Here is a 138,294-nt window from a genome sequence, read left to right as displayed (position 1 = left end):
ATTAGTGATGTTGAGCATTTTTTCTTGTACTCGTTGGCCATTTGTGTATCTTCTTTGGGGAAATGTCTGTTCAAGTCCCTTGCCCATTTTAGATTGGGACGTTTGTGGGTTTTTTGTTGAGTTGTAGGATTTTTGTGTGTATTCCAGAGATTAATTTCTTACTAGGTATGTGATTTGTAAATATTTTCTCCCGTTCCGTGGGTTGCCCTCTTACTCTGTGGAGTGTGTCCTTTGATACACGAAGTGTTTCATTTCGATGTAGTCCCCTGTATTCATTTATGCTTTTGTGCCTGTACTTTTGGTGTCATATCCAAGAATTTGCCAAATCCGATGTCATGAGGCTTTCCTCTGTTTCCTTACAAGGATCTTACAGTTTTAGCTGTCAGGTCTCGTTACTTGGAGGTCTAGGAGATGCGAGAGGCCTGGAGCGTTTCCCACACCCCGAGCAGTTCTGCAGTTCTCAGCAGACCCTGGGTATCCCGCAGGGGGAACTCACCTCTGACACGGTCCACCCGGAGGAAGCATCACATTCCGTAGGTTAAGGGCCTGGTCGCACAAGACTGGCCTCATTTCAGGTGCTGTGGGGAAACCTGGGCTTCTGCCCCACTGGCGATAGAACAGACCTTCCCGTGACTCCTCCTCAACTTTGATTAATGTGCTAGAGTGACTCAGAAAGCCGGGGACACATGGACTTACGTTTCCTGGTTTGGTATAAAAGATACAGAACAACAGAAGAGGTACACAGGGTGGGGTCCAGAATGACCACCCTCCAGGGCTGTGCTTCTTCAACCCTGACACTCATCAAACCACCTTGTCCAAGATGTTTTATGGAGTCGAATCACGGCCCCTTTTCCCCCACGAAGTGGGTGGGTGGGGCTGAAAGTCCAGCCCTCTCCTCTTTTGGTCTTTCTGGTGACCCGCCCATTTTGAGACTGTCTGGGGATCCCACCCTGGGTCTCCTCATCAGCGTAGACAAGCTGCTCAAAAGGGGCTCCTATGAATGCCGATTGACACTCCCATCACTTAGGAAATTCCAAGGATTTTAGGAGCTCTGTGCCAAGAACTGGGGCTAGAAAACAAATCAGATACATTCCTTATTTTATCACAGTACCTTTAAAAAGGTTAAAATCTAATAAGGGAAAAGGCACCTAGACAGGTTGGATGCTATACACACAGCGGTAATCTGAGGAGAAGGTGTTCTGCTTGAGTCCTGCCCCTAATGACCCACGAAGGAGAGAGGGCAGCAGGAGGGGCAGAGAGAGAGAAGTAGGCACCACACCCCATACAGAGCCTGACCCAGGGCTTGATCCACATCCTGAGCCGAAACCAAGAGTCCGACCTTAGCTGACTGAGCCACCCAGGTGCCCCTGGCCAAGAGGATTTTAAAGGGATGGGGGTCGTTCATCAGTACGAAGGTGTAGGGGCCGCTAATATTTCCTGATTCTGTAGAGATGGTTGTGCTTGTTTATGGCTTTCTGTGCTCAAAGGTTTATGCAAGAAGTCTAATTCCTGGTCTGTGACGTGTCGGGGCTTTCTGTTTGCCTTCTAGAAAGGAATGTAAGGTTTATAGATAAACGAGGGTTAGTGAATCAGTCACATGCACTTAGGAACCTCTATTAAATAAGGTCACCATGCTAATTATGAAAGTCAAGGCGGCCTCAGCCTCCGTCTGTGGCCCTCCACTCCTGGGGGTTGTCATTTCTTCATCCTCATCTCAGAGATGTGGCCCTCTCGTCACCAGAATGTAGAAAAGGGCTAAGCTGGACAAGAAGACTCCAGCCATCTCCCTGGTGGTGACAGTTATCCGGGGGACTGAAGGGTAGGGCTTCTCCTGTAAGGGAGAGCGTGATGGGAGAAGACCAGCAAATGGGCCTTTTGTGGAAAGCCACGGGCCTGGGGGTCATTCAGCTGAGGTCACTTAGACTGAGGAAGGCCACCCCGGGGGAGCCCCTGGTTTCCAGTAGAAACAGGGGGGGTTATCCCTCAGAGGGAGACAGGGAGTTCCGTGGTGATGCTGTGGCCTGTGGGTCGGCGGCAGGTGTCCGCAGGGACCGGTTAAGTGTCTGCTTGCGGGTAGGCGTGCTGTGATGGACTGGGAGCGCACCACGGGCACAGGCCAGAGGTGTCTGTCCATCCATCTCATAAACACAGAGTGCCCACTCCGCCTATGTGGGTACCGGTGCCCCACAGAGAAGGAGACTTGGGCTTCCGGGCTGGCAGCCTCACCGTGGGAGCCGAAATGCTGGTACGGGGAGCGTCCCTGACGCCTGGTGTCCCCTCACAGGACGAGCAACGGCAAGAGCACGGTGATCAATGCCATGCTCTGGGACAAAGTTCTGCCCTCTGGCATCGGCCACACCACCAACTGCTTCCTGCGGGTCGAGGGCACAGACGGTCACGAGGCCTTCCTCCTCACAGAGGGCTCGGAGGAGAAGCGCAGCGTCAAGGTGAGGGGCTGTGGCGGGGACCACGCCAGCTGGAGCGTGCGGACGGCAGCCCCTGCGGAGGGAGAGGGGAAGCCCTGTTGGATCCGAGGTGCCAGAGCTTCGGGAAGGGTGGGGGGTCAGGAGGCTCCGGTTCCTGTGGAATGCCAGGCAGGCCCGCCGGCCTCTCCCTGCCGCGAAGTGTGCCTGGGCCTCGTTTCCTGAGCGGCGGCCAGAGAGCGATTCCCGCTCTGGCTCTGTGATTCGGAATCGGCGGCTGGTCTGTGTTTATTTTTCTGAGAGCCGTTTGCGTTCCTCGTTGGGGCCAGGCGCTACTTTTGGTTCATAAAGAACTCATCAGTGCAGAATAACCGCAGCTTTAGGACAACATCCAAGAAAGAAGCTTCAAAGGGGACTGAGGAGTAGTGGTTTCTTGCTGGCAGCTCCCAGCTCTTGGCTTTTCTGTGGGAAATGAAAGAAGATGGGGTAGCAGGCAGGCCGCAGCGTCGGACCGCCGTGCCGGGCGTGCCAAGCAGCATGGGCAGCCTCCTGCCTGGTGACTCCTCCTCAGCCCTGACCTCTCTTTCTTTCCCTCCTCCCCCGTCAGACTGTGAACCAGCTGGCCCATGCCCTTCACCAGGACGAGCAGCTGCACGCTGGCAGCCTGGTGAGTGTGATGTGGCCCAACTCGAAGTGTCCGCTCCTGAAGGATGACCTCGTGCTGATGGACAGGTGAGAGGGGAAGAGCCTCCCTCGGAGGTCCAGACCGGCCAGACCCCGGGTTTCTGGTTCTGCCTCGGCCAGGCCAGGGTGCCCCGGGGCCTGTCATTGCTCTGGTTAAGTCGACCGCCGTTCACACCGGCCCAGCCCAGTCGTCCTGCCTCCTGGATCTTGCAGGGGTTGGTTACCGTGTCTGTTGGTGGCAATGCCCTGGAGAGGTCCCAGTGATGGTCTCTAAAGAGGGATGGGGGACGCCCAAAAGTGAAAGAGGGTCTCAGCCTCGACCCAACGTTGGTGCACGTCTGAGGGGTGGGCGCTGGTCGTGGTGGAGTCCCTGTGGTGGTTTTATGTCTCTCGAAGCAAAGCTTTGGGGACGGGTTATCACTATCCCGGGAAGTACGCACAGTACTTCAGTGCTCGTGGGAGTCATGTGCACGTACAATTTTATCTTAATTGTTACCTTCAAGTGAAATTACAAATCATTTTTTTCGTAAAAGTGATACAAGGATGGAACAAAACACACGTTTTCAGACAGTCGAGGAGAGTATGAAATGAAAAGTCGATATCCCTCCGAAGAAAGGCCAGGCCCGATTTCTCTCAGATCTGTACCTTCCTCCTCCTCTGCCTGGCTGCCTTGGGTCTGTGCAAAGCAGGAATAGGGCCCCGGTCTGTGTGCCTGACGATAGTTTGTGCCTGTCCCCCCTAGCCCCGGCATCGATGTCACGACAGAGCTGGACAGCTGGATTGACAAGTTTTGCCTGGACGCTGACGTGTTTGTGCTCGTGGCCAACTCAGAGTCTACCCTGATGCAGACGGTAACCCCCTCCCACCTCCTCCTGCACCCCTGGAACCCAGCTGGGCGGGAAGCGGGCCGTGCGGCGGACAGGTCCTTAGCTGGCACAGCCCCTCCTCTAACCGGGGTCTCTCCTCCGTCAGGAGAAGCAGTTCTTCCACAAGGTGAGCGAACGCCTGTCGCGCCCGAACATCTTCATCCTGAACAACCGCTGGGACGCGTCTGCCTCGGAGCCCGAGTACATGGAAGAGGTTGGTGGCTGTTTGTCCGTGGGCGCCCGGGCCACAGCAGGCCCGTGACAGAATCCTGCAGCAGAGATTGCCCACGGGCTCCTCCGAGGGCTCCGAGAGCTCGCCCCCGACTCCCCCTGCTCTTCTGAAGGCGGCCGTCCAGGTCTGAAAAGCGTCCCCGCCACCTCAGCTGTGCCCTTGTTGGAGGCGGGTGCTCGCTTCAGTTCATAAAGAATTAATCACCGTAGAACAGGCTCAGCTTTCAGGAGACATCCAGGAGAGAAGCCTGAAGGAGGAGGGGAGAAGAGTCGATCCTCTCTGACGGTTCGCAGCTCTTTTTTTTTTTTTTTTTTTTTAAAGATTTTATTTATTTATTTGACAGAGAGAGATACAAGTAGGCAGAGAGGCAGGCAGAGAGAGTGAGAGGGAAGCAGGCCCCCCGCCGAGCAGAGAGCCCGATGCGGGACTCGATCCCAGGACCCTGAGATCACAACCTGAGCCGAAGGCAGCGGCTTAACCCACTGAGCCACCCAGGCGCCCCGGTTCACAGCTCTTTGCTTGTCCTGCGTGACAGGAAAGGCCAGAGAAAGGAGTAGCGGATTGGCAACATGGGAGGGTGAAGCGCGCAGCCGGCAGGCCGGTGCCCAGCAGCGTGACTGGGAAGCCCCTCGCCTGTGAGGCGGCTGTCACGGAGTCATTGGAAGGAGGAGGTCTGCTCACACTGAGGAAAGCACCGGGCAGGAAAACCCTAGGAGTTCAGAGCTAGGAGGGGTTTTCCGGTCACTCATCCTATACAGGAGGCCCTGGGAGGACTCAGTTCGACAGGATAGAGCCCAGGTTTAGAGTCTTTCCTGGCTCCCACGTTCCTTTCCTTCTCGGGCACCAGAGTGAAGACGCTGTGCTGGTTCTAGCAAGAGGCAGTTTGGAGCATATTTAAGCTTTTTTTTTTTTTTTTTAAGATTTTATTTATTTATTTGATAGAGACACAGCGAGAGAGGGAACACAGGCAGGAGGAGTGGGAGAGGGAGAAGCAGGCTTCCTGCAGAGCAGGGAGCCCGATGCAGGGCTCCATCCCAGGACCCCAGGATCATGACCTGAGCCGAAGGCAGATGCTTAACCAACCAAGCCACTGAGGCACCCCACTTTTTTATTTTTAATTTTAATTAATTTTTTTTAAATTTTAGATCATGATTTGGGGGGTAGGGGCAGAGGGAGAGGGAGAATCCCAAGCAGACTCCGTGATGAATACAGAGCCGGATGCAGGACTTGATCCCGCGACCCTGAGATCATGACCTGGGCTGAAATCCAGAGTTGGATGCTTAACCGACTGAGCCACCCAAGCATCCCACGTGTTTAAGCATTTCTGCTTGTATGTGCATAAAGTAGCTGTGGCAGCCTGTACCCCGAGACCCCCATCGTGTTGGTTTTGGGGAGCTTGGTGCCTAGAGAACGGTGATGGTGGGAGATGAGTTCTAGAGAGTGTGTGTGTGTTTGTACCTTTGGGGTACTGAACCACGTGACTGTATTACCTGTTCTTTAGAGGAGAGGCAGGTGGGGGCTGTGGGCTCCTCAGGAGGGGCCCACCTGCACCCCGCCGGTTACACGCACCTGCTTGGGCTTCAGGTGCGGCGGCAGCACATGGAGCGTTGTACCAGCTTCCTGGTGGATGAGCTGGGCGTGGTGGATCGAGGCCAGGCTGGAGACCGCATCTTCTTTGTGTCTGCCAAGGAGGTGCTCAACGCCAGGATCCAGAAGGCCCAGGGCATGCCTGAAGGAGGTGACGAGGGAACAGGTTTCCTTCTTCCTTTTCCGTGATGTTTGAGACGGTTGGTTTGTGCGAAGTCAGCGGGTAGAAGGTAGTTCTGAGCATCAGGTGGTAAGAAGAGCCATGAGTAAGAAGCTCTTTGCTTCTCTGCTGGTATTTTATTTTTATTTTGTTTTTTATTGGTACGGTTTTAAATTGTATTTATTTACTTGAGAGGGAGAGGATGAGCAAGGGGAAACAGGGAGGAACAAGCTGACTCCCTGCTGAGCAGGGAGCCCGATGTGGGGCTCCATCCCAGGACCCTGGGATCATGACCTGAGCCGAAGGCAGAGGCTTAACCCACTGAGCCGCCCAGGCGCCCCTCTGCCAGTGTCTCGTGTCGGGTTGGATTGGCTTTGGGGGATTTCAGGGTTTTCCTCTGCCGTGCGGTCACGTCCTGACTCCTGCGGTGCACTTCTCCTAGGGGGCGCTCTTGCAGAAGGCTTTCAAGTGAGGATGTTCGAGTTTCAGAATTTTGAAAGGAGATTTGAGGTGAGCCCTTTGATTCGGTATCTCGTTATTCTCTGGCCCCCCAGCACCCAGCAGCCATGTCCCTGGCAGTGATTGCCAGAGCCTGGCCTGTGGCTGGTGCCCCCCTCACCACCTCTTGTCTGTTCCAGGAGTGCATCTCCCAGTCCGCGGTGAAGACCAAATTTGAGCAGCATACAGTCCGGGCCAAGCAGATCGCAGAGGCTGTTCGTCTCATCATGGATTCCCTGCACATTGCGGCACAGGAGCAGCGGTAAGAACCCAAGGCCGCGTGCCCGCGGAGGGCCGTGTCGGGAGATGGTCACCTCTCCCTCCCCCGTGGGCCTACTGGCAGAGCCGAGTCTCTGGGCTGCCACCAGGTCCCGTTAGACCTGCGCGGAGTCACCTGCTGAGGATGGCCGCTGAATATCTGGTTGTCCTCAGTGGTGTGTATGGTGGTCCCCTGAAATGCTGCCCCACGGGCCCGTGTGGGAGGCCTGGGCCTAGCACCACTCTGAGCCCTGCAGCATTTCTTAGAGCTTGAAGCAGAACATGTGTTTCATTTTTTTTAAAGATTTAATTTTAAGTAATCTCTACACCCAGCGTGGGGCTTGAACTCATAACCCCAAGAATAAGAGTTGCATGTTCCATCAACTGAACCAGCCAGGCACCCCCCCACCCCCTGCAGGATACTTTTCTTCTTTCTTTCTTTTTTTTTTTTTTTTTTTTAAGATATTTATTTTAGAGAGGAAAATTTGGGGGCTGGGCAGAAGGAGAGAAGGAAGGAACCTCAAGCAGACTTTGGGCTGATTGCTGGGCCCGACTCGAGGCTTAGTCTCAGGACCCAGACTAGGTATCAGGCACTGATACCTAGAGTCAGACACCCAACTGACTGAGCCACCCAGGCGCCCCACCCAGGAGACATTTTTTAAAAAGGCTTTTTGTTTGCTAGAAATTTACATCTGGGAAAGTTGAGAGAATAATACAAAAACATCTTGTTTCCTTCTGTGTTTGCTTTATGTTATCTTAAAGTTAAATTAAACAAAAAATATCCAGGCACCTGAGTGGCTCAGATAGTTAGGTGTCTGTCTCTGGCTCGGGTCGTGGTCCGAGGGTCCTGGGATCCAATCCCAAATCGGGCTCTCTGCTCTGCGGGGAGCCTGCTTCTCTGTCTTCCATGCCCCCTGCTTGTGTTCCCTCTCTCACTGTCTCTCTCCCTGTCAAATAAATAAAATCTTTAAAAACACAAAGAAAAACAAACAAAAAAAAACATTAAATACTGTTTGATTCTTTAGCCCCTGTCCCGCTGTCATCTGCCCATTCCTCAGAGGTAGCCACAGCCTTGAATCGGTTGTGTAGCCGTATCCACTTAAAAGTACTTTCACAGATCTGGAAGAGTATGTAATGTTGCTTTGTGTGTGCCGTATTTATTTACTGACTTATTTATTTTAAAGATTTTATTTATTTGACAGAGATCAGAAGTAGGCAGAGAGGCAGGCAGAGAGAGGGGGAAGCAGGCTCCCGCTCAGCAGAGAGCCCAGTGCGGCGCTCGATCCCAGGGCCCTGGGATCGTGCGTGACCTAACCCGAAGGCAGAGGCTTTAACCCACTGAACCACCCAGGTGCCCCGCTTTGTGTGTGCTTTAAAAACGGATATGTCGTATCGGGACCGTCTGCGTTAGTGCACCGTGTGTTTTTTTTTCTGCTCAGCACTGGTTTTGCCCCTTACCCTGCCGATAACATAGAGTTGGAGTTTGGGACCATGAACTGCCATGGAGTACTCCCTGGGGAATATACTTCATTTTCCCATGGACGTTTTAAGTTTTTATTTATGTAAATGACCTCTGTGCCTGGTGTGGGGCTCGAGCGCCCCGAGATCGAGTGTTGGGTGTCCCGCTGACTTGAGTTGGCCAGGAGTCCCTCCTGTGGGTTCGTCTTTAGATCCCGTTGTTTTCCTGCCGCAAACCCTGCCGCAGCGCACACGAGTTTGCGCGGCCCCTGTGCACCTTTGGAAGAGTCTGTCTGGGATGAACTCTTGGAGGCGGCACTGTTCGCCTCGCGCTGTGTGCCTTCTCAGCTTCACCCTGTTTTCCTTTGTTGCTCTCGGAAACATGCGCTCCTAGTTCCCCCAGCAGCGTGTTGCCGGGACTCGGCTCCCCCCCAAGCCTTGCCAACACTTCAGACTTGCTGATTTTTGTCAGGCTTCTGCCTGCCTAGAGTAGAACCTCTTTATTTCATTGGCCCGATGACTAGTGAGGCTGAGCTGTTTGCCTCTGTGAGTGGACAGAACTTGGTCTGAGCCCCCTGAAAGTGCGCTCCCTGCCCCGGCCCCCCTCTTCCCAGGTGGGAGACCCAAGAGTCTCCCACCTGGCTGGCACCTGGGAAGGCGGAGAGCATGTCTCCGGGCGTGCACACGAAACTGTCGGGGCACATGCAGGCTTTCCTGGTCCCCTTGCTCCTCTGCTGGCTTGGACGGGGACCGGCTCTTGACACCAGCGTGCGCTCTCTCAGGGTTTACTGCCTGGAAATGCGGGAGGAGCGGCAGGAGCGGCTGAGGTTTATTGACAAGCAGCTGGAGCTCCTGGCGCAGGACTACAAGCTGCGGATTAAGCAGATCACGGAGGAGGTCGAGAGGCAGGTGAGGTTCGGGGAGGAAGCACTCGGGGAGGTCTGGACTCCCGAGTTGCATCCGGAGGGTTGGGAAGGTGAGAGGGCGCACATCCTTCCTGTGAGGGTTTCTCAGCCTTGTAGAGGAGGCTGTGGCCCTGTCCTGAGCGCACAGTACCCCCCCAACACACTTGGGGCTCCCTGGTCTGCTCTGTGACCCTGGGCCGGCCCCTGTCCTCTGGGCCTCCCCTCCACATCTCAGACGAGCATTCGCTCGCCCATCTGTAACATCCCTCCTGCCTCAGGAGCCTTCCTGCGGCGAGTGAGCCGAGGGGACTGCTGGCTCTTGGGGGCGCTCGTGTGGTCTACGAGTGTCGCTTGGGCTCTCCTGACGCGGCAGGTGCTCGCCCTCACACAGCGCGCCTCGTCCTGCAGGTGTCCACTGCGATGGCGGAGGAGATCAGGCGCCTCTCCGTGCTGGTGGACGAGTACCAGATGGATTTCCACCCTTCCCCGGTGGTCCTCAAGGTCTACAAGAACGTGAGTCGTCAAGCGGCACGGGTTCTGCGCTCACCTCCATCCCTTCTGGCCGCGGGGTGGAACGGCCACGCAGGACGGTGATTCGGCCCCTGGTGGTCTGTGTCCAGGCCCTTCGGCCGGGGTGGGGGGCGGGCAGGACCCCGGCTTCACCCGCTGTTCTGCGGTCCCCTGCGGGGCCGGGCTCACCAGCTTCAGACCGGTCCCCAGAAGGAGCTCCTGATGCTGGTGCTGCTTCCGCTTCCCTTAACCTCTCCCGTCCGCACACAGGAACTGCACCGCCACATCGAGGAGGGCCTGGGCCGGAACATGTCCGACCGCTGCTCCGCGGCCGTCAGCAGCTCCCTGCAGGCCACGCGGCAGGACATGATAGGTCAGTGCTGCGGGGGGGCCCGTGCTGCCCGCAGGTCTGCCCTGCAGGCCCGTGCATGGAGACGACGGCCTTCCCTTGTCTGTCAGCTGTGCTGATGTGTCCGTTCCAGACCCTCTGATTCTTGGGGTGTCTTGGGCCTTCGTCCACACACAGACTCTGGGAGCTGTCTCGGGTGACCCCATGGGACTGTCCCAGACTGAGAGGGTCTGGCCTGTCCCGAGATGCATACGGGCATAGATGTCAGCAGGTGTGGAGCCCTGGTGCACGCAACCCCGGGGAGCGCTGGCCTGCCTCTCTGAGGCGGCTCTTGCAGCCCCCGGGCCCGCTCCTGCACAGGTGTCCGCGTCCTCGGCGGGGCTGGCACGGCTTCCGTCCCGAGGCTGGGCCCCGGTGCGGCACAGGACCAAGCTGATGGGCTTTCTCCTCGTTTCTGCTCCCGACAGATGGTTTGAAACCCCTCCTGCCTCCGTCTGTGCGGAGTCAGATAGACGTGCTCGTCCCTCGGCAGTGCTTCTCCCTCAGCTATGACCTGAACTGTGACAAGCTGTGTGCGGACTTTCAGGAGGACATCGAGTTCCATTTCTCTCTCGGGTGGACCATGCTGGTGAACAGGTTCCTGGGCCCCAAAAACAGCCGCCGGGCCTTGATGGGCTACAACGACCAGGTAAGCAGCGCCCCGCCTCACCCTGCCTGCAGATGCGGGGACCGCTCGGACGGGGCTGTCCTGCGGTAGCAGCCGGGGTGCCTCGGCTGCCACACAGCACGCCGCGGCCCCTGGTTTTTGCCAAACATCAGTCGATCTTCCCCTGAGTACCCATAGTTATGAAATTTAACAGGTTAGCTGAATTTTTTCTCTGATATATATTAAAATAAGGATGTAACTGTTGAATATAGAAAATTTAAATGTGCCCATATGGCACCATTCCACAAGTCAGATTTTCAACCACTCCTGTCCATACCACTTGAATTACGTGTGTACTGTTCCTGGGGCACATCCCACACTTGGCGGGAAGGCCAGGGCTCTCATTTTGTGGAGTTCCCCAATGCTCCCCTTGGAGCCTAAATGCTTCCTGGCTGCATGCAAAGTTTGTTGGTTTTTTGGTTTGGGTTTTTTTTTTTTTTTGCTTTTTGGAAAGGGCAGAGCCACGCTGTGTCCCACTTCCCAGCCTCCGGGGCCCGAGGCTCACTGAGGGTTCTGTTGAATGAGAGGCTGGCCACACCCTTCACCCTCTGGTCTTCTGTTTTCAGGTGCAGCGCCCCGTCCCTCTGACGCCAGCCAACCCCAGCATGCCCCCCCTGCCGCAGGGCTCCCTCACCCAAGAAGAGCTCATGGTTTCCATGGTCACCGGCCTGGCCTCCTTGACGTCCAGGACCTCCATGGGCATTCTTGTTGTTGGAGGCGTGGTCAGTGACAAGCCCTGTCCGGGAAGGCTGGGGGTGGGAGGGCGGGGACTGAGGGGCACAGTCCTGGTAGGGGGGTCCCTGTGTTGGCCCCATGTGTCAGTGGGCACAGCGGTGGTTTCATGGCCACCAGTGACTGTTCTCATTCGTCTCACGGGGAACTGTGCACAGCCTGAGCCTAAGCCCCAGTGCGTATTCGTTGACTTTTTAAAGCCTCCGTGCGCTAACATGAGGTTTAGACAACACCAGTCCCACCTCACAGAGGACGAACATGTCGTTGGCTTGCTAAAGACAGAGTTAGGATTGGAACTCTGATCTCGAGGCCATGTTTGTCCCCGATGGAGCCTGCAGTACACGACGGGTAGGGAAGAGACCTGAGAAATGGGCAAAGCTGGGTTCTAGATAGGTGGGTGTGGCCAGGAGCTTTTCCTTTGTGGGTGAGGAAACCGAGAGCAAAACCTGCAAAGGTGTCTCCGGTTTTCTTGCCCTTCCCTTTCTCCCCCGAGGCCTGAGCTCACAGGCTGCCTTCTTAATAACCGGCGTGCTCCCCACATCCGGACCCAAGACACACTGCAGCCACCATTGGTAATCCGTTGACTTTTCCTAACATGTGGCGTCGCTCCCGGTCATGGTCTTTCGAGCTATACAGTGGTGGCAGATGTGACAGTGACAGCTGCCAGGAGTCGTTCTGGGCTTGGAGGGCTGGGAAGGGACGGATCTGAGGCCCCTTGCCCTCCCTCTCTGTAGGTGGTGCGTTCTGTGCTGCCGTGTTCCTAGAGGATGGCCTGACGGGGCCATTAGCTCAGATGCTGATACTTGATGGTCATATGACCCTTACCTTAAATACCCCGTTTTATCCGAACAACCCTTTGAGGTGGGTGGAGGCCATTATGGCCCTTTTGGGAAGAAGGGGCGGAAAGAAACTTGCCCAAGTTTCAGCCAGGCAGGCAGGCAGCACTGAAGCCTTGGTGTCTGGCTCCACGTCCTTTGCTCTTTGACTGTAACCACACTGCCTTGAACCGAAGCGTTACAGACCAGACCAACAGAAGCCTCCCACCGAGGAACAAAATGCAGACTCCTACTTCTCAGTGCCATTGGAATGGAATGTCATCTTAGAGCATGCCTACATTCATCTTGAAGAATTCTGCGTGTCTGTGTCTATGCTTCTGGTCCCAACACCACCTTCCCCGCCCCCCTGTCTTCTTTGCACGAGTTATGTTATGTGGTCAACACTAAGTTACTCTTGTTTCTGAACTGGGACCCTTGGGCAAGTCCTGGTGGTGACAGCCGAGAAGATGGGCAGTGAGATGGCAGAGGGTCTGCGTCCGCTCATCACTGTGCCTCTGCAGGTGTGGAAGGCGGTGGGCTGGCGGCTCATCGCCCTCTCCTTTGGACTCTACGGCCTCCTGTATGTCTACGAGCGCCTGACGTGGACCACCAAGGCCAAGGAGAGGGCCTTCAAGCGCCAGTTTGTAGAGTACGCCAGCGAGAAGCTACAGCTCGTCATCAGCTACACTGGCTCCAACTGCAGTCACCAAGTCCAGCAGTGAGTGGCCCTGTCTGCGCCGGGGGCTGGTGCTGGCTCCTGTGGCTCAGGACTCCCTGTAGCTTCCCTTTATCCGGGCCTGGATACTACTGGGTCCCAAGCATCATCTGCCACTGGCCGTCCGCTGTGCAGTGTCGGCTTTGAGACCAGGGAGGGGGAGAGGGGTCTTGCTAGGGACGCCTTGTGTCCTGGGCTGGGTCCACATAGGCCTCTGTTCCCCCAAGAAAGGAGGATATGGGAAAGCAAGGGATATTACTTGTAGCATTTATTAAAGGTTGCCTTGAAGGGCTTGGTTTACAGGCAGAGCTTCGAAAGGCGAAGTCGCAGGCCTGTCTTCCTGGCATAGCTTTGGGCAGCTGGGGCTGGATTGCCCGCCGGGCTGGATGGGAGTACTGGCCTGCCTGCCTGACACCGCTCTGTGGCAGGCCCCTTGCTAGGCACTCGGCACCTAATTTTTCATTTTCGTGACTCCTTTGACATAGATGTTTGTATCGGCATTTTTCTTTTTCCAAATGGGGAAACAGACTGGAAGAGTCGTCCCTTTTCCCCTGCCGCGGGGTGATCAGCAGCAGAGCTGGGATCTGAATCCTGGCCGCCGGGTCAGGGTGCTCTGGCTCTCTGCCTGTGGCGGTGCTGCGTGGGTGGCGGCTGTGACAAGGTGGCGGCTGGGGGCAGGGAGCCACACGGGGCCGGCGCAGGGCAGAACTGTCCATGGCTGACATACGGGCCCCACACTTGGTGGGACTTAGCCAGGCATGGCGTTCTGCAAAACAGCCACGTGGCCCGGTTGATCTGGAGTCTCTCTCCTCTAGGGAGCTGTCTGGGACCTTTGCTCATCTGTGTCAGCAAGTCGATGTCACCCGGGAGAACCTGGAGCAGGAAATCGCTGCCATGAACAAGAAGATTGAGGTTCTCGACTCACTTCAGAGCAAAGCAAAACTGCTCAGGTGAGGTCAGCCTGGGCGGCCAGAGGTGGTGAGCTCCGGTGCGTGGCCCGGGTGCCGTGGGGGCCTCCGCACGGCCCTGTCTTGGGTGTGGACACGGACCTCACTTGCGTGGGAGAGGTTAGATGGCACGCCGCTGGAGGGTCGGCGGGACCGAGGGTCACCGGCCTCCAGACGCTTGCAGTCGGGCCCGGGATGGCAGTGAAGGAACCAAGACATCTGTGTCTCCTCAGCAGCCCGGGGCTGCCCCTTGAGCTCTCGGCATCTCTCCAGGCTTGTATGACCCATTTCCTTTTCCTAAAAGGGAAAATTGGGGCCTCCAGAAGTTACTTGTCTGGGACTCCATGGGAAGCGGTCAGGCCAGGTGCAGACGACTCCCGGCCCGCGTGCCCCAGCCGGCTGTGGCTGTGCACGTTGACGATCTTTCATTGTCTGCTGTGTGCTGGCGCCTCTGGGCTAGACCTGCCCCATGCTTTATTCCATTTCTCTCTGAGCCCAGGGACGGGCAGGTCAGCCTCTTTACCGCCAGGAGAGCTGGGTACCCAGCTGGTGACTGGCAGGGCCCGCGTTGGCACCGCATCCTTGTGGGGTCCCTGTTGAGAGTCAGAGCTTCTGTCCGTTCTTTGCTGGAGAGGATGACTCAAAGGAGCAGGAGGCCTAGGTTCTGGCCCAGGCACTCACGTCTGGGCAGGTCACGGAGCCTTCTTTGGTCTTACTATTTTCGTCTGAAAACAGGGCAGGATTTCACGACAGAGCACAGAGCTGCACTCAAAAGCGCTGTGCAAAGGTCCTCGGCCCGAGATAACATCAGCACGCGGGGACCCTGTGCTTCCTGCCCCTGCCGCTGGCGTCAGCGCCGGTCCCCTCAGCGACTAGTGGACTTTCCCTCCCTGACAGTGCAGATGGGCCCTCCCCGCCCACCAGCCTGGCTCAGGCCTTCTCTGGGGACACGTGGGACCTCTCATGGGGGGCGTGTGTGGTGGAGCGTGTTTCTGCTGCTTGTCATCAACAGGGACGGGGGGTGGGGGGGGGACCCGTAAGGGCTGCTTATTCAGCAACCCAGCCCCTTGCCGATGGGCAGGAAAACCAAGTTCTGGACAGTTTGGGGACTTGCCTGTGGTCAGGTGAAGCCAGCGTGGGGCTGGAGGGTCAGAAAAGCCGGACTTTCGGCTCTGGCACGACAGTGTGACTATAGGAAGTTACGTGACCTCTCTGGGCCTCTTTCCCTGGTCTGTGTGGTGGGGGTGCCCGGAGGAGTAAACGAGGTTACACGTCAGGCGTCCTTAGAAGAGCGTGCGTGGCCTGTCTTGCTGTCCTCCGTGATCAGCTCCGAGGGCTACAGAGTAACCGTTTCTCCGCAGGAACAAAGCCGGCTGGTTGGACAGCGAGCTCAACATGTTCACACACCAGTACCTGCAGCCCGGCAGATAGTGCGCCGCCGTGAGCCGGAGCCCGTGTGGACGAGGCCGGTGTCGCCAGTGTGTGGGCCTCCCGGCAGGGCCACACACAACTCCTGCCCGTGGCCGCCACTGTGAGAGGGAAAGCACCCCCGTCTCATGCCATTTTGAACCCCTGATCGCTAGTTTTTTTTTTCCCCACCTTTGCCTGCTGTTGCAGGAAGATCTGGCTTGTGCCCCTAAAGGAAACTTTAATGACAGCGTGGACAGCATGACACCAAGGAGTCGAGTCTTTGCTTTGTCAGGAGCCCTGGACTGAGACTCACTTGAGTGCTTGACGAGGTCTTGGGATCTGCCTGCCCCACGGAATGCCTGGTTGAAGCTTTTGGGGGTGCCAGGCAGACCCCTTCTCCGGCCAGCACCAACCCCAACCCGTGCACACCCGCCTGCCGCGCACCCCAGCACCCCTGCGGAGAAAGGCCGTCTTAGGGAGGGTTGGGTTTTCTTCACAGGTTGCGCTGGAACAAGTTCCAGAAAGGCCGAGTCCGTCCCAGAAGGGCTGTTGCCTGTGTGTGTCATTTGGCCCTTCAGCTTTTGTGCCTCGCTCCTTCTGCAGAGCATTTCAGATATGTCTTGGGGGCGGGGCTTGCCTCGATTGGTCTTGGAGCCTCCTTGTGCTGGGACGGGGGAGGTGGGGGAGGTGTTGCAGAAGCGACTGGAGTCAGAGTAGCTGAGGACAGGCGCCGCGGGGGGGGGAGAGCGGGCAGCCGCTTCCCGGATGAAGGAGGGCCTCGGCCTCCCTCCTCTTCATGGCGTCCCTTGTTCTGGTTTTGGTCCTTAGCCCGTGTGGTCTGGTTTTATCGTTGGTCAGAGATGGTTTGGTCCAGAGCGTTCGAGGATGTAGCTGAGGGAAAGAAGGCAGAGGGAGGGGGGTGGGCCCGACCCAGGATGGCTGGAGAATGTGTCTTCCACGGAGAACAGCGCCCACCCTCTTAGCTTGATGGTGTCCCTGTTAGTCTCCTTAAGAAAGGCTCCCCCCATCCCGCACCTTGGCCCAGGCTGCCCTTGGCCTCTGGACCTCTGGACTAAGTCTCCTGTGCCAGTAAGGTTGCTGCTGGCTGAGAGACGGTGTGGGACCCCCAGCAGCCCTCCTCCGGCCTTCCCGTCCTCCCTGTTCCCCACAGCCTCTTGCTGATCCTCACCTGGCCTCGTGTTGACTTTGAGAAACGTTCCCTGTTGAGTTTGGGATTGTTACTGGTTGAAGTGGGGGCAGGTTCCTGTCTCCAAGGTGTTAACTGGGGCAAACAGCCTTCGCAGTTCGGGTCGGAGAACTTCCTAGAAACCAGCAGGTCCTGTCTCCCAGAAAGAGCTGGGGCTCAGGCAGAGAGGTGGGGCTTGTCCTCTTGAAATCCCCCCCTCCCCCCGCCCCGCCACCGCCACCACCGAGCTTCCGGGAAATGAGTTGGTGGCCTCTGCTCACCAGTAGATGGCCACACGGGTGGCATCCTGTCCAGGTGCCCCCTCGTTCAGGCCTTCAGTGCGGCTGCTGTGTGGAACCAAGTGGTGGACCTTGCCGGGATCGCCCCGCGGCAGGAGGATGTTCGAGATTTTTGCCAGGCCTACATGGTGGTCACTGCACAGCGTGTCAGGAGAAATCGGTGTCACACAATTCCAATGAATTTTGTGCTTTTTGGGGGGAAAATTACCTAATAACTAAATATGAATTTTTTTGAATGTAGCCCCTGGGCAATGAATGGCATTTTGAGTTTCTTTTACAGTCAATGAAATTAAATGTATCCCACTGAGGGAAAGGCTCAGACAGAAATTGGCAAAAAGCACTTTAATTTGATGCTGCTAACTTTGTTCTCCGGTTTTACGTTCATTTGCTAGAGTGTGAGACGTGCTTGACACAGTGAGTGTTTTCTCTGATGTACTCAAGGTGATCTCCTTGCCTGAATTACTCCTGTATCATTGCTGATAATACTGGCACTAAAATAAAACCTGGTTGGAAACACCTTGTGGGGCCTCAGTTCACTGTTCTTGGGCAAACCGCGACTGCAGGCTGTATTTTGAAATGACCTTAACTCTGTTCAGGGGAAGTTCCAATTTTGATCTGCCTATGGGTTCCTCTTGCTCTTGGAAGGACTCATACTCTGAGAACAAAAGGCGTAACCGATCTTTAAGAACCAGGAAATCTAGAGTGATGTCTTTACAGATTTCGCTGTAACTCCAAGCCATTGATTTTTCACTTAAAAAGTAATGACTCAGACTGGCCCACCCTAGTTTGCTTTCTGAGAACTTGGCTGTGAGCTTTCTGCTTTTTGAAGGGCCTTTGGCAGTGACTCGTCAGCCTCCCTGGCCCCCGACACCTGTGCCCCGGGCTCTGCCTCCCCCACTCCTCTCACTGCGGTCGAGGGCAGCCTCCTCCTTCCCGATCCCCAGGCCACGAACTTGGGGTGTCATCCTGGACTCCAGGGGCACTTGCTTCTATCTTCAGAACACCGCTGGACCCTGACCACTTTCCCCAGCCCATCACAGCCCCTGCTCTGGCCCCGGTCACTGCCACCCAACGTGTCCCTCTCACCCTTGCCTTCAGGTGCTTGTTTCAAGGCAGCGAGCAGCCAGAGTGACCTCGCCATAGACTTGAACTAGAACTCAGTTCATGTTACTCCTCTGCCCCGGCTCCTGTCCCACCCAGAATGGGCCCAGATCCTGGCGGTGGCCTTTTCAGGTCTGCACTGCCCCTCACTCCCTGGTGTCCTCTGCTTTGGCCACACTGGTTCCTCGCTGTTTGAAAGTGCTAAGCACATAACCTCCTTAGGTCTTGGCCCTGGCTGCCCCTCCTGTTCCTCTAGGCATCACAGCTAGCTCTTACCACCAAGCCTGCTGAGATGGTACCTCATTGTCTGGGTCTACCCAGACCACCCTGCGTAAAATCCTTCTTTCCTTCCCTGTTTGCTGGCGTTTCTGAGGACCTCGCCCTGCAGCCTGTGGAATAGCCACGTTTTCCCAGTGGCCATCCTCCCCATGTAATAGGGTTTGTTTAGTATGTCTGCCTGCTAGAACACCAGCTCTGCAAGGCCTGAGGTTTTTGTCTGTTTTGCTTATTGATAATGTGAAGCATTTAGTTCCGTGCCTGGCACAGAATCAGAGAATCAGAACTCAGCATTAATCCTTGCTGAGTTAATGAGGTCTGTCCTGATGACACAGTCCGCATACTGTCAGCCCTCCAGGCTTGGGGGCCAGAATGAAATGGTACTGCAAATGCCCTAAGAGTAGGCATGGGACTAGGGGCTTTCAGATGTTCAAACGTCAGCAGCTGGAGGGCTGATGGGTCCTGGGTTGGAGCCCAAGTCTTAATTTCCCAAAGCCCAGTGGCTTTCAAATATACCTTCCTTCCTTCCTTCACTTCTCTCTTTCTTTTTTTCTATTTTTTTTTAAGATTTTTTAAAAATTTATTTGACAGAGATCACAGGTAGGCAGAGAGGCAGGCAGAGAGAGAGGGGGAAGCAGGCTCCCCGCTGAGCTGAGAGCCCAATGCGGGGCTCGATCCCAGGACCCTGAGATCATGACCTGAGCCGAAGGCAGAGGCTTAACCCACTGAGCCACCCAGGTGCCCCTTTCTCTTTCTTTCTTGCGCACTCTCTTTCTGTCTGTGTGTCTTTCTTCTTTACCCACAATTAGAAATACATGATGAACCAGCGCGCACGTGTGTGTATGTAGGTAAAGCCGAAGATCTGAAGTCAGTGCCCTTTTCCTGTGATGCACAGGGATTCTCTCTTCCGCCGCTACTGGCAACCTAAGTTGTTCACCAGCTGCTCCTACCATGTTTGGAAAAAGGTGTTCCACACCCTGTTCCTCACTCAGCACCGCCTAGTTCTCTGTGCTCCGTGGAGACCAGATGCCTGGGGTTGCTCAGCCTGCCTCAACCACCCACTGAGAGTTCTGGGGTATCCAAGAGGTGGGATTTTTGGTTTTCCAGTAATAGTGTCCCTGTTTAGTCACAAAGTAAAATCCCAAAGTGGCTGGAATGTACCCCTCTTCCAAGTCTGAGCCCTCTTCACAGATGTCCGCTGAATTCACCCTGTGCCCCAGGACACGGATTTCTGGCTCTGAGTCATCAGGCTTGCGATTAGAACAGCCGATGTTTAATGAGAGCTGAGCACGTGTCAGACATTTATATGCATGAACCCAAATTTCAGACATTCAGTGATCTGTTTGCCTCTGTGCAGATGAGGGAGTTCATGAATTCATTGAAATATTTGAGTGCCTACTATGTGCTAATGAGCATGGTGCCTAGCATTAGAGACACAGCAATGAGTCATGTGGATAACAGCGTCCATCTTTTTCCAGAGCTGGTATGCTAGTGAGGGGAGCTGAACTACAGGCAAAACCAGTTGAATAAGCGCCTGGGTGGCTCAGTTGGTTAAGCGTCTACCTTCAGCTCAGGTCAGGACCCCTGGGTCCTGGGATCTGGTCCCACATCGGGCTCCCTGCTGAGCAGGGAGCCTGCTTCTCCCTCTCCCCGTGCTTGTGTACTTTCTATCTCTCTGTCAAATAAATAAAAATCATTAAAAAAAGAAACCCAGTTGAGTAAAAGTCATAGTATATTAGCAGATAAGGACTGTGGAGGGAAATGAGGCAGGGAAAGTTTGGGGAGGGTGTTAACAACAGTGTGGTTGGGGTAGGCCTTCTGAGAAGACAACATCTGAAGGATGACAGTGTGAATGAGACTCTGTAGACGCCTGGGGCAGTGCATTCTAGATGGAGGGACTAGCAGGTGCAAAGGCCCTGAGGTAGGAGCATGCCCGTTATCTTTAAGGAACATAATGAGACTGGTGTGGCTGGAGCAGAGGGAGGGAGGGGGAGAGGAGTAGGAGACAAGGCGTGAAAGGGAACTGGAGGCAGATCGACATCTCACAGGTAAGGACTTTGGCTTTACTCTGAGTGAGGTAGGTGTAATTGGAGAGCTTGGAGCAGAGAAGTCCCTTAAGCTGACTTCCATCTTTTTTTTTTTAAGATTTTATTTATTGGGGCGCCTGGGTGGCTCAGTGGGTTAAAGCCTCTGCCTTCGGCTCAGGTCATGATCCCAGGATCCTGGGATCGAGCCCCGCATCGGGCTCTCTGCTCAGCAGGAGCCTGCTTCCTCCTCTCTCTGCCTGCCTCTCTGCCTACTTGTGATCTCTGGCTGTCAAATAAATAAATAAAATCTTTAAAAAAAAAAAAAGATTTTATTTATTTATTTGACAGAGATCATAAGTAGAGAGGCAGGCAGGGTAGGGGGAGCAGGCTCCCTGCTGAGCAGAGAGCCCAATGCGGGGCTCAATCCTGGGCTTGATCCCAGGATCCTGAGATCTTGACCTGAGCCGAAGGCAGAGGCTTAACCCACTGAGTCACCCAGGCGCCCCCATCTTTATGGGGTCCCAGGCTGCTGCGAAGACAACAGAGTAAGGATGGAAGCAGGGGGACCAATCAGAATGTGACCAGTGTTCCAAGGAGGAGAGGGTGGTGCCTGGGGCCGGGCGACTGTGATGGAGGCGGTGAAAAGCAGTCAGGTGCTGGAGTCCTTTTATTTATTTATTTAAAGATTTTATTTGTTTATTTGACAGAGAGAGAGAGAGAGTGATAGAGGGAACACAAGCAGGGGGAGTGGGAGAGGGAGAAGCAGGCTTCCTGCTGAGCAGGGAGCCCCATGTGGGGCCCGGTCCCAGGACTCTGGGATCATGACCAGAGCCGAAGACAGACACTTAACTGACTGAGCCACCCAGGCACCCTCTGGAGTCCTTTTAAAGATCGCATGGGGTTGGGGTGCCTGGGTGGCTCAGTGGGTTAAGCCTCTGCCTTCGGCTCAAGTCATGATCCCAGGGTCTGGGATGGAGCCCCACGTCAGGCTCTCTGCTCGGCAGGGAGCCTGCTTCTCTTCCTCTCTCTTTCTGCCTGCCTCTCTGCCTACTTGTGATCTCTGTCAAATGAATAAATAAAAATCTTTAAAAAAAAAAATCGCCTGGGGGTCCCTGGGTGACTAGGTTGGTTGAACATCTGATTCTTGGTTTTGGCTCAGGTCATGATCTCGGGGTCCTGGGATCGAGTCCCGCATGGGGCTCTCTGCTCAGCAGGGAGCCTGCTTCCCTCTCTCTCTCTCTCTCTCTGCCTGCCTCTCTATCTACTTGTGATCGCTCTCTGTCAAATAAAGAAAATAAAATCTTTAAAAATATATATATATATAAAGCTAGAAATGATGGGCTGTGCTGACAGGCTGGATGAGTCATGGTGACTCGGGGTCCTGGGCACATGGTGGGGGGACAGCTTCAGTGGAGCACGTTTGGGGGAAATCAGGAGTCCATTTTTGGACTTGTTACATGTAAGGCCCATCTTCTGTAGTTGGACACGAGAACTTGGAGCTCAGGCGGAGTCTGGCCTGGAGATACACGTTCAGGAGTCAGCACATGGATGGTGCCTTGGCCAGGGTTCTCCGGAAAGCAGAGCCTCAAGGAGAGGGCTCACGCACCCTCATTTTATTTCTGCAGAACAACCCCAAGGACACGTTACAGAGTTGGCCGCAGCTGGATGGGCCCGCAGATTAGCAGACGTGACCTTGAGAAGCCCTGCAGGTGAATCTCATACCTTTCCTGGGTGGAGATGGAGGGGGGGGATTTATCCACTGTTTGTCTCCTCCCGCTGATTGAGGATTTGCCCCTTGGGACACTGAGTATTTCTGCGTTGCATGTATGAATGCTGGGGCACCAAAGGGGTGGGTGGTGGGTGGCGGAGGTGAGGGGCATGGGCGTGGGCTGGGGGGTGGTGGGGCCAGCCGGTCGTGCTTGCCCCACGTCACTCAGCCCCAGCAGAGCTGGAGCAACAGGCAAGTGGGGCCAAGAGGGTCTGAGGCAGAGGAGAGGGTTTATGTAGAAAATTCTACCCCCCAGATCACTCAGAGCTGCACTTGTCTTCCCTCCCTTCTTCCCCGGGAGGGGAGGTCTCAGTCTGACCTGCCAGAGCCCTACGAGGCAGTAGCCCACACGGTGTCAGCCTCGGGGGACTAGTGACCAAAGCTACAGGCCCTGCTGGTCCAGCTTGTCCATCGTCCAGCCCCATTCTGGATTGCCCTTGTCCTAGCCTATGCCGCAGCTGCGCCGGTTCCTGGCGGGGTGATCCAGACTTGATCCCAGAGGACCCGAGCCCTTGGCTGTCTGGTCCTGCTTGGGCCGTGATTGCCACGACCGCCGCTTGCTGCTACCAGTGGATGTAGAGACACCGAGGGACAGACACTCGAGGGTGTTCCCGACAGTTCTCTGTCCCACTGCATAGCAGCAGCCCTGGCTCCTCACGGGGATCAGAATCTCTCCCCAGCAGCACCGCGACTCTGTCCCCTGGTCCACCAGCAGCACAGGCACAGGCACCGGGGGATAGCTACATCTTCAAGCTCGATGGGACTGTATGGTGTCCCTGCCCTGGGCACAGGAAACACAAACTCCAGAAGTGGGTCACTGGAGTGCTGGAGGGAAGGGCCTCTATTTACACCCTCTGCTTCCTGTCCCCGAATATTCTAGCCACAGGGGACACGGTGGTCTATCTCAGCTGCTCGGAGAGCAGAGCTGTGAGGTATGGTCCCTGAGCTTGGTCTTTTCAGGCAATGCCACGTGGGTGTTGGGGTTCCTGGAAAGATCAGTGGGTCCTTTGGTCACAAGCACATTGTTCCACATTTTACCAAAAACAGGTCCCTTAGTGTGAGCCACTGTGTGTATATCACGTCACTACATCATGGAATCCAAAGTCCTCAGATGGTGGTCGGGACGAGGCCACCCCCCCCCCCCACAGCGGACCGGTCAGGGGGGCACATATGTGAATTAGCATCAATCTCAGTAAGTACAAATTGCCCCCCCTCCAGGGCAGACGGAGGTCGGATGCAATCCACCTGTTACCAGTGGCTGGCTGGTCCCTTGGAGATGGCGTACAGAGGGCTCAGCTTTGGTCTTGCTTTGGCAGACCAGGCCTTCGGGACCTCCCGGAGCCTGCAGAAGAGGAGCCCAGGCCACGTCACTCCTGTCATCATGGCCACTCTATCTGTCCTCAGGTCTTCTGCACCCGCACTGGGGAGGCTGCGGAGGGAGGCTGGCTGGCGTCTACCAGCACGTCTCCCGTTCCAGCTGTTTGTTGACTGTCTCCCCTGCCCTGGACATCTCTGATGGGTGGATTTGAAACGCGAGACACGGATTTCATCTGTTGTGCCCCTGCCATCGGTGCTCATTGGCTTATCTTCCTACCATCTCCCCAGTTCTCCTGGGACCCCATCTTCCGAACTTTCTCCCCGAAACGCCTGGGCACCAGCCAGATCACCGGCCACCAGTGTGTGTGGTGGGGTGTGCCTTTCCCTCGGGCCGTTCATCCCTCTTTATGCATGAGTGACCAAGTGTGCAGTGCACAGCTGTGTCCGCTGGGAGGATTGGCCTTCATCTTTGTCCTCAGGGCCACTCCTGAGAGGGGCTGGTGGTGACACGGGAGTGGCAGCTGTCCATTCCAGCCGGTGCAAACACTGTGCCCAGTGAGACCAAGTTATTTGTTTCTTTCACTCGCTTCACATCTCTTTTTTTCTTTTAAGATTTATTTATTTATTTATTTGACAGAGTGAGAGAGAGAGAGAGAGAGCGTGAGCACAAGCAGGGGGAGCATCAGGCAGAGGGAGAGGAAGAAGCAGGCTTCCTGCTCTGTGGGGCGCCTGATGCAGCGCTCGATCCCAGAGCTCTGGGATCACGACCTGAGCCAAAGGCAAATGTTTAACCCACTGAGCCACCCACACGCCCTGCTTCACATCTTTTAACACCTTTATCGAGATTTAATTAATTAATTTATCTATTTATTTTAAAGTGGGCTCTATGCCCAACATAGGACCTGAACTCACGACCCTGAGATCAAGAGTCGCATGTTCTAACAAATAGCATGGAGGACATGGGGAGATGGAGAGGAGAAGGGAGTTGAGGGAAACTGGAAGGGGAGATGAACCATGAGAGACTATGGACTCTGAAAATCAATCTGAGGGTTTTGAAGGGGCGGGGGTGGGAGGTTGGGGAACCAGGTGGTGGGTAATAGGGAGGGCACATACTGCATGGAGCACTGGGTGTGGTGCATAAACAATGAATTCTGTTACACTGAAAAGAAAAAAAAAGTCGCATGCTCTACCGACGGAGCCAGCCAGGTGTCCCTTATCGAGATATAATTTATATATAATAAACTGAATGTTTAAAGTGTCCATTAAGTTTAGACATATGTATGCACAGTGAGGCCATCACCACAACCAAGACAGTGGACACACCCATCACCCCCAAGGCTCCGTCATGCCCCCTTGTCATTCCTCCTTCCACCCCGCTCCTGGCAACCACTGATCTATCACTATACGCCTGTTCACATTTTCTAAAGTTCTATACGGATGGAAGATACGGTGTGTACCCTTTCTTTTCCAGGCAACATAATTACCTTGAGATGTGCGTATCGATAGTTTGTTCATCGCTATTGCCGGATAGTAGCCATTGTATGGATATGCAGTGATTTGGTAGACACATGTTGACCTGTGTTTGGAAACAGCTGCTGTGAGCATTCCTATGAAAATCTTTGTAGGGACAATTGTCTCCCGCGTGGATAAATGTCTAGGAGTAGAATGGCTCGTGCAGTGGGTATGAACTTAACAACAACAACACAGCTTTATTGAGGTGTAATTCACACACCCTCAAATTCACTCATTTTAAGTGAACAGTCAGATCATTTAGCAGGTTTACAAAGCTGTGCAGCCTGCACCACGACCCAGCTGCAGAGCGTGTCCAGCTCCCCAGAATCGTCCCTCTTGCTCCCCCCTCCCTCTGCTTTAGTCCCTTCCTTCCGTCCTCCCTCACTACTATCCTTTTTTTTCTACCTGTTAATTTGCTGGATTACACTGACTGGTTTTAAAATGTTCTGGTCCAGTCAGTTCACCTGGTACCACCTCCTTTTGGGTTTTCTCGGTAAAATGGGGCTGGCATGGATTACAGGTGCTTAACCCACTCCTCTCCCTCCCTCGCCCTTCTTCTCTGCCTCCCTGTGCCAAGCACTGGGCCTCTGGTACAAAGTAGGCACGACAGGGGCGCCTGGGTGGCTCAGTGGGTTAAGCCTCTGCCTTCGGCTCAGGTCATGATCTCAGGGTCCTGGGATCGAGCCCCCCATCGGGCTTTCTGCTCAGCAGGGAGTCTGCTTCCCCCTCTCTCTCTGCCTGCCTCTCTGCCTGCTTGTGATCTCTGTCTGTCAAATTAAAAAAAAAAAAGCAGGCACGACAAATACTGGAAAGAAGGTATGAAAGAATGGGTCTCCAGGCACCGACCACCCATTCCCGCCCGGCCTCCCGCAGCTGGGCTCTGCCATTTGGAGCAGCCCCAGGTCCACACGCTGAAACAGCCTCCGCCAAATTCGGCGTGGTCGGCGTCCCCGTCCTGACCAATCGGAGTTCGCCCTCTCGGGGCACGCCCCCATTCCTGTAATCGACGACCAGTACGCAGTCTCGAAAGTTGGCCAATCAGTTGTTGAGTCCCGCCGTTAGTCCCGCCCCAACGTTGAAACTGCCGCTTCTGAACGCGGAGTGACGCTCTCAAGAGCGTCCCGCTCCGCCCGCAATCTGACCAATCAGAGAGGCCGCGTCGGGTCCCGCCCCCAGCCAGCGAAGCGAGGGGTGGGCCGGGCGGAACTTCTGGCTGCGAAAGCTGCGGCGGGCGGCGGGCTTCCAGGGTTCCGGGCGGTGAGTGCGGGAGCGGCGCGGCTGGCGTGGGGAGGAAGGACTCGAGGGGGGAGCCCCCAGCCCCGAGCGCCTCCGCGGAGGATCCAGAGGCCGCGATGGGAAGGAAGGAGGAGGCTGAGCCCGCCGGCAGTTTTGTTGCCCCCGTTTTTCTTTTGAGAAAGAGGCTGTGACCCCGGGTCTTTCGCTCAGGTGAGGGCGGGGCCGGGGCTCCCGGTGGTGCGGGTCAGGCTGTTGGCCTCCCCCGTGCGCGCCCTCCCCGCTCTCCCAGGGTCATCTGTGCCCGGGGGAGCGGGGAGGGGGCAGTGTCCATCGGAGCCTGGCCTCGCTCGGCCTCGGCCCCTGGTGTGGGCGGTCCACAGCTGGCCGGTGTGGCTGGGGCGGGCGGAGGGCCGGGCCGGCTTTCTGAGAGTAGGGTCTGGCCAGACCCGGTGTTAGAACCGGCCTGGTACGCAGTGAGGGAGACCGAGTTTCTGGGTGGAGCCTGGGCCTGGACCCCCGAGGGCATTAGGAAGCCCCCTCCCCAGCCTGCAGAAATTCCTGCTAGAGGCTTCGGTGTGACTTTGAGCCTGGGTCCCTGGGGGCAAAAGGCTGAGAGAGGAGGAGGGGGAGGTGGCGTCCCAGGCACCTCTCTGCTTCAAGGGAGAGGCTGGAGTGACCATGAGTCCTGGAGCCAGATTTGGGTTCAAATCCGGACTTTGTCACTTACTAGCAGTGTCACGTGGGGCAGGTTGGTTACTTCCTCTGAACTTTGGTTTTTTTATTTGTAGAAAGAAGGGGAAGATGGAAGGGTGGGCAGGACAGAGGGACGCTTCCCTTCAGAAGCCTGATCTGTGTCGGATTCACAAATTATAATACTTTGTAGAAGCGCCCTCACTGTTTTCTACAAATTAAACTGATGTCATAGTTGAGGTTGTTAAAGGGGGATCGTTCCCTTTGGGGCATGTAAGTAAACACACTCTGGCCTGTTTAATAATAGACATTTGTTGAATGCTCACTGTGTACGAGGCACCGTACTAAGGCTTAACATGCATTACCTCGTTTAATCCCTGCGTAATCTCAGGAGGTCTGTTATCATCTGGCAGATGAGGAAACTGAGGCACAGAGCGATGAAATAAATTGCTTGAGGCTGCACAGCTAGGAAGTAGGAGAGTGGGGATTCAAACCCAGCCTCCTTGGCTGGTGTCGTGCTGTCTTCGCTTTAGGTAGAAGAGCTGGGCTTAGAACCCAGCCCGAGGGTACACTGCAGCCCAGGGGGACGCCACGACATAAGCCTGGGATGGTGGAGACCAAGGACTCGGTGCAGCTCCGGCAGCTCAATTTGGCGCTCCTGAAGCAGCTGTGGGCCGGGCAGGATGCCGTGCGGCGGTCAGTGGCCAAGGCGGCCTCAAAGGTGAGCACCCACGTTGAGAACTCGCGAGGCAGGCGTGGAAGTGGCTGCCCAACCAGGCAGGTCCCAGGCCTCCTGTGCAATGCATCCAGTTTAGAGAAAACTGAGGCCCAGCCAAGAAAAGACTGGCCTGGGACACTTCAGAGGCCAGAGCGGGGATAAAGATTGAGGATCCAGGCCTTTGTGCCTAGAGCAGGTCAGCTGGGTGGGTGGCTGGGCTGCTCTCTGGGTGACCTGTCCTCTCTGTTCCAGTCAGCCCTGGACTCCAGCAGCAGCTATGACTCCCAGACACCATCGTCCCAGGAGACGTCTTTAATGGCCTTCGGAGCCTCCAGCCTACAGGACGCCCACGAGGGTGATCCCCGTGATATGTCCTGGTCTGATGGGACCAACTCTGGAGTGATCTCTCTGCCATCTGCCACGTACGGCCACCAGGCATCCCTGGGCTCGCTGAGGCCCTACTCGGCACCCTTGCTGGCCATCTCAAACCCAGATGACTCAGAGGTTTCAGCAGAGCTGGACAGTCCAGGGCCTCAGGAGTCCCAGGCCCAGAGCTCCACCCTGGATCAGCAAAGCAGGCTGTCCAAGGTAACATGGGAGAACAGCATTTCCTTGAACTTCAGTCTCCCTGTCTCACAAAGTACTCATTGGCAGGCTTCCTTCAGGGTGGGAGGCTTCCCGGAGATACCTTGAGTCATGTTCGGCTCCACGGAAGCGCTTAAAAAGTGGTGGTTGGTTGTTTCTCAGCACTTTGGGAAGAAGGTGATAAGCCCATTATACAGATAGGAAGACCAAGGCTCAGAGGCTATGCTTGTTCAGAGTCACACGGAGAGGGGGGCTTGGGGGCCAAACTCTTATCTTCCAACTCCCAAGCCCCCAGCTGAGCCCTGGGACCCGTTGTCAGGGTATAAGTTAAGACATGGCCCCTTTCCTTCCCACAAGGTGGGGCCTCCTTCTGGGCTGGGCCTGCATGTCTAGCCCTTGCCCCTCTTTGTCTCCCTGCTCAGTCAAGAGTGACCTTCAGTGAGGAGGGTGCATTGCCTGACAGGAGCTGGCGTCTCAGGCCGTACTTAGGCTACGACTGGATTGCAGGTATGCCCACCTCCCTGTGCCTGCCTGAGCCCTGCTGGTGCCGAATGAAAGAGTCCGAGCTGCCACGTTATTTAGTGTGTATTAGGGCCAGGGCCCTGCAAAACTCTGTGCATATCATCTCTTTACATCGACCTGCTTATCGCCCCACACCCCCGCCCCCAGCAGCCTCAGTGGCCAGGCTGGTCTCCCTCTGGCTTTGTCCACCCCCCTAACTATCCATTTTTGATACGGTAGCCAGAATTAATTTCTAAACATGGGAATCAGAGTAATTAGCACTCGGAATAAAATCCAAGATCTGTCTAGACTTACTTACTATCTAGACTTCCGAGGTAAGTCCTGGCTTCAGTTAGCCATGTGACATGATCTCCGGCTATCAGCCTTTGCCTCTTTGCTCCAACCTCACAGGCCTCTGTGTTGGTCCGTGGCTGCCTCAGGGCCTTTGCACTTGCTGTTCCCACTGCCCGAATGCACTTCCCTGGTTGCTTTTCATCACTGAGGGCCCAGCTCAGGGGCTTCTGACCCCGAGAGTGGAGATTCGAACCCACCCCCCACATCCCTGCCTGTGGCATCCGTCATTTGTATGTTCATATCATTCACTCTCAGGAATCGTCCTGTTTCCTTGTTTCTTAGCTGAGTTCTCCAGTAGAACATAAGCTTCACTCCAGCAGGGTCACAGCCATCTTCTTGCTATATCTCCCGAGCCCGGGCTTAGAGGCGCGTGGCGCACAGTAGGCCCTCACACAGCCCTAGTCAAATGAGTGAGTGAACGGCCGTAAGAGGTGCTGCTGTTTGGCTCCCCATTTCACAAAGGGGGGCACTGAGGCACAGAGAGGCTGAGTTACTTCTGGAGGCAGGTACTCCATGGGGCTGCTGGGGCCCAGCAGCGGTGGGGACGCAGGCCCTGTCTCCAGGATTTCCCTGCCTGTCAGCTCACTGCCTTGCTTCCCATTTCTGGAAAGTGGAGACACCTGCCTCCTGCCTGCTCTGTACCTGTGCTCACTCTCCTTCCCGAGGGGGAAGGAACGCTCCCATCTCGGGCCTGTCCCTGCATTTGTGTGCTCTGCTCCATCCCCTCTAGATTCCCGGAGGATTTGCTTCCTCCTTGTCTCTCCTTCCTCGGTCCGCCCCACCAGCATCCGCCCCACCAGCATTCGGGCACTGCTCTTCACAATGATCTGATTAGGCCGGGACAGCTGTTGTCCCCTGTCCCCGTGGACAGATGAGAGGACTGAGCCGCTGGCTCTGAGCCACTTCACAAAGTCTTATGTCTGCTCATCAGTAAAGCTGCAACCTGTTATTTTCTACGCCTATGAAATATTTCTATCTTTATTTTATTTATTTGAGAAAGAAAGTACAAGCAGTGGGGAGAGGGGCAGAGGGGAGGGAGAAGCAGACTCTCTGCTGAGCAGGCGCCTGACGCGGGGCTTGATCCAAGGAGCCCAGGATCATGACTGAACCAAAGGCAGACCCCCACCGACTGAGCCCCCCCCCTTCCGGGTGCCCCCTTTGTCACCGTTTTTGTAACGCTCCTGAGGGCAGGGCTTTGTCTAGTTCCGTCCTCTTCCCATGGCACGTAAAACTGCATCCCCTAGGAGGGGCTCTGTAATTTTTTTTTTTTTTTTTTTAAAGATTTTATTTATTTATTTGACAGAGAGAGATCACAAGTAGACAGAGAGGTAGGCAGAGAGAGAGAGAGGGAAGCAGGCTCCCTGCTGAGCAGAGAACCCGATGCGGGACTCGATCCCAGGACCCCGAGATCATGACCTGAGCCGAAGGCAGCGGCTTAACCCACTGAGCCACCCAGGCGCCCTGTAATTATTTTTTGTTTTAATATTTTTTGCATGGATGATAGTGCATGAGGGTAGACACACGGAGACAGGAGCAGCAGTCACAGCGAGTGGCGCGTACCCTCCAGGTCTCTACGAGACAGGGTAGGGGGCAGCGCAGACTGGAGTGCTGTGCCGAGAGCCCCGAGTCTCGGCCGGTGGCCACACGGCAGCTCCCGGTGCTTTGCCTGCTCCAGGGTCTCTGGACAACAGTTCACCCATCACCAACAAGCCCGAGTCCTTCTTCTCGAAGCTACAGGATTTCCGGGAAGCCAACAAGGAGGAGTGTATTAACAGTGACCCTGAGTGAGCAGGGGTGCCAAGGGGTGGGCAGGGCGGCTGGGGGACCCCCATTGCCCAGCCTTGCTCACCCCTCTCCCCTTCCAGCCCCCAGTTCCTCGGCCCGCGGGAGAGCAGCGGCATGGAGGAGGACCACGAATGTGAGTGGAAGCTCTCGGCAGGCACCCCGCAGCCTGGCCGGTGAGGTCTCCGGCGCCTGGGAGAGCAGCTGGGGTGGTGGGGACTCAGGGAGAGGGGCCTGGGTCCAGACTGGATGGGGCAAGCCTTAGGTGAGTGGGGTGGGGGGAGCGGAGGCCGGGCCTTATGGGAATCAGGGCCGGCCCTGTGTCCCTCCCTCCCAACCCCGCCCCCGTCACCCCTCCCCAGCTGCCTGCTCTCCCACGCGCCCCCACTTCCGCTGCCCCGCGCTCTGGGGGTGCGGGTGCCGGCTGCGTCACACGAGCACCTGAGTCTCTGCTTTGGGTTCACATCTGCAGCGTGCGGTGCGCGCACGTACGCCACAGGCGAGGGCTGGTCACGTGAACACGTGTGTGCGTCCCACGTGTGATGACCCGTTTAGGCACGTGCACGTGTGTGTATGAACGTGACTGTATGAAGCCACGGTTCCTGTTTGTGCTTGTGTGCAAGATCCAAGTGTGTGTTCTGCTGGGGCGCATGCGCGTGTTCGTGTTCTATACGTGTGTGCGCCTGTGCGTGTGGCCGTGGGGGGCGTTGGCGGGCCTGTGGGTTGGGGGCAGTGGCCAGGGGGGGCCGTGCAAGGGTCTGGGGGCCCAGCTGAGAAGAGATGCTCCTTCTCACGGCTCCGCAGGCGTGTACTGCTACCGCGTCAACCGGCGGCTGTTTCTGGTGCCTTCCGATCCGGGCACCCCCTGCCGCCTGTGCCGGACCCCTCGGGACCAGAAGCGTCCTGAGACTCTGGTGGCACCGGCACAGGTCAGGTGAGTGGCCCGAGCATGTAGGACACCTTGGGGCAGCCGGAAAAGAGCCGAGCCTGAGGTCTGCCCGGCCTGTGGGAGGGCAAGGTGGGCCCCCTAGCAGCCGGTCCACTGTGCCCCTGCAGGGTGAGCATCCCGCTGTCCATCCTGGACCCCCCACACCGGTACCGCATCCACCGGCGGAAGAGCTTCGACGCCTCCGACACGCTGGCCCTGCCCCGGGTGAGCCGCCGTGTGAGGCGGGGGTGGAGTGGGGCTCGGAGCCGAGGCCCCCAGGGGGATCCTGGGGCCCAGAGAGTGAGGCTGGTCACCAGGAGAGTGAGCACGCGGGTCTCCAGAGTTCAGGTTGGGCTCCTTCCGTCACCTGTGACTGTGCTCGCTCCCTATTCCTCGCCCCCCCCCACAGCACCCCCTCACACTTCCAGAAGCGTCTGCCCGCTGCTAGCATCGTGCACACGAACATCACGGATTGAGCTCTGAGGTGCTGTGTGCGTTGTTAGGAGGACGAGCTCATGGAGCCGTCCCAGCCCCCAAGACTGCTGGCCCTGTGGCCATCCCACTGTACAGATAAGGAGACTGAGGCGGAGAGAGGTGACTGGTGTTGGGTCAGCAGGTAGAAGAGCGGGGATTTGAACCCAGGTCCTTGTGTTTCCCAGTGCCTCCCATGGAAGCGTTCTTTGTGTCTCCCGGGTAGGGCGGGGGTCCGTGGGGACCCCACGCTCAGTTGAGGCTGGGGGAGCTGGGATTATGGGAGGAGAAGGGATGCTGAGGAAGGTTGGTCTGCTCATCTGTAAAATGGGTACAGCGTACGGTCCTCAGACTGGTGGGATGAGTGGGGCACCTCAGTGAATCAGTACGTGTCAGGGGCATGGGGCAGGGTCTGGCGCACAGGAAGAGCTCTGTCAGCATCCACGGGCTTCCCGCCTCCTGTCTCAGGCCAGGGGCCCAGGGCCTGGGTCAGTAGTGAAAGGAAGGCCTGAGGTAACCCAGTGGGTGGACACAGGCCCTGCCCTGGGGGAGCCTCAGTCTCCGGGGCACGTCATGACTGTTTGGGGGGAACGCAGCCCCCTCCCTGGGGTGTACCTCATCAGAAGGTAGCCCTGCCACAGGCCGGGCGCCTTAACCCCTCACCCTCCACAGCACTGCCTGCTGGGCTGGGACATTCTCCCTCCGAAGTCTGAGAAGAGCTCAGCCCCCAAGAGCCTGGACCTCTGGTCCTGTGTCTCCTCCGAGGCCCAGCACCAGAAGCTGTCAGCGGCCAGTACTTCCCACCTGGTATGGTCCAGGGTGCCCCAGGAGGGACAGATGCCTTGGAGCAGGCCTCGGGGGGCAGCTGGGGGCAGGGACTGCAGAGCCGAGAAGCATCTCTTGGAAGGGGCCTGTCCTCCCAGCCCATGGCACCCTTCTAGGCTGTCCTGCTCCCTGCCAGCTCCCGTACCCCACCCAGGAGGGTGACCCTGACTCTGATCCAGAAGGGGATGAGGTGGGAACCGAGGGGGACCTCTCAGCTGGTTCCCTCTGACACCTCCCCTTTTACCATCCAGGCCCTGCCAGCCAGGGTCCCGCCATTGACCCCAATCTGGTCAGAACCCCAGCCACGCACCCCCTGGCTGAAGCCCTGAGGACTGGCCACTTGGAGGAGGACAGAGCCCCTGCCGTCACCTGTGACTCCTCTCCTCTGCGGGGGCACCCACGACAAGGGAGCCCTGTCTGGCCTCAGCTGGAGGTGGACTTGGGTCCCACCCTCCTAGTTGGGCAGGTGGACAGGCCCAGGCCTTTCTCCTTCCTGGGGACAGAGGTGGGGTCTCCAGGGTTGGGAGGCAGCGGGGAAGAGGATTCTGTGGCGTGTTTATAAATAAAGCTCAGCACTCTGTGTAGCTCCAGATGGCCTTGTGTGCTAGGTCTGTCCTGCTGATGCCCTCTGCGGCCGGGAGGTGCCCTGGCAGCATCCTCTTCCCTTCACCTGGGGACAGACACGTGAGACAACCTGCACTGGGCTGGGTGATTCCACGGCCCACGGCGTGGCTCTTTGTGCAGCTCCCAGCTCCGGGTGGGTGGCCTCCCAGGTGGGGGTCCGGGGCTCAGGGTCTCAGGCTGGTCCCCTGGATAAGACAAGCTGTGGACAACTGGCGGTGTCCCCTTCTTCCTGGTCCCTAAACCTGGGGGCCGTTGCCGGAGAGCCTCTCTTGAAGTCCTGGGCCAGTTGCTCCTCCCCTGCCCTCTCTAGCGCAGCCTGGGAGCCACGGGTGGTCAGAGCCACCGCAGACAAAGACAGGGAAGCCAAGAGCCAGGCGGTGAGCTGGAGACCAGGTTGGCAGAGGGCCCGGATCTCCCCTCCTGGGTTACCAGCCAGTATCTGTTTTCCTCCTGATAGGTTAAACATGATGCAATTCCTGGTTTTGTTGGATAAAAATGGCATGAGTGGGAGCCCGGAGCCCAGAGAAGGCACATGGTTTTTCTGAGGTTTCTCAGCTCAGAGGGCTGGAACGAGGGTTGTGGTCTCCTGTGGCCTCCACGGGAGATGGGGCGCCAGGGAAGCGTGGTCTGCTCGCTGCGTATGGCTCATGTGGTAGTCAGTGGTGGGGAGGTTCTGCTGCAGGAACTGATGGACCCCCGGCTCTCAGGGCCTTCTGTGGGTTCCAGTTTCTCCGCATACACACCCGTGCTTCTTTTCTGCTTTTTTGATGCTAGCCATTCGAATGGGTGTGAATTAGTATCTCATCGTGGTTTTGGTGTGTATTTCCCTGATGATGAGTGATGGGGAACATTGTTTCTGGGGCTCGTGGGCCATCTGTATGTCTTCTTTGGAGAAACATACATTCAAGTGCTCTGTTCATTTTTAAATCGGGTTGTTTGGGGTTTTTTTGTTTGTTGGTTTTTTTTTTATGTTGTTCACATGTCATTTTAAGTCATAGGGCCTGTGGGAGTCAGTGGTTTTGTTAGAAATTCTCTGGCCAGAGGGAAAAGAGAATCTGGAAACCTTCAGCCAAACAGAAGTTATGAATTTACAGCTGAGATCAGCTTAGAAGTTCAGCTGACCCAGAAAAGCCACAGCTGGACCGAGACAGATGTTTCCCATCAAAGTCCTGACCGCCCTGTTGGGTCCATGAAAGCCTCAGGGTAGGTGGTTTCTCTGGAAACACAATTCTTTTGAAGATGTAGGTTTCACCAGCTTACTTCCAGTCACTCCTCTGTACGAGAAACCACACCCATGGTCTCCCGACACTGTGACCCCTTGACAGTCAGACTCGCCCTTACTTTGCCCGCCACGGGGAAAAGCGGGTCTAAGCTCTGCTGTCCAGGCTGTGGGGTCGTGCTAATCTCGGAGATGTTAAAATGTGAAAGGATTTGCTTCTTAGAATGAATGAGACGTAAAAAGGCTATTTTTTTGTTAAAAAATTGTGTCATTTTATTATTTTTTAAAGATTTTATGTACTTATTTAGGAGACAGGGAGGGAGCCCAGAGGCAGAGGGAGAAACAGGCTCCCTGCTGAGGAGGGAGCCAGACAGGGGACTCGATCCCAGGACCCCGAGATCATGACCTGAGCCGAAGGCAGACGCTTAACCCACTGAGCCACCCCTGGACAGAGTTTCGTGTCTCCCAGGCCCACTCCACTTACCCTGCAGCCCCTCCCTTAGGGTCACCCAGATCTCTTCCTGTCCCTTCACCTTCCACATCTCAGCTGCTGTGCCCCTCAGGTGCCCCCCCCACCCCCGTCCCACTCTTCTCTTCCCCACTCTCATCCATCTTGGCCCTGTAGGTTAAGTCCCTGTTCATGAGTTTCCTTGCTCTGTGTCTCTCTCCCCTACTGGCATGTAATTTTGTGAGAGCGGAGGGGGTCTTTTTTCCTTAGTTGGATTGTGTTGTTTCATTTTCTCAAAAGTAGTGGCTCAGCCGTATTCAGGGTTTGGTGTTTTCCTCCCGCCCGGTTGCCCACCTGCGTCAAGGCTTTAATTTCCCGGAGCCGAAGGAGCCTCGTGTTTGGGTGCACACACTGACGCGTCGTGCATGTTTCTCCCCTCTCCTGCAGATTAATAGCGCTCTTTTTCTTTGTTCCCCCACCAAGTATGTGGCATAAATTCCACAGGAAAAAAAGCAAGATCGCCTACTTTTTCCCAAACTGATGTGCATCAGTCACTTAAAAACAAGAAAGGGGGGCTCAGTTGGTGGTGTGCGTGACTTCATCTGCGGGGTGGTGAGTTCGAGCCCCACGTTGGGGATAGAGATTATTTAAGTAAACCTAGAAACAAAACAAAATGGGGAGTCTGATCTCTGTTGCCTGTATCAGTGTGTAGACACACGGACCCACGTGGGCCGTTCATTCACACACATGCGCACTCAGTCGCCACGTTGAGGTCCTACTGTGTGCCAGGCACTGTTTGGGGCTCCGCAGTGACCCAGGCGACAGTGACAGCAGGGTCCTGTCCCCCCCGCCCCAGAGCCCCCATGCAGGAGAAGCTGACACTGTAATGTGTCGGGGTGGTGAGTGCTGACCACTGCCCCCCCCTGCCCCTTGTCTCCCACCCCCAGAGCAATCTTCCAGCCCTGGTGAGGTGTTTTCTGAGTCTTCAAGCCACTGGCCAACCTTGGCCTCCAGGTCTTGATCCACGCTGCTCCCTCTGCCCAGCGCTCTCTTCCCACCCAAGCCTCAGCTTCCACATCTGGTGCTCAGAGGCCTTCCCTGCTCCCACAGAATGGGGTACGGCCCCCTGTGTCTGCTTACCCACCAGAGCCCCCTCACTCTCAACAATGAGACGCTTGGGGGCAGGAGCTGGGCCCGGACTCATGCTCAGCTCTAGCCGAGAGCAGCACACGGCATATGGTAGATGGTGCGAGTGACTGAGTGGATGAGCCCCTGGGTCTTGGGGAGGCAGAGGCCACTGGGACCCAAAGAGAGCGTGTCCTGAGACGTTGGCTCTGTCGGGTGGGGTGAGAACTGTCACTGGTTTTCAGTGGGTCGTGTTGTCATGCGTCTCTGGCAGACCAGGGGGATTCTGGCCTCCGGGGAGGAGATGTGGGGAGTGACCCTTCCAACCCGGAACCTTCCCGCACCTGTCAGCAGCTGTGGGCCCCAGTCCCTGGTGTGCTTTTGGGGAACGCACGGAGGAATGAATGCTAGCTGGCCTCCCAGGGGACCCTTCCAACATCCCAAAGAACAGAAGCACCTCCCAGTTGCCATCCGGGAGGGCGACTCCCTGGAGAGGCTGAGCAGCTGCCCTATTCCTACTCTCTGTCCTCATGGAGGCGGACTGCGTGTGGCCCAGAAGACAGCAAAATGCTGGGTTTTCCAGAATTAGCTCCCCGGGTGCTGTTTGAACTCAGCATTCTGATGTTCTGGGAATTGACAACATTATCGTACAATGAAAGTTTCTACTGGGCACCCCAAGTCAGAGATCGGGGTTCAGACCCTCCCCGCACTGTTTGGCGGCTTTCTGACCATGATTCTGGGCGTGTCACCTAACTCCAGCTCAGCCTACCCTCTGTCAAGGGTGACAGGGCCAGCGGAAGGTGGGGAGGCTGACCTAACAGGGCCCTAACTGGTAAGACACGACAGTTGTCATTGGCTGTTCAAGCCCCCCGCCCCATCCTGTCATAAGATCAGCGGCCGTCAGGAATGGGGCGCCGTGCCCTCTCGGAATTCTCACTTCCTTGCCTCCTCCCTCCCAGGGAGGAGGAGCAATGGAGTACGGAGTAAATGGGGATAAAGCCTTGCTCCCCCACCTGCTCCGGGGGGCCGTTGCCGAGAGCAGGGAGCAGAGCAGTCCTGTCGTTGGGCCCTGCCCACAGCGAGGAGGACGGGCGGTGGAGTCGGTCACAGGACTGCGGGCGACCAGGGCCTTCCCCACGGCCAGCGTCTTAGGCATGCGAGGGTGGCTGGCGAGGCTGCGCAGGAAGTCATGAGGGGAAGCCAGCCTGCAGGGGACGGTGCTGTGGCCGTGCAGTGAGGTTGGGCCTCCCTGACTAGGTGCCTGATGGTGGCTTAGGTGGCCTTCGGGGATATCCCCTGTCGTGGCACTGGGCTCAGCCCTGACCACAGGGTACTTGTTTTCAGGCTCTTTTTGTCTGGCTGGAAGAGGGCCTCTGTCTCCATTCCCAGAAGCCCCCAGCAGCCCTCTCTGGCTTCTGGCAGGGCACCTGCTGGGGGATCTGGTGCTGTAGGCCCCAGCACCAAGCCCACCAGGGGACCCATGGGATCCCAGCTGGATAAGAAGGCCAGGGGAGAGGCTCTGAGAATTTCCCAGATCTCAGATGCAGTACACGGGATATGGCCTCACGGCTGTGCAAATCTGAAAACCCCAGCCCAGACGGAGAGGCCTCCTTCCCACTCCCAACAAATTCCGGCAGCCTTCCCAATCCCCCTAGCCAGAGTCTGCTGGGAGAGGGAGCCGCAGCTCGAGGAGACACCCTCCCGGATTGGTGCGGTCCATGCCAGCCGAGTGGACAGAGCGCTGGGCTTGGAGCCATGGGCCTGGGGTTCAGGGCAAGTCCGTGGGCCCCCGGAGCTCCAGCTTCCTCATCTGTAGGGTGGGCGTTCTAATGCCCATTAGAATTCTAATTCTAATGCCATCGAATGCCTACCCAAGGAGGGCGTTTTGGAGGACTGAACGAGATGCTAAGTTTATGAGATGCGTAGTGTGGCAGCCGGTACTTAGAGCCGACTCTGTCAGACACTGGGACTGAAAGCAAGGGCCAGTGTGTGTCCTGTCTCTGGGGAGTCGGCCCCCTCCCCCCAGGCCTCAAACACAGTAAGGAATGAGGGAGGGGAGGGGGAAGTGCTGGGTAATTTCCCCAAGAAATGGTTGATAAAGGGCCCTGCCTGGCCCCCTGGCCCTACCAGAGCTGGCCCCCACTGGCCTGCGTGCCTGGGAGAGCCGGCCAGGCGCTGAGAACAACATGGCTGGGCTGTCCCAAGCCCTGGAAACCACTCAGGCCCTTCCAGGAATCCCTGGGTCAGAATCTGGAGTGCGGGACTGGGTGATGCAGCAGAAGAGAGCGGCCAAGGGCGTGAGGTGACCTCCGTCCATCTCCTTCAGCAACGAGCCTCTCTCCTTCGAGAACTGTTGTCCAGACCTTTCCTCCGTCTCCCTGCCCCGTCCCACCCCCAGCTCTGGAAGCCGTCCCTCCCCGGGCCAGCTTGTTGGCCTTCATCTCCGCATGTCTCTTGACCAGGGCTAGGTGAGCTCATCGGATCTCGTCGCCTTGCTCGGCTGGGGCTTTCTGGTCAGGGGTCCCTGGGAGCTGCTTATCCCTGTTGGCCCCCGCTTGTCAATACCCTTGGAGGACATGGTGGCCACCAGCATTGGGAAGAGCCAGAATCACCCCTGGGTCCACAAAGTGGGTTTGATGGTGGCCCCAAAGACGTTTATCTTTCCAGAACCTCAGAATATGGCCTTGGCAGATGGAATGGAGGTAAGGCTGTCGAGATGAGATCATCCTGGATGAGGGAGGGCCTTAACTCCTGGAGCAGGTGTCCTTGTAAGAGACAAGAAGGCACACAGACACATGGGGGCGGGGGGATGTGACGACGGACAGGGAGACTGGAGTGACCTGTCTACAAGCTGAGGACCCCAGGATTGCTGGTCGCTCCCAGGAGCTGGGAGAGGGGCCTGGAACATTCTACTTCAGAGCCTCCGGAAGGAACCAACCCTGCCGACACCTTGATTTTGGACTTCTGGCCTCCAGAACCATGAGAGAACCCATCTCAGTTGCTTCAGGTCACCCCGTCTGTGGTGACCATGGCCGCCCCGGAAGACTAACACGGTTCACGAGAAGTCTGGGGTGAGTGAGGCCGGCCCCATGCTGGGCGGGCCCACGTGACAGCTGCTCACAGGCGAGCTCCCGTCCCTGGTTCGGTTCTTAGCTTCAGGAATTGATTTTCATGGGAAAGCAAAAGCCTCAGTGTTATGGGCCGAGCTTGGCCTCCCCTCCCCCCGCCCCGCCGTTCGTATGTTGGGACTGGGACCCCAGCACCTCAGAAGGTAACTGAATCATGAGATAAGGTCCTTGAAAAGGTGATGAAGTTCTTACCATCCGGCATGACTGGTGTCCTTCTAAAAAGGGGAAATTTGGACTCCGAGAGGCACCCACGCAGAGGCCAGGCTGTGTGAGGACACGGCAAGATGGCAAGATGGTCACGGAGGGAGCCACCCCTCCTGCATCTGGGACTTCCAGCCTCCAGGACTCTGAGACAACACACTTCTGCTGTGTAAGCCACGTGGTGTGTGGCGCTTGGTGAGGGCAGCCCTGGCTGACTGCCCCCCCACCCCCACCCCGGGGCACACATGCCCTCCCACTGCCCCCACACACTCAGCATCCTCCCATGTGCGTGCCTGCGTGCGTGTGCGCACACACACACACACACACACACACACACACACACGTGCTGCAGGAGGCCCTGTCATTGTCACTGTGGCCCCAACACTTAGTCATTTAACAACCCACTGGGTTGTGTTGCTTTCATGGAAGCCAACGCTTGGCTTTTCTTTTGCCGAGAGCTTCTCACTCAATTTCTCTCGGTCTCACTTTTCATTCTGACTGGGAAGGATTTTTTCTCAGTCTCTCTCTCTTGTGGTTTTGACTGTGCCACAGGCTGTAGCTCTGGCCCCACACCTCCGGGCTTAGCTCTTGCCTCTGCCGAGGTGTCCAGGGTTGGGGGGAGGGGGCCTTGCTTGTCAGCCCCTCCCCCACCCCAGCTGCCCAGCCTGATTGCAAAGTGGAAGGTCCCGGGGCAGAGGGGAGTGCGGGGGTGGGGGGGGGGGAAGGACGGTGAGGGTGAGAAGTGAGCTCACCGAGGGGGCCCGGCTTGTGGACAGACCCTAAGGGTGTCATGCAGCTCCCCAGCTGGGAGTTCCTGTGAGCAGTTCGAGTAGTGTTGGGGCACAGAGGATCCCAACGTGGTAGCTAGAGCCCCTTCAGGGCCTTGGGGTCACCAGCTGATCACACAGCTTTCCCCCCGCCCCGGGGGTGCCACACCTGTTTGCCCCAGCTGTGCCGCCCCTCCCCCAGCCATCAGGCTTGGGGTTCTCCACCCGCTTCTTTCAGGCGGGACTCAAGTGCGCTCCTGCGGTTGCCAGCAGTGATCGGGTGCAGGCGCTCCGTGCCCTCCTTAACTCAGCGGTGCAAAGTGGAAAGTCTTAGAACGATCCATGGGAGAAAACAACCTCTTCGGGCTTTGAGACTCTTCTGACCCCCAAATCCTCGGACTCCCCCTTCCTTTCAAGATTATGTGGACCTGGCCGGGGGGGCCGCGGAGAGGGGTTTTTCATCTCTGCAATAGCAGAAAAGTGCTCTCTTTTTTCCCTTCTTGGACAGTTCGCCTCTCAATTTGATCTCATAGCCATATGTTGGCTGTTGTAATGCTACCCCCCGGGACACGGGGAAGAATGAACGAGCCCACGTGGGTAAGGACAGTTACAGGCGGACCTGTGTTCCCCCAAAGCCCGAACTTGAGGCCCTCACCCCCAACGTGACCGAATGTGAGGACAGAGCCTCTAGGGAAGTAAGGTTAAATCAGGTCCTTAGAGCCCCGATCCAGGAGTGGGCCGTAGAGGAAACGAACATGAGGATGTGCACGCCTCGTGCACGCCTCATGCACGATCGCGGTCGTGCGGGGACCCTGAGAAGGCAGCTGTCTGCAAGCCCAGGAGAGAGGAGAGGGGTCTGCAACCTCGGGAGAAGCCAACCTTGCTGACACAGAAGTCTTGGGCTTCCAGCCTCCAGGACTGGGAGAAGCAGGTGTGTGGTCTGAAGCCCCCTGGTCCGTGGTAGTGTCTTACAACAGCAGCAGCAAGCTAAAAGCGGGGCTCCCGTGATGGCTGGCAGGCGCACAGTCCCCCCTCAATGCGCGGGAGTCGGTATGGTGGGGAGGTCACTCTTCCCGCTGTCCCCGCACATCCGAGGGCAGCTGTTGTCCTGCACCGTCTGTTTGCACCACCTCCAGCCTTGGGACCGAGCCTGCCTCCCTGTGGGTCAGGGAACACATTCATTTACCCTCGGCCTCAACAGAGATCGGCCTCCACTGCTGGGAAATCATAAGAATAATGTTACTGTGGGACGAAGGCTGAGTCTTAGGAGATGGCGGGGGTGGGGGCGGTCTCCTAAACTGTGCTGCGGCAGCTGAATGCTCAGCAAGGGCATCTGTTCAGACACGTGGCCCTGGCTGCCCGCCCCGCAGAGAGGACTGAGAAATTTCCAAAAGCCCTCTGGGCTCCTTGTCTTTAGCAGCGGACTCAGTGGAAGCCTGCCAATCCGGAGTGTGCGACATTATTGCTCACCCAGGGGGCTGTCTTCATTAAATCAACAAATACTTACAGGGCCAAGTCCTGGCAGCAGGGGTTGGGGGGGAGGGGAAGCATTGAACCAATGGGGCAAAACTCCCTGCCCTTGGAGAAACGTGCCTTCCATGGGGGTCCTCTGGCTCTCTGGGTAACCGCTCCCTCCTGGAACCCTGGAGACTGGGGCCCTGCAGGGAGACTGGGGGCTCTGTCCTGGGGGGTCGCACATTTGCATGTTTAGAATAGATCCGGGTCTTAGTAGTAGCTGGCCAATGAATATTCTACAGCTTCCTGTGGGTCCAGCTCTACGGAAGACTCACCAGCTCCTTTCATCTTTGCAGGGCCCTCTGAAGTGGGCGAAGCCAGTCGGGGGAGGTTAACCAGCTCCCTCCAGCTGGCTCCGTGGTGGCAGGGACAGCGGCGCGGTTAGAAACCAGCTTTGTTTGGCTTTCCCAAACTCCTCTTCTTCTTCTTTTTTGTTTCAACAATGCCTGGCTACCTCCAATATTGCATTTTATTTATTTATTTATTTATTTTTGTTATAGTTTTTGTTTTAAATTTGCAGCACAGGTCACGTGAAAGAGGTTTTCTGTGTGCTCTTCGTTTTGCTGAGTCTGGAGAAGGGGATAGGGACGCAGCTGCCACAAGGAGAAGCCACCTTGGCCCCTTGGCCCTTGCAGGGCTGAGCTCCCACACAGGGGCCCCGGGGGTGCTGAGTTCTGCCTGACCTGGTCATTTTGAAATCAGGGGCCCCTCCTGGGAAGGATGCAGGCTGAGGAGAGCTGCAAAGCAGGCTCACAAATCAGGGCCTGAGATGACTCAGCGGTGGTTATTTATTACCTATCTACATTTCTCGGTCTGATTGGGCTGCTGGAGGGCCAAGCCTCCTTCTTTATGGGTGCTGACTAAGCAACCCAGGGTCCTGCCCACCTCTGTCCTCATCTGGAGCTTGCTCTCCTCGCCCTCAGCACACGTGGGCCCCATGGGGCCACTGGAAGTTCCCTCTAACTGCCCTCGCCGAGGTCTTCCCAGCAGCCCCGCTCTCTGTGGGTTCCTGTGCTTTCTCCCCACAGTTCTGAGCCTGTCTGTCAACTCCTCAGGGAAGCCCTCTCTGACCACCATGCCCACCCTGTCATGATCTGCTTAGGTGGCCTGGACGGAGCAAGATGGAGTCCCTCATGCCAAGCAGCGGCCCGTGTCAAGCAATGACGCAGGCAGTGAAGGGGCCGCAGCTCCAAGATCTCACTGAGACCCGCACCAGCTGAGGACGCCCCAGAACTGACCAGCAGAAGGAGACCAGGTCTGCAGGGGCCCGAGACCGATTAAGCTCCTTTAAAAAGAGGAGGATGTTTGTAGCAAACGGTTAGACTTTTCAGACACGACCCCTCTCTGTCTGATCGCTTCAAAAAGGGCAGGTGTACCCGAGGCTCCGGCTGACGGATCTCCAAACAGAACTGAGACGCTTCTCCGTTGAACATAAGAGGCAGTGAGTGCTGAGCACTGCCCCAGGCCGGACCGAGGTCTCATCTCAACCGGACGCTTGCAGACGGACTTCATGGCTGGTCCATCAACCTTCCTGCGCCCTCTGTCCTCCTGTTTGTTGTATGGCTTGTCTCGCGCTTGCTCCTGTGCCCTGTAAGAAACCAAGATAATCAGCAGGTAAAATGTCATTGAGTTTGGAATCCTGGACCTGCTTCCTAATTATGTCACCCCTGCTCTATGATGGAATAAAGCCGGCATCGTGGAAAGACATGGCTTGCGTGCACGCCTTCGCCACCTGCTCAGGACGGCTGGCGTGGCCGGCAGGATTCCATGTCGTTGACTCATCGTGCGTTGGAAAATTGAGAAGAATCCGAAAAGAATGCTAGAGTCTTGCTTGACCTGACCATAGCAGAACTGAAAGTAGTAAACTGGGGAATAAATTGATGCGAATACAGACTTTGCAGGCATCCCACCGAGACTGAAATCCTCAGGGGTGGGCAGGTGCAGCCGAGACGACGGCCTCTCTGCAGGGAGCGATCAGCAGCGAAGGCCCGTCCGGCGCTCACCCCTTGGCATGCTGGGCATGAGGTGGAACTAGCCAAAGTCGAGACCAGGGGACGTTGCCTTGGAAAGGCACTTGGAGGTCTAAGAAAAATTAAACCATTTGGGAACATTGCAAAGATACAAGCCTCTACGGGCCAAATTAATCTATAACTTGGCAGAAAGACGTGAACAAAAATAGCAGAAAATCCATACAAATATCCTAGATGTACGTAGCAAGTAGAACTCTGCTGAGTCAAGAAATTACGTATACCAGCTGCTAGGTTACAAAGAAGGAAGATAGTGACCACTAGCTAAATGCCTAAAAAGGGTGCTAAAGAGGAACAAGAGGCCTGACACCATACTTTGTGTAGAAGACCCGTGTTACCCCACAGAGTTAGAAGTCAGAAGGAAGCTCACAGCCAGGACCTCAGGAGATGTAATCATGGATCTGAGGCTTCTAAAAATGCAAAGTCCTTAGTGTCCCAGGTGCTAATTTTGGAGGTTCCCATGTTACCGATAAAAACCATCTCGCAGTTAGACCAGAACTGGTAGAGGGGCAAAGAGCTAGCTGGCAGAGTGATAAGGAAGGACGGGTCAATGAATAATTTAAGTTTAAAGGGCAAAACAGGGGCGCCTGGGTGGCTCAGTGACCTTCGGCTCAGGTCACGATCCCAGGGTCCTGGGATCGAGCCCCACATCGGGCTCTCTGCTCGGCAGGGAGCCTTGCTTCCTCCTCTCTCTGCCTGCCTCTCTGTCTACTTGTGATCTCTCTCTGTCTGTCAAATAAATAAATAAAATCTTTAATAAAATAAAATAAAATAAAATCTTCAGGGGTGGCTGGGTGGCTCAGTCATTAAGCATCTGTCTTTGGCTCAGGTCATGATTCTGGAGTCCTGGGATCGAGCCTCACATCAAGCTCTCTGCTCCCTGGAAAAGCCTGCTTCCTCCTCTCTCTGCCTGCCTCTCTACCTACTTGTGATCTCTGTCAAAGAAAGAAAGAAAGAAATCTTTAAAAAAAAAAAAAAAGGGGCAAAACACCCTTGGGACCCCAGACCCCCATCCTGAGGACCCAGGAGACTATGATCACCTCTAGTGGGGAGGATAATCAAAGCAGACTTAGAGGCACCTGCATGGGTCAGTCAGTTAAGCGTCTGCCTTTGGCTGAGGTCATGACCCTGGGGTCCTGGGATCAAGCCCCATGTTGGGCTCTCTGCTCAGCGGAAAGCCTGAGCACCAGTAACAGTTGAAAGTGACCAGGGACCTCATTTCACAGGTGTCTCAGTTAAAAAGCTCCGTGATCAATGGGACTGCCATTGGAATGACCAGCTAGAGACAACACTACGGCAGCGGGATGAATAGAGAGATTTAATGGATTATTAAAAACAGAATTACGATGGTAGAAAAACAAGGGAATTTCCAACAGGCCCTGGATATAGCTTGCCTTCTGCTAATCAGAGACAGATTACAGAAAGACAGGCCCCAGAAGATGTTAAACACTCCCACCCCAGATAGAGGAAAAAGGCAGGCAGCAGTAGGCTGACCTAGTCTTCTGTATAAAGGAGCGACTTTAGGACCTTCTGTTTCATCCCAGTTTCTGTTTCATCACAGGATATCGTCACTCACAGGCACAGACATTCTTACTGGACCACAGTGGCCAAAGGATGGCTGCAGCTTAAGAGAATCCAGGATCTTTCTCCTATGGATGTACTTTAAGAATAACCGGAGGAAAATTATATACCGGGGAGGCCCCATACTACAGATCAGAAAACGGCTATATATTCTCGTCCCTCTGCTCACCTTGCGCTTGTCATTGTAGGACAAGTCACACACACGCACACATCACCAACTGGGATGCAAAATACAAAATACAAAAATGCAGTGTCGATCTTGTTTCCTGCCAACAACGCCACTGGGTGAAATGTCCCTTATAATTGCTAATATGATCCTGATTTTAAAAAAGATATATTTATTTATTTGAGAAAGAGAGAGAGACAGCACAAGTTGGGGGGAGTGGCAGAGGGAGAGGGAGAATCGGGTTTCCCGCTGAGCAGGGAGCCCAATGCGGGGCTCGATCCCAGAACCCTGGGATCATGACCTGAGCCAAAGGCAGATGCTTCACTACTGAGCCACCCCGGCGTCCCCTCCATCACCACTTGTAAGGCTGAGCTGCATCAGGATGTATTTCAATACCTCTGTCACAGTCTTGGGGGACAGCATTTGGCTTCCATAATTTGATGAAGACACAGGCTCTCTTGCCATACCCAAGAGCCAAGCGACGAATCTGCTGGTTGGCATCTGGGAACAAGTCAGTGGTTTTCGGTAGCTCACCACCCTTTAGGGCGTCAATGACAGCCACGTTTTTATCATTCGTCTGATCCATCATTCCCTTGGTCATCTCTACATTGTCGTCTCCCCTTTCTTGAGGGGCATCGGTCTCTGGTTCAATCACACCTTCAGTTTCTAGATCACTTTCCTCACTTGATGGTTCGTCTTTATGTTTTCCTCCACCTTCTTCCTGTTTTTTCTTCCTTGATATTGTCTTCTGATTTAGTCTTATGAGTAGCAGGTGGCATTTTACTCCCCCTGCTCTCCACCCGCTCCCGTAGGAAGTGATGCTCAGATCCCGCATTCAGTGAAGACAGTAATAACGTCTCAAACCAATATGCCACTCACATTCTTTTTTTTTTTTTTAAAGATTTTACTTATTTATTTGACAGACACAGATCACAAGTAGACAGAGAGGCAGGCAGAGAGAGAGGAGGAAGCAGGCTCCCTGCTGAGCAGAGAGCCTGATGCGGGGCTCGATCCCAGGACCCTGAGACCATGACCTGAGTCGAAGGCAGAGGCTTTAACCCACTGAGCCAAAGGCAGAGGCTTTAACCCACTGAGCCACCCAGGCGCCCCCAGGCAAATGCTTTTAAAATGAACCCTCATACACTTTCAACTAAGCCTTACAGCGGCACACGCAAAGGGATATTTCTACACAGAATATTCGGGAAACCCATGCCTAAATTATCTATCTGGAACAATGCAGACTTTAAAATGCAGGATTACAGGATATGGGCATTACTCTGATGGACCGGTATGTTGCTCGAGAGCAGGAGAGATAAGCTCATATTCAGCCATTGACATCTGCAACAGAATGGAATAGAATCGAAGCTCTTAAATAATACCAGAAGCAGGCAACTGCCCATTAACAGGATAGCTGAGGGGAGCCTGGGTGGCTCAGTCAGTTGGGCATCTACCTTCGGCTCAGGTCATGATCTGGGGATCCTGGGATCGAGCCCCACATCGGGGTCCCTGCTTGACGGGGAGCCTGCTTCTCCCTCTGCCTGCGGCTCTGCCTACTTGTGCTCTCCAATCTCTCTGTCATAAATAAATAAATAAAATCTTAAAAAAAAGAATAAGATCTATCCTTGGGTTAATAAAGCCTCAATGATACAAAGAAAATCACCAGCATGGTGGGAAACATTGGGTATTGGTTTTAATGCAAATTTAGTGACACAGACTGATCCAGATGGGAATAATATTTCTTCTTATTAACGCAACCACTGGATGCACAGTGGGCGGGGACACACCGGTCAGCACAGCAACCTGTCTGTGAGAATATACCCAGAACCCATCCGCCCATACCAATTTACATAGCCAACCGAGTCAGCTTTGACCTATGTGGTGTGTTACCCAGGAGTCCAGGCCCACGTATTATTGAGAGAAGATGATGGAATGATACATGCTGTGTGAGAACGGTCCACTGGAGCCCCAGGAGGCACCTGGTTTTGCCAACTCCTCAGGCCAAATATGTTTGAACCTATTTTACTTAACCCTCTGGGAATTGTGTACAAACCCATGCCACAGAGCGTGGAAATAACCTTCCAGAAAGAGCAACGCAATTTGTGCCATATATAACCCGAATGTAAGATTTAGGGCACGGGGCGCCTGGGTGGCTCAGTGGTTTGGGCCACTGCCTTCGGCTCGGGTCATGATCTCGGGGTCCTGGGATCGGGTCCCGCATCGGGCTCTCTGCTCGGCGGGGAGCCTGCTTCCCTCTCACTCTCTCTGCCTGCCTCTCTGCCTACTTGTGATCTCTCTCTGTCAAATAAATAAATAAAATCTTAAAAAAAAAAAAAAGATTTAGGGCACAGAGCTAGAAACAACTACCCTCAAATGGCCCAGCTGACATCCCCCCACCATGGATAGGATTAGGTTTGGAAATCCTACAATCCTGGTAGGATTAGGCATCATTGTTAACCTAATTACCTCTGGAATTCAGGGAGCAGAAGTCCAGACTATGAAGCAGGAATTATTCGCATGTAAAACCACATGATGGGGGCGCCTGGGTGGCTCTGTGGGTTAAGCCTCTGCCTTCCTCTTGGGTTGTGATCTGAGGGTCCTGGGATCAAGCCCTGCATGGGGCTCTCTGCTCAGCAGGGAACCTGCTTCCTCCTCTCTGCCTGCCTCTCTGCCTACTTGTGATCTCTGTCTGTCAGATAAATAAATAAATAAATAAATTCTTAAAAAACCCAAACACACATGAACCCCTACTTCATGCAGTCATCAGTTTAAGTCCCAAGATCTCCTCAGCATTCAGAAGACTGTATTCCCTGTCTCAGCTGTGCCTGGTTACCATGCCTACCAATGGGATTTCAACTGGAACACCAACCGTAAGGGCCAGGCCCTCCCACAAAATGTACTTCGTCTCAGAGATATCTACATAAAATCGTTGCCATAGAATGGATAAGCGCCTCCAGAGAGCTTGGAATGATGTTGGAAACATTATTATTGCGACAGGGAAAATGTATTCTTCTGACTGGAGGGAATCTCTTTTAGATTAGACACCTCTAGACCTGGGGTTGTGACAACCCAGGGCAATGGAAACTCTCATGGTTAAGACTATTAGGGGGTCAAAGCGTATTAGCGTAGGACACGCATGTTGTGCCACAAGGACGTGGTAACATTGTACTTGCGGCAACACATACACGCATCCATTTCCCGCCTGATGGATATTTATTACCCGAAGAGATGACATTCCAATGGTCTCATGCCATGTGTTATACCTGGCACGAACTAGAAATCAACGCTAATCTTTTCCCTTTAAAAAGAACATCATTGGGGCTCCTGGGTGGCTTGGTCAGTTGAGTTGAGTAACTGCCTTTGGCTTGGGTCATGGTCCCGGGGTCCTGGGATCAAGACCGTCGTTGGACTCTCTACTCAGCGGGGAGCCTGCTTCTTCCTCTCTCCTTCTGCCTGTCCCTCCCCCGCTTGTGTTCTCTCTGTCTTTGTCTCTGTCAAAGAAATAAATAAAATCTTAAAAAAAAAAAAAAAGAACATCCGTTGAAAATTTATTTTTGGATAGGGACACTTTATTTATTTTTTAAAGTTTATTTATTAGGAATCTCTACACCCAGCACGGCCCTCAAACTCATAACCCTGAGATCAAGAGTCACATGCTTTCCAAAGGAATCAGCCATGTGCCCCTGGACATGGGACACTTTATTATTTTTCTTTTAAAGATCTTATTATTTATTCATTTATTTATTTGACAGACAGAGATCACAAGTAGGCAGAGAGGCAGGGAGAGAGAGGGGGAAGCAGGCTCCCCGCCAAGCAGAGAACCCAATGCGGGGCCCAATCCCAGGACCCTGAGAGCATGACCTGAGCCGAAGGCAGAGACTCAACCCATGTCCAGGCTCCCCGGACATGGAACACTTTAACGGGGTAATTTGCGTTAATAGTTTTTCAGAGGTCATATGCTCTCCTCATGCTAGAATGAATGATACTATTATCACCATAAACAATGAATGTATGAAAATGTTGTATGCTGTTAATGTAACATTTTTAGGTGAAAACTTAGAAGGACTCAGAGCAGCCCATCAGATCTTACCCAGCAAGCCTACCCACTTCACAACATGCCGCATGGACCATGCCGCATGGACCTCAGCACTTGACACCAACCTAGCTGTACTGAACAAAGATATACAAAACTTACATGATGAGAGTTCCTTTCTAGAGTTGTTAGCAAGATGCTTCAAACCCATAATTTGTTCTGGCTCATGGTCTCACTGTAACCCTTCAAAATACTTAAAGATGGGATGGAATCCTGTCTCTACACATGTTTGGGAATCCATTACGGAAGTTCTATTGCTTTCAGTTATTATTTTTGTTATACATCTTATTAAACATGCTGTTAGAATGCTAAACACCCTGAGATTTAAGAGGGAAAAGTCACAAAAGACTATGCTTAGCCATAACCTTTCCATTCTTCTCTAGATGGGCCCAGTGCCGATGTCAAAGATTCCATATGTAATTTTGGACTTGTAGCTGCCTATCGTTGGAAATACAATTCTTATTTCGTCTATTTGAATTACTTTGTTAACTCATTAACTTACCTTCAATAAATCTAGATTTGGTGTTTCTTCTCTCTCTCTCTCTCTCTTTTTAAAGATTTTATTTATTTATTTGACAGGCAGAGACCACAAAGAGGCAGAGAGGCAGACAGAGAGAGAGGAGAGGAAGCAGGCTCCATGCTGAGCAGAGAGCCCGACGTGGGGCTTGATCCCAGGACCCCAGGATCATGACGCGAGCCGAAGGCAGAGGCCTTAACCCACTGAGCAACCCAGGCGCCCTTTTCTCTTTTTGACTTAATTTAATTATTAGATGTGAATTCGAGTTGAAGTGTGTTGACTGATGATTGACTGATTTCTCCAACACGGAGCTTAAACGCACAACCCTGAGATCAGGACCTGAGCTGAGATCAAGAGTCAGACGCTTAACCCACTGAGCCACCCAGGCACCCTGGAGTTTTCTGATTTAAATCCTTACTTCATTTTGCTTGATTCAGTTTAAGGTACCTAACTTGTTTGGATTTGATGGGATCTTTACTTTATGACATCAATTAATGTTTCATACGGTTTGGGTTTGGTTGATTTTGTTTGACTCTCATTGAAAACGTGATTAAGTCATTGACATCTGCCTTCTTCCATGTGACCAAACTAGGCCTGTTACGCTGCTTCGAGATACATTCGATGCCTGCATGACTCTTACGGATTTGTGATGAGCAGTTGTAGGCAGCCTGTAGGGAACAAGATGGAGTCACTCATGCCAAGCAGGGGCCCATGTCAAGCAATGGCGCGGGCAGTGAAGGGGACTGCAGCTCCGAGATCTTGCTGAGACCCACACCAGGTGAGGATGCCCCAGAACTGAGAACCATCAGAAGCAGACCAGGTCTGCAGGGGCCCGAGATGACTGCACCCCTTCAAAAGGGGAGGATGTTGGCTGCAAACCGTCAGACTTTTCAGACACGACCCCTCTCTGTCTGATCGCTTCAAAAAGGGCAGCTGTACCGAGGCTCTGCCTGATGGACCTCCGAACGGAAGCCTGGGGTCTGGGGACTGTCCCTGCACTGACTTGCTGCCTGACTTCTCCTCAGGGTCAGTGTCAGTCCCGTAGGAGAGCGGGTGGGAAGCGACTCACTCTCCAGATCTTTCTTAGCACTCACACTCGGGGCCACCTTCTTATGCAAACCAGCAAGGAGGTAGGAGGGAGTGACTGAGGACTGTGGATGACAGCTGTGGGGGTTTTTCTCAGCCCAGAACAGGATCCCCGTCTCCAAACGCAGCCAAGGCCAGAGTTGGGGCTGGACCTCAGGTTCCCAAGATCTCAAGAATAGCATGTCTGTTGAGCTCCAGGCCAAACCAGGCTTTCAGACCTCTTGGCTCCAATGTAGAGGGAGAGAACGTCCTGGGTGTGGGGCTGCCCCTTCCTCAGTGTTGTGGAGGGACTCAGGGGAGCAAAAGGCCAGAGGGATTTTCTGAATAAGCTCCACACGCTGATGGGCAGCTCCTGCCAGGAACAGGGTCCCTCCTGGCTAGGACTGTGGCCTGGCCTGTCCCCCCACCCTGCACTGGCAGGCTGTGATGACAGCATGACCATGGTGCCCATGCTCTGTTCCAGCTTTTACTGTCTGAGCCTACTTTTCTCAGCCTCTACACTGCATCCCAGGAGAGATCCCCAGGAGGCAGGGCCGTACAAAAAATTCCAAAAAAATGTGCATTAAGCCAAGCCCATTCCTATCAGTGGACAAGACAGGCCATCCCTGCTCCCACGAGCTCCCACCCTAGGGGGAAAGTCAGGCTTCCAGCCAACAGTTTCAGACGAGGGTGTGAGGCTTTCCTTGAAAGGAGCGAACAGGGTGAGGTGACAGACATTGGTGCCAGCAGCTTGGGGTTGGGGGAAGGTCTCTTTGAGGCCATGTCCTCTAAGCTAAAACCTGAAGGATGTAAAGGGCAGCATTTAAAAAATTTATTTTTTTTAGGGCTGCTGGGCTGACTCAGTCAGTGGAGCATGTAACCCTTGATCTCAAGGTCTTAAGTTCAAGCCTCAGGTTGGATGTAACGTTTACCTTAATAAAAAAATTTATTTTTTAATAGCTTTATTGAGGTGTCATTGACATATGTACTTTACCTATTTAAAGGGCACGGTTTGGTGTTTCTGCATACATGTATACCTATACAAGCACAACCCAGGTGGTGAACACATCCAGCCCCTCACAAGTTTCCTTGGAGAGCCAGTGTTTTGAAAAGTTGGGGAATAGCATTTCAGACAGAGGAATTAGCAGGTGCAAAGGCCCTGTGGCAGGGTTAAGCTTGGTGGCCCTAGGAGCAGAAAGGAGGCCAGTGAGGAATATGATAGGGGATAAGGTGGTGGTGGTGAGGGCAGGAGCTCCACCTGGGGGGTCTTTTAGGCCTAGGAGAGAAGCTTGGTTCTGAATCCAAGTGCTTCCTTGACACCCTCTTGAATGGGGAGTAGGCAGCTACTTTAAAGATTTTTTTTTTTTTTAAATTTATTTGACAGAGAGAGATCACAAGTAGGCAGAGAGGCAGGCAGAGAGAGGGGAAGGAAGCAGGCTCCCTGCTGAGCAGAGAGCCCGATGCGGGGCTGGATCCCAGGACCCTGAGATCATGACCTGAGCCGAAGGCAGCGGCTTAACCACTGAGCCACCCAGGCACCCCAGGCAGCTACTTTATACTTGGCCGTCAGACCCTCTGGTCCTGGCCCCACCAAAGCTCTTCTGAGAAATCAGCCATGTGGGTCTTGACTCCCGCTAATGACTTAGTAAGTGGTTTCCCCCAGAAATGATTTACATTTTAATTGGGGCCTTCCATACCTCCACCCAAGGGAATGACTAATGGTGGACTTTCAGGCTTAAGGGGCAGGCCCACGGACGGAGCCTTGATCAATCACTCCTCGGTCTCCAAATTCTCAGCCTTCAGAAAGTGAAGCTGGCTTCTTGAATGTTTAGGTTGTAAGTCACGATTTGAGCCCCGGGTGCCTCTGACCCCGTCACACCCTCCAGGGTTGGTCCTTAGGAGCCTTCCCCCCAGCTGGACTGCCAGAGACCCAGCTCACGTGGGGAGGAAGGGGAGTAGACAGAAGCACTAAGCCAGTCCTCATAGAGCAAATTCCTTTAGAACAGACTCTCCAGGAGCTTGAGAGCAGGTTCCAGGACAGCCAAGAAGTGCGGGCTACCCCTGGGGATTTAGGACATCACCATCTGGGGGCGCAGTCACCACCCTGGAGAGGGGAGGGGCTTACTCTAGAGTCACAGACTTGGGTTTGAATCATGGCTCTCAAAACTCAGTAAGTTTTGAGCACCTGGTGGGGCACCTGGGTGGCTCAGTTGTTAAGTATCTGCCTTCGGCTCAGGTCATGATCCCGGGGTCCTGGGCTCTAGCCCCGCATCGGGCTCCCTGCTCAGCGGGGAGCCTGCTTCTCCCTCTCCACTCTCCCTCCTTGTGTTCCCTCTCTCACTGTGTCTCTCTCTCTGTCAAAAAATAAAAACAAATACAAAACCTCAGTAACTAGGTGTCTTGGGCAGGTTATCTCTCCAAGCATCCGATTTCTCATGGATTTTTAAAAATCATCCTTTAAAAAAAAAACCATCACTATGCAGGGGTACAGTGCCAAGTACCTTGAAATCACTTTTGACTCATTAATTCTGCATTTTTTAAAAACCGGATGTCCATGTCATGCCAGGCTCCGAACGTAGGGGCCAAATCCCTGTCCCGGGTGTGTGGAGGGTTCTTTTTCTCCTAGGAAGCCAGCAGACCCCTGGCCTTGATTTTTCCACCCGCAGGGTGGGGACAGCACTCCCTGGAGGGAAGCCTGGCTCATCGGGATAGGAAGGGCCCTGTGAGGAGAGGTCCCCTCTTTCCTGAGCGGCCGCCCCCGGGCTCTCCTGTCCAGGCACCCAGGGGGACATGCCCGAGGGGACACACTCTCCTCACCTGAGCCGCTCTCGCCATCAGTTGCTTGTTTCTTTCTTGTACCGAAAGCCTCTGATTCCGTGATTAATAATGGACTGGGCTTGGTTTCCTGACAGTTGAAATGACTCACCCCCATTCACAACGGCCCTACTGAGCAGAAAGGTCGGGGGAGACAGGGACTCCGTGATGGGGAGCCGAGGCCCACAGAGACATCCCCGCCACAGGCTGGGCCTTGGCCAAGTCTCTTTCCCTCTCTGGTCTTAGCTTTGTCCCTCTGGAAGGTGGAAGGAAATATTGGAAACTAGAAGGAACTGTGGGAGCCCTTGCCCGGCTCCCAGGCCCAGGATCTCACAAGGGTTAAAACCACCTCCTTCGGCTCAGTGAGGAGAGCAGGGCCTCCCCATGGTGTTAGTCACATATACCTTTTACCCTCTGCAGTTGAGATCACTGTTAGTATTTTGCATGAAAAAGATAAGGCTCAGAGAGGGTGAGTGACTCGCCCAGATCCACACAGCTAGTAAGTGGCAGAGACAGAAATTGACCCAGGCTGTCTGCTGTCTGGTTCTAGCATCTCTAGCAGAGCCGGACATGTCCTGCAGGAGCCCCCAGGCCCGGATAAGATCCAGCCCTCCTATGCTTCACTCTCCTGGAGCCTTGGACCAACAGGACTTAAAGCAGATGGTCAAATCCCAGCCCATTTCACAGATGAAGGCACTGAGGTCCGGAGGGGGATAATCTTGTGGCTAGATGCAGACCTGGAACCCAGGCTCCCTACTCTCCATCTAGTCTCCTCACCCCTCGAGCTGCCACCTCTCAGGCTGGAGCCAAGACTGAGCCTGGACCTGGGCGTCGAGGCCTGGGGAAGGGCCTGCAGCAGGGTGACCAGCAGGCTGCTCGCCTGTGCCGAGGTGCAGGGAATGGTCGCCCCTCTGGCATCCCTGGAGGACCAGGGGGCACCTCTGCTCCCCAGAGCTCTCCCCCGTGGATCTGCCACGGAGCCCGAAACCCCTGTGTGAGTCACTCCTGGCTGGAACAGTGAATGCCACGGTAAACTCACCCCTGGGCAAGGGGAACACCAGACAATGAGCGTTTCATCTGCTGCCCCCAAAGGAAAGATCTGGGGCCAGAGCAGGCGCCTGGGTCCCCAGTGGGAGTGGAGCAAAGGGCACATTTCTCTGCTTGCAATTTAGAGATTTCTATGTCCACTGTTTAATTCTGGGCTCATCACAGACCTTGGAAGGCTGCCCGGCAGTTTCCAAACCCACGCCCGGTGGAGAAGGAATCCTGCCGCCCCTGGACCAGGACCACCTCCGGGTACTCATGCACCTGAGCAGTCCCCGCCCATGCCGGGAGAGCCCGCCTCCGTAAGTGGCAGCCTAGTGTGGGAGTGACGAAACATGACTTCTGAGGCTAGATCATAAGACCCTGTGGCTTCCATCTTTTTTTCTACGGGATCACTTGCTCCGAAGGAAGCTGGCTTCCCTCTTGCGTGCTTGGGTCACCGTGACTCGGACGTCTCCTGCCCACAGTCATCAGAGTGGCTGACGCTGGGAGCAGGGCATCCAGTCCCAGCCAAGCCTTCAGAAGCCTGTGACCCCAGGGGACATCCTGATGGCAACGTCATGAGAGACTCTAAGCCAGAATCACCCTCTTGAGCTGCTGACCCACAGAAACAGAGCGATGTAATGTTTGTTGTTTCAAGCTGCTAAGTTTTGAGATACACAACAACAGAGAACTAATAACGCTCGGAGAAAAGAAATGCCTTGTGACATGGCTGGACCAGGACTCCTTTACCAGTGCTCTTTCTCCTGGGCAAGCAAGGGTGACAGGGGCCCAGAGGGAGACGAGAAGACAGCCGAGCCCCGAAGGTCAGACAGGACTGGAGCCAAATCCCAGCTCTACCACACTCCAGCTGTGTGACCTCAGGCAAGTTACTTAACTACTCTGAGCCTCAGTTTGTACATCGTGAAGTGGGGACAGCAATACTGACTTTAAATCTTCTTGCCAGGATCAAATGTCTGGCCAAGGGCCTGGGTAGCCTGCTGGGGGGCTGTGCAAGTGCTGGAGCTTATCCAGGCAGCTGGATAACAAACCCCTAATGTTTGTTCCTTCCCAACTTTAAGGAGTGAACGTCCTGCCTCCAGCCCTCAGCGGCCACTACTCACCATCTCCTGAGAAGCCAGAGCTGAGTGACCAGGATCCAGCCTTGAGCTGGGGAGACCTCTGGGGTGTTTGAGTTGGAGGCAGCCCGACTCGTAGATCCCTCCAGAGAAGCCCCCTAATGGAGAGTCCTACTTCCATCAAGGCTCCCAAGAAACATACTCAGAAAAGGAGCTGGGCTAACCAGAGCAGAAGCGTCCAGGCTTTCCTCTTTCAAGTTCCTGCTTCCTCACCACCTGCTGCTGCCTGTGGCAGAAAGAATCCCTTTATCTGGGGAGGGAATCTGGGGGCTATTTGGGACTAGGGTTCCCAGCTGTCGGGGAAGTCCCTGGATTTCCTGAGCCAAGTCGGAACCTCGTGTCTTACTTAGCATCTCTTTGGTGACAGGCTCCCTGTTTCCTTCGGAGGGCTTCCTGCCATGCCTGCCTTCTGCCCTCTTCCTCTGAGAGATCAGACGGTGTGGGCAGGTGCCGCTCACCTTCCTGCCTTCTGCAGGCCCGGGGACTGGCTTTCACAGCTCACTCTGGCAGGCACAGCCCCTGTGATCCCACAACAGGGCCGGCCGCTTGCCGCGCTGTGCATGGAGCCTGGGGACTTCCCCTCCTGTTCTTCAAAGCACTTTCACACTTGTTAGGGGGTTCGCCAGCCACCTGGAACCCACAGGAGGTGCCCAGTGGGCTCTATCCAGCACCTGCTCGCTGGAGTCTCACCAGCCACCACTTTCCTGGGCGGCTGCAATTTCTCCAGGAAAGGCTGGACCTTCCAGGGGCTCCAACCCGGTCTCTGGCCACCAAGCGTGCCCTTCTCTCTGCTGGCCAACTGTGGGCCTGCAGCTCTGTGCCAGGCACCGTCTCGGGCTCACAAGGCATCCTGGTTCTCCAGAAGCACACGGTTTCCTGCGACAGAGGGATATACAAACCAGTCATTACAGTCATGACGCAGTAAAGACCAGTTCTAGAATTGAGGTACCAAAAAAACGACAGAAACCGCCATTCTGCCTGGGAAGATGGCTGGGGGAGGGGGAGGGACAGCTCCCTGAAAGTGACAACGAGATGACCTTGGAGCAGGCTCTGAAGGTGAACAGGAGTCAGAAGTGTGTTCCGGAGGACTGGGATGGGTAGAGGCATGAAAGAGGCGGGGGGGAGTGGGGGACGGATGGCATGCGTGGCTGGAGCAGAGGACGGCGGGAGAAGGGGAAGGGGAAGCAATAGGACTGAGCCAGGAGACGCAGGGTCTCGAACACCACTGGCTTTGAGGAGCGCTGGCCCAGTGGATTAGCTGTGCTGGGCCTTGGTCCCTCACCTGCACAATGGGCACGAAAGAGGATCTTCCTCATGGGCTTTCCCAGAAGATTCGAGGAGTCAATGCCTAAAAAATCTTAGCACAAAGTAAGCACTCAAAGGCAGCTATTGTCAGGGCACCTGGGTGACTCAGTGGGTTAAAGCCTCTGCCTTCGCCTCAGGTCATGATCTCGGGGGGCCTGGGATCGAGCCCCGCATCAGGCTCTCTGCTCAGCAGGGAGCCTGCTTCTCCCTCTCTCTCTGCCCGCCACTGCGTACTTGTGATCTCTCTCTCTGTGTCCAATAAATAAAATCTTTTTTAAAAAAAAGGCAGTATTGTTATTGCTATTAAGTAAATAATCTGATTGACTTATTTATTTATGTCAGTACGTCTTTAGAAATGATCTGATTTTTCCTGGGAGAACAGCCCCCCGCATTGCACCTCTGCAAGGGTTCTGTGTGGGGGAGGGCGACTGAAAGGTCCCTGAAGACGCCCACGAGGGGAACACGGGGTGGTGCGGGGAGAGACAGGCTCCTAGAGCATCGCTGTTCGGAACGCTGTTCATGGATGTGTCGCATTCCAGTAAACAGATGCACCACAGTCCGCTTCGCCCCTCTTGCTGTCATTCTTGGGGTATTTCCAACATTTAAAAATAATGTTTTAGGAAACATCGCTGCGTGTATGGTTTCCCTTTTTCTTTTTCCAGTTCAACCATTACCTTCATTCTCTTTTCTTCGTTAGGATGAAATTACCGAGCCACAAGTTGTAAACAGTGTGTGTGTATGCGTGTGTGCGTGTGTGTGTGTGTGTGTGTGTGTGTGTGTGTGTTGTAGGGGGCTTTTGCTAAAAATTGCCATATTGCTTTCTGAAAAAGATCATAACACTTCCCAGCAGAGTATGAATGCATATTCCCATTTCGCCACCATCTTGGGGTTGGATTTTACCGAGGTTGTTTTTAATAAAGAAGACCAAACACACACAACACGCACACACAAACACAAAAAACCCTGATGATTTAAGAAGTCTAAGAAGGTGTGGAGGTTGCATTCATTTGCATCTCTTGCTAGAAAGGTGGAATTTTTAAACCTTGTAATGACATACATGTGTATTTCCCCTGGGTCGGCTGTGTTGGTGGTGGTGTTTGGTTATGCATAGGGGGGTTCACTAGAATTTATTTATTCAGAGGACCGGCTCTTCTATAGCAGAAAGCCCTGAACAGGGAAGCAGGCGTCCTGGGCTGCTCCTGACCCTGCCTCGCTCGTGCACAGTCATGGGTGGTCGCCTCCATGATCTCTCACGTAACTGTTTGACATCGTCTCAGCTCACACGTGCCAGCGCACTCTCCCCCGGGGCAGAGCCCGGAACGGGGTCTTCCGGAAGGATGCACAGTTCCAGGAAATCTTTCCAAGTAGAATCCAGGAGCTTGAGGAGAGTCGGGTGGGGCGGGAAGGGCAGTTACGGAATGTTCTGGTAGGAGACTGCCGGGAGTGTTGTGGAAAAATAATCAGACCTGCGAGACACCAAGGGACACTCGGAGAAGCTGGAGAACTCAGATTTATTTTACACTGGTGGACCCGGATGAGCTTGTGCTCTGAGTTCTGGGCCAGCGCAGTGGGGTTATGGGGCTTTCACAGGGGAACTGCCGGCAGTTACGTTCCAAGGGCTATGCAGACGGCTAGTGGGTGGGTTTGAACTGGGCGAGCGGGGCTGCATTTGGCGGGACCAGCAGTGCAGGGAGCCTGTTTAAGGAAGGAGAAGTGGCTGGTTATCTCTTACTCCCAGTAGGGCTTCTGGTTATCTCTAGTTTATTCTTGGTAACTTTCCATCTTCTGGAGCCTCCTGGCCTGGGCCTGCTCTAGGTAATTTTCCTCTTCAGTAGGACCAAGGAGATGATGAAGGCGTTTCTGGAAGGTGGGGGACATTGCAGGGACAGACCGAGGTGTAGAATCCTGAGGGCCACGGGGCCATTCTGGGCTCAGGGAAAACAACTGGCCATTTTTAATCAGAGCCCCTAGAACTGGCTGCCTAATTTCTCTGTCTCCAGGTCTGAAAAAAAATATAACACAAGCAAACGAGCCCATGACCTGCAGTCTGGCTGTTGGCTGCTCTGTATGTATGCTTGGAAGGCAGAAAGAAAGCAGCAGAGAACCCAAGGGGTGGAGAAGCACTGGAAATTATTCCCCTGCAAATGAGAACTTAATTTGAATGAGAATTGTATGGTTTATTTCTTTTAGGTAGGAGTTCTAGACTCTTCCTCTAGGTAGAAAGCTCTCAGAGGGCAGGGAAATATTTGTGGATTGACAACAAAATGCTCTATACTCTGTCCAACAGTTCCTTCAATAGTCAGTCCATCTGCCTGTCCACCCATCCACGCACCTGCCCAGCCATCCACCCACACACCCATCCATCTGCCCATCCCTCTGTCCGTCCACCCATCTCCACAGTGATCTGTTCCCTCACCCACCCACACACCTGTCATCCATCTACTGATTCATTTTTAAGCAAATATTTATTCAGGGGTGTTGGTTTTTTCTGCAGTCCCATGACTTCAGCTGTCCCTTCTAAAAGAATCCCCAGGGCGAGAGAGAAGGTCTGGGTTGACCCATGTCAGAATCTACTCAGGTCTAGCCCTGTCTTGGGGTGGGGGTGGAGTGGGACCATTGTGCTTGGAGCCTCCCAATCTCCCGAGTCACCCCCCCCCACCACCTCCAGGGGCAAGGGGTGGTGGGCAGGGTCTTGGGGGGCGGGAGGGGGGGCTGCCTTCCCGGGCCCTCAGTGCCCTGGGTCGGGTCGGGTCCAGGCAGCAAACTCCCAGGAGCTGGGAGGACGGCTTCTGGCCAATCAGGACAGGTCTTTCAAAGAGCAGGAGGGGAGTGTGGCTTGTCCTGAGTCATCTCTGCACGTGTTTGTCCGCGCTTTCTTTCTTTTTTTTTTTTTTTTTTTAGCGTTCTTGGAAACCGCTCTGGGTGCCAGTGCACCTCTGGAGGGTGGGGGAAGGGAAGAGTTAAGGCAGAGCCCTCAAAGAAAGAGCAGCCCACTTTTGAAGTGACTTCACAGCTGCGGCCGGGCGCCGGGGCGGTACGCTGGGGAAGTCTGCTGGTGCCCGAGGTTCACCCAGGTGTTGCTCCGGCTCTGGCCTGGCACGTGGGCACAGCGCGCTTCCCAGGCCGCCTGGGTGGGCACCTCTCCCCAGCTGGCTCAGCCTTCCAGCCGCCGGGATGTGCCCCCTCCGCACCATGCTGGGACTGCTACTCCTGGGGGTGCTGGGAGCTTTCCCGCAGGTAAGAGGGCAGCAGGCGCCTGGGAGGTGCCTGTGGTCCAGAGCCCCCTCCTTGCTACCGCTGCCCTGCGCCCCTGGCAGTGTGGGGAGCGTGGGGGGTCAGCGGAAGTCGGGGAGTCTCTGCACCTCATTACCGCCCAGCTGGGGTGAGGGGGCGCAGGTGACAAGCAGGGGAACAGGAACCTGCAAGGATTCACAGGTGGGAGGTTGGCTGACTGGCAGCTGCTGGGGGCCTCTCTTCCCACCCCCCCACCCCCCCCCCGCCCTGGCAGAGTGCCGCAATTATTCATTCAATCAGCGATAATTGAGCGATGGGGGCTGCCTACTGGAGGTGGCCTCCTCGCGGGTGGGGGTCCTGGGCAGCCCAGGTGGGGCCTCTGTGGCCAGAAGAGGTTGGTGCTGGGGCTCTCCTTGCTACCGGCCCCTGGTCCCTAAAACGGTTGGCGAGGGGGAAGCTGAGTGTGGGTGAGACGCGGGAATGAGGCTGCTAGACGGGCCAGATTTGCACTCTTGCCCTTACTCCTGTCTGACCAATGTGTGGATCCCGGGCCCTGGAGCACGTGGTAGGTGTCCGCCCCTGGAAAAAGGTCAGCGATGGGGCTGACGTCTAGCTGGAGGAAAACCCCAGAACCGAGTCTGGGGACTGCTCTAGGAAAACGGAGCCCTTCCCTAGTGGCCAGCACCGAGCTAGGCACGGGGCGGGGAGCAGAGGTCGGATTGACCGGTCGCGGTCTGCTCTACCAAGGGCACTGAGCACAGGGTCTGAAGAGGAGAGAGGCCTGTGGCTGGCTGTGATTCCCTGGTGGATACAGTAAATGTCGGTGAGACACCTGCGGGGCATGAGGGAGCGCAAAAGGTGGGAACAACAGTGGTCTGTTGCGGAGAGGGCAGGCCCGTCCTTCTCAGTCCTACAGAAAAGGGCGGCCCTATTGTGGAGGTCAGCCCTGTTCATCTCATCCTCCGGGCAGGGGCGAGGAGGGAAGGGAAATGGGCTCCAGGCAGGGGGAGGAAGAGTATAGGTAGAAAAGGGGACAAGCACACTTCATAAACGCATGCCCATGTTTTATTAGTTGTAGAGAGGTAGGTAGGGTTTTCCATATATGATACAGAACGTGCGGTTCTTCATTTGGCTTTTACGTCGGCAGCATGTCTTGGAAATACTGTCTCAGCGATCCTGTTTCTCTTTATTTCTTTTCCCCCCATGTTTATCTTGGAAAATGCTACATAGTATTCTACCAAAGGGGGTTCCATAGTTTGCTTTATTTAGGTCCCTGATGGGTGGGTGGTAAGTTTCTTACCACCGTTTTGTTTGTTTGTTTGGAATTGTAATGGACAGCGTTGCAGGGATGCTTTTGGGAATGTGTAGGAATGTGTACGCATCTTTCCCCAGGAAAGAAGCTGAGGGGAGAAGGCAGAGGTTGCGGGACGAAAATGTATGCAGGTGATAAGATGCCACCAAATGGCCTTCCGGGGTGGCTGGACAATCCCCCGCCCTCCCCCCACCCAACCCCAAGCAGTGCCTGAGCCGAAGTGACTTCCCCACATCCTAACCGACTTTTGATCTTATCAGAGTTTTTATTTTTGTCAATGTGACCGGTGAAAAGGGCCATATCCTTGTTGTCTTGATTTGCATCTCTCGTGGGCTCAGGCTGGGGCATTTTGCGGCAGGAATCGGGCTGCCTGTGGGGGATGGGGACTGCCTGCCCGGCCTCCCCGCCATCCTCCGACTCCCCCAAAGTTTCTTCTGCCTCTGGGATTCCAGCGAAGTTTTGGGAATTTGTCGTAAGAGGGAAAAAAAAAGATCCCAGGTCAGGGGTTGAATTTTAAATTCTTTTTTCTCACCATCTGCTCGGAGACTCCATCATTTTGTGGCGGACGCCTGAGGCCAGAATGACCCCCTGCTGTGTGTCACCTTCTGAGAATGAGATTTGGCCTCTGATGCCTCGTGCTGCGCTACAGTCTCCCCAAGAGTGGTTTTGGTGAAGGGACCCGGGGTCGCTCTGATGGGAATCCTCAGAATTCTTTGCCCTCAGGCCTCCCGCTCGTCTCCATCTTTCTCATCCGGTCACCCTGGGGTGGGTGGGGTCGGTGGTGGCAGGGGAGGGAGGCCCAGGGTCATTCCGTGACCTCTGCAGACTTCAATTCCTGTCTTCCTCTCCCAGGGCTAAAGCTACCACAAAGCTCCCTCCGGCACGCGTGCCCTCCGGTCCCAGCTCCCTTTCCCTCAGGCCAGATGTAGTCTCTGAGGCTCCCACTGGGCCTGGTTCTCCTGAACGAGGCTTTCCTGGGGTGACTCATATGCTCTGTGTGTCTCTCTTCCCGCAGGGCTTTCCAGAGCTGGGCTAGTGACCCCACAGAGCCGAGTGCTAAGTAAGAGTGGGTTTTAGGCGCCAGCAGGAAGGCACGTCCTTGCCGGCTTGTCTGGGAAAAGGGACTTTTCCAGCCGCTCAGGGCTTGTGCTGACGCAGGATTTCATCTTATGCACCAGGCAGAAGGGACCCAGAGCGGAGTGACCCAAGTGACACGGGGGAGGAGGTGTGGGCTGGTCTCGCTCAGGGCCTCCCCTTCCTCAGAGAGCGGCCTGGGCAGCCAAGAGCGCCCAGTGGGGTTTGAGCGGGGCTGGGGGGGACATTAGTCAGCTTGAGAGCAGTCAATGCTGGAAGAAGGCAGCATTTACTGGAAGTTTCTGACTCTGCTCCCACTCATCTCTGACCTAGACTTGTTTCTTGAGTTGATTGTGATTCATTCTTCAGCTCAAATGCACCTTCCTCCAGGCCTCTTTTGCCTCCGGAACATCATGGGAAGGAAAACAGGGCTGAGGGAGATCTGGGTCTGGGTCGCCCCGGAAACTGGGGGGTCGTTGGCCCAGACGGTTGGTTTAGCCCAGGCTGGGCCGGGGTGGCCTCATCGGGCTCATGCGCTGACCCTGCGGGGTGGGGGGGGGACCCATGTGGGGTCACGGGTGCCATTTTCCAGATGAGGAGGCAGAGGACGGTCTCACCCATAGTGCCAGGACCGAGTCAGGGCTTGAGTGGGGGCCAGGGGGAGGGGGAGGGGGAGAGAAGGGGGCCAGGCAGCAGAGGTTGTGATAAGAAGCTCTACGCCACGGATGGTGCCAGTGTCCTCGCCAACGGCCCGGTGGGACAGCATGTCGGCGAGGGGGTGGGGGGATAGGCCCTTGACGCTCCCTCGCAGGCTTCCAGGCAAGGTCTCCGGGCTTCCGGGAGCCGCCTGCCAGATGCGCTTCCTGCACTGGGGCAGGCTGAGTTCTCTCTGTCCACACAGTCTCGGGGTGGAATTGGGGGAGGCCTGCGCACCGGGTCCCTGGCTTCCCTCCCCGTGCAGGCTGGGATGACAGAGCTGGTCCCGGAAACAAGCCGGCCCTTCTAGCAGGTGAGCTGACACGGGGACGAATCCAAGACACCTCCAAGAGCGGACAAAAGCTAAAGTACCAGGGCGGGGGTGCGGGAGGGGCTCCCTAGCCTTTAAAGCCATTCAGTTTTCCGTGGCAGCCGCCGGTGTCCCTCGGTGGCTGCTGCTGCTGGGTCAGCTGGCCCCGGGGCTGGTGGACTTTATCCCATCCGAGGTCTCACGGAGTGTGAGAACTGAATCATTGCTGCCGCCCCAGAACTTTCAGGAGGACCGTGATCTGAATGACTGGCTCAGGCAGCTGGGCCGGGGGTTCTCTTGGGCAGGAGGGGCGTCGGTGAGAAGGGAGGAGTTAGCAGTCACAGAAGTTGGACTCAAGGCCAGACCTTGGTAATGTTGACTGACTTGCCTCCATGCTGTCCATCCCCTCTCGTCTCCGTTGCTCTATAATCTTCAGTGGCTCCCCACTGCCAAAGGTAACATTTCCCAAAGTTACTTCCAGGGAACAGGCGTTCCATGAGGAAAGGGTTCCGTGACCACCTAAGATTGGGAAATAATTTGTCTCTTGGCCCCCCCCCCCCCCCCGGCTTTTCCTTGGCGACTCAGAGAGCGAGCAAGCACAGTAAAGGCCCTAGATTTAACCCAGGGATGGAATCCAGGGGTTGGTGGGTTGGTTGTATTTCGTTTTTTGGGTTTTTTGGCTTGTCACCTGAGGACAGTGGGTGGAACCAGCATTTCGTGGCACGCCGTGTGGGAAATGGCGAGTATGTGCCGCCCGTCTGGCCCCGAGTCCTGGGCCTCTTCTCCTTCTGCTCCCACGGTCTCACCCCGCAAACCACTGATTTCCCATACTGCTCTGTTTTTCCCTCTTCGGGACCGTCTTCTCTTCGGGACCTTCCTCTGGGGAAGCTCTCCCCTTCCATCCCTCCTGCCAAGATCTTACTTTCCTTCAAGAAAAAGTGGAAGTGCCCCTTCTCCGAGAAGGTGTCGTGAATCCCCCGCACTCGTCCTTGTTCTCTCCCTGTTGCGTGAGGCTCGCGGCGTTTTGCTTGGCGTCGGCGACCCCTGTGTTTGTCTCATGGTGTCTCTGAGGTTCTCCTTTAGTCATTTGTTCTGCAGGTTGGTGCGTAGTGTCTCCAGCGGACCTGTCGCAGGAGCTGCGTTCCTGAGCTGGGACCGTCCGGCACTGGCTTTCCCGGGGCTCCCAGCGCTGGGCCCAGCTCCCAGTTCCATCCCAGGCCTTTAAGGAACGCTCAGTGGAAGGAGACATGGCTTTATTCTTGGCCTTCTGGATTGGGGCCCTGGTTGAATTCCCTCCCAGGCCATCATTACTACCCATTCAGCGGCTCAGAACAGCACAGAGGATTATCTTTCCGATCTGGGGTTCCTAAATCCAAAATGGCATTGGGCTGGACTGGAGGTGTGGGCAGGCCTGCGGATTTCTGGAGACTCGAGGGGGGAGATGCGTTGCTTTGCCCTCCCAGCTGCTGGGGGCAAGGCATCCTGTGGCTCGGGCTCCTTCCTCCATCTTCATGCCGGCCGCATACCCCTCTCTGAGCCCGTCGTCCCCAGCTTTCCCTGGTCAGACTCACCTGCCCTTTCAAGGACGCTTCTGATGGCCCTGGGCTCACTTGCATAATCCAGGATCATCTCCCCATTTCAAGGTCACTCGTTAGCAACCTCAGTTCCCCTCTGCCACATAAAGAGATCTCATCACCGGTTCTGGGGTTTCCGACGGGGACATCTTCGGAAGGGTGCTCCTCTGCCTCCCACAAATGCCTTCTCGTCTCCTTCCGTCCCGCGGGGGAGAGTTGCAGGGAGGATGGCCACTGTTCTGGTGAGCACCAGCTCAGAGAAGGTCTCAGCTGTTCCTTGCATTCTGCCAGCAAGTGCCAGACCCCCTCCTTGGGGGCTGTTTCTGGGTCTACAGTCTTTGGGTTTATCTCCAGACACAGGCCCGGCTGCACAGAGCCATTTGCACACCCCCCTGCAGCCCCCTGAAAGCCAGGGGTGGGAACTGGGAGGGAGCTCCCCTGGTCTCCTGCTCTTGGGCGTGAGATTAAGGAGGGATGTGGCCAGCAGGCAGAGACCAGGGCTGGACTGTGTGCCTGAGGGTGTGTTTAAGGTTAGGGAGGAGCACGACTTCAATTTGAGGTGGTCTCTTGGCCTGGAGCTCTAGCACGCCTTGTGGGTACAGAGCGGGGCTCAGAATCCCCCAGGACCGGGAGATAACAAAACCCAGTCTACTGAAAGAATAACCCAGGGCTGTAGTCAGCAGAATACTGGTCCCTTAAAACATCCATGTCCTAAGCCCTGGAATCTGCGAATATGTCCCCTTACCTGGAAAAGGGGACTTCGTGCCTGTGGTTAAGGGTAAAGACCAGAGGGGGAGATCAGCGTGGATTATACAGGGGAGCCCACTGTCCTCCCAAGAATCCTTCAAAGCAGGATCTTTCCTGGCTGTGTCAGGGAGAGACGATATGGAAGGAGAGGGAGATGTGAGAGAAGGATTTGCCCCACCAGCGTGGCCTTTGCAGAAGGAGGAGGGGGTGGTACGCCAAGCAATGCCATCCAGGGAACGCAGCAGTTTCCAGAAGATGGGTCTTCACTGATGGGCCGCATAGAGGTGGGACCTCAGTTTTCACGGCAAGGAAATGGATTCTCCCCCCATAGCCTCTGGCAAGGATGCCGCCTGCCCACACCTTGATTTTGGCCGGCTGACACTTGACCTGGGCTTGGGGGTGGGGTGAAAAGGGGGTGTCTCTGAGGGAGTGGCATGAAAGACCAGTTGGAGGGGCTGCTGGCAAGGAGAATGGGGTCAGGGAGGAGCGTGTGCAAGGATGCTGGAGGGAGGAAGAGAGGGTAGGGGTGGAAGTGGGGATGGGAAGAAGGTGGGAGAAGGTGCCGGAGGATGAACAGGCCAGCTGGGTCTCCTGGGCCGCTGCCCGCACTGTGGACTTTATTCGTAGTTTCACTGGAACCCTTCAGCAGGGTGGAGGGAGGAGACCAGACCTGTGTCTGAGAAGATCCACCTGGCATCTGCACTGCGAGTGGGGCACGGGGCCCGGGGTTGATGGGAGGAGGGCCTCGGATGGCTCCCGGCAAGTGCGTGTTGGGGGGTGGTGAGGAAGCGCTGGTGAACCTGAGGGTAGCACTGGGGGCTAAGCCAGCAGGACTAGTGACACAGAACGTGGTGGATCAGAGCCTGCACAAGACGGGTCGGTCCAGATCCCGGCGCTAACACTGTCCAGGCAAGTTTCTTAACCTTCCCGTGCCTCAGTTTCGCCACCTGCAGAATGGGGCAGATGTAAAATGGTCTCGAGTGGGACCTGAGATTTTGCATCTTCAGCTGCTCCTGGTCCAGGCATCTAACCTTGAGTGACAGAGGCAGGGATTCCCTGGGCTAGGGGCGGGATGCTTCTCCCAGCTCTGCCTGCCTCTGGTCGCTTTGTGCATTTTGCATTTGATCTGACTCCCCCAGCCTCCAGCCCCCCACCTCCAGCCTCTTGGTTCCTGCAGGTGCTGCCCAGCTCCTGTTCGCTTCTAGGCAGCCGCAATCAGGTGGGGCTTTTTGAAAGTGAAATTTACCAAGTTTTGTAGGGAAAACCAAACCAGCCTGAAAACGGACAGGTTTAGAAATGGAAAGGCTTCAGGCCACTCTCTTTTTATCTCAATGCCACCAAGGTCAGGCCCCAGTCCTCTGGTTGCACAGCTCATTACTCTGTGGACACCTCGCTCTGCCTCAAGCCTGCTGGGGAACCCCACCCAAAAGCCCCCCTTGCAGTCCCTGGGCTTCCCCCTCCCACTCTCTCCTTTCTGCTGCCCCTTCTCTTCCAGGCCAAGGCCAGTTCCCCAGGAGCAGTAGGAAGTGATGGGCCCTCCAAGGTCTGGGCCCATGGTCAGAGGAGATTGACGGCGCCTCAGTGTCCAGGGGGTCAGCCTTCTTGGGGCTGCCCTAGTGCTGAAGGGGAGGGAGCCTGTGTGAATGGGCAGTGGTGCAGGGCAACCTGGGGCCAACAGGGAGATTGCAGAGGAATAGGAAAGAGCAAGGCCAGAGGTGAGGCTCTGGGGCATGGGACTGGGCCAGCTTCTGGGCATCACGGCGCTGTGCAGGGGAAGCTTAGGACTCCAGATGACACCTTTCTCTAGGTTATGGGAAGGTGGGATTGTCTCCTTTACGGGAACAGCAGCTCCTAGGGAGTATTCAGGGAGCAGGTCAGCTCTCTGACGGGCCGTAGGGGCTCAACGCCCCCGTGGAGTAGTCGGAATGGCCAGGAGTCCCCTGATCCCAACTCAGATCCTGCCTGACACCTGCTGGCCACCAGGTGCTATGTTGGGCAGGTCCTTCTCCACTCCGAGATCAGTTTCTGGGGTAGTAGGTCTCGCAGGACTGTTGGGTTCAACAACTGCTGTTGTGACTTCTACAGCACGTGCGCACTGCTCTGGCCCCATATTCTGGGCGCCTGTAAAACCATGCATGACGTCATAGGCAAAAAAATTCCCCACTGTCTCTGCCGGAGAAGGCCAGTCACAGCGGTCTGGGGGCATCCGCGGTGGATGCTGGGGGATGGCGCTGAGCTGTGTCTCCATCTGGACTCGGTCTCTGCCCCTCTTCCCCCACAAGCCCCACATGAGAACGAGGCCCCCACTCTCCTTCCAGGGCATCCTGGCTGAGGGCCCAGCGCCCCCTGGTGTCAGCCTTGGATTGACAAGGTTTATTGTGAAAATTGTTGCCATCTCTTTCTTGAGCACCTGTTATTGGCAGGTGTGGTTTTGTACAATTGCTTTCTCTTTCTCTCCCCTTTCATGTAGACATAAAGAACACAGAATCAAATATAAATTCCATATTCAAATGTCACCAGCTATATCAATATTCTCCTTTATAGCCCCACTCGGATTCAGAATCCGTTCCAGACATCGCATTCAGCCACACTGTCTCATTTGTCTCCCTATTCTGGAACATTCCATAGCTCTTCTTTCTCTTTCACGCAGAGAGTCCAGGCCAGTTGTTTCGTAGAAAGCCTCTCAGTTTGGGTTTATTTGCTGTGTCCTCATGATTTGATTCAGACCATGGACTTCTGGTAGAAAGACCACAGATATGATATGGTGTCCTCAGCACAATAGACTATTTTTATTTTAGATGGGCAGCCTGTGGCCCATAGAGGGGGAGAAAACTGGGGGCACAGTGAAGCTCAAATATCCTCTTGACACTTAGTTGCTGTGTGACCTCGGGTGGGTGACTGAGCCTCTCTGAGCAGCAGTTTCCTCATCCGTATCAGGGGAAAGGGGTGATCTGGCCGCAGAGGGCTGACAGTGACATAAAGGAGGAGATGTGTGACTGGGGTGGGGGGCATGACCGGCAATACCATGGATTCCCTATTCTTTTCTGCACCTTCCACCGTCCCCCACTGACTCAGGATGTGGTGGCAGGAAGTGGAGGGTAAGAATTCAGGCTCCTGTCAGCTGCACCCTGCCCCCCGCGTCCTGCCCCAGACCCTGGAGAGAGAGCAGGGCCTGGACCTACAGCCTCCTCCAAGTCCATAATTATCAACGAGATGAGTGGGAAGCCAGAAGGGGAAAACCCAGGCCAGCGACCCAGAGTTTTCCCCACACTCAGCAGGCCTGAACTTTTGCACCCCCACCCAGCTCCACCTGTAGGCATCCAAGCTCGCTTGGTGAAATGTTGGGGGTCAGGCAGGTTTCTGTCCCTAGCGAGGCTCCTAGGAGCTCCCCAGTTTATAGGAGAAGGAGGAGATCCTGCTGGAGGTAGGGGGCTGGGTGTGGGTGGGTGAAGAGAGTGGCCTCGAGTCGTGGCCTCAAGTCCTGGGGCTCTGGATTAAGTGAGAAAGGAGATACCCAAGTGCCATGGGACTGGTGGGGTGCAAATGTCAGGTTACGCTGATTTCCCATTTATATGGTAACATTTCAGATGCGCAAAAAGAAAAAAAAAAAGATAATGTAATCAAGACTCTACATATCGGGCGCCTGGGTGTCTCAGTGGGTTAAGCCGCTGCCTTCGGCTCAGGTCGTGGTCTCAGGTTCCTGGGATCGAGTCCCACATCGGGCTCTCTGCTTGGCGGGGAGCCTGCTTCCCTCTCTCTCTCTCTCTCTGCCTGCCTCTCTGCCAACTTGTGATCTCTCTCTGCCAAATAAATAAATAAAATCTTTAAAAATAAAAAAAAAAGACTCTACATATCCATCTTCCAGCCACACCGGCCTTCTCCTGCTCTCTGACATGATGGAAGTATTCATTCCTTAGTGTTCATTGTTCCCTTGGCTGGAGAGAAGAGTAGAGAAGCCCCTCAGACCAGCCAGGCATCTCCTCTGTGGGGGGAGGGTTAGGAGACGGCTTCTGTTTTCTCCCCAAACCAAGAAAGCGCGTTCATCTCATTCATCCTGCAAGTGGCCACCTGGGCTCTGCCAGGCACCGCCTGCCCAGGAGGCTGCTGATATAGAGGTGGGACATAACTCCCTCCTTCCCTCTGCCCTCTCCCTCTCGTCTCCCTTCCTGGAGCCTAGAAACTAGCTTCATGTTCCTCTTTCTTTCTTTCTTTCTTTCTTTTTATTTATTTGAGAGGGAGAGAGAGAGAGAGCATGAGCAGGGGGAAGTGGTAGCGGTTGAGGGGCTCCCTGCTGAGCCAGGAGCCCTGTGCAGGACTCGATCTCAGCACCCCGGGATCATGACCTGAGCTGAAGGCAGACGCTTAACTGACTGAGCCACCCGGGTACCCCATGCTCCCCTTTCATTCCACCAGAAGGACACAGTTCCTCCCCCAGGATGTCAGCAGAGATTTTCTTCTCTTAAGCTTCCTCTGACAAAGGGACTTAACTTTCAAAGAGCCCTGGAAGCCTATGGGGGAACTTGTTAAAATGTGTATTCCTGAAAAAAGTGAGTGTTGACCCCTACTTCACACCATGCGCCAAAATGAAACCTGACAAGGAAGGTTAAGGGATATCATGGAGCAGGTAATGCGGGAGAGCATCTGAATGACACTGGGCTCGCAAGTATTTCTTATAAAGGACATTGACCATGAAAGAAAAGATGGATAAATTGTCCCCCATTAAAACAAAAACTTCCATTCATCACAAGGCTCCCTGGGTGCCTGGGTGGCTCAGCTCGTTAAGCGTCTGCCTTCCACTCAGGTCATGACCCCAGGGTCCTTGGATTGAATCCCATATTGGGCTCCATGCTCAGTTGGGTGTCTGCTTCTCCCTCTCCTACTTCCCCTCCCCCTTCTCTCTCTCTCTCTCACTTACGCTCTCTTAAATAAGTAAATAATTTTTTTTTTAAAAAGATCTTTTTTATTTATTTGGCGGATCACAAGTAGGTGGAAAGGTAAGCAGAGAGGGGCGGGGAGGGGGGAAGCAGGCTCCCTGCTGAGCAGAGAGCCCGATGTGGGGCTCCATCCCAGGACCCTGGGATCATGACCTGAGCAGAAGGCAGAGGCTTTAACCCACTGAGCCACCCAGGCGCCCAAATAAATAAATAATCTTAAAAAATAACTAATTAAAAAAAAAGTCTCCCTTAAGAGTGGGGCCTGGGGTGGCTCAGTCAGTTGAGCATCTGACTCTTGGTTTCAGCTCTGGTCATGATCTCAGGGTCTTAGGATCAAGCCCTGCATTAGGCTCCATGCTCTGTGTGGCGTCTGCTTGGGATTCTCTCCTTCTCCCTCTCCCTCTACCCCTCCCTGGACTGACATACTCTTTCTCTCTCTCTTTCTGAAACAAAATAAATAAAATCTTTAAAAAGGGGAGGATCTCTTAAGAAAGTGAAAAGGCAAGCCACGGAAGGGGAGAAGATATTTACCATTCATTTATTTACCAAAGGGTTTGTATCCAGAATATATAAAGAGTTCCCACACATCAATAAGAAAAGTCAGACGATCCAATTAAAAAAAAAATAAGAAGACCTGAATGAGTATCTTATAAAAGACAATATCCAGAGGCTAACAAACATGTGAAAAGATACCCAACATCGTTATGTCCCTGAGAAATGCAACATAAAGGATACAATGTAAGGCCGTTGCACACTCAGCACCATGGCTAAAATTTTTAAAACTGACTCTACCAAATGTTGACAAGAATGGGGAGCGATTGGAACACTTACACACTGCAGTGAAGGGTCAGTTTAGAAAACTATGGGGATTCTACAAAAGCTGAGCATACACACAATTTATGACCAAGCAATTCCCGCCCCCACCCCCGGGGTGGAGTCCAATAGAAATGTGTACATTTGTGCAGCAAAATATATGTATAGGGCTGTTCCTAGTGGCATTATTCATAATGATCAGGAGTGGACACAACACTAAGGTCCATCAAGAGTAGACTAGATAAATCAATTGTGCCTGTTCATTCACGTGATGCAGCACTACGCAGCAATGAACTTGAACGAACGGCTGCCGTTTGCAACAAAGCGGGTGATTCTCACAATGTAATGTTGAGTTAAAGAAGCCAGCTGCAAGAGAACAGAGATCATTCTACCCACTTGAAACTCAAAGCTGAACAAGACCAGTCTATGGTGGAGAAGTTGGGTTAGCAGGTGCCTTTGGCATGTAGTTCATGGAAAGGGGCACGAGGGAGGGTGCCGGGTGCCGGCAACGTCCTGGTCCTTGATCTGGGTGCCAGCTGTGAGACATGGTCACACTGGAAAAATTCAGTGGCTATGTCCTTGAGATGTGTGCACTTTTCTGTAGAGCATGTTAGACCACAACAAACAGATTTGCTATATTGCTGGGTCCATGCCAGAGGCCAGGTAGGAGGCAACTGAATTAACTGATCCAGGGGAGAGAGGGTGGGGACCCGGGCCAGGTGGAGGAGTTGGGGGCGGGGAGAACATTGGTCCAAAGAGGCCAAGAGAGTTTGCTGATGGATTGGAGATGAGCATGAGAGGAGAGAGCAGAGCCCAGGTTTTGGGCTGAGTTCTGGAAGGCTGGAGATGCCATCACGCTCCCCCCTCCCAGTGGAGCAGGTTGGAGGCAGGTGTGAGATCAAGTGTTCCTGTCCTGATTCTCTTCTAAAACTTGAGGCTCTGTCTCAGGCCTGGTGCTGACAGTGAGTGGAGACCTGGCCTCCCGGGATCTGAGGGGCAGGAGGGATGCGTGCCTGGGACCAGCCTGGCCTCACCAATGTATCCCACCCTCAGGACGGAGTTCGGAGGAACACCTGCGAGGAAGGCCCCAACCACGCCTACGACCAGACTACTGGGAGGTGCTGTTACCGCTGCCCCGAGGGTGAGTGGGGGTGTTGGGGAGGGCCGGGGCGGGGCGGATTTTTGTCCTCAAGGCATAAAACTCTGGGGTGATTGGCGAATGGGCAAGATGAAAGCCCACATTGTCATCTTCACGTTGGCTCTAGATTTCTGAAGCTTTTGCTCTTAGTTCCTGGCTGACCCCTTATGAACCCCTACCATACGCACGCCAGTCTGAGAGCCTCAGAAGCATTGCACGAGCTCCTTAGTATCCTTTATGAATCCCATTTTGTAGATGAGGCTGTGGAGGGTGCTGTAAGCTTAGGGAGCTGGCCCAAGGTCACAGAGCTGGGAAATGGGAGAGCTGGCGGCGGGGGGGCTGGAGCCCAGGGTTCTGTGACCCTGGAGCCTGGGCTCTCGACACCCCCAGACTGCCCCTCATTTCTGAGTCTGGAAGCCCTTTGTGGTCCTCATCTTTTCTAGCCCAGAATGCGCATTTATCTCTGGGCCAGTGGAAGCCTAAATCTCTGGAAGCAGGCTCCCTGCTCGGCGCCCATTCCTGGGAGGCTCAGCCAGCCCCAGCACCATGACTGGCTCTGAGTAGATTATCAGTTTGCCCACGCTCACCGGGCTGGGGCGGCTCTGGCCCGAAGAAGCGAGCGGCCAGAACGGGATGGTGAGGCACTGTCATCCGTGTGGTTGTTACCAAAATTCCCAAGGCACTTCCAGTGGCCTTGGCTGGGTGGGACAGGAGTTAGAGCTGAACTGTGGTCTCTGATCTCGGGTGCAGACTTGAGCGGGAAAGACGCTAATTCTGGCTGTGGAGGGCGTGAGGACTGGCTCGTGCTTGGAGGACAGGAGGCCACTAGAAGTGGGGGATGACATTCGGGATAGGTAGGGGCTCACCTACCCATCCTCTCAGCCTGCCAGCTTTGCTGTCTGGAGGGTGGCTCCTGGCCATGGTGCGCAAAGTCATCCAGGGTAAGTGGCCTGAGCCGGACGGGCACCCCAGCCTGTCCCTAGACCTGCAGTCTTTCTGCTCCACCGCAAGGGCAGACTGAGCCCAAGCTCAGGCCACCCCGCCGCCAAGAACCCAGAACATTTTAGAAAAGAATTAGATATTTTCTATTTCCAAAAACGTTTCAAAGTTGTCATGGTAGGGAAAAAAAGTAGAAATTTATTGGATTTTCTCACCTTTGTTTTATGGGTTAGTGTGGGTTTTGAAGTATGTATGAGGTGGGCGCCTGTGTTTCCCTTAGTGCCTGGGACTCCTGTGCCCGACTGGCCAGTACCCCCCTCCCAACTCCCCATAAGCCTGCCCATCCCCCACCTAACCCTTCACCCACTCTCTTACCTGCCCGCCCCTCCCCCATCCTACGTCCTTCACCCCCTCTCCATTCCTTCTGCCATCTGTCCCCTACTCATGCCCCCATCTAGCTCAGGCTGCTCTTGCTGCCATAACAAAACACCACAGATGGGGAGTGGGTGTGGGGGTGGGGAGGGGCACGTCCACAATGGACATTTGTTTCCAGACCATTCCGGAGGCTAGAAAGTCCAAGATCAAGTTTCTAGCAGGGCTTCTGGTGCAAAGTCTCCTCTTCTTGGCTTGCAGACAGCTCCCTTGTCACGGCTGAAGGAGAGAGAGGAGTGAGTGGGGAAGAAAGTGAGAGAGAGCAGAAAAGAGATACATTTTCCTTTTTCTCTTAGAAGGACCACCAATCCTGTCGGATCAGAGCTCCACTCTCGTGACCGCATTTGTCCTTAATTACCTCCTGAAGACCCTGTCTCCAAATTAAGTCACACTGGGGTTAGGGCTTCAGCATGTGGATTGGAGGGGGGCACAGTTGGCCACAGCACCATCCCCCTCCCACTCCTCCCTTCCCACTTCTGTGTGCTCTGCTGCCCACCCATCCAACAACCGTTTATTGCTTCAATTAATCGTGAGGTCACTCGTCACCTTTTCCACGTTTTCCCCTTGGCCTTTCTTCTGTGCTTTCAAGTCTCTAGGCCTTTCACATGCCTGTCTGCCCTGGGATGCCCTCTCCCACCATTGCCACCTCCCGCAGTCCCGGTACCCCCTCCTCCAGGAAGCCTTCCCTCACCAGCCCAGTGCTGTGTGGCGGGGGGCACGCTGCTTCTTCCCAGGGCAACAGCAGTCAGGACAACCTCAGTGCAGGGCTCTGTGACTTTCCACGGGACCCATAATTCCAGCTGCAGGAAGAAAGACAGACACTTTCTTCCCGCGCCCTCCAGCTTCCTTCACCCCTGCTTGGCACAGTCCCCACAGGGTGTAGTGGGCGGAGAGAGTGACATCTGCGTCCCCAGCACCCTCCACTTCGGTGCTATGACTTGGGAAGAGAGGGCTGCCGTCCCCCCACGTTCTCTCTGTGGCCCAGTGACCGGGGGCGGCTGAGCGTCTCTTGCTGGTGTGGTGGGCGGGGCATTTTGCTGGAGTTTTATTGACCCGGTGCTTCCGGCAAGCAAGAGGAAAAGAGAAAAACCCACAAAAACCCCTTCCTCGGTCTCTGGGGGAAATTTGTGACATTTTGCCCGCCCTGTGCAATCAGGCTCAGCTCAGCTGTGTGGCAGTGTTGGCCGGAGGTGAGTTGCTGGAGGAAGGAAACTGGGAGACCTTTGAGACTGAGAAGTTTAGATGTCACTGAGTCTCTCCTCTCACCCGGGCTCTGATGCCCTTCGTAGCATCCTTGACAGCTGCTCCCCAGTCCTCTGCTTACACACCCTCAGTGACGAGGAGCTCACTCGCTGCTTCATAACAAGGACAACAATTATTGCTGATGGAGCATGCTCTGTGCTGGCCACAGTGCCAGCCTTTCACCTGCATTAGCTTACTGAATCCTGATAGGAAACCCAGAGAGGAAACTTGGACTTGGTTCAGAGATTTTTCCATGGTTATATGCTAGTAAGTAGCCCCCGGGGGACTCATTCGAGCCCCTACTGGCTATCTCAGAAAGTCTGAGTATGGCTAACTCAGAAACCTGAGCTCTTTCCCCTTAGCTGGTGCTGACCCCCAAGACAGAGCATGTCAGCAAGGAGCCCCTGTGGGGGCTACAACCCCCCTCTTATTCTGCCCCTTCCTTCCTGGATCACCTTCTCCTTAGTGCCTAGAGTGGGAGGAGGGGACCCTGCAGATGTGTGAAGCCTGCCTCTTGTGGGCGTGGGGCGACATTGTGAAGCCAGGTCCCACGTTATGCAGAGAGCATGGCTTGCTTGGGGCTGTGTGAGTGTACCCCATCACGTCCCAGGAGCGGAGGGGATTCTCCAAGGGCTGTGAGCAGGAAGGAGGAGGAGGAGGCCTCCTTGGCCTTCCGGCCCTTGGTCAAGCTTGGGAGGCCCACAGTTCCCTTCCCAGTCTGTTCTCCCTCGTTCACCAAGAGGAACACATGACCAACATCTTCCAGTTCCAATTCCAAAGCCCAAGAAGAAAGTATCCAATGGTACAGATGTCCACCTCTGCTCTGGTTCCCCCTGGCCCTGGGCCACTGCTTGAGGGAGAGGGCAATTCTCCAAGAAGGGCAGCCTATGGGCTAGGAAGCCCTTCCAATATGTGTCTATTGCCCAGGCTGTTAGAATTTGGGGTGGTGCTGCTGGCAGCCATGGGAACACACTCCCAGGGCATGTGACTTGACTGAGGGGTCTTCCTTGAGGAAAAGGAGTCCTGGGAACGAGCAGGGGTTGGCTGGGCCAAGGTGGGGAGGAGGCGTGCTCTGGGCAGAGGCACAGAATACGCAAAGGCCTCGAGGGGAGCAGGGTGGACCGTTGGAGAACTGGGAGGGTTCCATTTGGCAGAAGGCCGAGCCCAGGGTATGTAGCGGGAGTGGAGGAGGGGCTGGCGGCCAAGTGCAAGAACTGTGGCCTTGCACAGTGTGCAAGTTTCTTTGCAGTGTGGGAGTTTCTTTGGCCAAAGCAGCTGGGGCCTGGTTGCCTGATGCTGTGCCAGATGTGAGAGGGGGTGCAGGAATGTTAGCACAAACTTTGAGAACATCTGGAGTCAGCAAAGCGCCCCGAGATGGAGGGGGAGTGGCTGGAGACAGATCATGATGGAGGGACCCATTCTAGTGCAGCCTCTGCGGGCCCTGAGCCCTTATCGACCGTTTTTGTTTCTGATTTTGAAAGAGATTCAGTGCAGAAAATCTGTGTGGAAAATGGGCAAAGAAAATAGGAACGAATCAGGGCTCATAATTCTTTGGCTTCGTCTACTCCAGCCCCCATGGCCTTTCTGTTCCTGGCATGTTCTGTTCTGTCCCCAGGGCCTTTGCACAGGTGGTTTCTTCTGCCCGGAGCAATCTTTCCACGGCCCTCTGTGCGGCTGCCTCTTTTGGTCCTGGGGGACTCAGGAAGGCCTCCCCAGTCCCCTTCTCTGGAGCTCCCCTGCCTCTTCCTCTGCCTTCTCTTCTGGATCCTGCTTTATTTTCTTCCAAGTTTGTTCACACACTGGAAACTGACTTGCCAATTTCTTTCTGTACTTGCTTGTCTCTCCTCCTCTAGGCTCGAGGATAAGCTCTATGGGAGTAGGGAATCTCACCTTCTCCACTTTCTAAGTTCAGTCCCTGGCACGGAGGTGATGGTCAATAAATGTTGAGTTGAGTGAAAATAGAATCCCACCATGAAGTGAGTCACTTGAGTCCTTGAATAGATTTTCTGGAGCAGGGAGGGTTTGTAGAGTTCACCCCAAACAGCCCTTGGCTCTGAGAGGTGATTTTAAAGGGATCCAGAGAGGGGAACTGGATGGGGTCAAAAGATCAGGAAAATTCCACCAGGGGATGGTGTTTCAGCCTGAGCTGGTTGGCTACAGAGGGATTCCCAGTGGGTAGAAATGGAGATGGGTAGATTCGTCAGCCTGGGCGAAGAGCATTTGTATTCATTCCCTAGGGCTGCCTTCAACAAAGTACCATGAACTGATTGATGGACACAACAGAAATGGGTTATCTCACAGTTCGGAGGCTAGAAGTCCAAGATCAATGTGCTGGCCTGGCCATGCTCCCTCTGAAGGCTCTGGGGAAGGTTCTTCCCTGTCTCCCAGCTTCTGGTAGTTCCTTGGCTGGTGGCAGCATGAGTCCAGTCTTTATCTGGTTGTGTTCCCATGTGCACATGTGTCTTGTATCCAGATTTCCCCCCTTTTTATCATCTTGGATTAGGGCCCACCCCAATTACCTCTGTACAGACCCTGTCTTCACATAAGATCACATTCTGAGATACCAGGAGTTAGGGTTTCAGCGTGTCTCTTTCAGGGGACAGAATTCAACCCATTACAACACTCCAGGACATAGGAGGGCTGCCAGAGAAAAGACCAAGGTACCCAGTGGTGGCTGCAGCTTAGAGCCCATGAGGGGAGCCATGCACAGTAATGCCAAAGCAGGAATCAGAGCCAGAGGGAGGCCTGAGAATGCGAGGCCGGGTCCATATTGATTAGGTGGTCGGAGCACGTATCGATCAGATCTATGCGCCAGGCCCTGTGAGGGGGGAATCATTGGTGATCAGAAAGGCAAAGATTCAGCCTTGTGGAGCTCACAGTCATGGGAGGAATTCAGATACTAAGACAATGTATCCCACGAATAACTGTGATCACACATCTAGATTAAACAGATTACAGCAGACTTAGGCACAGGAGGGCAAGGTACGTGGATCTCTGATGGTTCATAACAGGGGTCTTGACCAAGGTGCTGACAGAGCGACACCCTGACAATGATGTGAAGGCTGAGCAAGGGTTTACTAGGGGAAAGGGGAGAGGCACATTTGTGGCAAAGGGCCAGCTTGTGCAAAGGCCCTGGGGGCAGAAGGGAGCATGACCCCTTTGGGGGACATGGAGATTCCAGTGTGGCCAGATTAGACAGTAAAAAGAGCTGTAGGTGGGCAGAACCTCCTTAACCACGGTAAGAACCTGGGGCTCTATCCTGGGAGCCATGAGATGGCTTTGAAAGTTTTAGGCAAGAGGTGATGGGGTCACATTTACCTCTCTGAAAGACCACTGGGGAGCCACAGAAATTTTCTGAGCTAGAGGATACCAGCCATCACGCTAGTATTTCTGAGAGGTTCTTACATATTTTTCTAAGCAGGGGCTTACCTTGAGGTCCAGGGACTCCCAAGTGTCCATGGGTAGATTTCAGGGGGGCCTAGACCTGAATGAGTTCACTCCTTTTCATCAGCCCTTGACTAAAATGCCCTGTATGCTTCCTTCCGTTGTGGATTAAGACAACAAAGCACAGTGATGTTCTTGGAGCATCTGCAGCTTTCCCCACAGTAAAGTCAGATATTCTCCTGATATCTTGCAATGGTGCCACAGTCGCCACCGATATCACGAAACATTATTCATGCTCATCGGTTACTTTGAAACAATGATATTCATTAGATTTTTTATGTAATGCGTTTACAAAGAATCACAGATGTCGCCATCACTTAAATTATTATTTTAAGATTTTACTTATTTGACACAGAGAGAGAGATCACAAGTAGGCAGAGAGAGAGGAGGAAGCAGGCTCCCTGCTGAGCAGAGAGCCCGATGCGGGGCTCGATCCCAGGACCCTGAGATCATGACCTGAGCCGAAGGCAGAGGCTTACCCCCCTGAGCCACCCAGGCGCCCCATCGCTTAAATAATTGTAATTGTAATTGTAATTGTAATGGCTTGTTTACGGTGCTCTCACACAGCTAGGTTCCCGGGTCATCCCATGTACTGTACTTTGTGCACTTAGAAACACGATTCCCAGCAGGGTCCCCCACGTCCCCGGAACGACTAGGCGGCACACGGAATGTTGAGGACCTATGGTTCAGCCTAACGTATTACGTCCGAACAGAGTGAGGGTAGGGAAAGAGCTGGCTCCATAAGAGAGAAGACGGAGACGCCATCAATCCAGGCTGGACGCTCTCGGGTCCATTTCTCTCCGTCCTGGACTCTGCTTGCGTCTAACTCACCTCCTTCTCAGGCAGGCTGTGGCCATGCTGCACCTGCCACGACCCGGCAGCTGGGGACTTCAACTGCCCTTTGCCCCAGGAATCCAACCATAAAGAGACGTGGTCTTCACAGGTAGCTTTTGTGAAACCCTCAGAGATGAGGCTCTTTGGCAGACATGGCTCACGTGTCTCTGAAGCAGAGTGGTGAGGAAGATGTACTCTGATTGGCTTGTCTGGGTCATGTGCCCACTCTGAAGGACGAGGTATTCTGATTGGCCTATTTGGGTCATGTGACCACCCTGAAGGCTGAGGTATTCTGATTGGCTTATCTGGCTCACGTGCCCATCCGGGCTCAAGCTGTGGGTGGTAGGCGTCGCAGCTAGGACTGTCACTGGACAGAGAGCTGGGTGGGTACGCGAAGGCGCTCCGCGGTTTTGCCGCAGGGAGTCGGTGTCGACGCCATGCATTTCCCGTCCGTGTATAATGGGAGTCAGGGGCTGCTGGGTGATCTGCGCGCATCTCAGTCAGGCTGGCTGAGGCTCCGCAGATCTAGGGACTCCGGGCTCCCCAGTTCCTGCAGGGAAGCAGGGCTCCTGCCCGAATGACCGCCGCCGCTGCCCTCCGGAGCTTGCGGTGCACCAAGCACACCTGCTTGTTTTCACCATCCCTTTACCCCGCTCAACAAACCCGACGGGGGATCCTGCTAATCTCATGGTGCCCATGAGTCACTGGAACTGGACCAAGCTACGCAGTGGGAACCCCCGGGCCCGGCTCTTCCACCCAAGCCGGGCTGCTTCGCCAGCCTGCTCGCTGAACTTGGGCGAGGTCTGCCCTCTCCCGGGCAACGCGTCCACGTAGAACCCGAGAGCTGGACCACCATGTTTGGTGGGTTGAAAGGTGGAGCTGGGAAGGGCTTCAGGGACGAGAGGTAAAGTCTGGGGAGGTGAGTTCTTCGCCAAGGCGGCTCGGCCTGGAGCTTCTCTGCTTCCTTCCCCAGGGCACACCTCGCAGCAGCCGTGCGCACAAGGGTCGTTCGACTGCAGGAAGCAGTGTGCTCCCGACTACTACCTGGACAGGGATGGCCGCTGCAAGGCCTGTGTGACCTGTTCTGGAGGTAAGGGTCTTGTTCTCCCCGGCAGGGGCAGCTCCCAGGGAGGGGGAGCCCTCTGGGCTGTAGGCAGAGAAGGTGGGGAGCAACCACATTTGGTGCCTGGCTGGACTCTGAGTTGGCGCCCTGGTGCCTCAGTTTACCCCTCTGTATTTGTGAATTGATATCAGCCATGAGGTTTTGCATCCGTTTCTATTTTTCTATTTTTTTGAGATTTTATTTATTTATTTGAGAGAGAGAGATAGAGACAGAGTGAGAGTGCATGAGAGGGGTGGACAGAGGGAGAAGCAGGCTCCCCATGGAGCAGGGAGCTGGATGTGGGACTCGATCCCAGGACTCCAAGATCATGACCCGAGCTGAAGGCAGTTGCTTTACCAACTGAGCCACCCAGGCACCCTTGCATCCGTTTTTAGAGGGACTTCGACCTCTAAAAGATTCCTCCCCTGCTTTTTAATGTAATCTCTATGCTCAACTTGGGGCTCCAACCCATGACCCTGAGATGAGGAGTTTCATGTTCTACAGACTGAGCCAGCCAGGCCCCTGGGGGAAATTCTTTTCTTATCTCTGCTTTACAGTGAAGAAACCCAGGTTTAGGGAGGTTAAGGGCCTTTCCAAAGTTATAAAAGTCTGGTAAGGGGCAGATCAGGAGTTTGAGGTGTCTGTCCAACACCCAGAACTGTTATTCACCTAAGACCACAAGTGCTTCCAGGAGAAAGCTTCCCATAGCACTTTCATTGTTAATTTATTATGGTTGTGGTTTGTGCGCTCTCTGGTGTTTTGTTTTGTGTGGGTTTTTTGTGGTGTGGGGTTGGGAAATTTGTGGAGATTTCTTGTACCCTAATAAATGTTCACATTTTATTTTACCTTATTTTATTTTTTAAAAGATTTTATTTATTTATTTGACAGACAGATCACGAGAAGGTAGAGAGGCAGGCAGAAAGGGGGGAGGAAGCAGACTCCCCACTGAGCAGAGAGCCCAATGCGGGTCTCGATCCCAGGACCCCCAAGATCATGACCTGAGCCGAAGGCAGAGGCTTAACCCACTGAGCCAACCAGGCACCCCAAATGTACATATTTTAAAAGCATCTTTAGTGTGTTTGGAAAAAAAATGGATGTTCTGTTGGTTAGGTACAAAATTCTCTGTATACCTATTAGAGCAGGCTTGTTAATTGTGTTATTTAAATAAGATGTGTTCTTCTTTTTTTAAATAGGTGTTCTTTTAAAATAATTTTTTAAGTTTATTCAAGGAGGGGCACTTGGGTGGCTCAGTCAGTTAAGTGGCTGCCTTTGGCTCAGGCCATGATCCCAGGGTCCTGGAATCCAGCCCCACATTGGGCTCCCTGCTCAGCAGGGAGTCTGCTTCTCCCTCTCCCTCTGCCTGCCGCTCTGCCTGCTTGTGCGCTCTATCTCTCTGTCAAATAAATAATTAAAATCTTTAAAGAAAAAGTTTATTCAAGGAGTCTCCACACCCAGTGTGGGGCTTGAACTCGTGACCTTGAGATCAAGAGTCACATGCTTTATCGACTGAGCCAACTAGGTCCCCTGAAATAATATGCATTCCTTTTTTTTTTTCATTCTATTTTTGTCACCTTCCAGATGGTTGATGTCTGAGCTAGATGTGTAAAACCCATCTCCCCTATGCTTGTTTTTCACCAGATTTTCATTGTGTTCTATTTATTTTTGCTCTCTATATGTCAAAGCTATGTTATTAGGTACAGTGTTCATGAATACTGTGCTTTCGTGGTGGGTTGGACCTTTCATCAGCATGAAATACACCTCTTTGGTCCTTACAATGTATTTGCCGTAATTCCATTTTTGTTTGATATCAATATTGCCATTCTTCTTTGTCTACGCTAGTATTTCTCTGGCATATCTTTAAGTTTAAAATTAATGACTGCATGTATTAAATGAAAGTTATAGGCATTCATTATAAAACTTTCTTTTTTTTTTAATCTTTTTTTTAAATCTTTTTTTTTTTTTTTTAAGATTTTATTTATTTATTTGACAGAGAGAGAGATCACAAGTAGGCAGAGAGGCAGGCAGAGAGAGAGGAGGAAGCAGTCTCCCTGCAGAGCAGAGAGCCCGATGCGGGGCTCGATCCCAGGACCCTGAGATCATGACCTGAGCCGAAGGCAGCGGCTTAAACCACTGAGCCACCCAGGCGCCCCCATTATAAAACTTTCAAGCGATACAGAAGTGTGAGAAGAAAGCGGGCTCTGCCCCTTCCCCTTTCCCTTCCTTGGGTGTCTGACGGACACTTCTCTGTATCTCTATATAGAGGGAAGAAGAATGGGAAGGTTTGCAGCCAGACAGACTATACATACATAGAGAAAAGGGAGTTTTTAAAAAAGATTTTATTTATTTATTTGAGAGAGAGCGCGCACACACACATGTATGTATACATACATACACACGTGAGAGGTAGGGATGGGCAGAGGGAGGGAGTTAGCAGACTCCCCACTGAGGAGGGAGCTGAAGATGGATCTCCAGCCCAGGACCCAAGATCATGACCTGTACTGAAGGCAGCCACTCAACCGACCGAGCCACCTAGGCACCCCGAGAAAAGGGGTTTTTAAGAGGATGGGCTCTTACTGTTTATGTTTTTCAAATGATTATATTTGATTTTATTCAAATGTATTAGAGGAGGAAGAGACTAAAGTGAAGATATAACAATCACAAGAGAACAGTGTCTAAAAATAAAACCCTCTACAATGAAGAAGAGATTATGAAAATCAAGGAGCAGTTGGAAATCATTAAAGGAATAATTGTCTCTTGTGGTAAAATCATGTTCTGCTTGTTTCAGTTTTTGGACGGGATAGAGTGGATTGGCTTCCTGTAATGAAAAATGAAGTAATTAGCTTGCTGCTTCCTTGTCCTCTTCCTGACTTTTATTACTTACTTAGTTTTTTTTTTTTACTTTGTTATTGCCTATGGTGTTCATATTCTTTAACATAAGCCTCAGTCCCTTGGCCTATTAGTGTTACTTTGCTATTTAAAGTTATTCATTGCGCACTAGGAGTAAGTTGACGACAGCTTCTCTGTTCCTGAGTTTTTCATTTTGATTTATTGCTTGGTTGGTTAGATTTCACTGACCTATGGGTGGTTTTTTTTTTTTTAAGATTTTATTTATTCATTTGACAGACAGAGATCACAAGTAGGCAGAGAGAGTGAGGGGGAAGCAGGATCCCTGCTGAGCAGAGAGCCTGATGCAGGGCTCGATCCCAGGACCCTGGGATCATGACCTGAGCCAAAGGCAGAGGCTTTAACCCACTAGCCACCCAGGTGCCCCCTGACCTGTGGATTTTTTTTTTTTATGAGTTCTTTTTTTTTAAGATTTTATTTATTCTTTTGACAGATAGAGATCACAAGTAGGCAGAGAAGCAGGCAGAAAGAGAGGAGGAAGCAGGCTCCTGGCCAAGCAGAGAACCCGATGTGGGGCTCGATTCCAGGACGCTGGGATCATGACCTGAGCTGAAGGCAGAGGCTTTAACCCACTGAGCCACCCAGGCGCCCCTGACCTGTGGATTTTTGAGGAAGGACTCATCTTTGTGCATCCCTCAGGGGATTCTTTCATGTTTGAGAATGTTTCTTGCCTTTACGCCTGTATGACAACTTTGTATATGATTATTCCTGGAACTTATTTTCTTTAGAACTTTGTAGGCATTTGATGCATTGTCTTCTTTGCTGAATGTTGCTGTGGAGTGGTCTGCTATCTTCCTTCTTTTCCCCTTTGTAGAAGACTGTAAGCATAATGCTTTCCTTATTCTTAGGGCTCAAAAACTTACCAGAATATGCCTTGATATTAATTGTTTGGAAAGAATTCTTCCTAGTACCTGGAAAGTCTTCTCTCTGTCTCTCTTTTTTTAAGTTTTTATTTATTTAAGTAATCTCTGTATCCAACATGGGGCTTCAACCCACGACCCCAAGATCAAGAGTCTCATGTTCCACTGACTGAGGCAGCTAGGTGTCCCTGGAATGTCTTTTCTATCTGCAGATTTAGTTCTTCTTCATTTCTGGAAATTGGCTTGGATTTATATTTCTGTTAAATATATATCTCAGTAACAGTTTTATGGTTGCCTCTTATCCTTAAGTTTGATTGTGTTTTCCTTTCTTCCCTGCCGTCGTCGTCATTGTTTTCTTCTTTTATGATTTTACTTATTAGAGAGAGAGACAGAGAGAGCGAGCATGAGCAAGGGAGAAGGGCAGAGGGATAGAGGTAGAGGGAGAAGTAGAAACAAGCTCCCTACTGATCAGGGAGCCCAAGGATGCTGGTGATGATGATGATGTGGAACTCTATCCCAGGACCTCGAGGTCATGACCTGAGCTGAAGGCAGACGTTTAACTGACTGAGCCAGTCAGGCACCCCTCTTCCTGTGTTCTTGAATTGCGTTAGTATCTTCGTCTTTTTATCTTGCATTCACTGGTATTTTCTTACTGCTTTTTCCGTGCCATGAACTCCGTCTTCTTTCTGATCTCTTCCACTGCTTGCCTCCCAGGTGTCACCAGGGCTCCCAGGACACTTGTAATGTATTCATTGAATTCATTGGTGATGCTGTGCATCTCAGTTTGCTTACTTTAGCTCTCTAGTCTAACTTCTCATCCCATGCTTTCTTAAAGATCCTCTTTGCTGAATTTATATTCTTTGTTCTAAAAATATTTTACTTATCTATCTATTTATTTTTAAAGATTTTATTTATTTATTTGACAGACAGAGATCACAAGTAGGCAGAGAGGCAGGTGGGGGTGGGGGAAGCAGGCTCCCTGCTGAGGAAGGAGCCTGATGTGGGACTTGATCCCAGGACCCTAGGATCATGACCTGAGCCGAAGGCAGATGCTTGACTGAGTGAAGCTGAATTTATATTCTTTTCTTTTTTTTTTAAAGATTTTATTTATTTATTTGACAGAGATCACAAGTAGGCAGAGAGGCAGGCAGAGAGAGTGAGAGGGAAGCAGGCTCCCTGCGGAGCGGAGAGCCCGATACGGGACTCGATCCCAGGACCCTGAGATCATGACCTGAGCCGAAGGCAGCGGCTTAAACCACTGAGCCACCCTTATTAACTTCTTTTATAGTGTGAAGCACTCTTGGGATTGCTTCTGTTTTAGCCTGGGTTCTTGGTCTTTCCAAAATGTATTTCTATCTCTTTCAGATCTTTCTCTTTGTTTTCCCGTCTTCCCTTTTCCCTCCCTTTCTTCTTTACTGCTACAGTGTGTTTGCAGTGGTCTCTTCTTTTTTTTTTTTGCTTCAGCTTAGCAGGGGCAGCAGCTCGTTGTGGTGTAATTTCTTTACACCTGCTCTACCTCCCTGGGTTCTGGTTTGTCTTTTCAGCTCAGACCTTCAGCTGGGGGCTGAGTGTTACTTTTCAAAAACACTGTAGTAAAATGTACATAACAGAAAATTGATCATTGTAACCATTTTTAAAAAAAGATTTTATTTATTCACGAGAGACAGAGAAGCAGGCTTCCCATGGAGCAAGGAGTCCAACATGGGACTCAATCCCAGGACCCCGGGATCATGACTTAACCGAATCATGACCTGGCGGAAGCCGAGTCGGATGCTTAACCAACTGAGTCACCTAAGAGTCCGATCATTGTATCTATCCATTTTAAGTGTACTGTTCGGGGGTGGGGGGGCATCAATTGCCTTCACGTTTTTGGGGCAACATCTCACCATTTCCCAGCTCCAGCCCTTTTTCATTTGCCCCAACTGTAACTCTGTCCCCACTGAACACTAGCTCCCTACCATGGTACCCCCAGCCTTCGGCAGTTACCGTTCTACTCACTGTCTCTGAAATTTGACCACTTTAGGAAGTTCATATAAGTAGCATCCTAAAATATTTATCTTTTGTGACTGCCTTATTTCACTAAGCCTCGTGTCTTCAAGACACTGTAGCAGGTTTCAGGCTAATACACCATTGGATGGATCGGCCACATTTTGTTCATCCATTCATGTTGGCGAACACTTGGGATGCTTTTACCTTTCAGCTGTTGTGAATTTTGCTGCTGAATACACACATCAGCAAATAATCTGTTCAGGTCTCTGCTTTCAGTTCTTTTGGGGAATATCCTTAGCAGTAGAGTTGCTGGATCGTGTGGTCATCCTGTTTAATTTTTGAAGGAATCCTGAGTGTTACTTTTGAAACTGATTTTAGGAGCCCGAGGGCCTGGGTGGGAGGCAGAGTGCAGCCAGAGACCGGCTCCGTCCTTGCTGGGGCAGGGATCTGCCTTCCCTTCCATCAGGGGTGTATCTAGAGCTCCTGCTTCCTGTAAAGAAGTGTACCCCACTCCCGGGGCCTCTGTTCATTTCCACTGGACCTGCCTTGCTGAAAGTTAGCAAGTCCAGCAACCTTTCCCACCTTTGCCCAGACCTCTGTGGTTTTATTCTTTGAATTTTCCAGGGGTATCTACTGTTTGTCCTCAGTCTACCCCTCTCTTAGATTTTCTAGAATTCTCAGGATTTTATTCTCTCCTCAGTACTGTTTCTGGGGTGCAGGCAAGACTACTACTCCGGGGCCACTACAGCAAGGAAGAGAGAGAGATGAGAGAGCCCCCTGAGATGGGGCCAGGCCTGGGAGAAGCGCCTATCATTTTTGTTCACATCTCATTTGCTAGAGTCTTGTCACGTGACCCAAATCCAACTGCAAAGGAGGCTGGGAAATGTAGTCTTTGTGTGAGCCCACAGGAAGTAAATTGGTGACTACAGCATTCTGTGCCCAAGGATCCCTTTTTTTTTTTTTTTAATCATGAAAAAACTGTATTTAGATTTAGCCAGCTGGACTCAGTTTAGATGATCCCAATTTTGTTGGCAACATCCAAAGCATCATAGTCAGGGGCCAGTCGAACGTATGCCTTCTTCTCTCCATCAGGCCTGATTAAGGTGTTGACCTTGGCTACATCAATGTCACAGAGCTTCTTCACAGCCTGTTTGATCTGGTGCTTGTTGGCCTTGACATCCACAATGAACACAAGTGTGTTGTTGTCTTCTGTTTTCTTCATGGCTGACTCAGTAGTCAGGGGGAACTTGATTATGGCATAGTGATCAAGCTTGTTTCTCCTGGGGGCGCTCTTTCGAGGGTATTTGGGCTGCCTTCGGAGACGCAGAGTCTTGGGTCGTCGGAACGTAGGTGATGTGTGGATCTTCTTTTTTTTGTGACTGTGGACGCCTTTCAGCACCACTTTCTTGGCCTTCAAAGCCTTTGCTTTGGCTTCGGCTTTGGGAGGGGCAGGGGCTTCCTTCTTAGCTTTCGGCGCCATCTTCGTAAAAGGGCCCAAGGATCCCTTTTTATGGCTTCGATTTCCTTCCTTTCTTCCTTGAGTTCCAGGGGATTCTGCTGTATAGCTGCAAATTCCTGAGGATATTAATTGTACTGATTCTAATGGCTTGTTCTGTGGGGTTTTGTTTTCTGTTTTTTTCTTTTTTTCTTTTACCTGCTCTTTCGAGAGTTAGTTCTTTTTGAGTTTGGAGCTCTTTTTCTCTCCCACGGGTGACCCTTCTGCACACTGTATCCGGTCACTGGGATGGGGGCGTGTGTTGTTTAGTGGCTAATCTTCTACAGGGTCCCACGTAGGACCAGCCCTGGGGCACGGCTGTGCTCACCTCACCCAAGAGTCTCCTGGGGGAGATGCTTGGCTTCTGGACCTGTGGCATAAGTGGATGAGAAGCGTGGGGAGACTGACCCAGGGGCGCTCCTGCTGCGTTCCTCATCGGCTTCCCTGGGGCCTGCCCCTGCCCTGTACTGACTCAGAGACTGGAGTGCCCTGGCCCAGAGCCTCTCCCAGAATAACCCTCTTGGGTATATTTTGGGCTGCAGGTTTCGGTCTCCTTCTTCCATGCAGTCCCACCTGCTCCCATGTTTCAGGAAGCCTTCACCATTTCCGGTTGGCCAAGGATGCCCTGTGTTGCTTTCCACGCACGTTTGCATTTGCCGATTACTTATACCAGTGATTTTTTTTTCTCTTGAGATTAAAATTCAACATTTTATTATTTCAAAAATTAAATTATTTGTTCTTGCATGTAAGCTCTATGCCCAACGTGGGGCTTGAACTCGTGACCCTAAGATCAAGAGTGGCGAGCTGTACCGACTCAACCAGCCAGGCGCCCCTAAGATTCACCATTTTAAATGTGCAGTACGGTGGTTTTATTATATTCACAATGTGCAACCCATCACCACTCTATGACTTCAGAAAATTTCCACCTCCCGCAAAAGAAACCCCTGTCCTCCCAATTCTCCTCCTGTTCCACTCCCTTAGAGTCACTAGTCTACATTCTGTCTGTGTGGATTTGCCTAGTTTGGGCATTTCAGAGTCATTAATATGCGGCTTTTAGTGACCGGCTTCTTTCACTTTGCAGGGTTTTCAGGGTTCACCCATGCTGTAACAGGGTCATTCCTTTTTATGGCTGAACGATCGATTGGTGGACATTTGGGTTGTTTCTACTTTTTGGCTATTACGAGCAATACTGACATGAATGTTAGGTTTAGGACCCTCCTCCCAAACCCCCGGCAACCACTCGACAGTGTCTCGATGGTTTGGTCTTTTCCAGAATGCCACAGAGTTGGAATCACACAGCACGTAGCTTTTTCAGACTGACCTCTTTCATGTAGCAATAGGCATTGAAGCCTTCCTCCGTGTCTTTTTTCTTGTTTTTTGGTCCATTTTAAAATGGGGCCATTAATTTCTTTTTAATACGATTATAATGACATCTGGGGATCTGGGCGGGGAAGTGGAGGCTGCCCCATTGGCCCTGCCTGGCTTCTTGCCCTTGTTGCAGGAACACTCTGGAATGAAGTGCCAGCTCCCTGCCCAAAGGGAGGCCACAGCAGCATCTTCTGTCTTGTGCCAAACGGGCACTGGCCTCGAGGGTTCTCTGGCTCCCTTCCCCTGTCCTTCCTCTGTCCCCTGTGACTCTTCTTTGTGTCCCTTAGACGATCTCGTGGAGAAGATGCCATGCTCAGGGAATTCCTCCCGCGTCTGTGAGTGTCGGCCTGGCATGTTCTGTTTCACATCAGCCACCAAGTCCTGTGCCCGCTGTAGGCCACACTCCGTCTGCCCACCAGGGGAGGTCGTCAGGTTCCAGGGTAAGTATCCTCACCCTCAGCCCAGCACCAAGATCTGGGCCCAACTGCCCCCACCCCAGATCTCCAAATGACCTATGACCTCCCACTTCCTTCTTCCTGTTGGACGGACCGCTGTCTCCTTTCGAGATCCCGTAGGGGCACCAGCTACTGCAGAGCCCCCTTCCCCACTTCCCTGCACTTTGTGTCCTGCGCTCAGAGAGACTCTGGTGGCCGGAGGCACAGGTGTGCTGGGATGAAGTCTTGGGGTGGTTTGAGGTTTGGGGCAGAAGTTCTCTGATGCCTGGTAAACAAGGAGCAAACCTCAAGTCTTTGTCCTAGGAGTTCCCCAGAGGATTAGGGCTGGTTTCCCCAATTCACCATTGAGGCATTGGGAGTTAGAGCTACTGAGACACTTGGATTTCTTTTTCAATTTGCTGTGTGAGCTCGGGCAAATTCCTTACACTCTCTGGGCTTCTAATTTTCTGAAATTAGAACGAGGCGCATGGCCAGAAAGGAGGTAAGGGGTCCAGATGCTGTGTGGGTGGTACAGAGGACACCTCTCAGAAGGGAGGCTTGGGGAGTGGGTGGACCATAGCCCCAGGCTGGGGAGGCACAGGATGGAATCAGAGGGAGCTACGCCCACTGGGGAGAAAGATGCCAACACCAAGCCCATGATACTCCCACTTCTTTTTTTTTTTTTTTAAGATTTTATTTATTTATTTGATAGGGAGAGAAATCACAAGTAGGCAGAGGGGCAGGCAAAGAGAGAGGGGGAAGCAGCCTCCCCGCTGAGCAGAGAGCCCAATATGGGGCTCGATCCCAGGACCCTGAGATCATGACCTGAGCCCAAGGCAGAGGCTTAACTCACTGAGCCACCCAGGCACCCTGAAACTCTCACTTCTAACCCGGTCCTTTCCACCCATCCTTACCACCTTCTCCCCCACTGTCCGTCCTTCCTTTTCTTTCCTCACACCCCACAGTCAGTCCCACAGCATTTGTCCACCTAATTCTCTCTCCCATTCCCCACACCCAGTTCCTCCTATTCCTTCCTTGCCCGTGCCACACAGGAGGAGCCACCCTTGCAAAACCAAATCTGGTTCTCTTTGTCTGTCACACACACAAACACACACCTGTGGAAAAAAACAATTTAGTATCTTCTCGTTACTCTGATGATAACGACATGATTCTTTGGCAGAAGAGAACCGGTTTTTGGGGGGACTTCTTTTCTAAAGTCTGTGCTGTTTGGCACTTCCGGGCTGCTGGCTTGTTTGGCTCCGTGTCTGGGATAGACGAACAGAGAGAAAACCCAGGGGACTCACCACTGTGTCATTCCTTGGATTCCAAGGCCTTCTCTCCGCTGTCTAGAGTCGTCTTTGTTTAGACACATACCCATGGTGTTTAGCTGTCTTTAGTGGGAGGACTAGGGAAAGGGGCACCCACTGCATATTCCCACAGGCCGTCTCCAGGACACAATCTGTACCTGGCCCTGCACCGTGTCGTCCTCCTTCCTCCAGCCTCAGACTCAGTGCCAGCCTCCCTCTTTTCTTGGCTCAACTTGGTCTGCTCGCTTTCAATTCTGTGGCTGCGTGGTGCTTCCCCCTCTCACCAGGCCTTTGGGCATGTGGTTCCCTCTGCCTGGGACACCCTTCCCTCCTGTTCACTCAGTTAGCTCCTCAGCCTTGAGCTCTCTGTCCACACATCGCTTCGTCAGGAGGCCTCCTATGACTTGTCACCGGTCACGTCTGCATTTGATCTCTTATCCCACAGCGTCCTTGGCAAATGTGGATATGAACATTTGTGTCTCTCTTGGTTTGATCAGTGCTGACCTCCCTCCCTGGGCCATAGTTCCGTGGAGGCCAAGACCATGCCTGTTGTGCTCCTGGTCATCTAGGGCCGCAAGCTGGGCCAGGGGCTGGAGTGGAAGATGCCAGGGCCTGGGCATCAGACATCTGGAGTATAGTTAGATTTGCACCTGGGGGACGTGTTCCCACCCCATCCTGGGCTTCAGTCTCCAATCGGGAAAATGCGAAGTTGTCCCTAGAAGGCCTTGGGGGACTTTCCAGCTCAGAAACTCTTGCATATCTGGGAAAAGTACCTGGAGTTCTGTTGTTCCAGCCAGGCCAGCGAGGCCTTTTCCGTGGTGTCCCTGCGACCGCCACATGCTGGCGCCAGAGGCTTCTCTCTGCTGCCCCTGGACCGTGCTGCCCCTAGCGGTCCCACTGGCCACATGCAGCCAGAGAGCATTTAAAATGTGGCCCATTGTGTTGAGGTTGGCTGTTAGGACAGAACATTCACTGGATTTCAAACACTTAGTAGACAAAAATGTGAAACGTCCCATTACTTACTTATTTATTATATTTATTTATTTATTAGACACAGTGAGAGAGGGAACACAGGCAGGGGGAGTGGGAGAGGGATAAGCAGGCTTCTCGCTGAGCAGGGAGCCCAATGTGGGACTCGATCCCAGGACCCCGGGATCATGACCTGAGCTGAAGGCAGAGGCTTAACCCACTGAACCACCCAGGTGCCCCTCATTAATTATATTGAATATCTACTGACCTATTTTAGACCCATTAGGTTAAATAAATTAACTCCACGTGTTTCTTTTTACTTTTAAAAATGTGGTTACTAGGGGTGCCTGGGTGGCTCAGTGGGTTCAGCCTCTGCCTTCAGCTTGGGTCATGATCTCAGGGTCCTGGGATCGGGCCCCGCATCGGGCTCTGTGCTCAGTGGAGAGCCTGCTTCCTCCTCTCTCTCTGCCTGCCTCTCTGCCTACTTGTGATCTCTCTCTCTCTATCAGATAAATAAATCTTTAAAAAAAATGTGGTTACTAGGCAATTTCAAATGATGTGTGGGATTCCCATCATGTTTCCACAAGACAGCGCCGCCGGCTGACTCCTGGACTCCCCGGTTTCTGCTCCCACAGGGTGACTCTCCAGCCGTAAAATGGAAAGTAGTTTCTGCTTAAGAGTGGGCCCATGGCTAAGCCGTGTGCCCAGAGCTGGCGCAGGTGTTCTCTCCTGAAGGGCTCAGAACGCCATCAAGCAGGCCGAATCAGCCGTCTTTTACAGCTGAGGAAGTTGAGGTCCAGAGATGGGTCAAGTGCTCCAGGCCACAGAGCAGGGAGTACCTGAGTCTGGGTTTGAAGGTCATACCGGGCGTGGTCAGCCCATCACACTCGAAGCACAAGACACATCCGCCTTGCTCAGGCCGCCTGCCCCGAAACCTTCAGATCATAATCCCACCTGTGGGACACTCTCTAAGCAATGTACAGATGGGGAGAAGGACATGCTATGGGTTAGGCATTTACTGCATGTCACGCAGTGTGACAGGCATGGCAAGGACAATAGAGGCGGCACGCGAGCTCAGATCTGCCAGACGGAAAGTGCTACGGGTTTTCCTCTTTCTGCTCACACCCAGTGTTCTTCAGGAATCTTTGGGTTGCGGGAAACAAAATCTCAAAATTTCTTGATTCCTGTGACTGCAAAGTCGGGGGCTCGCTGGGTAGTGTCAGGCAGTCTCTGCTCCCCTATGTGTAGGCATCTGTGAGATTCGTACCAGCAGCTCCTGGCCTGCCCCCACCAACCCCAGTGGGAAGACGGCTTCTCCTTTCAAGAACTAAAACCAAAACCTTGATATTGTTCCTCCTGGGCACGCCTTGGGTCACGTGCCCATCACTGAACCAGGTCACCAGGGTCAGAGGAATCAAATGGATTGATGGGTCTAGCTGGTCTGTGTTTGCTCCTGGAAGGGAGGGAGGCGAGGCAGCCTCAGCCCTGAGCACAGGCGCTGAGATTGGAAAGTATTCCCCGGGGAAAGTCAAGGTGCTTTACCCCAGCAGGGACTGGACGCCGGGCAGGCTGAAACATCGGATGGCCGCGACATTTTCCAGGCACCTCATTCCGAGCTCTGGGTTGTGGTGGTAAAAGATCCGTGCCTGGAGTCCTCAGGCTCTTTCATGACGTCTCCTCGGTGTCTCAGTGAGTCTCCTCAGGCTCCGCTGTGACGTCCGTCACTCCTGCATTTCTGTCCCCGCTGCAGGCACAGCAGAAATGGACACTGTCTGTGAGCGACCTTCCCCAGTGACCAGCCCTGACTGCAGCACCAGCCTCGAAGCCTGCCAGGCGGCCACCAGGTGACTCCCCTCTCTCCTCCAGCTGACCTTGGCATGGGGCTGTCCCGACACATAGGATGCCCGGGACCCCGCTGGCTGTGGTGGGGTGGGGTTCAGCCCAGGGTGTCAGGACCCTGGGGAGTCTCTCTATCAAGCCTGCAAGCTGGCTGAGGCCCCACCATGTGCTCAGTCTTCCTGGAGCATATGGGAGAAGCGCCTAGAAAACACAGTCCTTGCTCCCAGGAGCTGACGGCGGAGCTGCCAGACGCTGTGGACAGAGGGTCTGGGGACCCCCTTCTCTGCAGAAATGGTTGCCCTTGAGCACAGACCCCCCCTTTGCCCCCTCAGGAGAATTGGCAGTGCCATTTCTAGCTTTTCTCTTGGCAGCAGCACCCCCCAGGCGGGGCCCCTCGGGACTGCCTCAGCAAGCTCCAGGGCGAGGACCACGCTTCCTGGAGGGGGCGCTTCCCTCACCCTGGAAGATGGTTCCGAAATGCGGGCCCCCAGCTCTCCCTCCTCGGTGCGGGAGCCCAGTCCAGATCCAGGTGAGTTCTCCGGAGAGGCTGTAGCTCGTTTCCAGGGCAGCGGCCTCTCGTCAGCAGGCGACCCCTGCAGGCCGGTCCAGGAAGGGGGGCCCTGGGATGTGGTCTTTCCCAGTCTGGGGAGAAGAGGGTCTCCAAGGCCTCTTGGGGTTGTAGGTCATGGAAGAAGTCATTTGCTGGACAGCTCGAGTGTGTGTGACGGGGAGGTGCTGGTGCCGGAGCGGCTGTGGGTCTGACGCCCTCCGGGTTCCCACGGCGACCGCCGGGGCCCTCAGTCCACTCCTGCTATGGCTGACTGGCCTCCCGTGCTGGCCCGTTGTTGTCCAGCAGTCTTTGGGTATTTGGGTTGTCTCCTCGTTTTGGCTGTGATGAATAAGGAAAAGCAAGTCTTTGTGTGAAATCTCCGGGGTTTGTTTGTCTTTTTCATTGACTTTTTTTTTTTCTTTAAAGATTTTATTTAGTTGACACAGAGAGACACAGCGAGAGAGGGAGCACAAGCAGGGGGAGTGGGAGAGGGAGATGCAGGCTTCCTGCCAAGCAGGGAGCCCGATGCAGAGCTTGATCCCAGGACCCTGGGATCATGACCTGAGCCAAAGGCAGACGCCTAACGACTGAGCCACCCAGGCGCCCCTTCCATTGACTTCTTAATAGGACTTCTTACAGTTCTGGGTTTGAGCCCTTCATCCTATAGTGGTGTGCGGATGACCGCCTCCCACCCAGTGGCTTGCCGCCTTATTCTCTTTATGGTGTCTTTGCTAAAGAGATTTTGTTTTTTTATTTTATTTTTTAGAAAGATTTATTTATTAGAGAGATCGTGCGTGTAGTTGTGTGAGCAAGAGGAGAGGGAGAGAATATCCTCAGGCAGACTCCCTGTGGAGTGCAGAGCCCGATGTGGGGCTCCATCCCAGGTCCCCGAGATCGTGGCCTGAGCTGAAATCAGGAGTCCAATGCTCAGCTGACTGAGCCACCCAGGCGCCCCCATAAAGAGATGTTCCAAATTTTAAGGTAGTCACGGGCGCCTGCGCGGCTCAGTCAGTTAAGCATCTGCCTTCGGCTCAGGTCATGATCGTGAGGTCCTGGGATCAAGTCCCGTGTTGCTCAGCTGCTCAGCGGGGTGTCTGCTTCTCCCTTTTCCTCTGCCCCTCCCCCCTGCTTGTATTCTCTCTCTCTCAAATACATAAATAACATTTAAAAAATAAATTTTAAAGTAGTCACATGGATCTGTTTTTCCCTTTCTGACCGGTGCTTTTATGCTCTGTTCTTTATGTTCTTTTCCTCCACTCAAGTCTCGAAGACATTTGCATTAACTCCCTAGAATCGTTCCCATTCTGCCTTTCACGTGTAGACCTGCCGTCTGCCTTGGCTTGTGTGTACGGCGTGAGGCAGGGGTCCTGCTGGAAGGTCCGTGTGGATGTCCAGTTGAACCAATACCTTTTATCAAACAGATGGTCCTTCCCCACTGTGTTGCGGACATCTTTGTATCCAAAGGTCCGTATGTGCCTGGGCACGATCTTGGACTTGATGTTCTGTTCCATTGGTCTTTCCGTCTAGTCCGTGTGGATGCCCCAGTGGCTTGAATGGTGCAGGTTTTCATTAAGTCATCGGGCTGGTCGAGCAATGTCTCTACCTTTGTTCTTCGTCACTAGACCAGCTCTTCTCAGTCATCTGCCTCTCTGTGTCCACTTCAGAATCAGCTTCTCAGATTCTGTAAATTGTCCTCTTGGGCTTTTCGTTGGGATTGCACCGAATCCAGCTTACTTTAGAGAGAATCCATATCTTTACGGTATCGAGTAGTACATGGTAAAGCCCTCTATTACTTCGCTCTTTTTTTTAAAAAAAAGATTTTATTTATTTATTTGACAGACAGAGATCACAAGTAGGCAGAGAGGCAGGCAGAGAGAGGAGGAAGCAGGTTCATGCCAAGCAGAGAGCCCTTCACGGGCCTCGATCCCAGGACCCTGGGACCATGACCTGAGCTGAAGGCAGAGGCTTAATTTAACCCACTGAGCCACCCAGGCACCCCTCGCTCTTTATTTTTATTTATTGACTTCAACTTAGGTGTGCTTGACCTTCTCCCAGTAATGTTACTATTTTCTGTGTGGAGAGATTTATAGCTTTGTTTTAGATTTCTAAGTACCTGATGTTTCTGATGATGAGGGGAGTTTTTTTTTTTCAGTATTTGGTGTTCTGACGCTTCATCATTGGTATTGTTCTGAACCGTGTGAATAGCCAATATTTGGCAACCTCACCTACCAAAAGAGCAATTTCATGTGGTTCAACCCAAGCGTATAGGCTCTCAGTTTTGACGTAATAACATTATTTCCAAGCACCTTGTTAAACTCACTTGTTAGTTCTAATAATGTATCTGCTGGTTTTTTCGGGTCATCTGTCCCCTTTCACGATGCCATCCGTCCATGACAGCCTGACGTCTTCTTCGCCAGATCCCACTACTTCCCTCTCTTTTCCTCGCCTTCCTGAATTGCCTGGATCCCCCAGTGCTAAACCGAGCGGAAGCTGGGGCCAGTAGGCATCGTCAACTCACGGCTGGTCTCAGAGGGAGAGTGGCCCCTGAGTTTTGAGGAGGGTGGTGACACGGCAGTGAAGCTGGGGAGAGGGCAGTGGCCGTGGTGCATGGCAGAGGGAAGGGACCGGAAGCAGGGGCCGGTGGGTTAGTGAGTGCTGCTCTCCTGTGTGGCTTTAGACACATTCCTTCCCTCTCTGGGCTTCAGGACTCCCTCTGAAAGATCGATCTGACATGTGTGGAGTTTGGGGGCGGCTGTGGAGCTGGAGGTGGCGATTGGGTGCGGAGGTGGGGCCTCTGCCAAGGCGGCCTGGCCTGGAGCTTCTCTGCTTCCTTCCTCAGGGCTGGTCTCGCAGCAGCCGTGCGCTCAGGGGTCATCGGACTGTGGAAAGCAGTGTGACCCCGACTACTACCTGGACAGGGACGGCCGCTGCAAGGCCTGTGTGACCTGTTCTGGAGGTAAGGGGCTCCTTCCTGGGAGCAGGGGCTCTTGGCAGAGAATCTGGGGATGGGGGGCTCCGAGTTGGTTCTGGGACCGCTCAGCCCTCAAGATCCTAGCTCCCCCTGCTGGCATCTCTGAGCAGCGGGCCTTTTCTGAGTCTCCGTCTTGACTGCGGGGTGTTGATGGTGGTGACCCCTTCTCAGACAGCTTCCATTTGCTTACTCCTGCAAGGAAGCGTTCGTTATCATCTACCTGTTCCAAACTTGTCCCGTTATTTTTGGTAGCTGTCTTCTGGTGTGTAAATTACAGTTGTCCCCATTGTACAGAGGAGAACACTGAGACCTTACAAAGGCCACAGGCCCCCGAGAGCGGCATGGCCAGAGTTTCAACTTGGAGGTTCTGGGCTCGGCCAGTCACTATACTGTCCTTAGAACATTCTCAGGACAGGCACTTGCTGGGTGACTTCTGTGTATGTAGCCAACTCAGCACAGCCTCACAGCACCACCAGCCGCCCCCTGACATCCACAAGGGCTGCCCAGGATAGGGGCAGCTGCCCAGGCCCCAGACAGCCATGGCTGATCGTGGCCCCAGCCCCATCACAAAGGCCACGGGGGCAGGGAGGGGAAGCGTGATCGTGTCTCCTCGTCCAAGGTTTCTTTCACACACTGGCTGAAGTCAGCAGAGGCCCAAAGAGGAAAGAACACCATTTGTCACTGGGGGCCACTGTTCCAGTTGCAAAGGCCACATAGCAAGCTTTCTCAAAACATGGTGGCAAAACCCAACCCCCTCCTTGTTTACTCGTGAGTTCCATGGGTCAGAATTCAGACAGGACCCTGAGCGTGTGGCTGGTCTCTGCTCCACGATGTCTGGGGTTTCAACTGGAAAATGTGAAGGCTACAGGCGGGAATTGTCTGAAAGCCCTTTCCCTCATGGCCTCTGTCTGGCTAACTTGGGGGCTTCCTCGAGGCCTGGCGCCTGGATTCCAACGATGGGGCAGGGGTGGGGACAAGCCACATCCCTTCTGTTGACCTTGCCTTGGAAGTCACATGGCCTAGTTTCTGCCAGTTTTTTACCTCTTGAGGCAGTCACACATTCCACTAGAGTGAGCGGAAGGAGAAGAAATCAAGCTTCTCAGCGGTGAGTGGCAGAGGTCTGGAACAGCAGATGGGGCCAGAAACGCTGCTCTGGCCATTTTTGGAAAAAATATCATCTGCTGAAGCTACCGTGTCAGAGAGAGAAACAAGAGAATTCCTTCAGCTCTAAGGATGAAAGCTCTGCGAAGCCGTGAGGTGGAGAACAGGGGCCAGAGCACGGACTCTGGAGCCCGAGAGCCTGGGTTCGAATCTTGGCTCCACCAGTTTACAGCTTATAGGCACACACAAGTTTCTTAACACCTCCGTGCCTCAGTTTCCTCATCTGCAGTGGACATCATAATAGGACTCACTCGAAGACCTGATGCAGGAATTAAATAGGCCAAACTAGGTTAATCAGGGCAGGATGCTAAGAATAAGACCCCCACGCACCCAATGGTATTACGGCTGCCTTGTTTGTACTCAATAATATTAAAAAAAAAAAAAGATTTTATTTACTTGTTTTGCAAGAGAGAGTGTGCATGCGGGATGGGGGGAGAAGGAGAGGGAGAGAACCTCAAGCAGACTCCCCACTGAGGACAGAGCCCCGTCGAGTGGGACTCGAACTCACTTCCCTGAGATCATGACCTGAGTGGAAACCAAGAGTCGGACGCTTACCTGAGCCCCCAGGCACATCCCACCCACACTCGGTGCTGTTAATAGCTGCCATCGCGATGACAGCTGTCATTGTCCCAAGTTCTCGCTGTCACTGCTGAGCCCACTCCTGCTGCCCGCACAAACTCTCCAACCCTCCCCAGTTCCCACTCTCTCCGGAGGTTTCAGGAAGAGACTGTGAGGTTATCATCTGAGGTCTGTGAAGTATCCTGCTGATGAGGAAAGTCCTCCCAAGCCAGTCTCATGTGTCTGATCTACTAAAGTGGTCGTTCTATTTTCACCCATTTAGAGCACATAAAATATTCCCAAGGATATGTAAATGCATTATCACGTGCTTCCTTTGACAAAACTTCCAAAAATTTTTTTTTAATTTTGGAAAAAATAACCCTTTTTATCATTGAAAATTTCTTTTTTTTAAAGATTTTGTTCATTTACTTGAGAGAGAGAGCGCGCGCGCGCGTGTGAGTCGGGAGGGGGAGAAGAGGACAGAGGGAGAAGCAGACTCCTTGCTGAGCAGGGAGCCCAATGGGGCTCTAGCCCAGGACCCCAAGATCATGGCCTGAGCTAAAGGCAGACCCTTAACCCACTGAGCCACCCAGGCACCCCATCACTGAAGATTTCAAGCGTATTCAGAAGTAGAGAAAGTCAGGAATGGCTGTGGGCTTCACCCACTTTGAACAAATGATCGAGTCCCAGCCACTGTGGGCTCATCTCTACCCATGCCCGCTCACCCTGTTCTCTAGATTGTTTTCTTTTATCAGCTTTATTGTGACAGGATTGACACGCAGGGCCATGCATGTGTGCAAAGCGTGCCATTTGATACATTTTGACATTGTATGTACTGTGAAGCCATCGCCACAATCAGGGAAACGAGGTTTCCAGGAAGTTTCCTCGAGTTCCTTATCGTCCCTCTACCATGGCTCACCCCACTTCCATTCCTCGGCAGTCATCCTACTTTCTGTCACTGTGGAAGAGTTTGCATGTTCTAGCGTTTTCTGTAAACATTATCAGATAGTACATACTCTTTTTTTCCTTCTTGCCTTCTTTTGCTCAGCCCAACTATTTTGAGCGTGCCAAAAGATCTGCTCGACAGGATAGTCACGTGAGTGTTTGCTTCCAGGCAAATGCTTCTCTGCCCTCCTGGGGGTTCTCGGGACCCCCTGCCCTTGCCATCCCAGATCCTTCCTCATGACCCTTTTCTGTGTCCCTTTGAAGACCTGGTGGAGAAGACGCCGTGCACATGGAACTCCTCTCGAGTCTGCGAATGTCGATCTGGCATGTTCTGTACCACATCAGCCACCAACTCCTGTGCCCGCTGTACCCCCCGCTCCAGCTGCCCACCAGGGACGGTCACCAAACCCCAGGGTAAGCTCTCTGCACCCCCAACCAATGGGCTTCAGTCTATGCCCCTGCAAATGAACTTTTCTTTTCTTCACCCCCCCACTGGACAAATGACCTTCAACCCAAGCTGTTAACTAGGTCAGGTTTGGGCTTTGGTTTTGTTTTAATAGTTAGATCTGGTAAGTGGGATAAAATCTAGATCTGGGCGTGCCTGGCTGGCTCAGTCAGAAGAGCATGTCACTCTTGATCTTGGGGTTGTGAGTTTGAGCCCCACATTGAGATTACTAAAAAAAAATAAACTTTAAAAAATCTAGATTTGGGGGCGCCTGGGTGGCTCAGTGGTTTAAGCCGCTGCCTTCGGCTCGGGTCATGATCTCAGGGTCCTGGGATCGAGTCCCGCATCGGGCTCTCTGCTCGGCAGGGAGCCTGCTTCCCTCTCACTCTCTCTGCCTGCCTCTCTGCCTACTTGTGATCTCTCTCTGTCAAATAAATAAATAAAATATTAAAAAAAATTCCTTTAAAAAATCTAGATTTGGCATTTTGGTAAGAGGTTCTTTTTTTTTTTTAAGATTTTATTTACTTACTTGGGAGAGAGAGAGTGAGGAAGAGAGAGAGCAGTAGCAGGGGGAGTGGTAGGGAGAGGGAGAAGCAGGATCCCTGCCAAAACAGAGAGCCCGATGTGGGGCTTGATCCTAGGACCCTGGGGTTGTGACCTGAGCTGGAGGCAGATGCTTAACTGACGGAGCCACCCAGGTGCCCCTTGGCAAGAGATACTGATGATTTTTAAAAAATTGTTCCTTCTGGGAGTGCCTGGGTGGCTTAGTTGTTAAGCATCTGCCTTCGGCTCAGGTCACGATCCCAGGGTCCTGGGATTGAGCCCCACATCAGGCTCTCTGCTCAGTGGGGAGCCTGCTTATCCCTCTGCCACTTCCCCCTGCTTGTATTCCCTCTCTCACTGTCTCTCTCTGTGTCAAATAAATAAATAAAATCTTTTAAAAAAAATTGTTCCTTCTGAAATTGTTGGGCTGGTAAAATCTTCACTTATTTGAATGGCTGTTTCATTGACTCAAGATAGAGCAATATGAAATTTTTGAAGACAGTTCCAACTCAGGATGGTAGACCTTTGGGGCACCTGGCTGGCTTAGTCGGCAGAGCGTGCAACTTGTGATCTCAGGGTTGTGAGTTTGAACCCCATGTTGAGTGTGGAGCCCACTTAAAAAACAAACAAACAAAAAACACAAGAGAAAACAAAGAAAAAAATGATGGTAGACATTTGCCAGAGTACAGAAAAATATAAACTCTTGATGGTGGGGAAAAAAAACTGGTTATTCAGCAGAAAGGAGATTTCTAGAAGGTAGAAAACAGATGGAAGGATGGTGACAAATGAAATGAGGGGGAGGAAACCTCGGCCCGGAATTCACTCCGCAATTGCTGCAGGAATAGTGAGAGGTACCTTGCGCGCAGGACCCCACGGAGGCTCTGGGCTCAGAGCGGGCCGGAGAAGGAAGAATGGGGCTGCAGTGGAGAACTGAACGGTGCGGCTGGCTGCAACGTCGTCTGGAAAATGACAGTTAAAACTCTGAGACAGTGGTACACCACGGACCCTGATGGTGCCCGAGTTTTCATCCTCTGGTGAAAATCATCAACTTTTTGGCTGAAGACACTGAAGGAGTATCTGGGGAAACATGGGGCTGCTGGTGGGGGGCCGCCGCTCTGTGGAAAGCCTCATTGGTTGTGTGTTTGGGAGTAGAGCCTGGCGATAAGTTACCCCTGCTAAGTCTCCCTGACGTCAGCCCACACTCTCCACCACCCAGAGTTCCCAGCCGGACCCCCTACTCACGAAGAGACCTCAGGTGGAAAGGCCAGGCTACCAACGCAGCAGAAGAAACCCCACCAGCGACTGGAGCGTGCAGCAGAGTCCTTTTTAAGGAGATAGGAGGGAGCAGTAAAGCCATTCAGACCGATAAGGGAAACCAGCTGCATGATGGAGAAAAACAATCACAGAACACTTACTGTGGATGAAGCGATGGAAATGGCTTCAGGAATAGGAGCAGACGTTTGAAATGTTAAATGAGCATCCACAGAAAAACTCAAGAAATCATTGCATCCATAGAGAGAGATCAGAATGCCGCGAAAAAGAAATAGTAAGCGAGAAGAGGACCAAAAAAGGTTTTTAGAAAGTGAGCTTCTTCCCATGTGTTGCCTCTCAGCGATCCATTCACCTTCAGCACCTTCAGCACCTGCTAAGACCTTGATGCTGGAAAGGACCGGACTCTTCATGCGTTTCTCCTGCTGATCGCGATGTTGAGCTCTGCCAGTAGAGGGCACTGGGGAGCCATTGTAGGAAGAAGGAGGTTTCTCTTGGCGGCATTTGCTTTTTCTTGCTCTTGCTGCGCCCTCTGTCGACAGAGCACATGGGTGGGGACATCTGGTCGGGCCTGTCCCAGTCATGCTCCCGGAGTAGACAGTCCCTGGGCAGCCTCACAGCCCCAGCCTGGGTCTGGTGACCACCTTTGTGTGACCGTCCCAACAGGGATACTGGTATACCCCGGGACTCATGTCAGCCCAAGTGCCGTAATTCCCCTTGTGCACCCCTTACCCCAAGCCTTGGGTCTTCTTCATTCACAGCCCTGTTGACCTGGTCACTGTGTGCTCCGGGCCTTGTACCCACCGTGATGCCCCAACTTTCCTTGCATACTTGACCTGAAAAATATGAAACTTCAGATGGACCTACCAAGAGCAAAGCAGGATGAATGAAGATTACTCAGACCTAGACATGATAGATGTCTTTATCTATCCATTCACTAGTTGACAGACATTTGGGTTATTTCTAGTTTGGAGCTATTACAAATAAAGCAATTATAAAAAGACTTGTACAACTCTGTGTAAACATATATTTTCATCTCTCATGAGTAAATACCCAGGAGATGGATGACTGGATTACTGTGCTGGCCACCCAGAATGTCTCTTGAGGGCCCATTCAAAGCCTTTCACCACTGTGACCTGATCTTACCCACCTAGTTTTATGGGTGGAGAGAATCATATGGTCAGAAGGAGAGCTAGAACATAAGGATCCTGAGTTCCAGCCCAGAGTCCTCCCTACCAGACCACGTCAGCTTCTTCTTAGTTCTGAACCTAGAATTTTCTATTCGGTTAAGGACAATTAAATTTGAAAGCATCAAAAAGCATTTTCAGACATAAAAGGGCAGGAAGATTTTCGCTCATGTGTCCTCTCTTAGAAAGTTACTTGAAGATGTTATCTGGCTAAATGAGAGGCTAAAACCAAAAAAAAAGCCATGAATCTAGAAAACAGTGACTCTATCCTAGGAGAGCAGGGAAGTCCCAGTATGACAGCTGTATTGCAGACCAGCTGAGCCAGATGAGAACAGAAAAATGGAGGAGGGCTCCAGTGAGTTGTCCTGTCTGCAGGAATGAAAGAAAGAATCACAGTAAACTTCCTGAGTAGTAGGTTTGAAAAACTCGATGATTTGGTGAACGCGCGTTATTCCCTTCTCAACAAGAAAACAAAAGGCAGTTAAGAACTCTAGGAAAATAAAAAGCTGAAAAACCTCCACCCCAAATATGAAGATGAAAATTTTATCTGATGTTAAGCACTTGTTGGATGCACCAAAAGACAACCCGTTTCACCTCGATGCTAAGACTCAAATGGCCTCCTTCAAATGGCCCAAGGATCTGGTGTTTGGATTTAAAGAGAAATATTTCAGTCTGGCAAATACTATATTTTTTAGTTCTAAATTGGGAATAAGAGTGGGTAGTTTCTTTTTCTTTTTTCCCCTCTTGCAGTTGGCTCTTACCAGACAACACAGGCAGCCTAAGTAGGGGCTAAACGATACCTTCTGCTCACCTCCAGATTTAAAGGAAGAGGAAAGGGGGAGGGTCCCTACACCCGGGAGAAAGGAGGAAGGCCACAGGCGAGGTGTGATGCACATGGAGAGGTTGAGAGCACCCAAGGAGCACTGGGTCCACCTTCTCCACTTAGAGAAGGACAGCGGTACTTTTTTTTTTTTTTTTTTAAGTTTTATTTATTTGAGAAAGAGAAATAGTGAAAGAAAGTATGAGTGGGTGTTGGGGGAGGGGCAGAGAGAGAGGGAGAAGCGGGCTCCCCACTAAGCAGGGAGGCATAGGGCTCGATCCCAGGACCCTGGGACCATGACCTAAGCCCAAGGCAGATGCTTAACCCACTGAGCCACCCAGGCGCCCCAGGACAGCGGTTCTTTTGCTGCATTCCGGCAGGTGTTCCAGTGGGAGCTCAGACTCAGGGGAGTTAGGGAGAGGCAGGAGGCTCTGTCCTCATGGTGCTCCTGGGGGATATATTTGAACACAAAAACTCCTCCAGTCCTCTGAGAGTCAGCTCTTGTGGAAACCAATAACATTTTAAATTTAATTCAATATTGATATGCAAATAGATAGAAATTATCATAACAAATCCTATCATCTTCCTCAGAGCCTAAAGCCTGCAGGCTTCAGCTAATTCGGGTAATAGTCTGGTGATGCTGAGGGACCACATAGCATCTATTTGGAGACATCCCCCCCCCCAAAGTGGGGAGTTCCTCAGAACCATACTAATCCAAGAAGGAAATTAATCCTTGCTTAACTTTCTCTTCATAGTGTTTCAGGAAAAAATCTGAGAAGCAGCATGAGAGCTTCATAGAAGGGAAATGAGTATGGGTGGGGGGTCTGGTTTGTACCCCAGCAGAGGAAGCGTGCTGCCACCGGGGCCGTGGGCTGGAGAGGGATAGTGGCCGGGCATGACCTACTTCAAATGGGGGCCAGTTTTCTCAGCCCTAGAAAAGTAGTTAATTGTAAGCCTGTAAGAATGCGCTCAGTCCCCAGGCAGGAGGTGGCGCGGTCCAGCGGAGCGTGCTGAGTCCTGGAACTCAGGAGCCCCGCTTTCTGGCTCTAGCTCTGGCTCTGTGGTTCTCTCCCACCTGTAAGAAGAGGTGCCTGGGTCAGATCAGAGGAGACCATCCTTGAACGGGTCCTCAAAGGCATTCTGTGTGGTCGGCACAGAGGCATACAGCCTTTCCCCTCCACTCCGAAGTATCAGGAGGAATAAAATTGTATGTCCTCACGAAGACTTGTACAAGAACATCCAGAGCTGCCTTATTTACAGTTTATTTATAATAGCTCCAATCTGGAAACAACCCAGATGTTCATCCACGGGTGACCGGGTAAGTGTGGCACGTCCCCACAGGGACGAGTGTGTTGTGCATCATGAGCGATTCGCAGAAACGTGCTGAGAGAAGGAAGCCAGACCCAGAGAGTGCTTCCTGCCCGAGCCGGTCTAATGAAATTCGGGAACCCGCACACTTACCTATACGGACATAAAGCAGACCAGTGGTTGCCTTAGTGTGGGAGGAGGGTTCATGGCAGAAGGGCACCAGGGAACTTACTGGGATGATGGGAATGTTCTAGATTTTGAATGGAGGTACAGGTACATTAGAAGGATACTGTCTTCAAAACCCATCAAACAGTACAACGGAAGGGACATTTTCTCCTATATCAATTATGCCTTAATAGAGTTGATCTCAGAAGAAAGGAACTTTCAAAAAACTGAGGCTATGGGGGCGCCTGGGTGGCTCAGTGGGTTAAAGCCTCTGCCTTTCGCTCGGGTCATGATCCCAGGGTCCTGGGATCGAGCCCCGCGTCGAGCTCTCTGCTTGGCAGGGAGCCTGCTTCCTCCTCTCTCTCTCTCTCTGCCTGCCTCTCTCCCTATTTGTGATCTCTATCTGTCAAGTAAATAAATAAAATCTTTAAAAAAAAAAAAGAAAAACTGAGGCTATGTTCAAATATCAGGAGAGAGTAATTTCATGTGTTTATTTATGTGTATTTATCAGGTTTCTCTCTCTTTTTAAGATTTTATTTATTTATTTGACAGACAGAGATCACAAGTAGGCAGAGAGGCAGGCAGAGAGAGAGGAGGAAGCAGGCTCCCCGCTGAGCAGAGAGCCTGATGTGGGGCTCGATCCCAGGACCCTGGGATCATGACCTGAGCCGAAGGCAGAGGCATTAACCCACTGAGCCACCCAGGCGCCCCGCAGGTTTCTCTTTTGCATAAAATCAGGGGGTGTAGAGCACCAAGCCACCTTCCTGTGTGACCACAGTTGGCTGGAGGTGAGGGGCAGCTTTTCCACTTTGATCCTTTGAGACACGGGCCTGCCTGTCTCAGCCAGCTCTAGCTGCGGGCATAGCGGACGACAAACAACGTTGACATTTCAGGGTTCAGCTGTCCTGCCTGGGTCAGCTGGAGGCTTTGCTGTCTTGCCTGGGTGCACAGGTTTGGTTTGCGTTTGCTTCAAGTGTTTCTCTTACTCCTGAATGAGTGGAGGCTGCTACCTGCCCAGAGCATCCTCTCTTTACAGCCGGGGTGGGAGTGCAGAATGGCCCAGGCTGGGGACAGTCACACTGTTGCTTCCATCCCGCTCCAAGGACCATCTGAGTCCCAGGGCATTGGGGAGGCGGGGACACAGACCCCTCCCCCATCTGAGGAGGGGGGCCCGGGATGTAATCTACCACACCGATCCCATCCCATTGCTAATTAAATCCTCGCTTTGGAGAGCAGTATTTAAGAACAGCTTTGTTGCAGTACACTTGACATACCCCAGGCTCTGTAGATCTAAGTGTGCAGTTCAATGACTGTAAAGGCGTTTACGGAGTTGTAAAACCGTCACCAGATCTACAAAACCTTGTGCCTTTAGTAGTCAGTCCCCGTATCTGTCCCTGACTTGGACAAGGGTTCATCCTACTCTCTGTCCCTCTAGATGGACCTTTTCCGGACATTTCCCAAATCTGTGCTCTGTGTCGGGTTTCTCTCACTGGACGTGATCCTTTCGAGGCTCATGCGCTCTGCGGCTTGTCTTAGTGCACGGTTCCCTTTTATTGCCACACAGTATTGGGGTGCAGACGCACTACGCCTTATTTATTTGTCCGGTTGATGGACATTGGGGTTGTTTCCACCCTTTGGCTACTTTGAAGAATGCCGCTGTGAACAAGCGTGTTGTTCACCAGCCCCTCCCACGCGCTTGCTCTCCTCCCTGCCCCACCTACGGGGCCTAGAGGCCACCCCGCCTTTGATTTCCTCTGCTTAGATAGCCCCACCCACACAGACACCCCAGCAGTGGCCCCCTGAGGGAAGCTTCCCTGGACAGACGCGTTCAAGTCCCGTGTTACGGGGAGCCCGTGTACCTTTGTGTGCACCTGTGTCCCCTCTGTAAGCCCTCCACCATGCCCGTGAGCCCCTGACAGTAGGGATCTGGTCTCTTTTGCTCACTGCTACGTCCCAGCTCTCAGCAGAGTCCCTGATACATCACAGGTGCTCAATAAAGAGTTGTGGCACGGAGGGAAGGAAGGGAAGGGAGAAGGAAAGAGGGTCAGGACACCAGCCTGAGTCTGCCTGGCTGCAGTGTCCTTCTGGCCTCACCAAGCCTCCTCCCTGGAAGTTACTAGTCCTGCTGAGTAAGGCTCCTTGATACCAATTCTAAGACCTCTCCCTGCAGGTACAGCTGAAAGGGATGCCACCCGTGAGCCGCCTCCCCCCGAGGCCCACCCTGATTGCAGCACCAACCCAGAGGACAGCAAGACGCCCACCAGGTGACTCCCTGGCTGTATTTGAGGGCAGCTGGGCTGGGGTGGGGGTGGGGCCTGGGCTGGATCTCTGTGCCAAGGTCACAAGTCATTTGGAGGATGTGTGCCCGACTGTGGGTTGGCACCACCGGGAACGATTGCTGAGGACAGGCTTCCCTTTCTCCATCTCTGCCGTCAGTCTTACTTCCGCCTTCTCTCCTGGCAGCGCCTCTGCCCCTCTGGTCTCCTCGGCAGACCCCCAGATCAGTAAGGAACATGGAAGGGGCATCACCCACGCTTGGGGAGACACCCCCATCTCAACGAGCACTCCCATCTCTTTCTCCTCCACAGGGAAGCCCATTCTGGTTTCAGGTAACCATTACCTCCCAGAAAGGATGGGTCTGCCTCCCAGGGGGCTGGGAGGAGGGAGGCTTGTCCTGGGTAGCAGCATCCACTGGGTGGGGGAGACCAAGGCTGACCCCAGGTTTCTGGCTTCTTGAGCTGGGGCTGTGACTCTGTCACTTGCTAGTGGTGGTTCCTCGGTTCCGGGCAGGGCTTGTACTCAGAGCTTTGTCCCCGTGGCCCGTAATTGCTATTCACAGAACACTTGGACAGTGAAGACATGACCTTGACTAGTTGCTTAATTCCTCTGAGCCTCAGTTTTGTCGCACATACCACGCATGGCAGTAAGCAGTGGGGTCCGTGTAGCTATCACCTTTTGGGTCTCCTTGGGGACTTTCTGAGGGACTTTGGTACAGGCTTGCAGTTCTAGTGTCAAACACTAGGTGGCGGCAGCCCTCTGGCCGGCCATCCTCAAGCCGGGTCTGGGACTTGCAACTTGTCAGAGGCGCAAATTCTGGGTTTCACCCGCACCCCACGAACCACAGTCTGTATTGCAACATGGTCCCAGGAGATCGGCATGCACGTTAAAGCTGGAGAAGCACATAGACGGCCCCTACTACGTTTTAACATCTGAACGTGGACTTAACAGTAACTATCTTCATAAGCGACCAAAGAAAAAAAGGAACAAGGGGCGCCTGGGTGGCTCAGTGGGTTAAAGCCTCTGCCTTCGGCTCAGGTCGTGGTCCCGGCGTCCTGGGATCCAGCCCCTGCTTCCCTTCTCTTCTCTCTGCCTGCCTCTCTGCCTACCTGAGATCTCCGTCTGTCAAATAAATAAATAAAATCTTAAAAAACAACAACCACCACACAAAAAAACGTTGTTTTAAAAAAAAAAGGAACAAGTACTGAGTTAAGTTGTAAAAACACACACCCACACAGCGGTGAAGCTGTGGGCTCTGGAGCCGCCTGGCCCGACCTGGCCCAAGCCGTGATTCTTGCGGTTTACCCTTTGCCATTTTAGTGAGTTATTTCGCAAGCCTCAGTTTCCCTCATTTGTAAAAGGAGATGGTAATGGTGCCTGCGTGGTATTCAGGGAAGGGGTGCTGAGTGGGTGCATGTGCAGAGAAGACCCCGTGCCTGCCCTTGGGGAGCTTCCCATCTGGAGGGGAGCTGGAGTCCTCCCAGACTCCCCACTTCACTCTCCTCACTGCTCCGCCTGCCCCCCCGAACCCCCCGCCCCCCACCACAGGGCCGTGCCTGGCAGGGGCCCTCCCCCGCGGGCCCCAGACTGTATTCTTCTGGACCTTGGCTCCTTCCTTCCAGCTCCGACTCCTCAATTTCTCACTGTCCAGAAGTGGTTTGTTCTGTCAACCGTTTACCTGCCCTGACGGGCTCCCTCGAGCCAGGGGAGAGAGGGCAGGTAGATAAGGGCTGCACCAGGGAGGCAGAGGGTCTGGGTCTCAGTTCCCTCTTGGGGGAGGACCGGGTCCTGCCAGCCCCAATGGCATCTGTGCCCCAGAAGAAGGAGAACATAGTTCAGGGTGAGGACCATCCGGGGTGCTTGCAGCGGGGGCTCCTGGGCCCCCCAGCATCAGGGCGGAGGGAGCAGGGCCGCCTCTGTGTTCCAGGGCACATGCTCTTCTGGATGGTCATGCTACTGGTGGTGGTCTTGGGCTCCGTGTCTTTCCTCCTGTGCCACCGGAGGGCCTGCCGGAAGTGGATTCAGCAGAGTGAGTGCATGAGTCTTGGGGCCTGGGGGAGGGCAGGGGCCCTGCGCTAGCCCAGCCTGGGCTCTGTGCTGCCCTGGGGAAAGGGGGCTGCACGAGGCTCTCCAGCCAACTCCGCTGTCCTTTCAGAGCTCTACCCCTGCTACCCTGTCCAGACCTTCCGGCCCCAGCTGGAGCCTGCAGGTAAGTGACCAGATGTCCAGAGGGGGCTGCTCGGGCCACAGGGACACAGCGGCTCCAGGCTCTGGGTCTGGGGCTCCCTCTCTGCACAGGCTCATCGGTAAGGGGAATGCAGCGCGGTCAGGAACCGTCCTCCACGGTCCTCCGTGGCATTCAGATGGTGGGCTGGCAGGAAGGTCTAAGATCCATCTCATCTTTCATTCTTTCCTCCACAGTGCCCACCCCCTGGAGAGGCATTTCTGAATGCCTTCCCTTCCTTTCTGGTGTCCCTGCCCCTTCCCCCTCCTCCCTGTTGCTCTGCGCCCCTCTCCTGCTGGCAGCGAGGGCCATGGGGTCTGTAGGGCAGGCTGATAGGGCTGGAAGCCTGGTTCTGCCACTTCCAAGCTGCTTGGCCCCGGTGAGTTTCTTCTTTCCTCTGCCTCAGTGTCCTCACTGTGAAGAGGGCTGGCAAGGTCTGCCTCAGATGGCGGCCGTGCGGCTCAGTTGAGGCAGGAGCTGTGTGCAGCTGAGGGTTGATGTCGGCCAACAGGCCAGCCCATGCTGGAGGCTGCTTTCCTCACCAGGCATCTCAGGGCCTTCTGATTTCTAGGCTGTTCTGAAGCCCTCTCTGGCCCTGCTTCCAGGCCAACTTTTGCAGACCACCTGCCAGAGCCCCTGACCTACTTCCAGCCCTCACCCGGGTGTGAGTGTGTGTGTGTGTGTGTGTGTGTGTGTGTGTGTGTGTGCTGGTGAGGGGTGGGTCCCAGCCATCCTTGCCACATGCCTGTTCTCCTCTGTGCAGCCCTTTCAGGCAGGACAAGGTCTCACCAGCACTCCACAAGCACTGATTGAGCACCTACTGTGTGCTGGACCCCAACCCCAGGGGGAAGGAGTGAACTTCCCTTTCTGGTTTCAAGGCAGGCTCCCATAGAGGGTCTCACCGCCCCAGGAACCCCAAGGTAGATGGGTGATGATCTCCATTCCATAAGGAGGAGTCAAGGCCCAAAAGTGGGTAGCTGGCGGGGGCCATACAGCTGGTGAGACTCAAGACTCAGGCATCGGCCCTTGAGATTGTGGGCTTTGTTTGTGGAGGCTCAGACCTGTCCCCTCTGCCACCCTCCCCTCAAGGTCCGTCCTTTCTCCAGTGTCCACACACGAGCCCATTGGGCAGCCTTGGGCCAGGTTACAGCCCTCTTGCCCTCCATCTCCCCAGGACCCTCGGAGACCCTCACTGCCACCCACTTTTGGACATGGGCACAAAACCGTCCACTGAGGCCTGTTTCAAATTTGATGAGTTTCACAAGCACCTGCTGTGATCTTAGCAAGGGGGGTTTTTGTGTTTTGATAGTTTCAAGCCTTTTTCCATGAGCTGTCAGCCTTAATGTCTCACTGAAACCCATGTTTGCTTTCTTGACATTTTTCTAGTATTAGAATTTCCATTGCTGTCAGTTTATTTTTTTCTTCAAACCTTTGTGATGGCAGTTTTGCCACAGAGAAAAATAGAGAGAGAGAAAGAAAAGTACCTTTCCTGAAGAAGTTAGACCTACAAGAAACCAAGCCCTGAGACTCACTGGCAGCCATCCTGTTTGGGGCTGTTTCTGGCCCTCTGGCTTCCGGTGCGTCCCTGGTGGGGTCTGGGTTCCCGGCCCGAGGCAGAGGGAAGGCGAGGCCAGGATAAGCGTCCAGGACTCAGGATGAGAATGGACAGAGGGTGTCGATGCCCCGTCCCCCCCCCCGCCCCCCCGCTCCGGAGCAGTGGGGCCTGAAGGGGGGAGGGAGCGTGCATTCACGTGCTGGCTCATTCGCGTGTTCAAATCATGGTCCAGGTGGCTGTGTGCTGGGTACAAAAATGGGTCCTCGCCCCCCTGGGCGTTTAGATGAGCATCAGGTGCATCAGGGGACTAATGGCTGGCCAGGTCGGGATGCATACCCTGGCCCTCCCTGTTCTGGAGCTCCAGCGCGTGCCGGCCCTCTCTCGAGTCGATTCCACCTTGTGGCCCGTATCCTCGGCAGCAGAGCCCAGACGTGTAGCGGACCTGGCAGGCGCTTGCCGCCTTTGTCCCCATTTCCCAGATGAGAAACCAGGCCCACAGGAAGGTCAAGGAGCTTGTTTAAGGCCAGTCGGTTAAGAACAGTCTGGGGGTGGGAACTGCCTGGTTGAGAAACCCAGACTAAAAGTCTTCGTTTTAATGGACGCCAAAGTCCTTATCTGTTATTTCAGGCAGGTTTAAGTTGAAAGAAAATTTTGTTGTTGTCGTTTTGAAACAATTTCAAGCTTAGGGTAGAGTCACAAGGACAGCGCAAAGAACTAATTTTTCTGAACTTGTTGAGGGGAGTTAGTATCTCGATGCCTTATCATACTTTAGTGTGTGTTCATGCAAACAAGGTGTATTCTTATACAACGCAGGGACGCCACCAAAATCCGAGAATTCACACTGGTGCGTTAACCACCGACGAATTCTCAGACCCCATTCAAAATCCTTCCTTTGTCCCAACGACGTCCTCTGCAGCAGAAGAATCCAGTTCAGGACCCCATGTTGCATCTGGTTGTCACGTCTCTTGCGTTTCCTTCAGTCTGGGTCCGTTCCTGTCTTTTCCGTCCCGTTTGTGACCTTGCCACCTTTGAGCATCCCCCCGCTGACTTGGCTGTCCCTCCCCTTGGGTTCACCCGGTGCAGTCCTTGTGATGGGAGACTGGAGTCAGGTGGTGCATCTCTGGTGGGGGAAGATCCCAGCAGGGGTGCTGAGCTCCCCCCCCCCCGCCCCCGTGGCGGCCGTCCTGCCAGCTTCCAGCCGGTGGGTCCCTTTCCCGGCGTGGCTGTCTGGGAGCACTTGACGCCAGCACTGCCTCCCAGGCCTCTCCAGCACGAGGCTGTTCTTTTCTCCTTGGCAAGGAGTAAGTGCTTTCGGGGGAGGAACTTCCAGGCTCTGAAAAACCGGTTCCTCATCACACTTTCTTCTTCGTCGTCTCTATTTATATCTGCATGGACTTGTGGCTTTCTTTTTTATTCTCTTGCCATCATTATTTAGTTAACGTTCAGATTTGGCCCTTGACGCTGGCCCTGGCGTCCTTCTGTCCCATCCTTCTGTGGTCTGAGCACTTCTTTAAGACGATCCCAACCTGCCTGGTCCTTCCCTGCCCTCACCCTGGAATCAGCTGTGTCTCCCATGAGCCCAGATCTGAATCTAGGGGTGCCATTGCCAAAGCCTGGCCGAGCCTCTGGGCCAGACTCCTTCCTCGGGTCTGTTCCGCTTCTCAAGGCAGCGGGGCCCCCAGGGCCGGGACTGAGAGGGGGGAGTGGCTGGGACGGACGGGAGTGCTCGCAACCGTGTCAGAACTCACAGGCTCGGCGGGAGTGACCCTCGCGGCAGCTCCGGGGATACCATGCAGTTGTCCCGGGTTGGGGGGTGGGGCACCAATGTCTCATGTGTCCCTGGACTTGTGTCCGTGGGTGCCAGACGCGTTTATGAAAAAATCGTAGTTACTCCCCCAAGCAAGGAAACCAGTAATGAAGACCGTGGACTAAAGCCACATTTTTAGGGGATGCACACTTAGGGAATCTGACCTCTGTTCTCAGCACGATTTGTCCTGGGTTTTTATCAAAGTACACATGTGGGTTGTCAGGCAGCCGTAGGCAGACACTGGTACCTCTGGATTCGGCCTTTTCGCCTTTATGTTGTTTGATGCTTGTTTCCAAGAGTCAATGTCACGTGCTGGCTTTCTCCTTGGTGTGAGGAGCGCCGGCCACGTTAGTGTCCCGGGGCCCGCCCCATGCCAGGCCGCCTCTTGGGAACGGTCCCTTTCTCACTTTTAAATTTTTAAAAATCTTCAACAGACTTCAAGTTTTAGAACCATTTTTGATGTGTAGAGTATCTGAAGAGACAGCTCAGAGGGTTCTTGTGCACACCCGGCGTCCTCCCTCCCTCCACTGCGTCCAGCTTGCCTCAGTGTCTCTGTCCGGGAGCTGGGCTCGCACTGATACGTTACCTTTAACTGCAGCCCACGCTGTAGGGTTACTTAGGAGTTCTGTGTGTGTGAGAGACTTTTTTTTTTTTTTTAAGATTTTGTTTGTTTATTTGAGAGGGAGTGTGCGTGTGCGTGCATGAGCTAGGGGAGGGGATGAGGAAGAGAGAGAGAGTGAGAGAGAAGCAGGCTCCATGCTGAGCAGGGAGCCCGATGCGGGGCTGGATCCCTGGACCCTGGGATCATGACCTGAGGCGAAGGCAGATGCTTAACGACTGAGCCCCCCAGGCGCCCAGCCTGGGCAGTTTTGAGGCGTACTGGCCAGTTACGTGCAGGATGCTCCTAATTTTATTCCTGGGGACAGTGGGGTGGCAGGTTTGGGGGAGGGGGACCACATGGGCACAGGATCATTCTTCTCACATCATGTCAAGGCGCGTGCTCTCAGTGGGACTGATCACTGGGTACTTTGACGCTTTGGGTCTCATTTCATCTTCAAAAACCCTCCAGAGTTGGCATGCTGTGTCCCATTTTCCAGACACGAGGACTAAAGCTGGGAAAGTGGAGAGGTGTTGTGTTGGGGGTTTCTTGCTAGGAAGGTCTCTGCTTCAAGGCTGCTAAGCTGCCTCATTGTTTGGCATCTGGCTTGCTTTCAGGTTTTTGATGACAACTACCACCTCTGCGGACAGCCTTGTTGTTTCTCTTGGGTTATTTCCTGAGGGTGTGTCCCTGAAGCGGGAGTCACTAGGTCAAGGAGTGTGAGGTTCACTGCCAGATGCCTCTTGAGAAACATGGAACCAGTTCACAGGGCATAAGCCACGGTGTTCCTTTTTACCCACGTCCTTTCCAAGACTGAGTTTTACCACTTTTATTTATTTTATTTTATCATGTTACTTTGTCATACTCTTTCCCCCTGGCCACCTAAACCACAGCTGGCTATTTGCAAAAGTCAACATTACTCTCAAAGGGCGAAAATTTAACTTCACTGACATCATTTAAAAGAATGTACCTCAGGCCAGAGAGCATTTCTCGAAGGGATAGCAACAGTGGCCACCCAGCGGGAATGAACCATATTCTCCCAAGGTGACCACTCTGCTGGGAACATCAGTTACCAGACGAAGGAAACTTTAACATTTGTTAAATCAAGACTCCAGGTGGGGTACCTGGGTGGCTCTGATGGTCAAGCATCCAACTCCTGATTTCAGCTCAAGTTATGATCTCAAGGCTGAGATCCAGCCCTGTGTCGGGCTCTGTGCTGGGCATGGAGCCTGCTTAAGAAAGATTTTCTCTCTCGCTCTCTCCCAACCCCCGCACTCTCACTGTCTCTCTCTCTCTAAAAAAAAAAAAAATTAAAAAGAAGAAGAGGAAAGAATCCAAAATTGTGTCATTTCATACATGTTCTTCTTTTGACCATCATTCTGGTTCATTTCCTCTTTAGACATTAGACACGTTTTACATGCTAATAGTCACTTAGGAGCACAGGAAAGTGTGCCCCCCAGCTGACCTAGTGTCTACACAGCACGTTCAAACCTCTTGTCTTACTTGTAGTATCCTAGTTGGTTGGCCTCCAGTGAGTGCCTCAGCTAGGATCAGGGCTGATGGTTCCCAGAGCTGCTGAGGTCAGAATGTTCTGGAGATGATGCAGCTCACTGGCATTTCCAGAGCAGATTGCTCTGGTCGGGTATGCACCCCTAACAGCAGCTTGGAACAACACTTCCAAGTCTCCAAGAGGGCCTCCTCAGGACTCCTCAAGGGCTGTGTGTCCCCAGACGATGGTCTGCGCTGGGAGTTGATTTGCCCAGTGTAGACCAGGTTCCAGGGTGCCGAATCTCCAGCCTTGTCGGGGCCAGTGGGCCATGAGTAAATGTCAACCTAGGCTTGGCCGTGACCTGGCCCCGTATTTGATAGGAGAGAAGTGCTCGTGTGGATGGTGGGCGTTTGGGATGAGAAGATAAAGTTGCAACCTCAGAATCTGTGACTCAGCCCCTCCTGAGCCCCGCGGAGGAGGGATGGTAGGCGGTGGGATGGTGACGAGCCGCTGTCCTCCTCGAAGGTGGTCACATGGGATCTTTCTGGCACGTGTCATAAAAAACCGATCTCCCACCAAAGCCCTCCAGGGTCGATCGACTTTGGGTGTGTCCAGTGTGGGGTTTAGCAAAGGTCCTCAGGAAGGGTCATCTGCCCTCACTCAGGCTCGAGGTCCTCCTTGTGAGCTTTGCATGGCGCTCCAGGGAGTTCCGGGCTCTCGAGACCCTGGGGGCTACAAGGGCGTGGGGGCAGCCCCAAACCAACTTCTGAGGCAGCAGAGGCGGCCCCTCGGCTGCAGCTGCGTGTGTGCCGCCCCCGAACCTCTCCTGTGCCTGAGTGGGGCGGGGGACTGGAGAAGGAGTCCGGTGCCCTGGTTGGCTTCGTGGCTGGGCGAGAGGTGGTTCCCAGTTCTCCCACAGCCACCGCTGAGGCGAGCGCTGGGCAGTGAGCCTCTGTGTCCAGGCATGGGCGAGGGTTCTGTACTGTCCCCTGTCATCCAGCCTGAGTGTCTGACAGGTGTCACTGCCTCCCATCCGTGGGCCGGGCAGACCAGGCAGCTGCCAGACTCTCCTGGGTGAAGTCACGACTCTCTTTCTTTTTGCAGATTCCAGGCCTGGGAGAAACCCGACAGTAAGTAGCCCTTTATCGCCCCGCCTTCCTCGCTTTTGTGCCCCTAAATCGGACTCCTCCCCTGGTTCTGAGAGCTGCTGGTGGGTCCTTCCCCTCCCGCGATGATGGGGGTGCGGGCTCCCCCTGCAAGTTCAGGCTGGGTCTGCTCCACGGGGGGGTGTTCTGAGCACAGATGGGGAGCCCCACCCCCTCAGCATTCTCTGGCTCCTGGCTTATCCTGCCGGGGACTTCCAGAAGGGTCTGGCAGACCATGGATTTGGTTTGGGCTACTTTGGGTGCCAGGTGGGGTCATTTCCCTTTTCATCGTCACTCCACTGGGGAAACAAATCCATAGCACGATTCTTTGAAAACTCAGCTATCACAGGGGTGTCTGGGTGGCTCAGTCGGTGAAGCGTCCAACTCTTGATTTCAGTTCAGGTCATGATTTCAGGGTGAGATCGAACTCCACCTCGAGCTCCGCGCTGAGCATGGAGCCTTCTCCAGATTCTCTCTCCGTCTTTTCCTCTGCCCCTCCTCTCCTCTCCTGCACACGCTCACTCTCTCTCACTTTCTCAAAAAAAGTGTGAACACGTAGCCATCCTGTATGGACCACTTACCATGAGCCAGGCACCTTGCTCTGTGCTCCTCAGAGTTATCGTGGGTAGTCCTGACGGCACTGGAAGGTTGGTACTGTCCTTCATTTTACAAAAGAAGAGATCTAGGCGCGGACAGGAGAGCTGGGTCCGCGATTGGAAAATAGATCAGTGAGCCCTGGTTTGACTTGAACCCTGGTTTGTGGGGCTTCAAAGCTGGTACCCTGCATTGGTACCCTGAGCTGGAAGGACCTCTTCCCCTGCCTTTGACAAAGAGCTTGCTGCTGTGTGCAGGTGTGGGCCAGGGGCTTTGCAAACATTACCCCGAAGCGACAGTTCCCAGGGAGCGGCTCAGACACCTGGCCCTCAGTGGGCTGAGCTGGGTCCCCTGCTCTGGGCCCAGCCTCCAGGAGCACCCTGGGTGTGTGGGGGCGGGGGGTGGCAAGAGAAGGGGTATTGCCCTCTGGGGCTGAGGGATGGGGTAAGACAGAACCCTTCATATGGCTCCGTCTCAGCTGTGTATGGTTCTCACCCATTGTTTTTTCCATTTATCAGTTTTTCCGTGACTTTCTTTCAACTTAAACATTCATACATGGAGAAAGGTTTCCGTCCTTTAATTTCTTAATATAACAACCAGAACCACAATGTGAGTTCAGTTGCAAATTATGGGAGGTCACATTCACAGATATGCTTGGGTCAGATAAGTGGCTGTTACAATAGCAGGAAATTTGACAAAAAAGGCATTTAATGATTGGTGAGATAATCAAACATTGTTTGGCCACGGGAGTCCATGTTTTCATAGAAACTTGTTTCAAATGCCATCTTTGGGACTAAAGATGGTTGTGAAAGGATAGGCATGGCTGTGTGGCTATATTTTGTGAATCACTCACATGGAATCGGCCTTTCCATTTTGAAGACTGAAGGTACATAGTATGTGTTAGAACATTCCATGAGACCACTCCTCCTTTACGAAAGTCAAAAACGAAACCACCACTTAACTGAAGACATAGCTGCTTTTAGAACACATTAGTGTGATTATAACCGATCGCCGTCCCAGGAGATCAGGGCTGGGCAGTTGCGGGGGGCCTGAAGTGCACACTTCCCCAGACGGGCTGATAAGTGTGGATTCCGGAGCGAGGTGCCGGGGTTCGAGTGCTGGCCCGCACACTTACTTGAGCGAGTTCCTTGACTCCTCTGGGTCTCAGTTTCCTGGTCTGTGAAATGGGAGACTGACATTAGCCGCCGTACAGGGCGGTGGTGAGGATTCACCCGTGTCAAGGCCGCAGACGCGGTGAGCGCTGTCGGGGATGCTGGCGGCTCTGGCTATTTCGTACGAGTGAAAAGCAACAGGACTTCTGAAACTCAGCACAGGGCACCAGGCTCTCCACGCCGAGAAGCCGTGGGTGGTGTGCGGCAGCCTTCAGGTGGAGAGGGAGACTCACTGGCATCTAGAGGTGAAGAAACAGGGGCTTCCCAGGGCGGCTGGGGGCACCCTGTGTTAACTCCACCCCCTCTGTGCCCACAGCAGCTGAAGAGTGTGTCGGTGGTGGAGTCGGGCACGGAAGAGCTGGGCTTGCTGAGCCCCCCGGCTGCGGAGACCTCCCCCAGCGGGGCAGTCCGCCGAGAGAGCACGCGGCTGCTGGAAGCTACCCCTCCCGCCGGGAGCCCCTTGTCCCCCAGGGACCTCCCTGAGCCCCCCCGGGTGACCTCGGAGCATACCAACAACAGGATCGGTGAGTCTGCCGATTCGGGGGGGGGGGTCCCTGTGTGCTCAGGGCTGAGGGAGCAGGGGGAGCAGGGCACTGGACCCTGGGCCCCCGACAGGAGCCAGAGACCTGGGGGCAGGAAGGCCTGGTGAGGAAGACGGGTGGGTTCCCCTGCCCACCCTTGGAAGCAGGAACCACTTTTCATGAGAGACTTAAAGCCTGTTCCGGCTCCGCAGCCCAGTTTAACTTTCTGTAAAATGGGTGTAGGAGTGATCCCGCCCTCACAGGGCCATTGCAGGCACTTGTGAAGTTGTGTTGGCGGGCGGAGGTCGGGGAGAGGGGCTCTCCCTGCCCGAGGCCCTGCCAACTTCGAAGTGAGCCATGAACGCCTCCGCCACCCCCAGCAAAGAGCCCCTTGCAGGGACAGGAGACATTCCAGTGACAACAAGACCGGCCACTTGTCTGGACGGAAGTCCGCTCTCGTTGTCACGTGGCCTTCTGAGGACAGCGCCTGCCTCTTCTTTTCACACCCGGGGCAAGGGCACTGTCAGGTGGGTGCGGGGAGATTGTCCGTGTCACACAGCTGCGGGGTGGCAGAGCAGGGACCCGGCCCCATCCCGCACCTGCGGGGCTCCGAACCCCTTGGCTGGCCCACCCTGGCGCAGGCCTCTGCAGAGACCAGCGCTTCCTGAGCCGCGGCCGCCCTCCACCCCAGGCAGGCCTTCTGCTTTGGCCTCCCAAGGGTCTCCCTGCCTTCTCTCTGGCTTCTCTCCACCCTGGTACAGCAGAGTGTTTCTACCGAAATACATGCCTGTCCATTCTGCACCCCCACTTGAACGCTCCCTGTCACTGTCAGGATGAATCCCCGGATGAACTCTTATTCCGGCATTCAAACTGGTCATTGCTCACGAGCTGCCTCCTGAGCCCTCCAGCCTGCTTTGCCCACCCACTGGCAGTTTCCAGAGCTCACAGAGCCCTCTCTCCCTTCAGAACTTCTCTGTGGGAGCTGCTTCCTCCCCTGGGACAGCCAATTCCCCCTTTGAATCTAGTCAATTCCTGATGTCCTGAGGCCCCTGCTTATTTGCCTCCTCCTCCAGGAAGTCTTCCTGGCCCTCTCCACTCTCCTGTCTAGACCAATGCCCCTCTGTTGTGCTCCCGTAGACCCCAGGCCTCCAGACCCAGTATCCTCAGCCCTCAGCAGTATGACTGGGTTTGTGGCCTCCACCCCCCCCCTACTCCCTCCCATCTGGCTGTGAGCTCCCTGAGGGCAGGGCCTTAGTGAGTTCCATCTCTGTCTTCTCTGGAGGGTTAAGCATTGCCGGGATAATACCAGAGAGGCATTTGTAATCATCCTACACATTTCTACAGCAGGCACTGGTGGGTAGAACTCTTGGGGGCAGGGTCTTTCATACAAAACCGGAACTTTTGGCGCTGTAGCTTTCAGCAAGTTTTATTTAAAAAGAGTGTTATTCAGGGTAATACCACCCAAGGCATCTCCTTTAAATTTCCTAAGAAGTCGTAACTTGAACGCTTGGATCTGTGCTGAGTGCAGTGTCCGGAGCTACGGGGGCAGGTGGAGGGATGTACCAGGCTCCCAGGATGGCTGGGGTGTGGGCATCCCGCTCCAACCAGCTTGTTAGCCTTGCTGGTGAGCAGGATGGTTGGGAGAAAGGGCCTTGGAGGTTTGCTCGGAAGCCTTTCATCCTTCTGACACATCCCCGAGGAGCACCCCCTGCCCCACAGAACCCGTCTCGTACCCCAGGGGGAACCAAACTGCAGCCTGAGCTTTATCCCTCTGCCCCTGGGCACCAGGCCGGGGGAACCCCTTCACCTCCCAGCCCACTAAGATAACTTCCCTGGATTCTAGAGCCCTGGGTGGGATAGAAGTTTCGAGCAACTCCTAAAAGACCCCCCTTTCCCTTTCCAGCTTGGGGGGTGGGGGAGGGCAGCCCTGTGATGAGGGATAGAGTTGGAGCAATCAGGACCCTCGGAATGTGAGGGAGGGAGAGCCTGGCCCCTGGCCTCGGCTTCTTCAGACAAACCCACCTCCATTTCTCTCCCACCCTGTTCCCTACGCCTCATCTTCTCTTCTAGCGCTGGCTGGCTGCTCCGGGCCCTCTCGCGTTCCCCACGGTCCCTTCTCTCTCACCCGCTCTGGCTCCCACTCTTCCTAAGCCCTCTGCACAGGCAAAGGGCCTACAGGCCTCGGTGGAGGGTGTTGGCCGGGGCCTGGGGCCCTGCTCTCTCTTTTGGGGTGTGTGAGGGGCACCCAACCCACAGCTTGCGACACTCGCAGCTTTCCTCTAGTCCTCGCTGCTATTTTGAACACTTCCCTCTTTCCTGGAGGTGTGAAAAGCCAAAACAGAAAGACTAGCTTGACGCAATGGGGCGGCCAGTGTAAGGCCCCCAGCGATCTTTTGAGAGCTTCTGGACCAGAGGGGCGTTACTGGGTGGCCCAGAGAGCAGGTCAGGGGCCTCCTGCTCCACCCCCGTGTCAAGTTCCCTCTTGAGACTCCAGAGAGTGTCCCAGGGCCAAGCTGCTGGAGCTGGGACCCCGCCTCGAGCTCAAGGCCATCAGAGAAGCTGGGCTGAGTGTAGGCCGCGCTCCTCCCTTCCCAGCTTCTTGGACAGCTTACTTAACTCCCCTGAGCCTCTGAAGTGCCCCCCCCCCCCCGCCACCCCCAGCAGATGATGGTCCGCTGCAGAGGACGGCAGAGGGTCCTGCCTCTCAGGAGCCACGATTCATCCAAGCAGCAGGCAGCCCTACCGTGCACCGGCCAGGCCCAGCCGTGAAGGCGGGAGATGGGCCACGAGTAATAAACACTGAAATCTGGCCTCACAGGCTGCTGTTCATTATTAACAGGCCTGAGCTTCCTTAGACTGTCATCAACTGCCTGGATTTACCTGAACTGAAAAGGTCTTTCACTACCAAAACCCGGAGCAGCCCAGGCCAACCAGAACATGCTGGTCCCCCGGGTTTCTGCTATAGGCTCACGGACGGCAGTGGAAAGGGCAGCCAGTCGGGTGGGAGTTTCTGCTGAGAGTTCTACTAACTGCCTGGTGACTTCGGGCCAGTCATTTAACCTTTCAGGGCTTCGGGTTCTTTATATCTGTCCACGGGGACAAGAACAGACTGCCCACTGTGTGGCAGTGATGTGAGGACTCGGGGGTCATGTGTGGAAGGGTCTGGGCGGTGGCCAGCATGGCTGGCCGCCTCTGCTGCTCACTGGGGCTGCAGTTGCGCCCTTTTCTGCCCAGGGCTCGTTTTCCCTCCCAGCGCCCCATCCCCTCCTAAATGCTGAGAAGATCATGAGCTTCTCCTACGAGGGGGCCAATCCTTTATTCCTCAGTACACAGTTTCTAGCTGTTTTATGTCCTTTGAGCCTTAGGACACCTGTGAGGTTGATGGGACCGGCTGTGCATCAGAGAGACTGGGTTGCGGGCCCGGAGCCACATAGCAGGAGAGACAGAGCTGGAACTTGAACCGTGCCCTGCCTCCCCACCCCATCTGGCTAGGGCCCCAGTCCCCTCACCTCACCCTTCCTTTTGCCTTGCAGAGAAGATCTACATAATGAAGGCTGACACAGTGATTGTGGGGACTGTGAGGACTGAGGTGCCTGAGGGCCGCGGTCTGGTGGGGCCGGCGGGGCCTGAGTTCGAGGAGGACCTGGAAGTGGACCATGCCCCCCGCTTTCCAGAGCAGGAGACAGAGCCGCCTCTGGGCAGCTGTGGGGACGTCATGTTCTCGGTGGAAGAGGAAGGAAAGGAGGCCTCCTTGCCCATGACCGTCACGGAGAAATGAAGCCTGGCCTGGGTGGGGGTTAAAAGGACAGTGCGGTGCGCCCCCTCAGAGGCCAGGGTGGCCCTGGTGGCACCAGGCTGGGGGCAGAAGCCCTTGTGACCTGAACTGAGGTTCCAGCACCCAGGGCTAGAACAGCCTGGAGGAGTCTCTCGTTGCATCCCTGCCCTGCTGCCCCCCAGCCCAGACCCTCGGGAAGCCTGGGCTTGTGCAGGAGAGACAACCCAGGGGCGGGATCTGAATGGCAGTGTTTGTTGGAGCAGCAGACAGACAGCAGGGACTGGGCACCTGTCTCCTGCCACTGCTTGGAAGATGCCCCCGGAGCCCCAAGCATCAGACACGTGCCACGGGGGCCAGAGCTCACTTACGGCAGAGGCTGGGAGGCACCAGCCCTGTGCCTTCAGCTCTCATCCTGGGCCGCGAGAGTGACGCCCCCCAGACCTTCCCACCATGCTGGCAGCCCCCAGTTGGTGTACTGTGGCCCCTGTGGGCACTGAGCCAGCACCTGTGGTGGTTTATCCTGGGTCAAAGGGAAGTCAGGGGCTGAGGCGTCATTGGCTGGCCCCACCTTGGCAAGCCCCCTCCACTGTGCTCTGTGCCCACATCCAGGTTATTGCCCAGCCTGGCCCCCAGCCATGCCAGAGCCAAGTGAAACCCTCCTGGTGCCGCCAGCCCGCTCCTGTTCTGTCGCCCCCACAGTGGGCTTGGCGCCTGGGGTCACTGATTGTCTCACAAGGTCTCCAGCTGTCACCTCCGCGGGAGGCTCCTTTGGGACCCAGACGCTCAGCAGCTGCCGTGCATCACCCGCAGCCGGAGACCCTGCCCACCCAGCTGATGCCTGGAGAAGACCCCACAGAAGGGGAGCCCTGGGCCCTTCCTGGGTGCCTGCCTGCTCTGTGGGCCCCTCCTCTGTCCCAGGGCGATGCGCCTTCCCCACACCTGCCATGCACACGGACCCCGGTAGGCCCCGCCCTGCCCTCGCCCTCCAGCTGCTCAGCACCCATGGTTGGGATACGGATGTCAGAAAGCAACACGGTTTCGCCCAGACATCCTGCCTTATTCCGGATTCTCAGAAAAGCTAGTAGTCCCGTCTGGACTTGAGGACTTGCGCATTTCACGCTAAGGAGTAAAGCTGTCCTGACTTGGGTCTGGCTGGCCTGCTCTCCCCAGGGCTTCCAGACTCATGTAAACAAACAAGGGGCCTTGGAGAGGGACATGTGGGCAGAGAACAGGGCTGCCCGCAGCTCAGGCCATTCCGCCTCAACTGCCTGGAGGCCCCTGGAATTTACCCACTGGAGTCCAGGCCGGGGAAAGCTGCTGTTTACCCACCAGCTTGCTCACTCTCTGGAGGAAGTTGGGGCCGGGCCAGGAATCACAGGGTAGTTTCTGAAACTGCTCAGATGTTTGGAGGGGCTAGGACACCGAGAGGAACTCACATCGGAACCTGAAGACATTGCCATGTGAAGGACAGTACTTGCCCAGATGTCCCGTGCAGGAATGGCCGGGGTGCACCGTGCCTGGAGCTCTGGCTGGAAGGGGCCTGAGTACGTCCCACCCCGCTGAGCAGGGCCCTGGCAGTCTTGACTTGAAGATGCGGTCCCCCTGTTGGAAGAAACGAAGCATTTCCTTGCCCAACGTCCCTTCACAAAACCTTTGGTCCTCTGAAATTTTGATCCTCAGCAAATTTGTAAGGTCCCTTAAAAATACCAGTTGTAAGTTTCAGGAAACTGTTTTTGAGAGTGAGAATATTTGAGAACATCTGAGCAGGAAGGGTCTGGGCAATCCCTCTCCCCCGGAACGGGGTGGGGGGGGGTCCTCCACCCGACTACCCAGGCAGCCAGCTTCTGAGCTCTGTGCCCTGTGTCGAGGTGAGTGCCCAACTTGGCCCCCAGCCCTGCTGGAGCCAAATGAGACTCTCCTGGTGCCGCCAGCCCTCCTCCATTCTGTAGCCCCCACAGTGAGCCTCGGGTTGACTGACTTGTCTCCCAGTGTCCCCATCAGTCCCCTCCACGGGGGGCATCTTGGGACCCAGAGGTCTATAGCAGGAAGCCTGCCTGCTGCTGGGGCAAACCTTCCTCCATGTAATTCCCACTCCCTGGTCTAAGACCTGTCCTCTGACGATATTTAAAAGAAAATGCCTCTTGTCATAAGCCTCCTGTGGGTATTTGCAGATAGAGATGCTGGGCCTCCCTGTGGCCCGCCCTCTGGGCTGGGAGGAGCTGCCCCCGCAGCTTGGGAAAAGGGAATGCCAAAGTAGCAGCATGAATGCCCAGCTTTGGGGCAAGGAGAGGACTGAGGGGTAAATGGAAACCTTGGACTTGGGGCCTGAGCTAGGAGGGTCCCAGCCTGCAGCCCTGATCACAACTCAGGGCCAGTGGGGGTCCTGCTGCCCACCACAGGCAGCCGGCCAGAAGCTCCCCTCTTGACTGTACCGCCCCTGGGGTGGAGGAAAGAGAGAGGGCCGTGGTCAGACCTCACCCACCCCATCCGCAGGACTCCAGCTCGTGCCCAGACCTTTCGATCAAACCCAACCGGTTACCCACTGTGTCTCCCTGCCACGCAGTTGGTCTGAGAGCTGGGGGGATTGCCCTGTCCTGCCCAGTGATCAGGGTCCACTTCCTAACCTCTGTCCATTCTAACGTCCAGGTGAGCAGAGGACAAATCCCCTGCCGCTCAGGGTGGCAGAGGGCAGGCCGAGGGACCCTCCCAGGCATGAATAACATCCCTCTTCCTGAACAGTTATATTCAGGGAGTGACGGTAAGTGATGTGTCCTAAGGAAGCTCTTGCATTCATAGGAAATGTATTCTTTCCCATGGCAGTCTGGTGGGTTGTAAGCCGTTTTCCGTTTGTAGAATCTCTCAGGCCAGGGCCACTCCCTGAAACAGAAAAGGAGGCTGCATCTCCAGAGCCTGGGGTCTCCTCTGCCCCCTCCCCAGGGCTGCGGGCCTGACGAGGGGTCACCGGGAACTGGCTCGTTGGGTTAAACAAATGAAAATCTGTGCAGGGACAAGGCGGCTCTCTGGCTGCAAGTTTTGGGTGCCTTCCCCCCCACCCACGTTCTCGACCCTGTCCTCTAAGATAACAGTGGAGGAGGCCGGGGGGGGGTGCAGGGGCAGGGCCTGAGACGGATGAACTTGGAGCATCAGGCTGGACTGGAGGCCAGAGGGAGAATATTAGAAGTACCGAGTCAGCTCTGTCCTGAGGAGGAGCTGGCAGAGCCCCCCCCCCCCCGGGCTCTTACACCCTCCCGCGGGTCTGGCACGTGTGCTGGGCGCACAGCCTGGGGCCATGCCCAGGGACCAGAGGAGCACAGGTCACTAGTGGTTGTGAGCAAGGCACAGGCAGGGCCGACCGCCGTTCTTTGGAGCAAAGACACAGAGGGCAGAGATGTGCAGGCCAAACTTGGGGTTCGAATCCCGGCTCTGCCGCTGACCAGCAGGGCGATCTTGGTTATGTGAGGCGCAGGAGTAACGTTTCCTGGTCTGCAAGGCCAGAGTGTCAGCCCCTATCCGGTAGGGTCACGGGCTTCTTTTGGAGGCCCCTGATGGGGGCTTGTTCTTGCTGCTGGCAGCTTGTGTCCTGGGCACAGCGTGGCTGCCCCCTACCGTGAGTGAGCCCTCCGGGGACTGGCTCACTCACTGGCAGAACTCAGCGGCAGGTCACCTTCGAAAGCGCGTTGTGATTGCTTGTTGGTTCTAGGGAGCCTGCGTTGGCTTGGGCAAGGTTCACTGGGGCTCTCAGCCTCTCCTGGGACTTGGGCTCCTTTGCGGCCAGGTTGCGTGGGAAACCCCACGGTGGATACACCCTGCGGGGTGCCCCAGAGAACCCCTCAAGTCGAAGTCCTAGGACTGGGCTGTTTGTTAGATGTCTGGCACTCGGGGCATTTGCGATGTACTGTGGGTCCCTCTGCAGGGGACGTCCTGCTCATGGTTCTAATGCATTCCAGCGCATTGCTGCCTAAGATCTTTCTCCAGGGGCCTCCCTCACCTTCTTCCCATTCTTTTAATGATGAGCCACGTGTAGCTACCGAGGGCATATTGCACTCAGACTGGCTTGCGTGGATCTGTGTCTGGTGAATGGAGACAGATGACAGTGCATAACTGACCAGTGAACAAGGTGGTTCCAGAAGCCATCGTGCCGTGTGCTGTGAGAGGCCCCCATCAGGGGTCTGGGGCAGAGTATCTGTAGGGGAGGACCAGCTCCAGCCAGGGGGCTGGCAGAGCTCAGAGGAGTGACATGACAAGAGGGGGTACTGGGAACCTGGAGATAGAACATTCTGGGAAGTCAGGGGAACAGCAGCTGCAAAGGCCATGGGTAGGAGTGCTTGTGGCCTCAAGATTCAGGAAACCCAACCCAGTGGTAGAAGCGGGGCAGAGAGAAAAAGGAGGTGAGCCGGGAAGCCAGCGGATCACAGAGGGCCTGCGGGGCTGCTGGAAGACACTTAGATTTTATCATAAAAACACTGGTCTACACCGCTATGTCTTTCTTTCTCTGCGAGAACAATAAACATCCTGGTATTATCTCAGGAATAGGCGTGAAGGGCCAAAGCAGAGACACCAAAGGTTGTTTTAACCTATTTCTGAGGGAAGTCTAGGATAAAGAGGCAGCGGGGGCCGGGTGTCAAGAGGCCGTTGGCCAAGCTTTCTCAGAAAAGGCAGAGTTCAGACTGCATTCCTGGCCGAGAGCAGTTCATGGTTCCCGGGGCTGATGTCACTGTGCCGGGGCTGGGAGCCGGGCGGGTCTAGGTTCCCCTTTCTTTGGCTGTCTTCCAGGAGAGTAAAAACCACAACAAAAATTCCTGGGGGAGGGAGGAGCCTTTGTTTGTGTTTGGGTGCGGGGGCGAGGGGCCTCTTCGGAGCCGGCCTGCACGAGCACCCTTCCGTTGATCAGCCCAGCTTCTGCCTGGAAGGGCGCGGCCCCATCAGGGCTCACTTCCCACCGGAGCAGTTCCAGCCACAGAGCCCCCAAGCTCAGTTTCCTAGATCTGCAGCACGGAGAGGGCTGTGAGGTGCTGGGGTGAGCCGGCTCAAGCCTTTGGCCTGGCACTGGGCACCTTCCCTGTTCAGTACAGGGCAGCCCACTCAGGGGCTTTAGAGTTGATGGTTTCTGTATCTGGGCTTCATTAACAATGGCTGAAAGGCTGAGGGTCAGTGCTCCCTTTTACAGGCCGGGGCTCAGAGAGGTGCACAGACTGACCCACAGTCACACAGCCAGAAAGGTACTAAGGTGCCTTCCGGTCCACGGGGCTGGGCTTCTGTGCTTGGTTCGGCGCTAATATCAAGGTTATCCTCAGGCCCTGTGCCCTCTGGACAAGCTTCCTCACCTCCAGCTCACCATAGCTGGGAGGTAGGAAGGAGGTCGGTTTGAGCCCTCCTCTTCTGGGGAGGCAGAGATTGTCACGGGAGCCTGGGCAACCTGCCGAGGTCAAGCAGCAGACCAGGTGTGGCTTTCTGAGTCCCCCTGGCAGGGCAGGAAGGACACGGAGGAGCCCAGGTAGAACCTCTGTCCTTGGAGCTGCACTCCCCCAGGTGGTCTCTCTCAGGGGGGATCTGGGGCGGGGAGCACAGGCCGTGCAGAGAGCCATGCGTCCTCTCAGCCACCCCTCGTCCCCCACTCTCTGCCCCACGCCCCCGAGGAGCCCTGGAAGGAAGACGCGGCAGAAGCAAACCTCCCAAGATCACAGATGGGAAAACTGAGCCCCACAGGGTTTGAAGTGGGTTACCCTATGGTTCCAGCTCGGTGCTGCCTGGGGGAGATGGGGCGGCAGGGAGATCGCTGTTCTCTCCGGGCGATCGGTAAAGAGGACTTGCTGCTCTTGGTTCTGCCCTTTATTTATTTATTCTTTCAGTTTGGTGTTAACACAAGAGTGACCGCGGTGACTTAGGTCCTCATGGGTAAGGCAGCTTTGCAGGCGTCGAGGGGGTCCGCGTAAGCAGATAGACGAGAACGTCTCGGGAGCCGTCTGCGGCCTCACGGGCACACGGCTTGTGCGGTCCGGCAGGGCTCCTGCTTTGGAGGGCCAGCGCTTGGTTTAATGCTCCGTTGTGCTGTATGAACGATTGTGCTTTTTTTTTTTTTAAGATTTTATTTATTTATTTGACACAGAGAGAGGTCACAAGTAGGCAGAGAGGCAGGCAGAGAGAGAGGAGGAAGCAGGCTCCCTGCAGAGCAGAGAGCCCGATGCGGGGCTCGATCCCAGGACCCTGAGATCATGACCTGAGCCGAAGGCAGCGGCTTAATCCACTGAGCCACCCAGGCGCCCCCGATTGTGCATTTTTGAACAAGGTGCCTGTGTTTTCCTTTTTCACTGGGTCTCCCAGATCTCCTGCTGCTGCTTCAGGGGCGGCGTCATTGTCTGTCCGGATCGTGCTCAATGCAGAGGCAGTTTCCGTACCTTGCTACATCCGCTGTCAGTGACCACGCTTGGAGATGAGCTCGCTGAGCCCCTTCTTACAGAGACGTCGAGTGGCTAGTAACTGACCTGAACTGTCCCGATGATCTCTTGCCACGTCCTAAACCACCTCAAAACTCAGTGGCTCACAGCAGTATCTGTCACTGATTTTGCTCACAGATCTGCATGCATTTTGGCTGGGGCTCGGCGTGGGGGAAGCTCGCCTCTGTTCACTGCTGGCCCCGGGATTGCACTTCTGAGACAGCTGGCAAGTGGGTGTGGGCTGTGGGCTTCTCTCCACAGGCCTGTCTCGGGGAGGCTGAGCTTCCTCACAGCATGGCAGCTGCCTTCTTAGAACAAACAGCCCCAGCATAGGAAGTGGGACCTGCCAGGTTCGTATGACACGGGCCCAGCAACGGGCCCAGCATCACTGTGGCCGCATGCTATTGGTCAAGCAGCCCCAGAGCCCAGGTTCAAGGGGAAGGGCTGCAGACCCCCCAGCCCACAGAGAATTCTGAGATCTTTACTATGTGACAGGGACTGCGCTTAATACTTTGCTTCCTGCCTCCTTTCATCCTCCCAGTAACTGAACTGCTCTTGCTCCCAGTTGCCTCAAGGGAGCTAAATCACGCGTCCAAGGTCACCCAGTTGGAATTGGAATTGAAGTTGGCCTGTGTCCAGGGCGAGATCTGACCATGGGGACGCCCCGTGCATTCAGGAACCCCTCCAGGCAGAATGCGGCAGTGCAAGAAATCAAGCCTACCTCTGTTTGATTCAAGAACGTTTGAGGCTTTCAAATTAATTGGCTCCAACACCCCATTTTCCAGACAGAGAAACTGAGGCTGCAAGTGCTCTTGCCCACTGAGGGGGGGGGCAGGGTCTGGCACCTTCCAAGGCAGGATGGGGGCCCCTCTCTCGGGGCTGTACCCAGCCTGGCCAGGAAATCACAGAGAGCTGTGGGCAGATTATGCAAGAGGCTGTCGCAGGGACATTGTTTTTCATTGCGATTACACTTCACCCAGGAAATACCCACAGCCTTGGTGTGGAGGGAGGGAGGTGTCGTGGCAGGTATCAAGGGAGGGCCCCTCACTGCAGGCAGGAGACCCCACGTGAACGCTGGGGCGCTCTCGAGATGGACCAGCGTGCCCTGGCGGGGTTCATTACTGCAAGTTCTCAGCCTTCCTGTGCCCCTGCGAGCTGGGCTCCGACAGAAGAGGAAGAGGGTCCATCCCTACCATCCAGGAAGTGATACATCAGAAAGACAGTTAAGGACTGTGACTTACTGGGGCTTTCTGGGTTCTCCTTGAAACCCCACAGTGCCAGAGGCAGCGACTGCTATTGTCATCCCTATGTTCCAGGCAAGGAAACAGAAGCACAGAGTAGTTCCGTCCCTTGCCCGAGGTCACACAGCTGCTAAGTGGGGGCAGCCAGCATTCAAACCCAGGCCACCTGGCTGGAGCCCAAGTTCCCAACCCCTGGGCCATCGTAGCTGAGGCTGGGATCATCACTGTGCCGCGGCTCCGCCCCCGAGTGCCAGGCCCTGTGGAACGCCACCCAGGGGTCCGCTGGGCTCAGGAACCGTACATCGAATGGAGTTTGCCTGCCCGCTTCCATCCGCCTGTCTTTTCCAAAGCCCGGCTCCGACCGGGCTGTTTTCTCACGGAACCTTCGATGGTTCCCCAGGACCTGTAAGCCAAAGTCTGCAGATCAAGCCTCACAGGCAGGTCCCACTACCTCCTGTAGCCCCTGTATCCAAACCATCACCACATACAGGGTGCGTGGGGGGTAAATCTCACCAGGAAATCTCAGCCCAGTGCTTTGCTTCCCAAGCCTCCGTCCTCAACGTTCTCCTCCTCCTCCTCCTCCAGAAAGCCTTCCAGGACCGCCCAGGGCCAAGACCTCTGTGTCCTCTGAGTTCCCTCAGCACTGGCTGTGAGAAGGGTTGGAGGCCAGTTCTAGCAGGCTCCCAAGAAATAACTCTGGGTGAAAAGATGAATTCGTCCATTCATTTAGCCGCTCACTGAGTCATTTGAGCAGCAACCTGTGCCGAGCACCTACTGTGTGTCGGAAACTGTGCTGGGAAACACAGTGGGGCAGGGAGGAGACAGGGGTATATGGTACTGCTCTCGGGGACTCCAAGTCCAACTGGGGAGGCCTGACTGGAGTCCAGCAGTGGCTGAGGCTGTGACCACTGCTGGGGCTCTAGTGACTCTCAGAGGCAAGAGTGTTTGCAGGTCCGGGGAAGCCGGGGCCTCTCTCCTGCATTCCCATGGCGAGGTCTCTAAGAATGGTGGAGGCAGGGCTGTGCTGTTCCTGTGCTGGAGCTGAAAAGGAGACTGGAAGGGCTGGGCTGGGTGTTGGTGGGAAGTTGCGACAGCCTCCTGAGAGAGGGGGCGCTGCAGGGGAACGGGCGTGAGGGGAGTTTCCTTTGAGTGTGGAGGGGAAGAGGGAGGCTGAGCGCCCTCCGGGAACTTCACAGGGAAACCTTCGCCTGCACACTGGGGGACCCAGGGCTCCATTCTGGAGGCAGGACGTATGGCCACCGTCAAGTTCGGCATCTCCCTTTGTTGAGCAGCTATTACGTGCCAGGTGCTGTGGACTCCCAGACTCTGAATTTTACAGCATCCCTGCAAAGGGGACATCTTTATCCCCATCCTCAAGATGAGGAAGTGGAGGCTCAAGGAGATGAAGTGATTTGTCCAAAGTCAAGGTCACATGCCAGTAAATGAGCTGGGACTTGAACCCACGTCTAGGCAGTGGTGAAGCTGATGCCTTCTTGGTGCTTGGATTTCTACCGTCCTTGCGAGGTGCTCCCAGTTTCCTGGAATCCTCATTTGGGCACAAGGCTGGAGCAGGGTCTCCATGAACCGTGGGGGAAATGGCACGAGCACCTGCCGGGCACACAGTAGGTGCTCAGTGAGTATGCGTGGCATCTGCAGGGAAGGCGGGACAGGCCTGGGGGAATGCGATCCTGTAGACAGACACCACCCGCGTGCTGAACTAGGGGTGGCTGAGTCACTGTCATCTAATTCAAGAAGTCCCCCGGTTCCCGAGCCGGGTCCCTCTGTCCCTCCCCAAGCTCTCTGCCTCCCAGGCTTCTGTCGAGGGTGTGCCTACACTGAATCACCCCCCCCCCCACATCTGCACTCATAAACATCTGAATGAGTGAACGTTGAGAAATCGTACCAGGGGAGAAATTATTTATTTCTTCCTTCTTTTGAATGGGGGAAGGGAAAACTTGCCGGGAACGATGAGGTCAGTGACCGGTGGTATTGTGCGCTCCTTGCTGATGAGCAAAGGGACGTCTCATGTGCTGGTCTCTGCGTCAGAGAGACGGGCACAGAGCCGCGTGGTGTCCAGCCTGGCAGGGTGCTGCCCCCTGTGCACGCCCCCCACTCCCAGATCGCTCACCAGCTGCGCCGGCTCCAAACCACAGTCTCGCTAATGAGAAAAATATGCGCGAGGTCACCTGGCTGCAAGCCGGCCATCTGCGCTGATGGGTCCGGAAGGGAGGCAGCGCCCTAACACGGCCTGAGGCAAATGGGGTGCATGGGGCAGGGCTGATGTGCAGGAGCAGTTGGGACCCCCAGACCTCAGAGCCCCATGCAGCCCTTCCCTCTTAGGGTACCGATGGGGAAACTGGAGGCCTGGAGATGAGAAACGTGTCCGAAGTCACCAGCCTCAGGACTAGAATCCCGGTAGCTGGTGCTTTAAATATTAAAACAAGGGGTGCCAGGGTGGCTTAGTGTGTTGTGCATCTGACATCAGCTCAGGTCTTGAGCTCAGGGTCCTGGGATGGAGCCCTGCATGGGGTTCAGTGCTCCGTGAGGAGTCTGCTCGTCCCTCTCCCTCTGCTCCTCCCCCACACCCTCTCTCAAAGAAATAAACAAAATCTTAAAAAACATTTATTAAGACAAAACCCAAAATCCTTACAAATAAGGAAGTAAATATAATGGGGGGGGGAAGAGAAAGAATAAACACAGCAAAAGTGTAAGGAAAATAATAAACATTATGCCTGATCCCATACCCCTTAGAACAGCTTCAAACATTTTGGTTTCTTTCCCTCTAAATCATTTTTTAAAATTATCTTTGGTGATTTATTAACAAAACAAAACTTCCCAACTGATGGTTCCCAACCTGTAGCTCTCCTCACACAGTTAAAACCATTTCCATCCCACCGTTAAAAATCACTGGCAATTCGTGACTTTGGGTTGTCCCCATGAACCTCACCTCAGCGGAGCCCCCACTGAGGGATTTGCCTCTAGCAATTCTAAATGGAACTTCTAGAAGTTTCCTGCTTTTAGTTCTCGTTCTTTTTTTTTTTTTTTTTTAAGATTTTATTTGTAGATCATCTTTACACCCAGGGTGGGGCTCGAACTCACGACCCCGAGATCAGGAGTCGCGTGTTCTCCTGACTGCACCAGCTGGGCGCCCCTCTTGTTCTTTAATTTTACATAAGAGACCTGCTCCTTCTCAAACTCCATGCTGTATTAAGGAATCACCTTTGCCTATTTCAGTTTTAAATGGGGCACATTGGGGATTTAAGGGTTCTGGGGATTAAGTCAGGAGTGATCCAAGTCAGTGGGGAGCAGGCCTTTCCAAGCCCCTTCAGAAGAAGTAGCAGCCCTTGGATCTGTTTTATCAACTAGCTTTCCAACCTAATTGTCATCATTACTGCTCGCCCGCTCTGTGCCTGGTATTTTCACGTATCGTCACATTCACTCTTCCCAGCAAGCTTTGGGGGCAAGTGTAGTTATTGCTGCCATTCTACAGATCAAGACACCGAGGCTCAGGGAGGCACAGTGACTCTTCTAAGGTCACACAGCCAGTGAGTGGCAGAGTCGGGATCCAGACCCCGGCAATCTGAGAAAACTGACTATCTCTCCATCTAAGATTCCATGGGAACAAAGAATTTTCTGGCAAGTCTGTAGTTTAGCTCATTTCCTTTTTCTCCAACAGCAGACTTCCTGTAGAGAGGACAAGAGACCCCTGTGGGCTGGAGACATCTTGGAGGGCTTCAAGGAGGAGGTGGGGTTGGAGCAAAGCCAGGAAGAATGGCTTTGCATCAGAGGAGGAAGGCATCACATTTCAATGTGAGAGCATCTGTGCCCAAACTACCTGGGGGTCCAGGTGGAAGCCCCCTGGGAAGGCACTTTGGAGGAAGGTGAGTGAGGTAAGGACAGGTTTTGGAAAGCTTTTTTCTCTAGGAAAGGCCAGAGAAGCAGTGACAGGTATGGTCTTTGCCTCTTGGCCAGGCTTGTCAGAAGAGCCGGGGCCACCAAGTAGGTATAAGCTCCTGGTGATGGGGGCAGATGGGCCTGGTAACCCCAACTCTCCCTAGGGGCCAGCCTGGAGAAAGCCTAGTGTTCCCAGCATAAGAAGAACCCCAGGTTCTCCAACTATGAAGTGCAGCCTCTTTCGAATGAGTGGTGCAACCTAACATAACAGGCCACTGCCTGGGGGTCCAGCAAATCCTTTGTGAAACAGAGTTTTTCAGATTTTAATGATAATTGTTGTAGTGTCAATTTGTTCTGTGTTATGGGTTCACACTCTGCTGGCTGTGGGGACTTAGGTGAGCCCCATAAGATCATCTCTTCCATCATCCCATGGGACTACTAGGTTCCACCGTTCAGCACACCTGGCAGAGATCAGGTGGGAACGTGTTGGGGGAGTTGCTGACAGCTTTCACCCAGCCACACCCGGACATCCAGAGAAAAATTTAAAAAAAAAAATTAAAAGACCTAGAAGATGCTCTGAACAAATGAAGGAAACACCAGGATGGCAGGTGGGATACTTCGATGCTGCCATGAAGTCAGTTGCCCTCTACGTTCACCTGTTAATCCCATGCAAAATCCCAGCTGGAGCTCAAAGACCGTACCAATGTATTTCAAAACGAGGATGGAAGAGTAGAGAAACCTGTGTGATTCAGTCGATTTCGAAAAAGAAGAGCAGGGGCCACTCACTCTAGCAAATCCGAAACAGTCTCCAAAGCTCTGCTCATAAAAGATGTGTAGAACTATCCCGGGAGCAGGAAGACGTGTGGAGCAAGAGATTATCCAGCCACAGACCCTGGGAATTATGACCAGGGAGCACAGGTGGGCTCTGGCCAGTGGGACGGGAGCAACCAGCTCACTCCGTAGTAGAATGAAGTTGGGTCTCTAGATTTTACACACCACATACATTCGGGTTGTATTAAAGACCTCGGTGGGAGATATAAAAGTGAACGAGAGAAATTGTGGCAAAATACCTCTTTATTCTACAGGTGGGGAAGGACCTTTTGCAAAGATCTAAATGGGAAAAAGATTGATGGATTTGATTCCATTAAAATAAAGGAGAGATATGTGTGTGTGTGTGTGTGTGTGTGTGTGTGTGTGTGTATTTAACAACTCTAAGCCAGGGCACCAGACCCGTGACAGAATGAGAGAAGTGTTTGTGATGTCTAAAAATGAGGGATTAATATCTAGAATATACAAGGAATTATCGCAAAGCTACAAGAAAAAGACAGGAAATAATAGAAATACGGTCAAAGGATGTGAATAGGCAGTTCACAGAAGGGGAAACCCAAATGACTAACAAGTAACAAAGAGGTGCTCAAACCCACGAATATTCAGAGAAATGCAAATTGTACCGGAGTGGGTCCCACTTCACACCCGTCCCGGTCCCACTTCACACCCGTCCCTCCGTCCAGTGGGCCAAAATCAGAGCACTGGCTGGCAGTGAGTTCAGGGGAGAGCCTGCGGAAGTGGGACCCCCTCCCCCCTGCTGATGTGGCCCTCCTGGGGCGACTCCTGGTGGTGTCAGGGAAGTAGGTACACGGTTACCCCAGACCCGGCAGTCCCACTGCAGAAAGATCCAAACCCTCCATGAGGCCACAGGGTTGAGCTCAGGGTGGGAAGGGAATGGGAGCAGGGATTGGGGAAAAAAGGAAGCAAGCACAGAGGTTTGCGTAGAGGAGTGTGATTGACTAAAGCTGCCCTATGGGACTGGCCAGCGAACAGCAGGAAAGGTGAGAGGTGGCTCAGTGGGTGAAGCCTCTGCCTTTGGCTCAGGTCGTGATCCCAGGGTGCTGGGATCGAGCCCCGCATCGGGCTCTCTGCTCGGAGGGGAGCCTGCTTCCCCGCCTACCTCTCTGCCTACTTGTGATCTCTCTCTCTCTGTCAAATAAATAAAATCTTAAAAAAAGAGAGAAGTTAGGAAAAAAAAAAAGTCTATTCATACCATTCATACCAGCTAGCAGATTATAAAATACTTGGGAATTATTTACAAAACAGGGGTAGGAGGAAGGATCCTCTTAAGGGGAGACCCTCCTGCCCAGGCCAGAGCGACCCAGTTTGTCATGGGGTGGAGAACTCAGAGGGGACCCAGAGGAGGCAGGGAAACTGAGGCAGGGTAAGGTGTGCCTGGGGAGAGCAGAGCAGAAGGCAGCCATTACATCTTTGCGTCTTTAACTAGAAAGTGGGGACCAGCTGCGTCCTAGCTCCCCTGGGGCCTGACGGGGAGACAGTGAAATGGGGTGAGGAAGGGGGTTTGGAGAGTGGGGTGGAGGGTGGGTGGCAGGTTGGGAGGTTGGGGGCTGGAAGGCAGAGGGTTGGGGATCAGGAGACTTTGGGGCACTCATGCCTCGAGTGAGAAGGATGTTTGCAGGGCCAGGTGAGGCTGAAAGCCAGGAGGAGAATTGAAATCCGTCTGAAAATATGAAGGGCTATAAAAGGAAACCCAGGGACGAGATCAAAGGTCCTCGCACATGTGGGCACGCGGGAGTCCCACAGGCCGCTGGTGGGAGTGTAACCGGGTACAGCCCTTTGGGAGAGGGGTTTGGCAGGACCTAGTGAAAATGAAAATGTGTAAACCCCACTGCCTGGCAGTTCAACTTTCTAGGTTTATGGCTTAGGAGTCTAGGAAGCGCTCAATCCTGTGCTTCGGGGAGGCAGGCACAAGGATGGGCATCCCCGAGCAGGGCCTGGAGCAGAGCTCAACCACCTGCCAGGGGAGGGAGTCCCAAAGCAGGCAGGCAGGCGGGGGAGGGGGCCGCGGGGGTGGGCAGGAGGGTGCGCAGGCATGCGGCCAGCGAAGCACGGCAGGTACAAAGAATGAGCCTGTTCTGAACTCATCAACATGGAAAGTTCTCAGAAACACAGCCAAGGGGAGGGGACGCAAGCAAGGGCCAGAACAGGGAGACTGGTTTTCTACCACTGGGGTAGATGCAGAGGCACGAATCCAGAATGATGCTCCGTGCTGCCCGTTTCAG

General features: G+C 54.1%; 4 protein-coding genes across 14 annotated transcripts in view; 3 read left to right on the top strand and 1 right to left on the bottom strand.

The window, feature by feature from the left end:
* Positions 1 to 17,257, top strand: part of MFN2 (mitofusin 2) — a 26,103-nt gene extending 8,846 nt beyond the window's left edge. For 4 of the 5 annotated variants that reach the window (XM_046000358.1, XM_046000366.1, XM_046000373.1 and 1 more), the window contains 15 exons: positions 2,285 to 2,447; positions 3,031 to 3,155; positions 3,850 to 3,958; positions 4,080 to 4,187; positions 5,790 to 5,958; positions 6,395 to 6,462; positions 6,591 to 6,712; positions 8,949 to 9,075; positions 9,480 to 9,584; positions 9,852 to 9,954; positions 10,398 to 10,618; positions 11,203 to 11,358; positions 12,705 to 12,901; positions 13,714 to 13,848; positions 15,207 to 17,257. In XM_046000358.1, coding sequence (XP_045856314.1) covers positions 2,285 to 2,447; positions 3,031 to 3,155; positions 3,850 to 3,958; positions 4,080 to 4,187; positions 5,790 to 5,958; positions 6,395 to 6,462; positions 6,591 to 6,712; positions 8,949 to 9,075; positions 9,480 to 9,584; positions 9,852 to 9,954; positions 10,398 to 10,618; positions 11,203 to 11,358; positions 12,705 to 12,901; positions 13,714 to 13,848; positions 15,207 to 15,276 — 1,978 coding nt within the window. In that variant the 3' untranslated portion in view covers positions 15,277 to 17,257. The remainder of the gene's footprint in view (positions 1 to 2,284; positions 2,448 to 3,030; positions 3,156 to 3,849; positions 3,959 to 4,079; positions 4,188 to 5,789; positions 5,959 to 6,394; positions 6,463 to 6,590; positions 6,713 to 8,948; positions 9,076 to 9,479; positions 9,585 to 9,851; positions 9,955 to 10,397; positions 10,619 to 11,202; positions 11,359 to 12,704; positions 12,902 to 13,713; positions 13,849 to 15,206) is intronic. The other variant, XM_046000392.1, reaches the window with a different exon arrangement.
* Positions 17,258 to 25,927: 8,670 nt separating this feature from the next.
* LOC123955805 (migration and invasion inhibitory protein) lies at positions 25,928 to 33,421 on the top strand. Of its 4 annotated transcripts, XM_046028108.1 has the most exons (11): positions 25,965 to 26,187; positions 26,766 to 26,940; positions 27,201 to 27,388; positions 27,638 to 27,973; positions 28,393 to 28,477; positions 30,501 to 30,609; positions 30,691 to 30,743; positions 31,412 to 31,541; positions 31,664 to 31,760; positions 32,679 to 32,813; positions 33,083 to 33,421. In XM_046028108.1, exons 3-11 carry the CDS (start codon positions 27,275 to 27,277, stop codon positions 33,158 to 33,160), a joined length of 1,137 nt encoding a protein of 378 aa, XP_045884064.1. In that variant the 5' UTR covers positions 25,965 to 26,187; positions 26,766 to 26,940; positions 27,201 to 27,274; the 3' UTR covers positions 33,161 to 33,421. The 4 variants fall into 4 exon arrangements, with proteins under 4 accessions (XP_045884063.1, XP_045884064.1, XP_045884062.1 ...); XM_046028107.1 differs by lacking the exon at positions 26,766 to 26,940 and having other exon boundaries at positions 25,928 to 25,998; XM_046028106.1 differs by lacking the exon at positions 26,766 to 26,940.
* A 30,666-nt stretch (positions 33,422 to 64,087) lies between these two features.
* TNFRSF8 (TNF receptor superfamily member 8) lies at positions 64,088 to 125,392 on the top strand. Of its 4 annotated transcripts, none has more exons than XM_046015483.1 (15): positions 64,088 to 64,214; positions 73,333 to 73,420; positions 81,282 to 81,398; positions 90,314 to 90,466; positions 94,487 to 94,580; positions 94,950 to 95,104; positions 97,965 to 98,081; positions 101,025 to 101,174; positions 108,668 to 108,761; positions 108,961 to 109,106; positions 110,702 to 110,803; positions 110,930 to 110,983; positions 117,552 to 117,577; positions 119,675 to 119,882; positions 123,413 to 125,392. In XM_046015483.1, exons 4-15 carry the CDS (start codon positions 90,331 to 90,333, stop codon positions 123,655 to 123,657), a joined length of 1,527 nt encoding a protein of 508 aa, XP_045871439.1. In that variant the 5' UTR covers positions 64,088 to 64,214; positions 73,333 to 73,420; positions 81,282 to 81,398; positions 90,314 to 90,330; the 3' UTR covers positions 123,658 to 125,392. The 4 variants fall into 4 exon arrangements, with proteins under 4 accessions (XP_045871439.1, XP_045871428.1, XP_045871418.1 ...); XM_046015472.1 differs by having other exon boundaries at positions 94,947 to 95,104; positions 119,678 to 119,882; XM_046015462.1 differs by having other exon boundaries at positions 94,947 to 95,104.
* LOC123948427 (60S ribosomal protein L23a-like) lies at positions 88,173 to 88,649 on the bottom strand. Its single transcript, XM_046015510.1, has one exon. The coding sequence runs from the start codon at positions 88,641 to 88,643 to the stop codon at positions 88,173 to 88,175; it is 471 nt and encodes a 156-aa protein (XP_045871466.1). The 5' UTR covers positions 88,644 to 88,649.
* Positions 125,393 to 138,294: the final 12,902 nt, after the last annotated feature.

This window comes from Meles meles, chromosome 1 (assembly GCF_922984935.1).
Source record: "Meles meles chromosome 1, mMelMel3.1 paternal haplotype, whole genome shotgun sequence".
In the NCBI taxonomy this organism is placed as follows: domain Eukaryota; kingdom Metazoa; phylum Chordata; class Mammalia; order Carnivora; family Mustelidae; genus Meles; species Meles meles.
The sequence above is the reverse complement of the archived record's forward strand: the minus strand, read 5'-3'. Positions and strand labels throughout refer to the sequence as shown.

Excerpts from the sequence above, each read along its gene's own strand:
- LOC123955805 (XM_046028107.1), top strand. The coding sequence starts at position 27,275 with ATGGTGGAGACCAAGGACTCGGTGCAGCTCCGGCAGCTCAATTTGGCG. Across the intron at positions 28,478-30,500 it reads AGGCTACGACTGGATTGCAG|GGTCTCTGGACAACAGTTCA; the intron begins GTATGCCCACCT and ends TGCCTGCTCCAG. Across the intron at positions 30,610-30,690 it reads TGTATTAACAGTGACCCTGA|CCCCCAGTTCCTCGGCCCGC; the intron begins GTGAGCAGGGGT and ends CTCCCCTTCCAG.
- LOC123948427 (XM_046015510.1), bottom strand. The coding sequence starts at position 88,643 with ATGGCGCCGAAAGCTAAGAAGGAAGCCCCTGCCCCTCCCAAAGCCGAA.
- TNFRSF8 (XM_046015462.1), top strand. The coding sequence starts at position 90,331 with ATGCCATGCTCAGGGAATTCCTCCCGCGTCTGTGAGTGTCGGCCTGGC. Across the intron at positions 109,107-110,701 it reads GAAGCCCATTCTGGTTTCAG|GGCACATGCTCTTCTGGATG; the intron begins GTAACCATTACC and ends TCTGTGTTCCAG. Across the intron at positions 110,984-117,551 it reads GCCCCAGCTGGAGCCTGCAG|ATTCCAGGCCTGGGAGAAAC; the intron begins GTAAGTGACCAG and ends TTCTTTTTGCAG.